Below are 144,179 nucleotides of genomic sequence, written 5' to 3'. Positions count from 1 at the left end.
GTCAACATTGTTATTGCTATAGGATTTTGTTCTTTTCAGATGACATTGTTGTATGTTTTGTATATATTGTAACACTTTAATACAATATATTGTATATATTGTATGTTTTGTATTCTGTGAAATCAGGTTACTATGTGGCAACACAGGTTCTTAGGGGGGCGGATTGGACAGAAAGTTCAAGAGGGGTGAGTGGTTCTAAAGTCTGGGCAATGCTATGGAAGCTCAAGGTCCCAAATAAAATCAAGGTTTTTGGATGGAGGGTATGCCAAAACATTCTTCCTACCAGAGATAATTTAGTCCATAGACGAATTATAGATGATGACACATGTGAACTCTGCAAGAGTACTTCAGAAACAGTGATTCACGCCTTATGGGAGTGTGGGGTGGCGAGGGATGTGTGGGCTATCAGCCTTGTGAAGCTCCAAAAATGTGCTGGAGGTCAACAAGACTCAATGCAATTATTTGAAGAGATGCAAGGCCGGCTGACCAGGGAAGAACTGGAGCTATTTTTAGTCCAGGCCTGGCTCTTATGGTCCCAACGAAACAGGATTTCACATGGAGGCAAGCTTCAGTCACCAACCCAACTGAACAAAAGAGCATTTGATCTTCTCACAGAGTTTCGACAAGCACAAGAACAGCTAACAGTCAGCAGAACCAGCACAGTGAGCAGATGGTGTCCTCCACCGAATTCAAGGTTTAAACTGAACTTTGATGCAGCCATTTTCCATGACCTCAAGTGTTCTGTTGTAGGAGCTATTATTCAATGTTTGATGGTTGGTTTACTGTGGGTAGAAGTCAAGCTGGTAAATAGAAATGCAAATGGTGTAGCACACTCCTTAGCACGTTATGCAAAAAATATTGTTGATGATGTAGTTTGGTTAGAGGATTCTCCTCCACCAGCCTTGGAGGCATTGTATGTTGACTCCCTTCAATTTTAATGAATGAAAGTTTTGAGGCGTTTTCAAAAAAACAAAAAAACAAAAAAAATAAATAACACCATGTGCAATAATTTTTAGTCATTATTTTTGATGTTTGCAAATTTAGATGTTTAAAAAATAAGTGAGAAGTTAATCCATCAATTGTGTCAATCAATATAATGTGGCAAATTGAAATGCTTGATAGCTAAATTTTCAAAATTTCACTTGGTAGCAATTTTTCAAATGTTATAAATGAAGTTGGAACTTCTTGTAAACTGCAAGGACTAAAAGATGTACTGTTTTATTGAATGAGGGGACTATGGAGGGGATTCTCCTCCTTGTCTCTCTGTTTCTAAGAAAAGGGGGATTTTCCTCCTTGTCTTCAACATTAAAATTCGAGACCATACTCATGCTTCTGGATAAGATAATTAAATTATATTGAAATCAAATCTACACAAAATGGATGATATTTTTTTTTTTTTTTGTTGCAGTAGTCCTTCAAAAGAACAGTAGCGTTGCAAAGGCAAGGATGAATATAAGGGGAAAATAAAAAAGGAGAGAGATTTAGGATACACAGAAGCATTCAAAACACCGCCATTTATAGAAAAACATCATCTTTGAACTAAACAAACCTGCAAACAACATCTGTCAGACTCCTACCATAATTGCTGCCATTAACTGCTTATGAAAGTGGGTCATCCACACGGTAGAAATGCAAGTAATTCTATCATTGTCATAAGGAATCATGAGTCTGGATTATTTCTAAATCCATTTTCTTGCTGAAATTTTCATGAAAACTGTGAAACTTACATTTTATTGAGAATCATACCACTAAAAAAGAAGTAAATAAAAAATATTAAATAAAAAGGCTCCGCATGATTTTTGGAACAACTTAGAAGAGTACTTGTTATTGTCAATTAATGTTGAGAAATGATTACACCTAACAGGAAGATTAAGGGAGACCAGTGAAAATAACTCAAGTTCTACGTGATTGAGTAACTTTGCAAATAACTCGCTTTATGATGTATCCATTTATATGCAAGCCATTACACACAGAAATTGCATTCTTGAGATATTCTACTGCAAATAACTCGATTTTACCGGAGTTCGGTTTTGTGCGAGGTAGCCATATACAGTTGGATTCCTCTTGGACTGCATCTGGACCAGTCCAAATATATGGGCTGGGTGGGTGCATGTGTACAACGTAACTCGATTTCCCAAATCTCGAGGAATTTGAATTCTTGTGAGTGTAAGCATCTTACAGAACTCGATTCAAGTAGAATCGAGTATTGTGGCAGGCCTACCTTTAAACTTCGATTCGTCTTGGACTGCATCTGGACCAGTCCAAATATCTGGGGGCCCAGAAAAATAACTCGAGTTATGTATAATCGAGTTATTTGAAATTAACTCGTTCTCTGTAACATCGAGTTATGGGATAGCCGTTCCACCATTAACTGGATTCTTGTTATTTGTGCTACACATAACTCGATTTACGGACAGTCGATTTATGTGCAAGCCCTTGTGCTGAAAATTTGATTGCATGTAACTCGATTTCCATAAAATCGAGTTATATGGACATTACAATCTATTACCCATTTTTATTAACTCTTCCCCAGTTCTGCAGAACTTGCAGCTGTCCGAAATTACATCTTCGATTGCTCTCGCTTCATCCGGCTAGAACCCACAATTTCCCGCGCAAATTCGTCGAGGATTTTACATAGTAAGACTCTTTTAACGGTTGCTGTCTTTGAAATTACACATTGTTGGTGCATTATTCTCAAATTTTGCATTTTCATGCTTCACACTTCTATGTCTATGTCTATGAAGATTGTGATGAAATTGGGTGTTTGCCTAGTCAAATGCATTGTTGTTAGTAAGGTTGCCTATGTCATAGGTTGTCTTCCTTCCACAAAATGAACTTGCCAGTGGCTCCATATGTGTGTGGTATAGATATATGCTGGTTGTATGTCTGAACTGTACATTGTGCAATTTATTTTCTGTTTTTTGTAGAAGCTGGTGAAACTTACTACATGTAGCTACGATGGTATGATATATGTCAGTTCCTAAATCCACTTGTATGTTTCCTATATGATAAGACTTCTGTTATATACTCTAGGTCTCTAACTTCAAATTATTGACTCGGACCAAAATGCATTACAATTATTGCACCAACTAAACAACCCGTGAATAAGAATATTTGGTTTTCATTGTGTTGTTGTAAACTGCTCTAGACAGTATATTGTGTGCATGATTTTCTACACATGGTAGCTGGTTACTCTTCAATTTTTGTTCTCTGCTTCAAACTTCATTTTCGTTCTGTTTTTGTGTGAGCTGATCGTGTTTGCACTACTGACCATCGATTAGTTATGGGTCCGAAGAGGACTAAGAGGGGAAAATGCAAAGCTGCATCCGAACCTGAAGTGGTGTTTGATCAATTAAGGTTCCTCACGCCAGAAAATGAGCAAACCTTTGAAACATTGATTAAGCGTAGGCGTATTTGGGGAGAAAGGCAAATCAATTTACAGGAACTGCATCCTTTTGTTCGTGAGAATCTACAGTCTAGGCATTGGCTGTCCCTATGTACAAACATACAACCCCCTCCAGCTGACTTGATTAGAGAATTCTATTCGAATCTATCGGTGCATGAGGATCTTGGTGGTCACAAGGTGGCATCGTCCATACGTTGTGTACCGTTTACAATAACTAGGGAGCACGTATCTAAAGCCCTTGATGTACCTATAATTTGTACACCTACTTATCCAAACTCTATGTCTCCTCGTATTGATGATGTTATGGATGTTCTTTGTGGACGATCAAACAATCGGAATTCTGGCCGAAGTATTAGCTCAAGTGAGTTGACTGAGCTTAATTATATCTTCTTTAGGATAGCTTGTCACAACATTTTCCCTATCTCTCATATCCATACAATCCCTGTAGACAGGTGTATCTTGCTTTACGCCCTTGTCACCAATAGTTCCATTTGTTTTCCTTCCCTTTTCATCGAAACCATTGTCAAGGTGCGTAGGAGCAAGTATAAGAGGCATGCTTTGTTTTTCCCAGTTCTCATCCATAGGGTCCTCAAATATTTAGGATTAAAGAACTTTCCTTCCCACGAGTTGGTTCACATCCAAGCCCCTATAGGAGCCAAATTTCTGAAACAGCGAACTGCCCAAAAGAAGGTTGTCGACCTCAGTGTTGGTCCATCCAACAGACCACGAGTACGGTCTACTACTGGAGATGTTCAAGATGAGGACATGCATGGGGATCCCACATCTGTTGTTGCCGAGGATGGTGATGATGAGATAGATGTTGACACTGTTGATGCAGCGCATACATGCCCTCTTCCTCCCTCTCTTCATGCTATGATGGAGACCATTATGACGACTCAGGCAGCCCATGGTCAGCTTCTACATGGTCTTCTTGCCGAGGTTGGAGCTATGCGAGCGGACTTAGCTCACTATAGACGTCCTGTTCCACCTTCTACACCATCTGACTCTTGATGATTCCCATTGGGTATTGTACCCAAGGGGGGGACGATTTTCAGTTCGTGGTTGCTATAACATATTTGGAGAATTGTATGACAGTTCTATATTTTTTTATTTTAGTGGCAATTTGAAGAACATGGTATCCGTTGAAAGTAATTTGATATATTAATATGATGGTTAGTTTCATGCCCATCGTTACTATCATTAGTATTATTGAAATGGATGTAATGGTCTAAGAATTTTTTATGTTATTATGTGATTCTATATAATATCAAGTAGATCCAAGTCTGTGTGTAAATAACATTTATTTCATAATTCTGTACGTCGCTCACGTGTTTTTAGATTATAGTAATTATTAATACAAATGGAAGGTTTTGTGAAAGAACAATTCGTTTATAGGTTTTGATATTAACGATGAACCACCTAGGAGATTTTCCTTGGAACAATGGCTGAAGCTATATCTTGACTTCAGGCAACTATTTTTATTGGAGGTTTTGCTGAGCTTACATGTATTTTCCACTAATTGGATATTTTTGTCGATCTTAAATCAGCAATTATATTATTCTGAATTTGATCCTCGCCTGGACTATTCCTCATGCATCATATTTTCATTACAAAATTTATTGATGAAACCTTGCAGTGCAGACTCGTCGAAAAAGATAAAAGCGACACTTGGCATGACCTCATTCACTCTAGCATTAGGTCTAACGGATTTTTTTTAATCAAATATGAGGAATCCAAACCTGAAGTGGTGGCCCCTTACATAATATATTAGATAACAGTGAGCTGAAGATAATAAACATCGTGAAGTTTAAGTATGTTGTGAAGGACCAAACACGATTAAACAGATATAACAGTGACCTCAAGCCACTAACATCAAAGTTCTAAGAGCAAAGTGGTGCTTTGAACCTGTAAATTATTATGGCACGCGTTTGTTTGAGAGCTTAGTTTCAGGGTTGAACATGGTTTTACCTATATGCAATCTCTTCTAACCAACAGTCACGAATTATGGGAAGAGCGTTTTGACTACCATCCTTGAAAATGACCAACGACAATGACTAATGATGTTTAAGATTTTGTAAAGGTAAAGTCCACAATTAAACAGATATAACCAGGAGCTCAAGCCACCACCAACATCTACGGTATAACAGATGTGGTATTCAGACCAAATTGGGCCTCGCTTCAAACCGACAAGTCTTTGACCACGATGTTTGATCGAATAGTCGAGTAAGTAGGTATTCCCTCAAATGCAGTCTCACATCAATTGGCTACGATTACAAGAGAAAGTACACTTGTACATGACCTATGGCGCTACGTAATTTGTAAGAGTGACGGTTCTGAGACCAAAGTGATGCTTTTAACCTGTAAATGTTTAATGACCAAAGATAATGAACACCATCATATTTACACACCATGATGTTTACAGACATTCAAAATGACCAAATCACAGAAAACACTGTGATCTTCATAATTTATTTTGTGAAAGACCAAACATAATTAATAAATTAATATTGCGAACTTGCTGGTGAAAGACAAAACACAATTAATATAGCGAAGTTTGAAGGTGACCAAGTTCCAACTCTAAACACACGTCACCAGCCTGCTTCTGTAGCACCAACTGTAGTCATATCAAACTCCTTCAATCGCAGCACATGTGCCAACAGACGCTGCTGCTTAGTCAAGTCATGTTCGGTGCTCTACACGATGTGGATACCCAGGTCGACACTGTTTCACACCCACACTCACGTGAATACAGAATTGTGAAATTGGATGCACAGATGTCTCATTTACATCTACTGTTGCAACTACTGCCCACCTTTGATGTGACATTAGGAACATTTAAAATCCTGTTCATATAGTGTTTTTCCTGAAGGGTTTGACATGACAGGCCCTAATAAGTGAAATTGTAATGCCTGGACCGTGAAATGAGGTTATAAATGCACCAGTGATATAATGTTAACTTTCTACCCCGCTAACTTCGTAGATTAATTAAGCTATGAGTCGCAATGCCTCAACATCAAATTGTACAATGCGAAACAAGTTTGGACCTACTTCAACAAATGCATCATCACAAGTTCCAACAGATCAACAACTACATACATACACAGACCACTATGGAGGAAAATGGGTTGGAAAGAAGAGAGATTTCGTTAATATGCCAATATACACGTATGAGAGTCTTGGAAGCGTCGGACACATCATGGTCGGCAAACCTACAAAACTAAGTACAGATACCACCGCAATAGAGTTCACTATAGCAGAACCACCATGGTCAACCCTATACGAGAAGAGGTGTGAGTTAGAGGTGTATTGTCGATGGCACGGGTTACGAGTTCCTAAGGCACGCTCTGCCGAGTTACCTAGAGATGAACCTGCCAACATACTTGCTCGTCTTGAACAAGAGAACAATCAAATGCAAAGGCGACTAGACCGTTTTCACGCAATCCAAAAAGCTAGGAAGCATCTAAAGGGGAAGGCGCAAGAGCGAGCCATGAAGTCTATTAATGAAATTACTGCGTTAGATGATGAAACAGATATTTCAGACTTCTCAGATTCAAGCAATGATGATTTCCAAAAATTTCTACCTACGAACATTAGACGTTGTTGTTAATGTCTACACATTATGTGCAATACATGATGTTATTGTTAATATGTGACAAATGATGATTATGTATGTTCAACTTTTGCAACTCTAAAGATTAACTGTTTATTACTTTTGGCTAAGTTTATGTGAAATCACTTTCTCATTTTTTTCATACGTGTTCTTTGTTGCTACATTCAAGTAATGTGGGTCATGGACGAACAATGTCCTTTGCTTTGTAATGTAGGGAAAACCTTAGGAAGTGAAATGCCTCCAAATTATATTTATTGCACATTACTTGTAGGAAAATTTAATAGATTCAATACATACAGACTGATCCAAACCACATAGACCAACCGCGCATATGATTCAATAATTCGAATAATTCTTTTATATGAGTTGTTTGAGTCACAATATAATATGCACGTATCTGTGTATCTTAGTTGTAATAGTGTCCTACTTTATATAGATACATTACATAAAGACTCGTCCAAACCAGACTAACCACTCACTCACTGAAAATCCATATGGCTCACCCAACACACTCTCACTATTCTTGGGATATTTGGTTTGCTTAAAAATAGAGTAAAGGCCTAAAAGCCTGATCAGCCTTTCAAATGTTTCATTCAAGTTATTGGTTTGTTGTAGCATTGCTTGAAAGCTCCCTAATATTGCAATTGTGATGATCGGAAGCCATTGATGTAAAACTTGGAAGCATAGTTTTCTTCATGTAATTTTACATTGATGTTGAGAAAATGTAACTCCATTTTCTACCTGCAAAGACTCCCTGAAAAGTTTGTAGGGAAACAGGGGGATAAAACTCTCTACTGTTGCTACACTCACTGCTCGTAATACTAGCATTTGGCAAGTGACGTTGGAAAAGGCTAACACAGCTCGGCACTGTTCGGCGAAGTCATGTTCGCAGTTCTGCATGTGCTGCTCAACAACTGGTCACTATTGAACCCTGTCCAGTCATATCATCCATGCTCACGTGAATAAATAGATATGCAACATTTTGCAATGCACTATTTTCAAGGATGCAGAGGACCCTTCAAAAGTGTAAGCAAATTTTTGGGGGTAAGCTGTCCATCATTGCTACACTTGATTGATGTAGTTCTGCATGTGATACTCAACATCTCGAAACTATTGAACCCTGACCACACGTACCCATCCCCACTCACGTGAATACACATATGTGCAATCCTTTGCAATGCACCGTTTTCGAAGAGGCAGAGCATCCCTGAATTGGCTATGCATCAATTTTGGGTGTGAGCTGTCCACCATTGGTACACAGATGTTGTTCGTAGTGCTACATGTGCTGCTTAACAGCTTCGCACTGTTCAACCCTGTCCAGTCAATACACAGATATGCCTTCTTTTGCAATGCACCGTTTTCAAGGATGCAGAGCATGGCTGAAAAGTTTATGATACATTGAACACAGCTCAGTACTGTCTCAACAAGTCATGTCAGATGAAGCACAGGAATTCTGAATAGTTTTGAACAAGACATACCAAACTGGTCAGAGAAATAAACCATAGTAGTGATCAAAGTCCCTAATTAAATATAAGCATAAACATCACTAGTTTCAATTTTAAATAGGTTATCCTTGTCCAAACTCTGATGGTCAACCAAGTGAAATATTGAGACACTAATCACAACAGGAGTCCTTTCGATCACCTCATTGGCAGTGACATCTCATTTTTCTAAATTATTGTCTTTCGAAAATGCAACCCAGCCTTCCCCGAATCTCATTGCTTAATATGTTTTGATGGAGGGTAATAGCACAAGACATTGATGTGTGACAAATTGCTTCCCAATAATATACTTGCTTCCCATATATGTTTCCAAGCCATATTTAAGAGAACATCATAATCACATTATGTATAAAGGCTCACCATATTATGTGGCCACGAGATACCCATGAAAGAAGGATTTTTAGGCTTCAATTTTTTGTCTGCTTGGATTGCTCTCTCTCTCTTCCTCTGGACATAATCTGTAATTTTTTAAGAACAAACTTTTCTCTGACTTCATGTTTTATGGGTTTGTACATTAAGGAAGAAATGTTTGTATCATCTTCATCTAAGTTTTTGATATTTTTACCTGATGATCTTCCAATTTACAATTCTTCCTACGTGGATATTGAATCTCAATGGCAGTCTTATCAAATATAACAATATGGAAGCTTGAATTTCCTTCATATCTGAAGACTAAAAAATAACCATAACAGATAGAATGGTATTCAGCGAAATCCTGCCAACCATTACAAAACCTAATGTTGTTATCAGCTTTCTTCAATCACACTTGCCAAATTCCACCATAGGGAGCAATGACTGTAGCTACGGTGGATAGCTCAGTATTGTTGAACCCTGACCAGAAGTACCCATCCACACTCACGTCAATACACATAGCAACGCAGAAAATTTTGTGCATCAATTTCGAGTGTTATTGGTCCTATTGCTACATTGATGTTCGTAGTGCTGCTCAATAGCTTTGCACTGTTGAACCCTATCCAGTCATATCACCTACACGCACGTCAATACACAGCTATGCATCCTTTTGCAATGCAGCATTTTTAAAGGATGTACCTATAGCATCCCTGAGAAGTTTATGATACATTTAACACAGCTCAACATTGTCTCGTCAAATCATGTCAGATGAAGCACATCAATGTTGAATAGTCTTCACGTGAATAAATACGCAACCTCTTTTGCAGTACACATCACCAGCCCGCTACTGTAGCACAAGCTATAGCCATATGAAACAGCTACCTCAACGAATCACATGCACCAACAGACGCCACTGAACAATATACTGTCAACTCATATCATCTTTATTCACGTGAATACTTATACTCACATCCACCTGAATACTTGCCCTTGCAAAACCCCTATATAAAGTCCCATTTACATCTACCCTTGCAAAACATCTACACATATCGAAGTCCCATTTACATACATCTACCCTTGCAAAACTTCTACACATACCGATCTAAAGTCACATTTTCCAATGTCAATGCGTAATTGGATGCTACCTCGTTTTCCAAATAACTATAGAACACAAAGAGATTCTGACGAGAGGGAATACTATGCCGGATTGCAACAAGAGTGGGACTTTCGCGTGAACGAGTCCAACGCTCTGCACAATGATCTCCTGCAAATCGGAGCGCCTCTTGTCGAGCGTAGCTCGCTCACACTGCCACGACAAAACATGCACCAATATGAGCGTGCAGTGACGAAAATAAAAAAAGAGAACAATCTTATGATACTTCGTAGGTCCAGGTATCATATGCTACAATTGGCGGAGGAGCAAGCCGTTGCAACAAACAGGCAACTCACTCCGGCAGAACGTAACAATGTCCTCAACTACGAGGACTACCTATCAGAATGAATACCACTGTGGTGTGTGTGTGTGTGTGTGTGTGTGTGTGTGTGTGTGTGTTATGTCTATGGTTAAGTTAATAATGTTAGTGTAAGTTATTTTATGCTTTCTGTGTTATGTCGTACGTGCTTATTGAAAAACATCATGTGTGAGAATATTTGACTTTTATGACTTATGTGAGAATAATCTACATTACGAATAACGTGCATGCTTCTCATAATCAATAATAAGGTTTACATAGTACAAATGCAACCATACATATAACACATAGTTAAGCAAAATAGTTCTCCAACAAAATCTAATTACACCACGACACGACACGATTACTCTTCATCTGACATCTCCACGTCTGACTGATAAATGGGATCAGCAAGAAGTGATTGCATGAACTGTGCATGCTCGTACCACCCTTCCTGCACTGACTCTCGAATCTCGACTTGGGTCCGATATCGATTAAAACGTATCTTCATTCGATTATTTTCTTCTCTTATGCGGTTCAATGCTTTACGAAGTTCGTCGATGCTGTCTCTGGGCATTTGTGATGCGAGTCGCCGAGGCACTGGCAACTTAAAACCAACCAACTCATCATAAAACATTTGTTATTCACGAAATAACCAAGCCCACTCCTGTCTCATGGTATTGTGAACGTAAGCACTATTTCGCAAATTCGGATTGATTGGATAGCTGAACTCATCTTCCAATACCCAACAACGACCCATAGCAGTGAACACATCATGAGGCCTATAGAGTTGTGGGTTGCCAGAACCAGACATTGACACTGAATACAATAACACCAAATGATCAAGTTAACAGTGTGTATCAACTGTTGCTAAATAATGTAATCCTGCATAGAATGGTACACAACAAAGACATTCATAAAATTGTGTACTATTGCATGCTAAAAATGAAATACTAACACTAACACCAACATTTGACCATAAACAATAGACATTGTTGGTAATGTCTACACATTGTCTTCAACACTAAATGTTGTTGTAAATGTCTGACCAATGATGATTATGTGCAATACAAAATGTTGCTATAGTAAAGAAATTATTTCATTCTCTTCTCACCAACGTTTACTACAACAAATAACCAAAATCACACCAATGTACTTACTTCACATTCATTCAACCTAAAAAATCAAAATTTAGTACAATATCAAATGAAAATAACATTGCCCTAAAATTGTGATGTGAATTTTTTACCTGAGGTGATACAAATTTCAATTGAGTTTGAAGAAAGCCGTTGTTGATCCATGGAGGAGTTCCAACTCAGTTCAGCAGAAAGTCTTCAGTTCAGCAGAGAGCAAGGCACACTGAGTGGCGGAAGGTGTGCAGAAATTATAAGAGAATAACTCGACTTTACGGATATCAAGTATACTTTATAACTCGATATTCCAGGAATCGAGTTACATTGAAACACTCCACCTGACACAAAGACAGTACGAAATCAGGGTTTATAACAGTATAACTAACTCGATTTTTAAATAATCGAGTTATGTAGAGATTCAAAAAAAAAAAATGCCAGCAGTGCGGGAAAAACCTGTGTATAACTCGATTATTGGAGTATCGAGTATTTCATATAACTCGATTTTAGGATAATCGAGTTACAAAAGAGGGGCATTTCCCTATTTAGTTTCAGAATGAGGGCACAAAGATGTTTAATTTCCGAAAAAAGGGCATTTGCCCATTTTGGCCAAATTCAAAAGAGAAGAAGATGGGGGCCTCTCCTCTTCTACGTCATAGTCACGCGTCAGAATTGGATACTTCATGCATGCTTCTTCTTTATTGCTTCCTATACATCTCGGGTCTTATACGGTTGACAAGTGCTTGGGCAATTCCATCACCGCTGAGATCATCACACAGCTTACTCGTTTTCCCATTCTCCTTTTCTTGCTTGTGGAGGAAAGCTTCTTTTTTGTGTGTGGTTATTATTAAGATGAAAGCTATGTTAAGATTAATGATTATGACCATTTCGAAATGGATGTGGCCTGGCCTCATTCTCCTAGCTAAGTAAATAATGCACTCTTTTAGCTTTGATTGGTGTATGTGTGGCCATTATACATGTCAGATATGTAATAGTCAAAGAGGTTCAAATATATTGTAGGTGAAGTTATATAAATATATATATATATATATATATTTATTTATTTATTTATACATTTATAGAGGGCCGGTCCAAGGCCCCACAACAACAACAAAAAAGTCTCCACTAAAAAAAGCCCTATTTCCATCTGTTAAACGAACAAAATTTTATAAAAATATAACATTTTTTAAATAATTAGTACTTTTTTTTTAAATGATGCTAAAGATATCACAAATTTTACTATAACTTTAATTAACATATTATCAATCACATAAAAAAATAATTCAAATACAAATAAATTAAGGCTCTGTTTGTATTCGCGTTTGTTGCGTTGCGTTTCACTTTCTACGTTTTCTCCTTTTTTTTTTTTTTTTTTTTTTTTTTGGTTCACGCGTTTTGTGTCTGTTAAGCGGCTACTGTTCATGTACGGTACATGAACAGTAGCCGCAACATTTGACCAGTTTAACGTGAACAGTGCATTCGTGCACTGTTCACGGACCCACAAATTTCATTTTTTATCAATTTTTTCATTAAAAATGGGTCCCACGATACTATTCACACATTTAAAAATTATTTTGCTACAGTGTTTTCAGTTTTCAGTTTTCAGTTTCAGCAAAATAAGTTCTATCCAAACACACACTAAGTTATTAAAATTCATCAATTACAGTCATTATCACATTATATTGTGAACATTTTGTAGTATCTTTAGTATTTTTCTTTTTCATTTTTAACAAGACTTCCAAAATAGTAAACCAATAGAAATTTATAGTTTAAAACAATTGAAACCCTAAAATATTTCAAAAAAAAAAAAATGCTACAAATGTGATAGATCATCATTAATGACTAATCTCCTCTAATAGTTTGAGACTTTAATTTTTGTAAACTAATCTCTTACAAACTCACACACCAAATTAATAATATCCATCTATCTCTTTCTTTTAAAAAGAATATATAAAATCTATATTTAAATTATAACTGTATTTAACTATGCATAGTCATATATCCAAGTTAAAATAAGTTTTTTTTTTTTATATAATTTTTTTTTAGTTCTTTTTGTTTAAATTTATGGTTCAGCTATAATAATCAATCCTCTATATGAAATTAACTTTAGTTTAGTTAATATTATTCATCAATTTCTGCATTTACATCAAATTAGTCTTAATTTAATTAGTATTATATAATTTTATTTAATTAATATTTATATATAAAAAGGTCCCATATAAAATTTTCGACTAAGACCCCAAATTTTGTTAGGCCAGCCCTATGTGTGTGTGTGTATATATATATCTATATATATATCCTATTTAGAGTTTATTGTATACACAATTCAACAAAATAAAGATGCAGCCATTTAGAGTTGTTAGAATGAACTACATTAACCTTTAATTTGTATTTTCTCTATACGATATTTATTTTTTCTTTCTTTTAGATTTTAAAAATACATACTGAACTTTAACTAAAAAACAGGTTTATTGGTACGTTAAAAAAAAAAATGTTAATTGATGTTTTCGGTGGGCTGAGCTCATGTTATGACTCAACTCACGTGATAGAATATTTGTGTTAGGATATTTAGTGTTGGCTAAATTCTGTGTCAAAAAAATTCAGTTTTAATTGCACTTATTTCCTTGTATTTGAAATTTATTCATTTGTAATTATATTGTGTCAAGATAATCAAATCAAAAGAAAGTGTACAAGTAATAGAACAAGATTTCTCTCAAGTGAAAATTCAATGTCAGGCAAGTTCAATAGAGTTCAAAAAAACCTTGATGATCCGACTTGAACTCATAGAAAAATACCCAACCTGACCTAGGAATTTTTTTACTTAGTGTAAAAAAACGGTTGACCTGTACCCAACATGCTTAACTTCGAGTCAAGTCAGATTAGCCTGTGACCCGACTCAATCCAACCCGTTTTTAATGTTATTTTTTTCTTCCACGTATCATATTTAGATAGGGCAATACATCATATTCATTCTTAACAATTTTACATGAATATTTAGTACATATGGTGATGATATACCATACCTAAAAAAAAAATTGGTCTATGACATTTTGTTTTTATTTATTTATTTATATTGGTGATGGTGAACTATAGAGTGTGTAAACTTAAGAATTTATGTATTATTTACTTTTATTTTTGACTAACTAACTTTTATTTTTTTCTGTATTATACTTTTTTTTTTGCTATGATTTTGCTTTACCCTTGTTGAATTGTAATTGGTTAATTATTTGCTTGAACCTAATTTGATCAGTTTGTTAAAATTGGTATAAAACAGATACTAAGCGTCTAAACTGTGAATTTTTCAACCGATTATAAGGTCAAGCACATCAAGTGTTTGATTAAATGTTAGACACATATGTGGGCTAAATGAAAGAGCTCACTCTCATTATCTTGCAATCTAGATAAACTTGATCTTGTTTTCTAGTTATCTTGATCTTGGATTGCTCTATTTGAAGTCTATATATCATTATCCTCGATCTATATATTCCAACACACCCACACAAATGAGTGAACCTGGAGTTTGTTGGGGAGAAACTGAATACGATGAGAAATCAATGGTTTGGTGAAGAAACCCATACCAAACCTCAAAATCTCACTTTCCAATATCAAACACCTTGCAAAGGTTATCTAATGGAAGTTAACTTTCACGCGTTTACTTAGCAACATAAAAGGGAATGAAAAACAAGAACTAGCTAGAGGAGGGAATTAATTCCTTCCTACCATATACTACTTTCCTTCACTAATGAGGAGCTCCTATACTCACTCCCTCTATTTTAGTAAGTCCATAAAAATTTAGATACTCCCAGTTTAGCAGCACCAACCGAATTACTATATTTCCAAATTTTCAATCCCCTTGTTTGCTCATACCAATAGCGGAGCCAACAAATTTACTTTAGAGGAGCTGTTATTAATTTCAATCTTTTTGTTTTTTTAGAATCTTTAATTCAGTCTTATACGTAAAAAAAACACCACACACACAGACACACACACATATTGTAGTGGGCCTTTTTTACAATGTTGGGCTGGGCTGCCTCCTGCAGTATTAGACCTAAATGTTCTGAATAAAGAGTCGGGATCGGTCCAACTGCAACTCACTTTGGTCCGGCTTGTGCACAAACTATGCTCCATTTGCCAGACTTTGATCACAGGCCCATGGCAGGCAAAGCTGCTACGGGTAAGTTATAGCAAGCAAATATAATAAAGACAATACAGGAAATAGTAGACAAAATGAATAAAAGGGAGCGACAAGAGGCACCCCGTAGGCCGAAAGTAGAGAAATAAATGAGGAATAATAATAATGGGGTTATTGAATTAAAGAGAGAAAAATCAGTCTGCCATGCCAAGTAATGCTACGGAGCTAAAACCAAGAAGGTAAACCACTTCCTCAACGTGACTAATCTCCCAGGGAAAAGAAATTAATTGCTTTGAGGGAATGGGCCTAAATGGTTTATGTTCAATGAGGATCCTTTGTCTTTTTCAATAGAGAGCAGGGCTTTAAAGGGAGAGAGAAGATCAACCTATTGGTGCATGCCTGCCATTCTATACTCTCTATTCTCTATCCTTCCTAGTTTTTCCTTTCTTTCTTTTTTTCTTCCTTTTCTTTCTCAGTGTTTACTTATTTTGTTGCGATTCTCTCCTAGACGTTGCTATTACAGTGTTTTGTGATTATGATCCTGACCCTCGCCCCCTGTTGTGCACGGCAAGGCCCCTTTTTATAGTGCCCGTTGTGACTGGATTTCACTATTTTAGCCTTTAACAACCTTTATCTAGTCTGAGTGTCCTTGCCAACCACTTACTGGTTTGCCAGTCACTCAGCTACTACCACTTACCTGTGTTGGCCGTGACACCAGACAAAGAAGGTTATTTTGTTTGTTTACCTGCCGTGCTACAATGTGAGTGCTCTCTCTCTCTCTTCCTATCTCTCATGACATGCACCTAGTGGTCCTTGCTCATCCTTGCTTTCTTTGAGTGGTATGTCATCCCAGTAAGACGTTTCCCCCAAAAGAACTTGAGCAGGAACCCCAAAATAGGTTTCCCCTCTCCCCACCGCCAGACCATGCCCTCTTACCTCTGACCCATGACCTCACCACTTCCTGTATTGGCTAGGTACAAGCTAGTGATGTCTAGGCCTTGCGCGTGCTTCACTTCCATGTATATCCGAAATGTGCCTACTGCTCACACGTCCGCCGTGGTCTGGAGAATTGTCTGCACATCCTGCTGCCCATCCTTGGCTTCTTATGGCATGAACCATTTTCTAGCTTCTCATTCTTTAAAGCCTGCTCCTTCTAGGGCTGAGCTTTTGCTTAGCCATGGGCTTTTGCTCCTTTAGCCCACTCTCTTGCTTTTTTCTGCAGTCTTTGTGTATCCTGCCGTACTGCTCTGCCATTCCTACTGTCGCGTTATTTGACTTGAGTCTGCTGGGCCTCTCTAGGCTTGTTTCTTATTCTACCCTCAATGACTCAGTATAGTCATTTGGGCTTTTTTGGTTACATTGGGCATCCTTGGCCCATTTACTTTCCTTGGGCCCTTTTGGCCATTTTCCTAACTTTGCATTCCTATGGGTTTTTACTAACTCCTTTGGGCTTCCTTGGCCCAATTACCTTATCTTTCATACTTGGGGCTCATGGACTTTCCATCAATGCCTTACTTTCCTTATTTTCATTACTTCGGGTTTGCTGTGGCCCATTCTCACTTTTCTACATCACATACTGCCCATGGGTTTGCTTCTTCTCTCTTTCCGGGCTCCTTTAAGCCCGTCTACTTCCTTAAGACCCATTTGTTTATTTCATGGGCTTACAATCCATTATTCCTGTCATTTGGGCTTAATGGTTTTTCAATCCACTTACTAACTCTTTTCTGCCCATGTTGCTGGGCTTCTTCTTTCTTTGGGCTTCCGAAAATGATCATCAACACATAGACACACACACACACACACACACACATATATATATATATATATATATATATTTATATATTATGAATTGAATTGAATTATTTTATATTCGAAATATTAAATATAAGAAAAATAACCCACACAGTAATTATCTCCAAAATAAAGTTCATTTAAAAAGAAATCACTTTGAACTATGACAAATTGCTTCAGTGTAAGATGTTTACAATGAATATTCAAAATTATAAAAAATAATCCTTTTATATAATATTGAATCATTATGAATTTATAATGTATAAAAATAAAAATAAAAAACTAATTACAACATTATTTTTATAGGTAAGTTATACATGCATCCAGAGGATCTTAAATCTACATCTTCACACTCTATGTAAAACTTACAAAGAAAGAAGGTACTAGTTGAGCTTGAGCTCACTAACTCCGTCATTATCTTTTATATTTATAATAATTTAAAGAATTTATTTTATATTTGATATTCTGAATTTTTTATCCTTTCATAAGCAAAAGAAAATTTTATATATATCACATCAATTGATATATATACTTTAAGAGGATTATGGCTTAATTTGTTTGGGTGTGCTTATATATACATATGGTTATTCTAACAAGGATACTAAAATTTTAATTATTTTGAGAGGGTGAAATGCTAGTTTTCTTTAAAATTACATTTGAATATAACTATATTTACGTATGTAATAAAAAAATAGATTCAAAAACTTGGGTGGCCTTGGCCACCTTGGTCTCTATGTGACTCCATCACCTGCTCATAAGAAAAATATTATCTACTTAAAGCTCACTCTCACCTCTTCTTTACTGTACCTTCTCTCACCTACCTCACGTCATCTTCTATGCCTCATTTGATATGTTTTAAGAAACATTAATTTTCGCATTTATAAAATTTCTTTATTTTTTCCAATTTTATGCTTTACTAATGTATTACTAAATCTTATAACTTAACTAATATCTCTTGGTGTTTCCAACGAAGATATTCATGATTCAAATCTTTCATCTCTCATTTGATTTCACTTTATTTATTTATTGGTGGATATTTTTTGTTTATATATTGTTACTAAATATATTGATTGACTCTAATCTAGAGTTGAAAACACTTATTTGAACATTGTGAAATATATTTAACCTTATTACTAAATATATTTGTTTGGCCTTCTAACAAAAAGCTCACATTTTTCATCATCTCTTTACTTTGAAGCCTACTTATTTGAGAAAAGAATACTATTTTCTTTTTTTAACTTTCATCACTCATTGAATTATTTTTTTGTCTAAACTCTTAAGGAAACACCACGGTAACTTAAGAGTAACCCATACAACGTGTGATTCAGTAACAAAAGGACCCTAACAGGTATTAAATTAGAGTATGCTTAGTAGTGTAAATGTGTAATCCCATAAGCTTATTTTGGTGATTAATAGGTATCATTAGAAGAAAATATGAAGATAATGAAACTGAAATAAAATATTCAAGATAATATTCTGGGATTACAAACTTCAGAAACATTTAACAATAAGACAATTAATAAGGGGGAAAAAAACTACATGATTCATTTATGTAGGAAACAGCAAGACTGGCATACACATTGTTGGGTGTATCCATTCATCTGTGGATTTGATGCAGATTAACTTCACAATTGCACGGCCTTACGGTCTTGTTCTTTTATTTAAATCCAAAACGAAGATGAGGCAGACCAAGATGGACAAGAAAGCACCATATATACCTAAGGGAAAGGAAAATTCGACCAAAAATTATTGGTGTGAAGTGAGTAGGGTAGCATGTCATCGTTCCTTCCAAAACCCATGTTGTCATTTGATTTCAGCAAATCCATCAGCCACTGTTGATTCTGTGATGAATCAGTAGCCAAATCTGTATTGGTGTTCCTTGCTGCAGCCTCATCATTGAACATGTCCTGCTTGGTAGTCCTACTAGCATGGCTTGTCATGGTCACAACTTGTGGAGCTGGAGCAGCAGCAGGAGGAGGAGGAGGAGGAGGAGGAGGAACCGCTTGTTGTTCAAGCAATGACTTAATTTTCTCATCAATCTCCTTTATGCTTTTGTCGATTACCCAACCCAAGTCGTTCAAATCAACAATATTCAGATTCTGTAGCCCTTCACCAACCAAGCTCCTATACATGACTTGGGTCATTTCCTTCTCTCGGTTATCTCTTTGTTGTTTCTTCAATTGTTCCTCGGACTTGGCAATCCTTTGCCTCAGGAAACTCTCTTGGTTCACCATTTTTTTACTCTGATCCATCTCGGGCATCATCTTAAACTTTGCAATTATGTTTTGGACTTCCATGGGGGATGGCCAGACCTCAGGTTGTGTGTCATAGGGGCTGTAGATTATGGCACAAGTCTTGATATCACAGAGGGTACTAAGCTCACTTACCTTTTTCAAAAGCCCCTTCTTCCTTTTCTTGAAGGTGGCCTTCCTAGAACTATCATTTGTGATGTATGCAAGCTTAACTTTCTTTCTAGTCATGGCTAGCTAGAGATGATTTCACAAGGAAAATATGGGATAGATGAAGGTTAGGCAGGTTCTTGTGGAAATGTTTCCTCAAAAAGCAGGTATATATAGAGTTCAAAAAGATGCCACTGTTAATGTAGAAAATCACGTGGTTCAATTACCAGAGATATGACTGGTTGGATAATTAATGACCTTTTAAGATTCTAATAATAAGGAACATTCATTTAGGTTTCTGAATTTATTGTAGACATTATGTCTAAACCTGGCTATTAATGAGATTTTATTTATAGTACTCTAATGTGATCTTCTCCTTTTAATTTGAATTTGAAATTTTTATTTCATGGTTAAAGTTTAATTTCTAGTACATCCAAATGTCATTAAAAAGAAAAAATTACTTGAAAACCAGCTTGAATGAAAATTAATGATAATTTATCAATGTATATTTTTAGTCAACTTACCTATTTAATGAGTCAAGTGATTTGTTTAAAATAAATTAAAAAAAAAAAAATATATATATATATATATATATAGAGAGAGAGAGAGAGAGAGAGAGAGAGAGAGAGAGAGAGAGAGAGAGAATGATTGCATGAATCGGAGGAGATTCTTCTAAACAAGTTTAAAGAAAAACTTCATCCCATTAAATGATAATTGATCATTTTAAATGTGGTACGGATGAACCGAAGTTTACCCATTTGTCTTGACCTAATATACATCGTGATGACTATTGAGCATACAATACCGGTTCAAATCTTATCCTTTGATGTAATGAAAAAAAAAAATTAACAATATATTAAAAAGGGTACTTGATTTAATTTTCGGGTTAAATTCAAGTTGGCATGAATTCAAGTCGGCATGGAGGTTTTTCCAGGTTAAAATATTTAAATAAGTCATATTTGGTATACTAGAATAGCACCTATCTTACTCATTTACGTCTCTAACAAGTACATTGTATATGAGATTATCTGTAAAGATCACAAAAGGATTTTGTGCAACTCAATAGAAAAGCTCGATCCACTCTGTGATGAATCATATAAGTTTCTCTTGCGCTTTCAAATAGGTTCAAGGAGCAAAGCTTCTAGAGCAGATAGCTCCATATCTAAGAAATTAGAAATTGGCTTTAATTGCCTAATTAGTATTAACGATCAGAATCTTGAGTGGTGATACTGGCTGAGGCTGTGGTGCCTTTGAGACAATCAATTATTTTAAAATTATTGAAGAATATTTCTAGCAAAAAGAATTAGATTGAGATTAGATGCAATACCTTAAATATTGCACTTGATAAAATTGCACTCAGTGGTTGAGATTAAAAGTTAAAAGAAACAATTTTCTAAGTGAGAATAATAAAAACAAATTGTAAGAGAGATATGGGGTAACTGCACCCGGTGTAATACCCGATATTGTACTGGATCTAAATCCAAAAGAAATTATCGAAAAATATATGTTGTTATGTAGGACAACTCATCATGATTAAATGATGGATTCTAAGAATCACAAGTCATAACAGTAGGTGCTGTACTGACTAAGTTTGTAGCTCAATCATAATAAGTTTCATTCTTCTTTCCTTTTCTTGGTCACCATAAAATATAAAAGATATTGATATATACAAATTAATTGTTTGGAAGGAGAGTCTTTCTCCAGAAACCTACTATTCCATGCCAACTCAAAGCTTGATAAGAAGATCTCACCAGCGGAAAAATATTAAAACTCAACTTTTTCTTCTAAATTGTCAATAAGAATATTTGACCCAGAATTAAACCCCATAGAACCGGGCAAATGTCACCGGAAGGTTACTTTTTTTACTTCCCTTCACAAGTGTAATTTTGCATCTTATTTCACAACATTCCAAAATAATAATTAAAGAATGGATATCATAAGTTTAAATTTTACTCATTAAATTAAAACAGAGATAAAATGATATTAGTGAAATCGTTATAGTAAGAAAAAGAAAATATATAATCTCTTTTTGGAAGAAATTTTGGAAGTAAAATTAATGACTAAATTTTGGATAGTTATGTCCTTCATTATAGAGATAGAAAGGGTGTACATGTATATGCCTCACTGACCTTTAAGTCTCATGAAAAAAGTATCTTTTGAGGATCATTGTTATGTTCTTGTAATGGAAACATAATTACATGATTGTTTTTGTAAGATGAGTTAGAAATTTGGTAATTAAAAGCATAATCACATAATTAATAATCATATTTGGATTTCATTTAATAGTTAATTAAGGTCCATAATCAAGTTCTAGCCACATAAATGTGAATGCTCTATGTCACAGATTGACTAGTTAACTAAATTTTTACTGGTGAGAATTAATCGTAAGACATCTACTAGAAAACTTTGTTCTATTTTCAATAAATATATATATATATATATATATATCTATATATAACTTTTTTTTAGAGATTTGCATTCTAATAAACTTTTTAATCACATTTGAAAGAAGAAAACTAGTCACAAATGGAATTTACATTCCTCCATCTGCTCCCCCCTCCCCCCAAACAAAAATAAATAAATATGGTTGTGTGTGTAATTCATCTATGTGCTTTATATTTTGTTCCCTCCTTTGTAATTAAAGAAAGAAGGAATCATTTAAAAAAATGAGTAATGTTATTCTCATTATTAATATGCCATTCTCGATCATTCTCTAATTTATCTTCATCGTTAATTTTTTTTTTTAAACAAAATAAGAAATTTAGCATAAACTGATAATAGTGAAATTATGAAAAGTGTATAAACAAAATATTTTGTTCACTTGTTCATTGCTGAATCTTTTGGACTAATATATTTGTCACTTACACGTTGAATCAAGATGATTGTCAAGATCAAGATCTTACATAGGATCATTGAGAGGGTTTTGAAGATTGGATCAAGAATCGTAGAGCTCAACTAAATGTAAAAAATGAAAGAATAAATTTAAGAATTATTATAGAGAAAAAGGAAAAGAATAGCAACTAAATGTAAAAATGATTGACAATAAATTGATAAACCAAAACAAGATTGACAGCCTCATTTTACGTATGCTCTACTTTTAAGCTATATTTTATCAAGCTGTCATCTATACTTGGGGCAAAGACAAACCCTAATAAAAAAAATAGCTTGGAAAACAACTAGAATGAGTTTTTTTTTTTTTTTTTTTTTTTTTTTTTATGTAATCTCCATACTCGTTAATAATATATGTTCAAAAACATTATTCCTTGAATAGTTAACATAAAAGGTTAAATAGTCATCAAACAAAGTTGATTTTTTTTTTTTTTTGATATGTAATCTCCATACTTGTTTATAATATATGTTCGAAAACATTATTCCTTGAATAGTTAACACAAAAGGTTAAATAGTCCTCAAACAAAGTTGATTTTGATTTTTTTTTTTTTTTTTTTTTTTTTTTTGAGAAACAAACACACACACGCGCATAAGGGAGAGAGAAATGAGTTTTAACATAAAGGCACATCACAATTTCACTCAAAAGCCATGGTAACTTTTAAGGGATAAACAAAGTTGATTTGATCTATATTTTTACCATCAATAAAAAAAAATTAAAATTAAAAGCTCCTAGTATCAACAATAATTCTTGACTTGGCATGCATTTCAAATAAGGAATTTTAGGGCTCCATTTTATGGCTTTAGCAAAAATAGCAATTGGGAACTGAAGGAAATTATGTTTTCCTTTAAAGTTTTACAATTTTTTTTCAATTTATGGACTTTAGGCTGATTGGAGGTTGAATTTTCTCATATTAAATGACCAATAACAAGAAAATGCCATCGAAAATAAATGTGGTAGAATTGTGTGGAATTAGAGTAGGATCATGATTTTGTTTGATCCTACGATCCACCTCTTAAGTCTTAATTAACCATGCATTGATTCTAATTTACAAACAATCCTAGTATGATTTGAATTGATCCTATGATGAAAGATCGTATAATTTTATTATCGTACAATCTTAGACTGTAATTTTTATAACCATAGCTATTCCAATTAGAAAGATACATAGAAAATTACGTCCAAATGCATGGTTTTGTCCTGCCCTATCATTTTAATTAAAATAAGGCACATAAATGCAAATAACAAAATAGAAATGCATGAATTTCATAGCATCATACAAGGAAAACACCATGTTTTAAAGACAATAATATAGTCATTTCTATTTCAAATAAATCCATTTAATAGTTCAAACTAAATATTACATATTAGTATATAGTGCCATGACATTGAAAATGTTGAATTATGTAGCACTATATACACTATTAAATATAAAAAATAACATTTTAACTGTGAAATTGTTTCTCTCCATTTCACTTTAAATCAACATGAAATTCAATTTAGTATTTGAATGGTTACAATTTAGAAAAGCTTTTTAACTGGGGGAGCTTGGGCATTGTTAGAAGGAGTAATTCCAGCTGCGTTGATAGTAGGTGGAGACTGATCAGCTGGGCCATGATCGAGGCTCCTATTTCCCGTTGCCATAGTACAATGGTCAGCTGGGTCACGATTGGTGCCACTTGCATTTGGCTTGATAGCTGCATTTTTTGCTGCCTCCCTCTCTACCTTTTGCCCAGCCTTGGCCACATGCAGTTCCATCTCGGCTTCAGCCTCTTTTGCCAGCCTAACCTCATGAGCAACATCCATTCTGGCTTTTGCTATACTCTTTTCAGCCTACATATATCGAGTCCATAATTAGTGAGAAAAGTGATTCACATTACATCATACACTAGATACGAATAGCATAAGAGAGAGAGAGAGAGAGAAGGCTTTTGTCATTGATCGTGTACTCAAGGTGTATTTAGTATTGAATTACAAACAAATATTAGGAAAGGGTAAGGTTTGGATTTAGTGCTTGTATACTAGATCCATTCAGATATTGACTAAATAACAATTGTTTGACACATGTTCATATCTCAATAGTCTCATACACAATTAAGAAAACTGGACTCAAGCAAGTTTCATTAAGAAAAAAATCATGTGCAACCCTATTAACAAAAGCTTTTACCCATAAAAACATGTATTACATCTTATAATTATATATTTAAATTAATATTACTTAATATATGTCCTTTAAAATACAAAAGTGAGAAAAGATGGAGGAGAAGAAATTGCTTGAAAGACCCTTAAAAGTTATTAATAATTGTTTGTTCCTACCTTCTCTTCAGCCTTTGCCTGGGATTTGACCTTGCGCATCTCACTCATATCATGTAGCTTGTCCTTCACAGCCTGCATTTTTTCCCACTGTTCTAGTCTCCTTCACAATCTCTAAACAATTCACTTATTATCACCTTAAAGCAAAGTAGCAAACACAAATCACAATGCCAAAAAGAACACCATATATGACACATAAATATAGAAATGGATAATGATACTGGTTGACAAATTCTTCTCACACTATCTTTGTTTCTCTCTATGTTATGGCCCTAAAGTTGATACGTGTAATACATGTAATATTGCAGACGTTCAATACTAAATTGTGGGTGAAATTTAGAGGAGACTCCGTACTCATTAGTCTAAACCGCAAATAACAATTCAATAATAGAAAATTTACTGAAAAAATGTGGACATCCACGTAGTCCTTCCAACCAATAAAAAGTAGCTATTTTTTTAATCAATATTGAATTTTATGTGGTCCTCCCAACCAGTAAAAAGTATCTTTTTTTTTTTTTTTATCAATATTTAATTTCAAGGAGTTTGCATTTTACATTAGTTTACATATATTGGTTAATAAGATAATGTGTATGGATCATTTACACCAGCTCATATAAAAATTTTATTTTAGCATAATTAAGAACTTAGTTTTTTTCTATTTTACACTCATTTTTCAAAACACCCTACATCAAATTATCTATTTTACACATGGTTTTAAAAAGCAGACTAGAGGCAAAATTGGATTTGCCTCCAATTCTCAATTTTGGGCATTTTTACCAGACCAAACTAGTCCCCGGTTCCCGGTTGAACCAGTCAGACCAGCAAGTCCGGTCCAGTTTTTAAAATCATGATTTTACATTACAATTTCATTAACATATCCATTTTTCTTTTTCTTTTTAATTATTTATCTTTCTTTACACATGACAACCACTATCTACTCTCTTTTTTTATCCTTGAGATACACTAATAAAGAATAAAAAACTAAGTGCAAAACGAATAATGCAAGTGTAAATTTACACAGTTATTGAAGTATTATGGCTTGATGTTGGTGAATTTTGAACTTGACTGACTAAAATGTGATATTTTTTCTATTATACAAGTACTGATACACATGCTTTTAAGGAGATGAGTGAATTAATTCTCTATAACGAGATCCAGATATTTAGATACACTAATCAAATATAAAATATGTATCCCTGATCTTCTAACAACCTTATTTGCAAGCAACCATCACAACTCACATTTTTGCAGTTCAAAACTACTATATTCCTACTTAATTTCAATTATAGTTCACCATGTACTATAACTGGACTGAAGAGAGTAGAGGCCATTTTTTTTTTTTTTTTTTTTTTTTTTTTTTTTTTTTTTTTTTGATGAGAGAGTAGAAGCCTAATTGGTTGTTCAATGATGAAAAATATCGATTCACTTTCATTTAGGAGTATATAATCAATAATATATCGGAAGAAATATATACGGTACATAATATGTGCGTGCTTCAGTTCAAGGTTCTAAAAAAAGTTCTAAAAATTCAGCATAAATATGAGAGTAAAAAGAAATACTATATTTTAATTTAATAATAATATACTTATGTTAAAATAATTTCATAAGATATTATTAAAACCAACTTATTAAGTATTTCATATATTTGTTTTAATTTTTAAACAAACTTTAATATATATAAATATATGTATGTATATATGCGTATTTTACTATGTTTAGCAATATGTATATACAAGCAAAACACCTTTAATCGTGAATAGACCAAATCATGAAGCCCGTATTTGTTTTGCTGTGTTGTTCGTGGAATCTTCAAGTGTGCTTATAAACATATAATTTAACTTCATACACATTAAATTCTTAGAGAAAAATCATTAATGTCATCCACCTTAATAGATAACCTTGTGTCATTAGTACGCCATCAACGAAAAAGAAATAACCGTTCAAGTACATTCAACACATTAAATAACGACTATAACTCATCGGCCTTAAACTCCCATCATGACATTCTGTTTCATTTGCCAGGGGATGTGTAAAAATATCACAAAATACTAACTACGTCGTCAAAAATGCTTGTCCCATTGAACTTACTTTGCCCTCCTCCATCCCTCCAATTGCTCCAGCTGCGGGTTTTTCCTGTCCCTAAAGACGGGGTGGGGTGTAGATGGATTTTACTCACCCCACTTTGTCTTGGCTCTCCCATACGTCTCTCTCTCTCTCTCTCTCTCTCTCTACTTTTCCCCTCTTTCTCTTACCTATATCTTGTCAATTGCAACCACTTCATTAGAGGTGGCAAAATACTTCAAACCTTATCCATCCTTGAACTGTCCCGCTACTTCCCCATACAATTTTTTTCCAGCCCCAAAAGGAAAATAGAGTTGGGATGGGACACCCATGATCCGATCCTGCTCTACCCTATTACCATTTGATGACAATATATTGGTGGTGTAAAGGTTGTTTTACCTCAAGAATTCCATGCACGAGTCTCAAGCACATAGAGATGCTAGGAATTGTACTTACTTGTTAGCTATAAAATATATCCAAGGAGTACAGACAAATGTTCCACTGTCTTGCACGGTAATATGGGATTTTTCTTTTCGTTGCATCAATCTGTTCACACTTCATACCAATCCCCATAGCAAATTGGTCCACTCCCCCGGCAAGGTAACTAGCAGGGATTTTTTGTTTTTCGATTGTTCTTTCTCTTAGAGGATCTGTCAGCAGCAAGTTACTTGGATGTGCCTGAAGCAGCATATAGTATGTGAGTGGGATGAAGTTGTCAAATGGGGAAGTGGACTGCTAACTATGAAAAGTTTGGCTGCAAAAGTGGGAAGGATTTTGCTTTTGGCTGCAACTATTTATTAGCACAGTTGGAGGCAGAGAAATAACAATAAGCATTCTGGTCTGCAGGTGACAGAGGCAGTTGATTAAACTTAACTGAAGTTAGATGGAGAGCAGGTGCCCATGTTCTTTCGACTAAGCTCTCTGCTAGTAAGAAGGATCTATGTGAGTTGGTGTATAGGTAAATAGCTGGATGGCTTGGTTCCTGATTTGAACTTAAGCAGGGGAGTCTATGTTTCTGGTTTAGCCTGCATATTCCGTATGCTTGGCTTGTTTGCAGCTCTGCTGCTGGCTGTGGTGTATCAATCCTGAATGCTTATTCTTTTGGTCTCAAAAATCATCCAAAAAATAAAAATTCAATCCCACCACATTGCTTATTCGATAATAATTTGCAAATCATTTAACATCAGAACATTTCAAATTAGGAATTATTTACAGTCGTGGAGTATTCAACCTGAACTTTTAGTCATTTTTTAATATGTAAGCGAACAACAAGGACAATGTACCATTATACCAGTATTTCATACAAATTTAAAATCTTTGATAGTTGTGGAATATTCGATCTGAATTTTCAGTGATTTTATAATTTAAAGTGAATCAGGGTAAATGAAAACTCAGAAGTGATTTCATCCTTTCACCACATAAAGCAATGTTGTTGTTGTTTTTATTATTTTAAAATAAATTATAATTTAAACCTATGACGTCTATTCCATGATAATTTTTCAAATCATGAAGCCATGTAAATTAGCACCACGTAAGTCATGAACGTATACATAATACAATGAAAGGTGAGCACAAACCGATCCTATCATTGAAGAAAAACCAGGTACTGAAGCACCTAAGGTTTCTATATAGTATAATAGTATTGCTTTAGAGTGGCATGGATAAACAAAACATCGCATGCTACTGAAGGAATATCTTTTTTGGGTAAGTCTGCTTAGGTAAGATCAGTTTAACCGAAGGAAACAACTGTATCAACCAAAACGGAAAAAGGTATCAATATGGAAAGACAGACGATAACACTACACCAAAGCAAGTTTAGTAAGGTGAAGAACCGATCTGCAGTTTGGATAAAGGTCAGATTATCACTAAATGCACTAAACCACGTTGGACCCTAAAGTCCTCCCAGACGGAGGAAACTGGCACTGTTCTATATCATCAATTTACATGTCTCACTTGTATATATTCTGCATATTCTTCAGTGACATAGGATACCAACATTACAGTAGCAAAGATAGCATATTCAATATTATTATCAAACTCTTTAGAACTTGTTTCACATTCGAACAATGAGTTTTCAAATATTTACTATGTTATTCATTCTAGGAAATTTGTAGCAGGAATACAGCGTATTCATTTGTCAACTGATATACAACAGAGTTCTAGCTTCCACGGTAAGTAGAGAAGGAGAATGGTGAAAGCAGCAGAGGAACGTGAAAATGTTCCCTCTTTTGTGACTCTCTAATTTCAAACACAATAGAAGCATAGGGAAAGAACCCAGATGGGCAGTACTTGCCCGTGTTGAAACTTATCCTGTATATCCCTGGGTCCACTGCATCAACTATGCTCATCAATTGACCACTTCGTCCATCATTATCTGTAGTTGAAGAACCTAGAACTTTCCAACCACTTGTGTATGTCACACCAAATGAGGGACGGGGTTGAGTGCCCTCCCACTTTTCCAAAAATACCTCAATACCAGCCGCTGGAGATCCTCGGGAAACATCCAAGACATGGGTTGTAATGGGCGGACGGGTTCGAGTTCGAACTTCAGATGTTCTCCCAGCTGTGTTCTCAGAATTGGCAGTCAAATGGCCTCCAATAATGTTCACACGATCTTCTAGAGGACAAAAAAAAGGATCAAATTGACTTTGACTAGAACAGTAGTAAGGCATGCGAAGAAGGATAACTGCTTTAGGGACTGAGAACTGTAAAAGTTGGGAAGAGGTTGGAAGCAGGGGAAAGGGAAACATATCAGAGACTTCAGAAAGCCAGTAATAGGCAAGAAAATATAAACAGTGGGATTTTAACCCACAAGCTCACTCCCTACTAATACTTATAGGAGGAAATTGCATTTGAACCCAAACTCATTGGCATAGTGACTAAAAATAAGTTTAGAATGAATTTCAGGAGGGGAGGAAGAGAGCAATTTGGAAAATTTTAGCAACAGGTGAAAGAACTATTATTAATTTGGTGATATACTACAGGTTACATAGATCTAGGAAGCAGCCCTGTCCAATTTTGTACCACAAATTGTGGGAATTTCATGTAGTTGATATACAGATCACCAAACTTTACTCTTTTTTAAAAAAAATGCTAAACTTTACTTATTTTATTCCTCTATATCTATTTCCAACTATGGACTTTTCCTCATGCTATTTGGAGTGGTAGCAAATTCACTACCAAGGTCACTAGTAGCTTCAAGACCAGTTTTGACCTCCCTGTAGCCAAATTTTTAGCTCAATTACAAGGTCAGCAGGACATTCTATCAAACATCATAACCAGCGTATGATGAGGAAAAGCAACAATAAACCTAAGAATTAATAATGTGGGCCAACTAAATGTTTGTTTGTGATACTGGAAAAGTTATATTAGAAGAAAAAAAAACAACAACAGGTACCTTCTACTTTCTTTGCAAAAACTGCAGGATATTCGTCACTTGTTGAAGAAACTTTAGCTTTGCTTGTAAAAAGCTTTTTAAGACGTAGTTCTGTTACTTTCATTTGCTCCTGAGCTGCAATCTCAAACTCAACTATAGGCCTATTTGGGTACCGATTCTGCAAAGGAGAAAAAAAAATTACATCAAATGATACCAACAAATTCCAAGGCCTGTTTAATGAAAGTTTCACATGATAGAGAAATAACTCAAGGTGCCATTTAACATCAAGTCAAAGATATGAGAAACAATTCTGCAAAGCTGGTATAATATTGACCTTAAACCAGCAGAATTCTTTTTCTCATTTCATGGATATCTTATGAAAATATAAGAACAAAGACAGATGAATATCTCCCAGTAATATTAAATCTATTCAACAGAGGAAAAGATCAACACATGTGCAACCATCCACACCATCTTGGCCTAAAAGATGCTCTTCATCGATTGGTGATACCAGTTAAGGAAATTATTATAGTAGGCTAATCTGGAGTCTGTTGACTGCACTTACATTTGAAGAGGAACTGTTATATGTAAAATCATTTAATTATTTCATGAAACTAAATAAAAAAAAATGTTCACCCAGAAGATGGATAAAGATTCTAGCACTAAAATGTTGAAAAATGAATTCTAACATGAAATTGTCTTCTTAAAACTATTTATTACCAAAAATTTACTATCATGTCAACGTCAGCTTGAAAAGCAAACTCTAATTAAAATTTTACCTTCAATTCAGCAAGTATTTCATCAGTACTTCTCCCAGATGCACATATAATAAATATGAATCCAAACTTTTGCCTATACCGAGCATTCCATTCAGAGAGTGCCTGCACAGGCCAAGCGGACCATATTGACATAAATACACAGGAGCAAACTTCAGTCAGTTAAGCATAAACATCTTCTTCTTTTTTTTTAAATAAAAAAATTGTGAGGAAACATCAAAAACAAAGGTTTGTTTCCACAAACTAAATCAAGAGGATTTCCAGGCTACAAGAAGGTGTAATGTCAAGTTGTAAATAACCAAAGAACATGCCAGCAGAGGTAGGCAATTGATATCTTTGATTTTAATTGTTAACATTTTATACTTGTTGCTGCAGCATACAAACCTGTAAGCTAGAACCAGTAGCAGTTGCTAAAGCGGTTGACTGCTCCCCCTTACTCCACCTACAAAAATATTTCTTCACAAATTACTTAAAATTGCCAAGGCACATAAGAAAATAACCAATGCTATGCCACAAAGAGAAGGGAAAAGGGACTGATAATGACATCGATGAACTAGAAAACAAGGATGCTCAGTTGCTGCTTGTTCTTCTCCACCTATACAGGGCTGGTAGCAGTTCAACTGTCCAAGGGGGCAGGCTGGCAATTGATGAATTTCGATGGCTCACCCTAAACCGTTCCTAGGAATTAATTGTATGGAAAAAAAACTCAAATATAACTTGGCTAAACTACTTGAGAGAAAAAAACTGAGTGGCACATTTGCTTGAAACAATCAAATGAATGCTAAACAAAGAAGAAATATTTGGATGCTACCTGTACATGACGATAACATAAAAGCATAAACCAAGTAGTATTTTTTCTTTCTTTCTTTCTTTCTTTCTTTCTCTCTTTTTTTTATTTTTATTTATATTGGTAAGCTAGATGTGCATCCAATGGATTCTGAACCCAAAACCTTACCCTCCAAACATTCTTATGGGAAGAGGAAGTGCCATGTGAGACAAAGCTCATTGGCAAAAAGAAGCTATCATTTAATAATATTGCCAAAAAAATGAGAACTTAATGAAAATTGAAACACAAATCCAGATTCAAGATGAAGGTCAAATAAATGAGTAAAGAAAGTCAGTTTGTGCTAGTTAATAAACAAATATACCCTATATAAATGAAATATCACACTTAATAAAATACATAATACACATCCACGCACACCCACACAAGTGCGTGCACACACAAGCCCATCTCTTTTTGTCTTTTTCAATTATTGGCAATTTACACATTCACATGGTGGGTTTTGAACCCACAACCTCACCCTCCACCCAACACTTGTAAGGGGAGGAGGTGCCAGTTGAGCTAGAATATATTGGTACAACAGACCATCTATAAGACACAGAAATCCTCAATTAGACTATGAATTACATATGGTTCTAAGCAATCAGTTCAAAAGCCCATCTATCAGACACAGCACTCCTCAATTAGACTATGATTACATACGGTTCTAAGCAATAAAAGAAAAGTTGAAAGAATAAACCCAGTGCAATTCCTTAGTAGAGAACAAAACAAGGCTACCGGATATAAACCTTCTTAGTCACCTCAGTCTCCGGAAGTTATTTATATACAAAATGTTATATAAACCTCCCTAGTCACACACGCACATTGACATTCTTCTAGTCACTACAATGTACGGGCACCAGTGATTACTGGTTTCTCAGCAATCCATTCAGCATATCACAACCAGGGAAAAGTGGAAAACCTTCACAAGCATATCACTCGAAGGTATTTTAAATTATTCGTCTTCTGAGTATTCAAAAATCCAAACCACACCCATTTACAAATAGATCACATAATTGATCTTTGTCTCCTCTAGACATGCCTGATGTCCCATCTGAGTACACATAAGCGTTTTGGGTCCTTGTTACTTACACTTATCACAAAATACAAGGATACCACCTATTAGTTCACTACCTATCCACTTGATTATAAGCTACCTGTGAGTTATTACATCATTTGCTATAACATCACTTTCTGGGTGTTCAAATGATACATTGTAATCAAAACTAAGAGGAAAAATTTGCCATCTTTACTATACTAAAACTTCATTCACTTTAAACAAAAACTAAAAATTTGATAATGAAATCAACTGGACACTGGTCAAATTCCAATCTTTACTATAAAAAAACTTCATTCACTCAAAAGTAAAGTGCAATAAGGAAACAAAGACTAAAAAATTGAGAAAAAAACTCAACTGGGCACTGGTTGTTTGATGATGGGATTGAGAAGAAGGGGCAGAATCTCCAATCTGGGGATGAGCAGAAAAGGCCTGAAGCCAAGCACTGACATCAACCTTGTTGAACCAAATGTCTGTGGCCGCAGCCACAGCTTGTTCTAGTGAGGCAAATGGGGCTGCCAAAGCCATTTCTTGGGCGAATTTTGTGCTTCCACAGCATGCTAGAAAGTCCTTCTCATTAAACCCAGATTCCATTTTGCTTTGCTTCTCTCTCTCTCTCTCTCTGTGTTTGGGGTTTGATCTGATTGCACAGAGAGCTTTGCTGTGTTGGATTGAGTTGGAGATTCTGGCAGAGAGAGAGAGAATTGTGAATAAAGAAAATGTACGAGGGTAAATTGGAAAACAGAAAAATAATAGGGGACAAAATTGGAAAAAAGAAGGTAGGAAAAGAGAAGCATACCCGGTGGGACTCGAACCCACAATCGCCTGATTAGAAGTCAGACGCCTTATCCGTTAGGCCACGGGTACGTTCTTGTATGGTCTGCTACTAATCAAAGTATACATGTACGGAAGTAGATTAATTTCTAGGCAAAAATACATTTTTGATGGTATATTTTTTTAGCAATCAATTTGATCATTGTTTATTTTTAACTTGTAGTCAATTTGGTCCTCTTGTAATCACACCTAGTATGTTCCGTTGGTCAATGTTATCAATTTCGTACCGTACCGGCCGGTACGGCCGGAATATACCATACCGGCCAGTAATCCAGTACGCTCGACCCCCCTATTTCATACCGGAAAAAATACCGGCCGTACCGGCCAATTTCAGGCAATACCGGCCGATACCGGGCGTACCGGCCGGTACAAAATTCTTTTTATTTTTATTTTTTTTTAAGTTTTGTAATTTTTGAATTTTTGTTAGAAAAGAATGGTAACTTATTTGCATTAACTTATTAGTATTATTTGTTTTCTTAGTATGCAATGGTAACTTTTAAGCTTTTTATTTTATTTTTTTATTTTTTTCCCTTTTAATTGATACTAAAGTTTAAAACCTTGAATAATTAGTTTTGAATTGATGAAATGTTTTATAGTAAACTTTTATATTTATTATAATATATTTATATATATATATATATATATATTTATAAATATAAAAAATAGCGGTAAATCCGAAACGGTACACCGGTATTGACCGGTATCCGAAATATATCGTACCGGTGGCCAAACCGATACGGTCTCTGGTACGGTATTGACATCCTTGCCGTTGGTAACTTGATTGTAGGGAGCAAATTGATTTCAAGTTGAAAATAATACAAACCAAATTGACTGTTAACAAAATATAAAAGTTGAATTTACATTGACCCCAAAATGTTATTTTCGCCTATTTCTAATTGTTAATATATATAAATAAAAAATAAAAAAAAAAAAATGACTGCTTGCTTATCACTTATGTAAGATATAGTTATACTCATTTAGAAATAGAGAAGGATAGGATGATGAGAAGAATGCTCTATGGTCTTACCAAGATGACAATTTAAACATGATTTCACTCATTTATGTGGGCTTAGTCTAAATAAGCCTAAACCAAGGTTGCAATCTCTTTCAGAGTTTGAGCTTCAAAAATTAAGTAAACAAGGTGAACCCACACAAAAAAACGATTAGTCCTTTTCAAGAAACTGACTTGGAATCATAAAAACAAGATGATCTTGTTGAAAGGTGTTTTACTTACATTTTTCCAATGCAAACTCTTTATAATAGACTCCTTGAGTTGAGTTTTCTTTATTATGGGAGTACTTAGAGCATTCACATCAGAGAATGTAAAAAAATGCATATTTTACATTCTCAAATACTATTTTATCTATTTTATTAACTCATTTAACAATACACCCAACATCTCAATTTTTATTTTTACATACAACCTAATAAAAATAATATAAACTACCCAATAAAATAAATATAAAACTACCCAATTCTTATTTTTATATCAGATTGCTCTGATTTTATATGTTGGTTGGTTGGGAATCTATAGGCATGGTTTTGGTGCCTATTTTAATATCCTCACAGGATCTGAATGGTCAGCAATAATGTTAACATATGGTTTCCCTCTCGCAATTATTGCAATGGCTCTCAAGGTAAATATTTTTGTGTGTGTGTATTGGGGATTTTCATGATTGGCATTTGTCATTGCTTACTCTAATGCTTCAAATAATGTTGTAAGACTTAATGTGGCACATTAGTTGCATTCTTTTCTTTATTTCATTTTTTTTTTCTTTTTTGTTGATAAAACACATTAGTTTCTGTAGAGAGGGAAAATTCCCGACCTATCACAAGCTGACACGTCACATTATCAAGTTCACAAAATACCGCCGATTATAGAACACCATGTATTGCTGCCAGGTTTTGCTATCACTATTCAAAAGCCAATGGAAATTCGCCAAGTGTCATGTAAAAACCAATCACACATCAACGCACGTGTAAGCGATGACACAAGCAGCTTCGCACGTGTAAGCGATGATACAAGTAACCTCGCACATGTAAGCGATGACTTAAGTGGACCAATCAGGCTGTGACATGTGTCAAGCTCTGCCACGTGTTGCTCACCCACCCCCAAACTCCTATAAATAGAAGCCTTCTTGAGACATTCGAGAGGACCAAAATTCAGAAGTGAAAAAGCTCTGTGAAGATCAAGCCTCAAAGCCTTCAAGAACTTCAACCCCAAAATCGGAGAACATTCGAAGCAGAATCATCCAGATCATCTGCCTAGATCCTAAAGTTCGCGGGAATCAAGCCAAAAGTGTCCGAAAACATCAACATATCACAAATCAGTGAAGCTCAACGGATTTAAGCCTCTAAAGCTCCGAAGAACTTCCACCACAAACCTTCGAAGACGAAGAACGCACGAAGAACACGAAGAACGCGAAGAACAAAGAATTTCTAAACAAGCTCATAGCCAGAGATTCATTGTAATTCCATTTCAGTAATCTTCGATCCATCCTTTAACCAAATTGAAGGATATTTTGTGTTCAAGTCAAAACCACATTACCACAAATCTAATCAATAAGTTTTGTAAGGAGATCGAATCAGAGGATCACTCTTTTGTAATTCCAGAGAATTGTACCACACAATCATAAATACAAATTTGCATTTGTGAAATATTTTACTTGTTTGATTTATTTCAAATTAGAAATTTAGTCGCTTACAAATTCTGGCACGCCCAGTGGGACATCTCTGCCTCTCATCTCTTTCTCCTTCAAAAGAAAGGAAATTCGACATCATTTTGCTACTAGCTTCAATGGCCTCTAGCAAGAATGTCCGAAAATCAGTGGTTGATGATTCCAGTGCTAATGTGTATGTCGGCCCAATCATTCGCAGTCGATCCAAAGCTCTTGATCGACTCCAACCTCAACCAACCCAAGAAAACCAATCTCCTGCTGTCATCTCTCTGGACTTTCTTGCAAATAGGAAAGCTACCACTAAAGATTCATCTACCTCGAAAGATTTGGAGATCAGTAATGAATCGTCCCCAACAAAGACCTTTTCTATCAACTCTTCACCCGTGATGAGAAACTTAAGGAGTGAAGTACCTCTAACTCATCCTGTTTCATCATTTTCTCCATCATCTATAGAGGTCATGCCAGTAATGATGACTAACACCTCTACCATGGAAGAAAAGATGGTTGAAACGGAACAAAGGGTCATCCTTCTCACAAAGGCACTTGAAGAAAAGGACGTCAAAATTGCAACTCTAACGAACAAGCTGGAGGTATAAGATTCGGGTGAATCAAGTCTTGGCCCTGAGCATCCACCTGGCTTTACCTTCAAAAGAGAAAACACCAGGGGTGATAAAGGAAAAGGAGGTGAAGGCACTTCTCAACACGGACATTCCACCTCAATGGCCTCAATATCTGTCCAACAACTGCAGGATATGATTACAAATACCATTCGGGCACAATATGGAGGTTCTTCCACAAGTTCTCTCATATATTCCAAACCCTATACAAAGCGTATTGATAACATGAGAATGCCAAATGGGTATCAACCTCCCAAGTTCTTGCAATTTGATGGCAAAGGAAACCCTAAGCAACACATTGCTCACTTTGTAGAAACTTGCGAGAACGCAGGGACTCAAGGAGGCCTCTTTGTAAAGTAGTTTGTCCGTTCACTAAAGGGGAATGCCTTTGATTGGTATACAGACTTAGAGCCCGAGTTAATCGATAGCTGGGAACAACTTGAAAGGGAGTTTCTCAATCGATTCTACAGCACACGGCGCACGGTAAGCATGATGGAGCTTACCAATACTAAACAGTGGAAGGATGAGCCCATCGTTGATTATATCAATCGGTGGCGTTCTTTGAGTCTAGATTGCAAGGATAGACTTACTGAAATATCTACTATAGAGATGTGCATCCAAGGCATGCATTGGGGACTTCTTTACATCCTTCAAGGAGTAAATCCCCGAACATTTGAAGAATTGGCAACTCGTGCGCATGACATGGAATTAAGTATTTCCAGCCATGGAAATACAAAACCTCTCGTACCTGAGGAAAGGAAAGAAAGATGGGAAATAAAGAAAAATGACAGGAATGCAAAAAGTAATATCAAAGATTCAATGAATGTCAATCCTGCCCCAGTCAAAATTTCAACAAAAAATGTGAAGGCCAATGAAAAGAGGCCCGAAGGAGGTCAACAGCATGAGACGCATCACTCATCACTTAAGGAATGGGAACAAAAGGTCTATCATTTCCTAGATGCCAAATGTTACAACAACTGCTCAAGTTGAAATTAATTGAATTGCCAAAATGCAAACGACCGGAAGAGATGAGAAAAGTTGATGACCCGAACTATTATAAGTATCATCGCATCATAAGTCATCCAATCCAAAAATGCTTTGTTCTTAAAGAACTCATCATGAAGCTAGCTAAGGAAAGGAAAATCGACTTGGATTTTGATGATGTTGCTCAGTCAAACCTTGTCACATTTTCTTGTGGGTTACCTAGTTCCCTGTCTCCAACTACTAAGCAAGGAGCAAATACCACGCTCATCCAATTTGGTTCTCTGGAACCAGTTCAAGTTGAACCCTCACAAAAAGCACCTCATTATAATTCAAATGATGATAAAAGGTCAACGATGGATGAGGAAGAAAGTTGGACGATGGTTGTTCGCAAGAGATGGAAGAAGAAACGAGCATTCCCTCTTCATTTGATAACCCAAGAGTCCAAAAGAGCACAAAACTAGATTCAGCCTGGGGCAAAAAGAATGAGTGATAAAAGGCAGAGGAGACTGGGAACAAAAGTGTATAAAGATTCAGCACAAACCCAAAAATCTCGAAAGCTCGTCACATTGGAAGAATTCTTCCCAAGAAAATTCTTTCAAAATGACTTAGCCAAGGCCATTCACACAGTCTCTCGTTGCGAAATTCAAGATGAAAAGGAGGACATTGACCATGGTGATCCAAAAGAGACCTTATCATCTTTGGAGAAACTCCAATCTCAAGTCGATGAAGTTAAACCCTTGCAATCCTCCACATCACCAAAAGAAGTGCTCACCCAAGCTCTTGAAAAAACAGAGATATACGCCCCTCATACCAATACACTTCAACAAACACAGGGATGTTACGCATACTCTCCAGACTTAACCTTCACTGATGAGGATCTATTGTTAGGCTCTAAGCCCCACAATCGCCCACTCTATGTCTCTGGTTATACCCGTGAACAAAGGATCGAGCATATCCTTGTTGATGGAGGTTCAGCCGTTAACATACTTTCAAAAATGACCATGAAACGACTGGGTTTTACTATGGAAGAATTATCACACAGTCGTTTAGTCATCCAAGGTTTTAACCAAGGAGGACAACGTGCAATTGGCCTGATCCACCTAGAATTGATAATTGGAGAATTGACAAGCAACGTCTTGTTCCACGTCATTGATGCTAAGACGACCTATAACATGCTATTAGGACGTCCCTGGATCCACGAAAATGGAATAGTGCTGTCAACCTTGCATCAATGCTTAAAATTCTTTCAAAATGGAATAAAAAAGGTCGATGCCGATTTGAAGTCTTTTGCAGAGACCAAAGCTCATTTTGCTAATGCAAAATTTTATGCAAAAGAAGACATTTCTAGTGAGGTTCTTCCAGTTGAGGTCCCATCTATGAAAAGTAAATAGGGTGAAAAGGAGCATGTTAAATTCATCGCCAAAAAGGACATTTCTTCCCCAAAGAAAGGTCCAGAATATGAGAATGATCATTCTACTAAATTTACCAATAATTCAGTAAGAGTGGAAATCTCAACGCCTTCCAATAGCCCTCCATTTCTCCGGTATATTCCATTATCACACCGCAATAATAGACAATCACCATTCACGGAATGCCTTCAACCTACAGAAGACGTGGGGAGGCCTCCTGCAAAGTTCACGATGGAGGATGTGGCCATATTGAAAGAAAATCATGTCATGCCTTTAACTTCATCCGCAAATCCTTTACCCTCAAAGCCGTTAAAAGGATTCGTGAGATCTTCGCAGAGTCCGATAAAACATGGTATTCTACCAAGTGAATGGACGAAAGAATGGTTCGACCCAAAGGCATATAGGCTGTTAGCCAAAGCAGGTTACGATTTCTCGAAACAAGAGGACTTAGGGAAGCTAATTCCAGAAGCCACTGGAGAAAAAATGCATGGCCTTAGCAAAACACAAAGGAAAATGCGGCTTGAAGGGTATGAAATTCCTATCCCGAAGACCGGATTAGGTTATACTCCTGAACAACCAGCTCAGATATGGATCAAGAAAAGAAGCGATCCTTTGAGTTCCCAATACATAACAGTGGAGGTCAGCGAAAATTTGAATCAAAGAAAAGACCATTCTTCACCCCGTGTCTCAGTGTTTGATCGCATCGAGGCCTCGTCATCACGAATCACAGTGTTTGATAGGTTAAATACAACTTGTTTAACACCAAATCGGGACACTCTTGCTTGTAAATCGGTCTTTGATTGACTGGGGGCAACGAAAAGGCCTATTGCTAGTTATTCTCAAAGTTTAATAAACTTTGACGTTCAAGAGAAGAAGAAAGCTAATGATGAGATCCGCAGTAGCATTCCTTCACGCATGAAACGTAACTTTGCCTTGGAGATCAACACTGAAGGATCGCTCAAAGTCAAAAGACGAACAATTGTACATACAAGTCAGTCACATATCCATGATGAGGAAATTGAAGAGGTATCATCCTTGTTTCATATTACAATAGAAGAGGGTACACTGTCAGATGCTGAAGCAACCAATGAAGAGGTCGATGAAGCTCCTCCAGCCTTGGAAGATAGAGGACAAGCTACAGTTAATGAACTTAAAGAGATCAATTTAGGGACTGCTGAAGAACCCCGGCCAACTTTCATCAGTGCACTTCTCACCCCTGAAGAAGAAGAAGGATACCTCAAGCTCCTAGTAGAGTACAAAGATGTGTTCGCTTGGACTTACAAGGAAATGCCTGGGCTCAATCCAAGTATTGCTCTACACCATTTGGCAGTAAAGAAGGGTGTGCGCCCAGTCAAACAAACTCAAAGACGCTTTTGGCTAGAGCTTATCCCTCAAATAGAAACCGAGGTCAATAAGCTCATTAAAGCAGGCTTCATTTGTGAAGTAAAGTACCCAAAATGGATCGCTAATATCGTCCCTGTCAAGAAGAAGAATGGACAAATCTGAGTGTGCGTTGACTTCCGTGATTTGAACAATGCATGTCCCAAGGATGATTTTCCATTACCCATCATTGAGGTCATGGTTGATGCCACTATTGGTCATGAAGCTTTATCTTTCATGGATGGATCATCAGGTTACAACCAAATTCGAATGAATCCTAAGGATGAGCAGCTTACAGCTTTTCGTACCCCTAAGGGAATTTATTGTTACAAAGTGATGCCTTTTGGACTAAAGAATGCTGATGCTACTTATCAACGGGCCATGCAGAAGATCTTTGATAATATACTTCATAAATACGTGGAGTGTTATGTCGATGATCTGGTGGTTAAAACAAAAAGGAGGGAAGACCATCTAACAGATCTACGATCCGTGTTCACCCTCCTGAGAAAGTATCAGCTTAAGATAAACCCCCACAAATGCGCTTTTCGCGTAACATCTGAAAAATTTCTTGGTTTCATTGTGAGGCACCGCGGTATTGAAATTGACCAGTCCAAAATTGAAGCTATCCAGAAAATGCTAGAGCCCAAGAATCTGCGAGAACTTAGAGGCTTGCAGGGAAAACTGGCCTACATACAACGATTTATCTCGAATTTGGCTGGTTGATGTCAACCTTTCAATAGATTAATGAAAAAGGATGTGCACTTTGAATGGGATGAGGCTTGCAGCAATGCTTTTGCGCGCATCAAAAGATACTTACTTAATCCTCCAGTTTTAGGTGCTCTTATCCCAGGAAAGCCTTTGATGCTGTATATCGCGGCCCAAGAAAAGTCTTTAGGTGCTCTTATGGTGCAAGAAAATAAAGAGGGGAAAGAAAGAGCCCTTTATTATCTAAGTCGAACTCTCAATGGGGCTGAATTAAATTATTCTCCTATTGAAAAGATGTGCCTTGCTCTTTTCTTTGCCATAGATAAACTGGAGCATTACATGCAAGCATATATGGTTCGTTTGATAGCAAATGCAGACCCGATCAAATATGTCCTCTCCAGGCCAGTGGTTTCGGGTCGTATAGCTCGATGGGCAGTCTTGCTTCAACAATATGACCTTACATACGTTCCACAAAAAGCTGTCAAAGGACAAGTATTGACAGATTTCTTAGCTAATCACCCAGTTCCGTTTGATTGGGAGTTCTCTGATGATTTCCCGGATGAAAATGTGTTTTACATTGAAGTAATGCCACCATGGGTGATGTTTTTCAATGGGGTTGGACGTCAAGAAGGAGCGGGGGCAGGTGTAGTGTTTGTTTCTCCACAATGGCAAATACTTCTTTACTCGTTCTCATTAAGCGAACTCTGCTCTAACAACGTAGCCGAATATCAAGCATTGATCATTGGTCTACAGATGGCTATCGAGATGGCCATATCACAACTTGAGATCTTGGGAGACTCCAAATTAGTTATCAACCAAATCTTGGAGCAATATGACATCAAGAAAGAAGACCTCATCCCCTATTGCAAATATGCGAAGAAGTTGCTAGCAAATTTTGAAGCCATCACATTGGAGCATATACCGAGGAAGGAGAATAGACAGGCTGATGCTTTAGCTAATTTGGCTACTGCCTTAGCATTATCCCAAGAAGAGACAACCAAAGTCGTTATTTCCCTAAGGTGGGTGGTACCTCTTATGGTTGAAGAAGAAGAACAAGAGCAAACCAACATCATTTCTGTATGCCTTGTCGAAAAAGAAGATTGGCGACAAGTGATCATTGAATACCTTCAACATGGAAGACTCCCGAATGATAAACGCCACAAGACCAAAATTCAGAGGAGGGTTGCTCGATTCATTTACTATAAAGACATTCTCTTCCGCCGTTCATTTGATGGATTGTTTATCCGTTGCTTAGGAGAGGAGGAGGCTAAACAAGCCTTAGAGGAGGCTCATTCTGGAATATGCAGCGCACATCAGTCAGGTCCTAAGTTACACTATAGGATCAAACGAATGGGTTACTATTGGCCTATGATGGTACAAGATTCTATGGAATGTGCTAAGAAGTGTGAAGCTTGTCAATATCACGCGAACTTCATCCATCAGCCGCCAGAACCTCTATACCCAACTGTAGCTTCTTGGCCTTTTGATACATGGGCGCTTGATGCAATAGGGCCATTACCAAAGTCATCCGATGGCCACCTGTACATCTTGGCCGCAACTTACTACTTCTCAAAATGGGCGGAAGCTGTACCCCTTAGGAAAGTGAAGAAAGAAACAGTGGTCAATTTCATTCAAACTCACTTGATCTATCGGTATGGTATCCCTCGGTATATCATAACTGATAATGGCAAACCATTCTACAATAGGCTGATGACAGAGCTATATGAGAAGTTTGAATTTAAACAATGCAACTCCTCCATGTACAATGCCCCGACAAATGGACTAGCTGAAGCGTTTAACAAAACACTTGGCAGTTTGTTGAAAAAAGTGGTATCCAAGACAAAGCGAGACTGGCATGAAAGAATCGGAGAAGCATTATGGGCATATCGAACAACATTTCGAACGCCTACTCAAGCAACGCCATATTCACTTGTCTACGGAGTGGAAGCCGTCCTTCCTTTAGAATGCCAAATCCCATCATTACGAATTGCCATTCAAGAAGGTTTGACTGGAGAAGAAAATGCCAAGCTTAGGTTCCAAGAATTAGAGGCACTTGATGAAAAAAGACTCGAGGCCCAACAACGCCTTGAATGCTATCAAGCTCGTCTTTCAAGCACATTCAATAAAAGAGTCAAACCACGATCATTCCAAGTTGGTGACTTAGTCCTCGCTGTTCGAAGACCTATCATCATAACTCATCGTACAGGCAATAAGTTCACTTCAAAATGGGATGGACCTTATGTTGTGCAAGAAGTCTACACCAATGGAACTTACAAGTTGATTGATAATGATGGTGTAAGGATCGGCCCTATCAATGGGAAGTTCCTCAAACGCTTCTATACTTGAAAATCAAAAATTGCTCCTCAGTAAGAGCTTAAACTACCCACTGTAACGCTGCAAGGGTACATGATATCTTCACATTACCTTTGAAGGCGTACAAATAAAGAAAAATTAATCCCCCTTTACGACACCATTTGTGAGTGTGGCGTAGTGGTTGGACGCCTGTGTCGCCCTTGAGGCCAAGGTCTCGGGTTCGATTAGTGGTGATATCCACTATTGCACAATTGGTACCCATAAAATACTGTGGGGCGTGGGGCGAGGATTACACACGTGAGCCCTCCTTTTTTGCCAAAGAAAACAAGATTGATCTAGACTTCAATGAAGTTGTCAGGTCAAACCATATGACCATTGCTTATGATGTACTTCCAACTTTCAAGCAGGGGGCAAACACTAACCAAGCTCACAAGTTGATCAACAATGATGATGCAAGGATCGGCCCCATCAATGGGAAGTTCCTCAAACGCTTCTATGCTTGAAAGTGTACCAATAAGGAGAAATTAATCCCACTCTATGTCAACAATTGCGAGTGTGGCGTAGCGGTTGGACGCCCGTTTCTCCCTTGAGGCCAAGGTCTCAGGTTCGATCAGTGGTGATACCCACTATTACACACTGCGCCCCCCTTTTTTGCAGAAAAACACATAAAAAAAAAATAATAATTATAATAAAAAAAAAATCAGTTGAACTACATGATGACTTGATCCTAGGGGTGTCAATTCGGGTTAGCGTGTTGGGTTCGTGTCGTGTCGAGGTAGGGGTATTCGACTAAATGGCTCAACCCTAACCCGACCCATTTAATAATCGTGTCATGATCCTTCAACCCTAACCCGACCTATTAATAAAGCGGGTTGACCTGACTCAACCCATTTGACACACTTAATAAACAAGTCGTGTTGGGTTGACACGAATGTAACACAACTTATTTCAACCTGCATAATATTAAATATAACATCCATCTAGAAATAATTTTTTTTACATCCCAAAAAGCAGTGCATACACTTTAAGTCTTCAATCCACATTCAAAATAATATAGTTCAACAAAAATATAACATTCATCTAGAAATAAGTTTTTTATACTCCAAAAGAAGTGCATACACTTCAATCCAAATTCAAAATAACAAAGTTTAACAAAAATAAAATAGCATAGCTCAACAAAAATATAATATCCTTGAAACTCGCCAAATGCTAAGTATCAATATTGAAAGAATTTGAGTAAACAGTAGACTAATCCTGACTATGACCACAATTACCATCCATAGATTCTTTGTTAATGTTCAAATTCATAACATCTTCCACAAGCTCATCCAATTTCATTTGTGCAAGTTCTATGCCCAAAAAAAAAAAAAAGTATTAGTAGTTCTAGGGTCTGTAAAGTTTCAATTTCCAATTATATCCCTTGTAAATTTTTATAATTACTCACTTTTCTTTTTTAATTTAAAATATATGTTGGATATAAAAGGTATTTGACAAATCTAAAATAAAATAAATATTTATTTGTTATACGAGTTAAACGGGTTGTGTTAAATGGGTCATTTTGAGTTGACACAAATAAATTGGCGTGTCAAATGTGTCTATTGCAGGTTATGCGGGTTGACCCGCTTATGACACTTTTCTTATCGTGTCGCTTTCGGCTCAACCCGTTTATGACCCAAACCCATTAAGGCCCAACCCTAACCCGAAAAAACCCATGTTGGGTTCGTGTCGTGTTCGCGGGTTGGGTCGAACATTAACACCCCTACTTGATCCCTCTCAAGGGTACGTAGGCAACTTAGTATCCTTTGCTGAGTTCAGTCACACACTAAAAAAAATTTAAAAAAAAAACAAAAAAAAAACCAAAAAAAAAAAACAAAAATCTTTTGAACTACGTGATGACTTGATCCCTCTTAAGGGTACGTAGGCAACTTAGTATCTTTTGCTAAGTTCAGTCTCAAAAAAAAAAAAAAAAAAATGAAGGAACAGAAAATAAAGTCTTCTTTATTGATTGATGAAAGGAAAATAGTACAAGAGGAAAGCATGTTGACATATATGAAGGGAATTAAAACAAAAGAAATTACAACTTCCATTTCAAATCTTTCAAGCTAGAACGATTATCTTCCAGAAGGGCTCGTATCTTCTCTAAAGCCTCCATATCCTGATCTTCAAGAACAAGGGTTGATTTGACTTCTTCAAGTTGTTCTTCTAAGTCTTGCACAACATTGTCTTGCTCAACTTGATGAGTCTCAATTTGAGACAGTAATTGCTCTAGTTGGACGAGCTCGGTTTTCAAGTCAACCATCCTCAATCTGACAGCATCAAGTTTAGTCTTCAAAGATGCTTTCTTCCGCGATGCTTCAGAAAGGAGGAATTCAACTTCAGCCTGGCGTTGAGATAAGATAACAGGACTTGGTCGTTGGTCCAGAAATTCCTTCATCTTCAAATAGTCTGCGATACCCTCACAATATTTGTTAACATTCTCGCGCAAGTGTTGAGGGTCCACTCCAAGACTTTCAACCCCACTATAAATTTCTTGTACTTCAGCTTGTGGGAGGATGGTGTCTACGGAAAGATTCGAAAGCCTGTTTAGAAGAAAATCTCCTAACATAGAAGCCCCTTTCCTACACACGGAAGAAATATGCGCCTTGGCTTGAAACACAGAGACTTCCGGAGGTTTAGTCGGTTGCAGGGATGGCAGAGGCGCCCTTTCTGTCTCAATCGGAAATTTGGATGACATACCAACATCAGCAAACTTACACCTCTTTAGATCCGAACTCTTCGCAAATGGCTTTGAAATAGAAGACTCACTATTTGTCAGAAGCTGCGCATGATTAATAGAATTCTCTACATCAACACCCTCCATTGGACTCTTCGATTGTTTCCAACTATAACCTAGGTCATTACACACCTCATCTTCAGAAATTTTACTGGCATCTCTAACTGGTACAACAAATGGACCTTTGGTGCCTTGACTGCGAGTGACTCCGATATGTCGAGATGAGTCTTTTGAATGGCTATCATCTTCAAGACGACGTCGCGTAAACTTTGACAAAGGCTGTGGAATGTATAGGTCTTATAGTTCCCTCTTTCCCTTCTGAGGTTTGTTGGATGTTAGTGGCTTAACAGGGAAGGAGGCGATGTCAGCTAGGAGATCTGTTCCTTTGGTAAAATCATTTCCGCAAACCCTTTCCCACCATTGTTTGTAGCTATGTCTGACTCGACTTCCAAAGTCTGTGGCAAAAGCTGAAATGAATATCTTAGAATCTGTGTTGCAGCAAGTGAAGGATTGGTAGAATTGGCATAGGTCTTTTAAAGAACCGGTATGAATTTCTTCCTTTAAATCGCCTGGAATGTCTTGATGAAATCCAAAGCGCCGACTGAATCTGTGAGGACTATATGCTTCTACAATGTGTTGGTCTTCACATCGAAGTGACAAGTACCCCGAGCGAAGGCTTATAAAGTAGTCGAACTTCTGAACGGATAAATGATCATTGTCAATAAAAGTCTGGTCATAGTTTTTCTTGAAAGCAGTTCGGTGCCAAAGAAAGTTGGTGGCGTTTCGTATATGCTTGCGTGTAGAGAATTCGTTGAACGGAGAGACATAGCCCACACTAGAATATTTAGTCATCAAAGCATCAGATGGTTTATCATGGGTGAGGCGATTGCTTCGGAAGAAATGACCTACTCAGGCATAAACATAATGGATGGCAAAGCTAGCTCCAGACTTGCTCGGGGTAGGAGAGGAAGAAATGGTGTTAAGCCCACGATAAATGCTAGCCAATACTGGGGAAGCAAGATCGAATGAACGACCATTAGCTATGGAACTGGCAATCTTGAAAGTGCCTGGACGGATGCTGTTCTGATCCTTGATAGGAAAGACAAATATGCACAGCCAACAGGAAAGAAGCACCGATAAATAAGTCTCCTCCTTTAAATCACCTTCAACTTGAAGATCCACAAAGACCCCGTGTTCTTTATCAAGCCATGGTCCATGCTCCTTTATCTCACCCGAGGGATTCTGACTGTACTTGGGAATGGTTATCCATCTCGCTGGTTTTCTAGGAGCCGAATACTTGCTATTTCCTCTATACCAAAAAGTAATCCAGTCGCAAACACTTACTTTCCCTTGTCTCTTCAGCCGGTTTTGAAGATGATGATACACTAGGAAGAGGTAGCAACAGCTGTACGACAGATAGGGTCGTCCTTGGTCATTGATTCCATCTAGCTCTTGCGCATTGGGTACTACTTCATCATAAAATGCACCGGTGCAAGGAAGTCCACCGAGAATGGAAAGATCCCATGGTGTGATGGAAATTTCCCCAACTGAGGTATAGAGGGTATTGGTCGATGGACTCCAACACTCACAAAATGCTTTGATGAGATTCTCATCATAATCATATGTGAACAAGGAAGCAAAGACCGCATTGTAGAAGTGGGTCACATCAAGGAGGTGTTTACACCGACTGAGCACATCTTCTAGCCAATCCCAATAAATGGAGAAGTAGGAAAACCCTCCATTCACGTTAAAGGAAAAATCCCAATCCGCACTTTTGGCAATTATCTCTCGTCCCAAAGTGTTGTACGGCTTTGATTTAGCAACATTTTTGTGATGCGAAGCAAGAAGGATAGTTGTTTCTAAGTTAGAGCCGCCATCAGAAGGAACAACCTGTGACCATTTCGGCAAATTGAGAGGATAAGAGTTACGACCCCATTTCTCTGAAAATCTTCCAATTGTGGGCGGACGAACAATCAAAGTCGTAGGCTTTGCATCCTCGCCATCTTTCTTCTTATAAATAAACAAGGTTGGTTCTTCACCAATTTTCGAATCCTTAAAAAAGAGCATCATGATAGCTGTCAAAAAAAAATATATTATTATTATTATTACCAAATAATAGGAAATAAATAAATAATAAAAAATATAAAATAAAATAATAATTAAAAAAAAAAAGGAAGGAGGCATGGTTTCTTCATACAGAGTGTTATATTACTACACAGAGTATTCTGTTACTAAAGATTACGCTTGTACAAGTTAATGCATGCTTTGAGTGGCTTTATATAGGGATCCTCTGAAGCTAGTAGACAAAAGAAAAAACACATGTAAAAAGTTAAAAGTGCCATATTTTCAAAGGGTGACGTACCCATTTGAAAAATCAGAAATGTAAAAGCTCATAAATGTATCATGCTGTCAGAAAGAAAAAAATTACACTAGACCTCAGAAACAACCTATTGGCCTGCAAAGAGGAAAAAACTATAGCACTAGACTGTGAATGAGGTTCTAGGCCAGCAAAGGGAAGTTTCTTGTTCTACTGTGTCACCAACCCCTTGAGAAACAATAGACACACTCAGTGGTTACCTTGAAACCACTCCTGCCTAGATTGTCAAATATTGTCAGGATGGCCACCGCCAAAGAAGACCAAGGTGGCAACATGTCCAACAATGGCTGCGGTCTCCCATTCCAGATTTCTACAATTTTTTACAAGATTTCACAAAAAATCAACCCACAGAAATCTTCTAAGGACTTTGATGAACAAAACCCAGGAAAATCATCCTCAAAAAGCCCAGCCAGAACACACAGTGACCGACGGAATAGTTTTTCAAAATCTACGCAAAACCGGCCTTCATTTCACAAAACTGATACCACAAGGCTATTAAATGGACTTCGATCTACAAAACCCAGAAATTTTAGGTAGCGACGATCCGCGGCCTAATCCTTCAAATCTGTGCAAATCTGCCCATGATTTTGGAAAACTGACTATACCATGGTGTTCTATTGGCCTCCGATTTGCAAAACCTGAAAATTTCAGGCCTAAACGTCAAGCCACACGCCTCCGGCAACATCGGCGTTCACAGCCTCAGTTTCACGCGCCTACACGCGCCGACAACTCTGCACGCGCGTTGCACACGCCGGAAGCTTAGCGTGATGTCACCAATGATGTCATCCTCCATTGGTCTGACCCGTTTGTCCAGATCTGACCCGGACCGACCCAGAAATTTGACCTGGATCCAAACCCCTTGAAAAAAAAAAAATGCTTTGACCAAACGGACCTTTGACCATGACCAAAAAGTTAAAAATTTCAAAACGGACCTGTCCCACTCAATTTTTCAAGTACATTCTGATTTTGGGACCCATTTCTTCATTCGAGGCTCGAAAATTGTGCAAACGTCCAATTTCCAAAAAAGTAGACTTTTGTGGAAATGTTGACCAAACGTCAAAATTTTTAATATGGACCTATCTTGTTCAATTTTTCGTGTACATTCTGATTTTGGAGTCCGTTCCATCATTTGAGACTCAAAAATTGCACAAATGGCTCAAATTCCAAGACAGTTGACTTTTATGTTAAGATCAACCTAAAGTCAAAATTTTCAAGCCACACTTGTCTTGCTCAATTTTTTGTGTACATTCCGAATTTGGGGTCTATTTCTTCATTTGAGAATCCAAAATTTCTCAAATAGTGTGATTCTACAACTGTTGGCTTTAAAGTGAACTTTGACCAAGAATCGAGACGTTCGAGCAAAGCTTGCCCTGTTCGGACTTTCACAAAGATTCTGATTTTGAAATCCACTTATTTGTTTTAGACTTGGTAATCACCAATCAAACCCACATCTTTGAAGTACTGACGCTGTCCAAAATTTAAGCTCCTGAGGTCAAAATTTGAGATTCATCCATTTAATTGGGATCCCCTTAAGGTTATTCTCCAGACTTCATCAAGACTGCTCTTTCAAAGTACAAATGAACTCTCACAAGTGTGTTGGAACTTGAAATTACACTGGGTCATTAGTTCAACCTGCTGTTCCCGTTCGGTGCCTACCAGTCTCCAACTTACCATTCCCGTTCGGTGCCTACCATTCCCACCTACCGTTCCCATCTAACGTTCTCACCAAAAATTCTCAACTACCATTCTTAACTACCTATCTACCATTCTTCATCTCTCTACTATAAATAGAAGGGCCGGGTTCATCAAAAACTCATCCAAAAAAAAAAAAAAAAAAACACTGAATCATGAAATGAAGATTTGCCTCTTTCAGATTTTCAAATCCTCCTTTTCACAACCATTTCTCACTATGACTTCATCATTCTCAACACCTAGCAACCGATTTTGCTTCATAATCGGTTTGAGATCAACCTTCCCATGGTTCGGTCGAAACCCTATTAACAACATCATTGCAGTTTTGAGATCCAAGCAAATTTTGTGCCCCCCTTAGTGACCGCATTTGTCCATAAAATTACTCATAACAAGGCCTGCATCGACCTCCCATGCTTTCGTGGACTTGGTTGGCCAGGAAATCCAAGTCCCGCGGACACACCTGTTCCTAATCTCAGGGCTCCTATAGTCTCTTTCCAATTGCTTGGTCTTCCAGCAGAAGCAGTAGTTCAGAACAAACAGCAACTTGGCTGGTTTCTAAGACTAGAATCACAAGTTAGCTCCATCTTTCATATTTTTGTGCTTTTTCAACAAGTGGCAGTAGGTAAAGATGGTAAAATGTGTTGGGGTATCCTACAAATTGTTTTCCATCCAACACTTAAAACAACTTCCAAGGCACCAATTCATCAGAATTCAGCCTTTGGTGCCAGTAAATGGTCACCAAAGCCTTATTCCATATCCTCACTACTATGGGACCCAAAGGTCATCGTTGCTGGTACCTCAAAACTCACTTTCTGGAATTACTCTAACTTAAAATCAGCTTGAAGAATTTCAGAAGATACTCTTCTGAAATTACTTCAACTTAACGTCCGCCATCATGGTCCCATCATGCACGCGCATTCTACTACTTGCCGTCGGACCTCATTCAACATACAGTCAGTCCCATATTCAAAGGTGTACTTCCCATAAACATCTACACCAGAAGGGTCCTAGCATACAGGGCCAACACCATGGTGGTGTATGTTTTGCCCATTTGCTTTGCTTCATCTTCGTCTTCTTCATTGCCACCACCAGCATACCCAGAATACATAAGCTTCTGAAATTACCTCGACTTAACTTGAGCGATACAATTACGCATGCGCATTCAACCACTTTCCCACCTGTCCTCGTCGTAATCCAAAGCATGATCTTCTAAAATAACTTCTCCAGAAGTTCTTAAGAACATGAGGCTAGCTCCATGACCCTGCATGCTGTATCCAGCCACCATTCTCTCATCTTCCCCATCTTCAACATCTTGTGATCGCCGCTAACAATCCAAAATACTATTTTAAAACTACTTCAACTTAACCTCTGCTAAGAAGGCTCCATCACGCAAGTACGTTCAAATACCTACAGACCCTTTTTCAGTCTCATTAAAGCCTTTCATATGGGTGGATCTACTCTTCGGAAATTATCTCATTCTTCTGAAAGCTCCACCACCTTCAATAGCTCCACCACCTTTAACAACTCCACTTAAAGAGTCAAGTACCAAAAATTCATTTTTTCGAAACTCATTCCCACACCACACTCCGAGACTGTGTGCATGAACGAGTCTCGAGGAGGCATTTGTAGAGAGGGAAAATTCCCGACCTATCACAAGCTGACACGTTACAATATCAAGTCCACAAAATACCATCGATTATAGAACACTATGTATTGCTGCTAGGTTTTGCTATCACTATTCAAAAGCCAATGGAAATTCGCCAAGTGTCATGCAAAAACCAATCACACATCAGCGCACGTGTAAGCGATGACACAAGCAGTTTCGCACGTGTAAGCGATGACACAAGCAACCTCGCACATGTAAGCGATGACTTAAGTGGACCAATCAGGCTGTGACATGTGTCACCAATCAAGCTCCGCCATGTGTCGCTCATCCACCCCCAAACTACTATAAATAGAAGCTTCCTGAGACATTTGGGAGGACTAGAATTCAGAAGTGAAAAAACTCTGTGAAGATCAAGCCTCAAAGCCTTCAAGAACTTCAACCCCAAAATCGGAGAACATTCGAAGCAGAATCATCCAAATCATCTGCCTAGATCATAAAGTTTGCGGGAATCAAGCCAAAAGTGTCCGAAAATATCAACAAATCACAAATCAGTGAAGCTCAACAGATTTAAGCCTCTAAAGCTCCGAAGAACTTCCACCACAAACCTTCGAAGACGAAGAACGCACGAAGAACATGAAGAACGTGAAGAACAAAAATTTCTAAACAAGCTCATAGCCAGAGATTCATTGTAATTCCTTTTCAGTAATCTTCAATCCATCCCTCAACCAAATTGAAGGATATTTTGTGTTCAAGTCAAAACCACATTACCACAAATCTAATCAATAAGTTTTGCAAGGAGATCGAATCAGAGGATCACTCTTTTGTAATTCCAGAGAATTGTACCACACAATCATAAATACAAATTCGCATTTGTGAAATATTTTACTTGTTTGATTTATTTCAAACTAGAAATTTAGTCGCTTACAATTGCATTCTTTTATTTCGATTTGTATTAGCATTGAACTGTCGACCTACCACTAAGGCTTAGTTATTGTTTTATTAACATTGAACTGAAGTGACAATTTGGTCATTTATTTCAATGTCTTTTTTTTTTTTTTTTTTTTGAGGAAGAATGTATTTCCATGTCTTGGTGATATTGTCTTGTGTTCTCTATCATTATTATTATTAGTATGGACAATTTTACAAACATCATAAAGTTGAGTTACACATTACGCGTTATATATCTTTTGAATTATAAACCAGTTACTACTATCGTGTTTACGGACTATATATTCTATTGCACATGAAGTTTTGCAGGCCATGTATTAGGTAGGAATTCACCTAGTTGAAAAAGATCACTCACCACACGAGAAGTTACATTGGAAAAAGGCCACCGAATATAGAGAAATTATGCAAAAAAAAAAAAAAAAGAAGGGTCACTCGCTATGCTAGAAGTTACATCAAGAAAGGGACACTCACTACATAAAAATTTACCAATAAAGGCCACACAAATAAATTTTCGCCACAATCACTTATCATCAATGCATGAGATTTAACCAAAATAGATCGCCCAAATGAACTTACGTCATGAAAAGGGTATGAAGGAATTTACACTTAAAAAAAATACTATGATTAAAAAAATTCTCTCAAAGTTATTTCTAATATCAGTAAAAACATTCACATTAGTCTGAATATAATAGAAAAATGTGTAAAATTTACACAATTTTGTCTAAATGTGACTCACATTAATTCGTGTATGATTGTTTAAATTCATAAATTTGATATAGTAACTGTGTCAATTTACAGTAACACTATTTATTTTGCATTTAATTATTTATTCTTTATTTATGTATTTCGAGAAAGAAAGAAAAAAGAGTGGATAGTAGTTGTTGTATGTGAAGAAAAATAAATAATTAAAAAAATTGATATTTTATTTTTAATGAAATGAGCGTTATAATACCCGTAAAAATAAATAAATAAATAAAAGGAGAGGTATTTAAGTAAATCTGCTTATGGGGTCAATTTTATAATTAATATTACTAAGAGAGTTTTTAGAAAATAAGGTTGAAACCCTAACTTGATATAATCTAATTTAAGTTAAAGTATAATGACAGATATTTTGAAAGAGGAGACTACTCAAAATACCCAAATAAAAAAGGTTTGACTGCACACTTAAAAGTAAGAGTCTAAGAATCTCTATCTTATCAAATCTAAACTTTATTTGAAATTAGAGTTTTTTTTTTTTTATATGGTTATTTAGGCCAAAAGTGAAATTATTTAAATATCTAATGAATTTTACGATGTGGACGAAGAAGGGATTAAATTATATTCTTGGTACTTGTACTGTCTCCATGATAGTTACTCATTTCCTATGCCAATATTGTGTTAAGTGTAGTATGTGTAGATGGATTTGCAGAAGGTTAGGCACGACCATAGTAGGTATGGTTCTACACAGTTTTTCTTTAAGGAATTGTACTCGAAATTGATGGAGTTGAAAATACAAAAGTCTAGTAGTATAGGTTTAGGTTTGAGGTCTGACAAATAATTTATAAATTAAAAAAAAAAAAAAAAGGTGTACGTAACAACGTATTTGTTGAAGAAGGGTCGGCTACCCAAAAAAAAGAAAAAGAAAGCTGTAACGTAAGTGTGGGTTTGAATAGCAGCACACCCAGTGTTTTGTGCGTTTATCCTTTTTTTAGTTAGATTTTGTGCATTGATTATGAGACTTGCAAGTACGAATCTTACCAAATATTAAGTTAAAATTGGATCCTACGATATTATTCATACATTTAAAATTTATTTTATTATAGTATTTTTAATAATATGTTTTCAATTTTCAACAATAAACTGTATCCAAATATACCCAAGTGTAGTACTTGAAGGATGACCCAATTCCTTGTCTTTCCTAGTGTGACATAATACCAGGAGCTATAGTCTTATCTTTTAAGGCATTAATGGTGGCCAAAATATATATATATATATATATAGAAAAAATTATAATTAGCTGGAATTTTGGGGTGAGATAAGAGGTCCTTTATTGGACAATTTTTTAATAGTATTGCTTTTGGTCGGGTACTTTTATAAGTCTTTCTTGAATTATTTGATTATTGAGTAAATGGTGCTTGTAAATTGTTTAGGTAATATCTAAGGATTTTAGAGAGTATTAGGGAGAAATTTTTTTGTTGTGAGCTAGCTGAGGTAAGTAATCTTATCCTAATTAGTTTTATTTTACTTATACTACTGTACTTTAACTATTGAAATTTGTTTATAATTGTTACAATTTTATTTCAAATGTATTACTAATTTAAGGTAAAAAATAAAAAATTATCACAAATATATTTGATTACTGAATATATAATTTTATGTATGTATTTGAATGAGATATATTTTTGTTTGAACTATGATTTTACATATCTGATTTTGGACAATCTGACTATATTTTGACTCTAATACTCAGCTAATAGGAGTTATTTATTGGTATTCTAGTACCTAGCTAACGAGAGTTATTCATTGGTATATGTCACACTAGGAAAGATAAGGACGTGGGCCATCCTTCAAGTACTACACTTGAAATATATATATATATATATATATTTGCCACGATTAATGCCTTAAAAGATAAGGCTATAGCTCCTAGTACTATGTCACGCTATAACCCACCATTAGTTCTTGAAGGATAGCCTATGTCCTTGTCTTTCCAAGTGTGACATAGTACTAATGAATAACCTCTATTGGTTGGGTCAAAACATAATCAAATTGTTCAAAAACATATATATATATATATATATATATAATCATAGTTTAAACAAAAAAAATATTTCATTCAAATACAAACATAAAATTTTATATTCAATAACCAAATATATTTATGATAATTTTTTATTCTTTACTTTAAATCAATAATACACTTGAAATAAAATTGTAACAATTATAAACAAATTTTAGTAGTTAAAATACAGTAGCATAAGCAAAATAAAATCAATTAGGATAAGGTTACTTACCTCATCTAGCTTACTACAAAAGAATTTCTCCCTAACATTTTCTTTAAAATCCTTAGATATCACTTTAACAATTTTTAAGCACTATGTACTCAATAATCAAATAATTTAAGAAAAATTTAAAACAGTACCCAACCAGAGAGAAAAAAACTACTAAAAAATACCCAATAGCTGTGCACTTATTTCACACCAAAATTCCTTCTAATCATAGTACTTTTACATATATATATATATATATATATATTTATATGGGGATTTACTAACGTATGTCTTTAGGGTATATATTAATAATCTATTTTATGAATTAAAAAAAAAAAAACGAAAAAGTAATTTACTGTTTTAACAATTTTTTCAATTTTCTATAAAAATTTTCTTAAAATAGATGGTTAATATGTACCGGACCCATATATATATATATATATATATTTTTTTTTTTTTCTGCCACCATTAATCCCTTAAAAGATAAGGCTAAAGGACAAGGACAAAGACGTGAGCCATCCTTCAAGTATGTTACAGCTTTTTGTATTTTTGGTAGCTGACCCATTTTCAACAAATACACTGTTATGTACACCTTTTTTATTTTTTATTTTTTTTTATTTTATTTTTATAACTTGTCAGACCTCAAACCTGAACCTATACTAATAAAGTTTTGTATTTCACAACTCCATCAATTTCGGGTACAATTCCTTAAAGCAAAATTATGCAGAACCAGACCCACTAAGAGCATTTGTAGCAACTACATTGCCATATTGCTATATTTTAGCTACAATGCTGGTAAAATGATACTCCAACAGTGAAGCTAAATTTAAAAATTTTAGCTCCACTACTACAGTACACATCTAAAAATAGATGTGTACTGTTCATGAAAGCAAAAAAAAAAAAAAAAATATATATATATATATATATTTAATCAACCGGTTGATTAAAATAATGCCTCTCTCTCTCTCTCTCTCTCTCTCTCTCTCTCTCTCATCTCTAAACATCTCTCTGAAGCTCACTCTCTCACTCTGGTCTCTCACTCTCTCACTCCGGCCTCTCACTCTCTCAACTCTGATTACCCAAGCCGCCACTCTCTCACTCCGATCTCTCATTCTCTCAACTCCGATCACCCAAGTCGCTGATCCACCCCTTCTGCCGACCCAGCTCACTGACGTGATCAATGCTTGCTCGTAGTGGTTTTTTTTTTTTTTTTTTTTTGCTATGGACTACTGGTGGTGTTGGTGGTGGTTATGGCTGTGGCTGTGGTTGAGAAAAAAGATTGGAGATTTGGGTTTTTTTTTTTTTTTTTTTTTTTGTTGCTGTTGTGGATTGCTGGTGGTGGTGGCGGTTGTGGTCGTGGTTGAGGAAAAAGACTGGAGATTTTGTTTTTGTTTTTTTTTTTTTTTTCCTGCTGTGGACTGGTGGTGGTGGTGGTGGTGGTGGTGGTTGTGGCTATGGTTGTGGTTGTGGTTGTGACCGTGACTGAGGAAAAAGATTGGAGATTTGAGTTTTTTTTTTTTTTTTCCTGCTGTGGACTGCCGGTGGTGGTGGTGTTGGTGGTGGTTGTGGCTGTGGAAAAAGATTGGAGATTTGGTTTTTTTATTTTTTTATTCCTGCTGTGGACTGGTGGTGGTGGTGTTAGTGGTGGTAGTGGCTGTGGCTGATGGTAGAGGTGTTTATGGTTGTTTTTTTAGGTAGTGGGATATATTATTTTATTGTAGTGGTTATATTATTTTATTGTGATATTTATATTATTTTATTGTTTTGAAAGCTAAAATAGATCCACTGCTGCAGCATGTGTGTAAGTAAAATAGATAAAGTAAGTTTTGGTGGTACTAAATAGCTAAAATTATAGATCCACTGTTGTGGATGCTCTAAGGCCGTGCCTAACTTTCTGCAAATCCATCTACACTTAACGCAATAATGGCATAGGAAATGAATAACTATCATGGAGACACTACAGGTATCAAGAATATTGTAAGGTTGAATTTATTCAACCATCTAATTGGCTTTATTCCGTGCCAAATTTGCTTGTAATTCAGCATTTAGTAACCCTGTATTTAGGTGGGATTGTTGTAAGGGTAGTGAGTGAGATAGTGTGAAGATTGCTCAAGAGTGTGCAAGAAAACAGAGAGTCGCGGCTGGGACTCGCGACTGGACTCGCGGCTTCAACCCGCCAGAATCTGCACACGTGCCAAGCATGCTGGAAGATGAACAGTCATGCTAGCTGGAGCACTACAGGACAAAACAGGACAACTGGCCATACGGTTAACTCGCGACTGGAACTCGCGACTTAGTCAAGCCGCGAGGTCAAGCCGCGAGCCACCCCTGTTTTGGAAAAACCTGACGTTTCGCATTCCACTCCTCTTCAGTATAAATACCCTTTTAACCCACGATTGAAAGAGAGCTTCCAGAGAGAATTTTGAGAGAGAAACCCTAAAGAAAAACCAGATTGTTTTACCCACAATCTCTACCTTAGAGTCTCATCAAAATCCCTCACTCTCTTCCTCTCCATTGTCAAATCCTTGAGAGGCCTTTATACCAAACCTGGTTCTCACCATTATCATCTCTGTGAGACAGTCGTTTGGAGTTCTGGGAAGCAGTTAGGAAGGAGCCAATATTCATTGGTTGATGCTACGGTGTAGTAGCGGAATCCGGAAAGCTAGAAAAGAAAAAGGTTCGGCGCAACCTCGTTGGAGCAAGAAGCTTGGAGGGCTTAGGTGCATTGGGTAGATTAGGCTTGGAGGGTCTATTGCTGTCCTTGTATCCCAACTGTATTTTCTAGTGGATTGATTACCGCTTGGAGGGCGGCGGAGAGGTTTTTCGCCGAGGTCTTCGGTTTCCTCTTCGATAACATATCTGGTGTTATCGCTGTGTTTGCATCTTCCTTCCTCTCTATCTCTGCCTTTACATTATCTGCTGTGGTTTATTTTGTTGTGGCTTAGATAGTTGTTTAGTCAATACCATGTTATAGCATATGTTAAGTTTCCGCACACTATTGTTTAACATATTGCGTGTGTTGATTAAATTGGTTTTTGGGGGTCTAAACGTTCAAAAGTGTTTTTGTACACGTTTTTGAACTTTCAATTGGTATCAGAGCGGGTACACATCTGTTTGGTTTTATTACCATTGTGTGATCCTTGACTCCCTTTCTTTTTGAGATGGATAGGTCTCAATCCCTTAATGCACCTCCATATTTTGATGGAAGTAACTATGCATTTTGGAAGGTTCGTATGAGAGCCTTTTTATGCTCCATTGATGAATCCGTGTGGGATGCTGTTGAGATGGGTTGGACCAAACCTGAAGCAGCCAAATCCACATAGGATAAGGCAGCACTTACTGCATCTAATGCTAACAGTAAAGCACTAAATGCTATTTTCTGTGGTGTGTCTCCAGATGAATTTCACAGGATTTCTCACATTATTATTGCCAAAGATGCATGGGAGATTCTGGAAACAACTTATGAAGGCACGAAGAAGGTGAAAGATACCAAGTTACAAATGCTGACCACTCGGTTTGAGGAGCTCAAGATGAGTGAGGATGAGTCTTTCGACTCGTTCTATGGGAAGTTAAATGAAGTAGTTGTCAGCAAGTTTAACTTGGGGGAGAAGATGGAGGATTCCAAGATTGTAAGGAAGATCCTTCGATCATTGCCGGAAAGCTTCCGTGCCAAAGTAACAGCCATTGAAGAGAGCAAGGATCTTGACGACATCAAGGTTCAAGAGCTGGTTGGTTCTCTACAAACCTATGAAATGTCGCTGCCAAATCAACGGAAGGGTAAATCCATTGCTCTAAAGACTGTTAATGAAAAGGTGGAAGATCAAGGCTCTTCGGGAGAAGATATGGTGGACAAGGATGTAGCCTATCTTGTTAAAAATTTCAAGGAGTTTTTGAAATTCAAAAACAATGGAAAATTTGATGATAAGAGAAATTTCCAAAATTCTGGAAGGGAGAAGAGGGATTTCAAGAGGAAAGATGGAAAAGAATCCCAATCCACACAAGGTGTTACTTGTTTTGAATGCAACGGGCATGGACACTTCAAGAGGGAATGCCCTAATTATTTGAAATCAAAAGGCAAGGTGTATGCCACGACCTTGAGTGATTCAGACTCATCCGACTCAGAATCTGAAGAGAGCTGTGATGGAGAAGGGAACTATTCAGCTTTCATGACTATTGCTCATATTGAGTCTTCGGATGAATTAAATTTGCTTGTTCAAGAACTTGGAGAACATAGTGAGGATGACTCACTAGGAATTGTTGAAGAATCGGAAGCTGAAGAAGAAGAAAGCACAGCTACTCTTCAAGAAAATTACAACTCACTTTTGGAGAAATCTGGTGAATACACAAGGGTAGCCAAGGCTGCTGTAAGAAAGATGAAGAAGGCTGAGGAGGACTACAAAAGTCTCCTAATCTGATATAGGGAGGCCAAATGCGAGATTGAAACTTTGAATGGTGAGCTCTCCGAAGCTTACACTAAAGTTAGATTTCTTGAAAGTGAGGTTGTTCAAGCAAATGCAAAAATAGAGAGGGTCACCACCAAGAAGCTTGATGATGTTATATCATCTCAAAAGAGCTTCTCAGACAAATCCGGACTGGGATATACCGGAGGAAGTAGCTCAACTGGAAATATCACCAAAGAAGTGAAGTTTGTGAAGTCCAAAGATCCAGTTGTAGCTGACTCTACGAGTGTGAACCTCGAGGTGGAGAAAAAGAAGAATGTGGTGGACCAACGGATGCTGAATCATCGGAATCAGTCTATGGGCAGGTCCGAGTCTCGTGCCAAGTCACGTCCACGACCACAAAGAGGTCCTAGAGGAACGTATGTGTGCCATTACTGTGGACTTCAAGGGCACACTCGACCAAATTGCCAAAAGCTGAGGGCAATGAACAGTGCTACTCCTCAAAGGTCAGGAGGACCAAGAGTTGATAGGAGAACTTGGGCAGGGGATCAACCTAGAGAGCAAAACGGAGATCCCGGAATGATGAACGTGATGAAGATGATTGGTGCATTCACCAACTGCTTGGAAAGCTTCTCACGAAGGTTTGAAAGCCCTAACTCCCGTACCCAATCCTTTAAGGAAATCACCCCAAACGCAAGTGACGTGTGGGTGAAAAGGGGTACTCATGCATAAGTATTACAACATGTCCATGCATTAATACTTCCTATGCTTTGTGAATATGTTTGTTTGGTATGCTTGTTGTGTTTGTTTTTGGTTGTTTGTTTGTGGATATTTCTTAATTGTGTTTTATCATTCTTTTTGTTTCTTAAGTCAAAAATCCAAAAATTACATAAACATTTGAAAATCAAAAGGGCTTGATTGACTTGGTTGAGTTTTTGTCTTAAAACTCGTTTTGCCGTGTACCTTTGTGCTAATGGCTTTGTGCATTTTCGAACATTACTTGTTTTCATGCACTCATATCACTATGGGAAAAATCTTGAAATCTATGTGATTGTTGTAAATAGATCTTCAAACTTGTCATGAATGATTGGTGAATGGTTATGTTGATCTTGAAACATGCATAGACTTGTGTCTATATCTCTTCCCATTTTTTATTTTTTTTTGCTAAAAAGAGCTCACTAAATGTAAATCTCCAAATGAAAAGAGATATTGAGCTGCAAAAGCCTGTCGCACATTCTAGTATTTGACTAGGAAAAAGGGTAAGCGACCTTATATCAAAAGTGAAATTTCTTTCAAAAAGGCCAAAGGCCTGTTCTTCAAAGAAAAATGTTGTCTATACCTCTCACAATGAGAGATGATTGCCTCAAAAGATCAAATGGTATGGCTGAAAGTGGAGTCAAATGAAAGGCTCCAAGTTATGTTATCAAGTTGTGTGGGAAGTCATATATTCATATTTCTATAATTGAGATTGGTCACATGATCTAGTGCTAATTGTGTATGCCTTGGTTGAATTGATCATTGAAGCTTCACATTAGACAAAGGACTATTTCATTGTTGATATCCACACACAACACACAAGTTTATGTTTGATAAATGTCATATTCATTTGTGTGATTGTACTTGATAAAATGTGTTTTCACATACTCAATCTTTGTTACTTCAAGCACAAAAAGATTTTTGAGTGTATTAGGTGTTTTTGGAAAGTATTTTGCTGAAAAATCTGAAAATTTCAAAAATACAGTTTTGCCCTGTTTTGGCGGCTCAGTCGCGGGTGTGTCAAGTCGCGTGCCTCAGTCGCATCTTCGCTGGTCAGTTTTGGCGACTTGTTCGCGAGTGGAAGGTCCAGTCGCGAGATTCACTCAGAGATTTTCGCGGCTCAGCTCGCGACTCACTCGCGGGTAGACCTTCCAGTCGCGAAAAACACTTAGAAAAATTTTTCAAAATTTTCCTCTTGAGTACTTTGGCGGCTTGAGCTGGCGACTGTGTGGCGACTTGAACCAGTCGCGAAAATCGCGTGTTTTGCAGAAACAGGAGCAGTTTTTAAACTTTTTCAGTGTTTCCCTCGAATTTTTGTGACTGTTCATCTTCTCTCTAAACACTCTCCCTCCCAAACTCTCCGTGCTCCCTTTTTCCAATTTCTTGTGTTGCATCCTTACAGCCCAAAATCGTCGAGTTCCAGGTATGGGTTTTCTGATTTTCACTCTTTTCTACTTGATTTTGTGCTTTTACCCTTGATTTTTCACATTTGATTGTGTTTTTGAAATGGGTTTGTGTTTCGGTCTCTACTTTTTGTTCTTGCTTAGCTTGTGGTTTCTGTTGTTATAGTTTGTGTTAATGATAGTCTTTGTCCTATTGCTCTTGTGCTTAGCTAAGTATTCCTTTCATTTCATTCTGAACTATGAGCTGTTGAGATGTTACTTTTGGTTCTGTTGAAACTGTGTGTTTTTCCTTTGCAAGATGTGCATGTGTGTTAATCTGTGGGACGATTCTGTTAGGCTCAATGTTTTGTGTGTATGTCATATCATTTTCCATAATCTGCCTCAATGTCATTTATTTGCCTTCAGGATAGCTTCACCATGTTGTACATGTGTTTCCTATCCTAGGATTAGTTTACCTATATGGTTGAACTAAATTGCTTGCTGGTTAAGTGTTTGAAGTTCACTTGTTTGATTGATATCTTTCTCTGTTAAATACATGGTACTGACTGATTGTGCACATATATTGTTATATGTTGTTGTGGCCTTTTCTGATTGTTCACAGATGGCTCCTTCACCTCAGAAGAAGAAATCTACTGCGAAGAAGGCTGACAAAAGACTTAAGATGGATCCTAGATTGTTTAGGTCAGTTCATCATTTTGAGAGATACAAGGATAATTTCTTGAATGCAGGAATCATTCAAGAGAGATTTGTGGATTTGGATGATTTAAGACAAACTTTTATTCCCAGTTGTTTTGAAGGAAGAGGATGGGACAAACTTTTAAGTGATTTCCCTTTGGTGTGTGAACCTCTGATTAGAGAATTTTATTCAAATGCTGTGATAAAGGAGAATGAGTTAAATTGCTGGGTTAGAGGGAAAGAATTCATCTTGGATGCACATGTCATAGATGATGTACTAGGGCTTGAGGGTTTGGAGGATGAGGAGTTTGTCAATTTCAAGGATAGGAGTGTCTCTATTGAAACAGTTCAACAGAGAATAGGTGGGCAGAAAGAAGGGAAGTGTTTGAATACCACTGCCTTTCCAGTGGACATGAGGGTTCTAACCATAATAATGATGTTTAACCTTTATCCTATTAGGAAGTTGACCACAATCAATTGTGCTAGAGCAATTTTTCTGATGGATCTCAAAGAGAAGAACTTCATAGATATAAGTTCCCACATCTTTGACATCATTGTGGATGAGACAAGAACAACATCTAGGCCAAAACTGATCTTTCCCAGCCTCCTAATGAGGATATTTCGAAGGAAGGGTGTTCAAATTCCTCAAGACATCAGTCACATGTCCACACCCTCTGCAATCAACAAACTTACCTGCAAAAGGATCAGTGTTAGGCTTCCAGGAGAAGAAGATGAAGGTGATGAAGGAGAGGAAGTCCCAATGGAGACTGATGCAGAGGCAGCAGGGCATGCATCCACCTCAACACCAAGGAGGAGTGGCAAGAGGTCCAGAGCTTCAACTTCTGCAGCTGCACCTCCAGATGCTTTCCAGATCATTCTGGAAAGGCTTGATGGGATCAGGGCAGTCCAGACTGAGCATTCTGACAGAATGAGAGCCATGCAAGACCAGATTGATGTTTTGGCTGCTACACTTGACAGCTTCACAACTCAGCATGACCAGTGACCCTTTGGCCATTCCATGTCAAAAAGGGGGAGAAAGTTCATTGATAATTGAAGCAGAAAAGCAGCTCTTGAGGGGGAGTAATTTGTTGAGGGGGAGTAATTAGTGTTTTTATGGTTTTTATGTTTTTAATACACTGGGTTTTGGTGTATAACTGTTTCTAACTCTCCTCATATACTCTTGGATAAACTTTTATATATGTTTGTTGATGTTATTCAGGTATTTGTTGGTTTGTACCCATATGCTTTTGTAAGCTTTGAGGGTTTATGTTTTATGCATAGTTTGTAGGCCTTGTGGTATGTACCATGCTTAAGTGCAGCCTTTATGCTATGTGAAATCAGTATTTTAAATCTAAATGTTCAGCATTGTGGTTTATATACTGTCACTCTTGTGCCCTTGTAGGATTGTTCCTAGATGCATATGCCTTGTGTGCTATGCATTGGTTGAGTGTTGAGCATACAAGTGTCTTGCCTTGTGCTTGTTAACTTGTATGTCTTTGTGTTCATTCCAAGTGTGAATGAACACTGTGATCACTACCTTGTGGTGTTCACTTGGTTGATCAAGCCATGGTTTGTTCATTAACTCCATCTTATGCTTGATCTCTTTTTGCCTGTTTCATATGCATTAATAATTTTCTGCTTACAATGATCATGGTGTATTGTTGTGTTTCAGGAGTTTATGTTCATATGATTCAAGTGCTTCACAGCTTCTAGAATTAGGTGTGAGTGAGTTTTGATCAACTGTTCCCAACTCACATGTTAAGTCTAGAGTCTGTTTTAGGGTTTTGTCACGGAATAGCCAAAGGGGGAGATTGTAAGGTTGAATTTATTCAACCATCTAATTGGCTTTATTCCGTGCCAAATTTGCTTGTAATTCAGCATTTAGTAACCCTGTATTTAGGTGGGATTGTTGTAAGGGTAGTGAGTGAGATAGTGTGAAGATTGCTCAAGAGTGTGCAAGAAAACAGAGAGTCGCGGCTGGGACTCGCGACTGGACTCGCGGCTTCAACCCGCCAGAATCTGCACACGTGCCAAGCATGCTGGAAGATGAACAGTCATGCTAGCTGGAGCACTACAGGACAAAACAGGACAACTGGCCATACGGTTAACTCGCGACTGGAACTCGCGACTTAGTCAAGCCGCGAGGTCAAGCCGCGAGCCACACCTGTTTTGGAAAAACCTGACGTTTCGCATTCCACTCCTCTTCAGTATAAATACCCTTTTAACCCACGATTGAAAGAGAGCTTCCAGAGAGAATTTTGAGAGAGAAACCCTAAAGAAAAACCAGATTGTTTTACCCACAATCTCTACCTTAGAGTCTCATCAAAATCCCTCACTCTCTTCCTCTCCATTGTCAAATCCTTGAGAGGCCTTTATACCAAACCTGGTTCTCACCATTATCATCTCTGTGAGACAGTCGTTTGGAGTTCTGGGAAGCAGTTAGGAAGGAGCCAATATTCATTGGTTGATGCTACGGTGTAGTAGCGGAATCCGGAAAGCTAGAAAAGAAAAAGGTTCGGCGCAACCTCGTTGGAGCAAGAAGCTTGGAGGGCTTAGGTGCATTGGGTAGATTAGGCTTGGAGGGTCTATTGCTGTCCTTGTATCCCAACTGTATTTTCTAGTGGATTGATTACCGCTTGGAGGGCGGCGGAGAGGTTTTTCGCCGAGGTCTTCGGTTTCCTCTTCGATAACATATCTGGTGTTATCGCTGTGTTTGCATCTTCCTTCCTCTCTATCTCTGCCTTTACATTATCTGCTGTGGTTTATTTTGTTGTGGCTTAGATAGTTGTTTAGTCAATACCATGTTATAGCATATGTTAAGTTTCCGCACACTATTGTTTAACATATTGCGTGTGTTGATTAAATTGGTTTTTGGGGGTCTAAACGTTCAAAAGTGTTTTTGTACACGTTTTTGAACTTTCAAATATAATTTAATCCCTTCTTAAAATTCACTAGATATTTAAATACGTTCAATTTTGGCCAAAATACCCACATAAAAAAAATAGTTTCAAATAAAGTTTAGATTTGACAAGAAATATATTCTTCAGGGATACTTACACTTTACCCACCTATGGTTTGCCTCTAATTTGACTTGCCTACCCGTGGTTTCAATTTTGACACTTTACCCACCTGTGATTCTCTCTGTTACTAATCCGTAACCTACCTTTGTTAAAATTAAGGGTAAATATGTATTTTTGCTCAAGTTTTATGTCTCTCTCCTCCCAAGACAAAAAATAGCACAAAAATGCAAGAGAAAGAAAATCAAAAAGTGGTATTTGTCTCTCTCTCCATTCACACAAATCTTGAATATGAAGAACATACCCAAAAAAAAAAAAAATCCCAAATCAACCTACACAAGATCACTGACTTAATGACTCAGATTGTCTAGTTTCTGAGCAAGAATAATGCACCTTCCATCTAAATTCTATTAATTTTATCATCTAGTTCTTCAATTGAAAACTTATCTTGATTTTAAAGATGTATGTGAATCCTTCCTTTTCCAAACAAAGGGGTGCATGAAAAACTTCAAGCTTTCCACTTTTTAAAATTCGGTGTCCATTTCCAAGTTGCCATTTTTCTCACTCTCATCCGCGGTTACTTTATTTCCACTTTAAGCTTTCGAGCAGCTTTGTCTGTAATTTTATTGGTCCTTTCAACTCTGTCCCCTGTTGAAGTTGAAAAAGAAGTGTCCTTGTTTGATTTTACTCTAAAGGTTGTAACCACCATTTCATGTTTTGCTGTTAAAGAATTTCATTCAATTTTGTTTGGTATCGTAGCTAATCGATCACTCACTTTTATTATTCAACTTCAAATAGATAGAATTTTTCTAGATAATCGATCTCCTCTGGTTACCTCAAACAATTTGTTACAATCCAATCAACATCATCCTCCAAACTGGTCCAATCTTCCCGCTGATATGATTTGCGAAATCGGAGTCGATTACCTAATTTCAAAGATATTAGAGCGATTTCACTTGTTTGCAACCCTTGTGTAGGTTGATATGGGGTTTTTTTTTTTTGGGTATGTTCCTCGTATTCAAGATTTTTGTGAATGGAGAGAGAGAGATAAATACCACTTTTTGATTTTCTTTCTCTTGCATTTTTATGCTATTTTTTGTTTTGGGAGGAGAGAGACATAAAACTTGAGCAAAAATACTATTTACCCTTAATTTTAACAGAGGTGGATTACAGATTAGTAATGGAGGGAATCACAGGTGGGTAAAGTGTCAAAATTGAAACCACGAGTAGGCAAGTAAAATTAAAGACAAACCACAGGTGGGTAAAGTGTAATTATCCCTATTCTTAAACTTTTACCTCAAGTGTGCAATCAAATTTTCTCTGCTTGAGTATTTTGGGTAGTCTCTTCTCTCAAAATATCTGCCATTATACGTTGATTTAATTTTTTTTTGAGAAACAAACACACACACACACACAAGGGACAGAGAAAAAGATTCTAACGTTGACTTAAATTAGATTACATATAACTAGGGTTTCAACCTTATTTTTAAAAAAAGATTAAATTCAATAAGGACACAAGAAAGGGACACTCACTACATAGAAATTTACCAATAAAGGCCACACAAATAAATTTTTGCCACAATCACTTAAAAAATATACCATGATTAAAAAAATTATCTCAAAGTTATTTCTAATATTTATTTATAGCTGCTACCATAGAAAGAATTTCTTTAGGAAAAACATTCACATTAGTCTGAATATAATAGAAAAATGTGTAGAATTTACACAATTTTTTCAAAATGTGACTCACATTAATTCATGTATAATTGTTTAAATTTACAAATTTGATATGGTAACCGTATCAATTTACAGTAACACTATTTATTTTGTATTTAATTGTTTATTCTTTATTTACGTATTTCGAGAAAAAAAAAGTGGATAATAGTTGTATGTAAAGAAAAATAAACAATTAAAAAAATTGATATTTTAATGAAATGAGCATTGTAATACCCGTAAAAATAAATAAATAAATAAAAAGAGGGGTATTTAAGTAAATCTGTTTATGGGGTTAATTTTATAATTAATATTACTAAGAGAGTTTTTAGAAAATAAGATTGAAACCCTAATTTATATAATCTAATTTAAGTTAGTGCATAACTATAGATACTTTGAAAAAGAAGACTACTCAAAATATCCAAGTAGAAAAGGTTTGACTGCACACTTAAGATAAGAGTCTAAGAATCTCTTTCTTGTCAAATCTAAACTTTATTTGAAATTAGAGTATTTTTTTATGTGGTTATTTAGGCCAAAAGTGAAATTATATAAATATCTAATGAATTTTACAATGTGGACGAAGAATAGATTGAATTATATTCTTGGTACCTGTACTGTCTCCATGATAGTTAGTGTGGGTTTGGATCTGCTTCCAAACCCATATTTGTGTTTTCTACCAATTTTTATTTTTTTGATGTGTGAACAATAACATCATATGTGAGTACTATACATGGAACAAAAGGTATTATTTACGTACGGTTTACACACTGTTCACAGGTCCCATCATACCATTTATACATTTAAAAATTATTTTGGTATAGAATTTTCAATTTTCAATTTCAGCAAAAATAAATTATATCTAAATAGATCCTATTCATTTCCTATGCTAATATTGCATTAAGTGTAGTCTGTGTAGATTGATTTGCGAAAGGTTGGGCACGACCATATTGGGTCTGGTTCTACACAGTTTTTCTTTAAGGAATTGTACCCGAAATTGATGGAGTTGGAAATACAAAAGTCTAGTAGTATAGGTTTAGGTTTGAGGTCTGACAAATAATTAAAAAAAAAAAAGAGTAGGTAAGAATGTATTTGTTGAAGATGGGTCGGCTACCCAAAAAAGAAGAAGAAGAAAGCTGTAACGTAAGTGTGGGTTTGAAGAGCGGCACATCCAAGGTACGTTTGGTACACTGAATGTGGATTATAATAGGAATGGTAATCTTTATTATCGGGAATAAAATGTGTTATAATGGAATAATTAAACATATTCATTAGCTTGGTTGTGAGTTGTAACATTAGAATAAAACTTATGACCTATTTTAGGAAATATCTCATTCATATAATTATATTTCCTAGAAAATAATATATTTTAAATTTTAGAGAGATGAGTTATTTTTTGATAATTTTTTATTTCCATAATTGTTAGGTGGATATAGAAAGTTTATTTATTTGAAAATATATTAATGTTAGAAATTATTACATCTATTAAGAAATAGCTATTACACCATTTTTAGAGAGGAATAGTTATTCTTTATTTTAAAGAATAGTTATTCATAAGGAATGATTATTCCCTGTAATAAAAACATAACCAAACTATTGAATAATTAAACCATAGGAATAGTTATTACATTACAGTGTCTATTACAGTCTACCAAACGTGCCACCAGTGTTTTGCACGTTTATATTTTTTTAAATTGATTTTGTGCATTGGTTAGGAGACTTACAAGTACAAATTTTACCAAATATTAAGTTAAAATTGGGTCCTACGATATTATTCATATATTTAAAATTTATTTTATTACAATATTTTTAATAATAAATTTTTAATTTTTAACAATAAACTGTATCTAAATAGACCCAAATATAGTACTTGAAGGATGGCCCACGTCCTTGTCTTTCCTATAATACTAGCAGCTATAGTCTTATCTTTTAAGGCATTAATGGTGGCCAAATATATATATATATATATATATATATAGAAAAATATTATGATTATATGGAATTTTGGTGTGAGATAAAAGTGGTCGGTTATTGGATATTTTTTAATAGTATTTCTTTTGGTCGGGTACTGTTGTAAGTTTTTCTTGAATTATTTGATTACTAAGTAAGTGGTGCTTGTAAATTGTTTAGGTAATATCTAAGGATTTTAGAGAGTGTTAGGAGGAAGTTTTTTTGTTGTGAGCTAGCTGAGGTAAGTAACCTTATCCTAATTAGTTTTATTTTACTTATACTACTTTATTTTAACTATTGAAATTTGTTTATAATTGTTACAATTTTATTTCAAATGTATTACTAATTTAAGGTAAAGAATAAAAAATTATCACAAATATATTTGATTACTAAATATATAATTTTATGTATGTATTTGAATGAGATATATATATATATATATATATTTTTTTTTTTTTTGTTTGAACTATGATTTTATATATATGATTTTGGACAATCTGAGTATATTTTAACTCTAATACTCAACTAATAGGAGTTATTCATTGGTATTCTAGTATCAAGCTAATGATGGTTATTCATTGGTATATGCCACGCTAAGAAAGACAAGGATGTGGACCATCCTTCAAGTACTAATGGTGGGTTATAGCGTGACATAGTACTAGGAGCTATAGCCTTATCTTTCAAGGCATTAATGGTGGCAAATATATATATATATATATATATATTTATATTTGTTTTTAAGTTTAGTACTTGAAGGATGCCCACGTCCTTGTTTTTTCTAGTGTGACTTAGTACTAGTGAATAACCTTTATTGATTGGGTCAAAACATAATCAAATTGTTCAAAAACATATATATAAAATCATAGTTCAAATAAAAATATGTTTCATTTAAATTCATATATAAAATTTTATATTTAGTAATCAAATATATTTATGATAATTTTTTATTCTTTACTTTAAATCAATAATACACTAGAAATAAAATTGTAACAAAAAAAAAAATTAGTAGTTAAAATATAGTAGTATAAGCAAAATGAAATCAATTAGGATAAGATTAGTATAAGCAAAATGAAATCAATTAAGATAAGATTACTTATCTTATCTAGCTTACTGCAAAAGAATTTCTCCCTAACACTTTCTTTAAAATCCTTAGATATCACTTTCACAATTTATAAGCACAATGTACTCAAAAATCAAATAATTTAAGAAAAATTTAAAACAGTACCCGACCAAAAAAAAAAAAAACTATTAAAAAATACCCAATAACCGTTCACTTATTTCACACCAAAATTCCTCCTAATCATAATACTCTTATATATATATATATATATAGGAATTTATTAATTAATGTCTAAGGACATTCGTTAGCATTTTCCTTACTTTAAATACTCCTCATTTAAATTTTTTTTTTTTACAAGTATTACAAGCATAAAATAAATAATTTAATGTAGTGTGTTTAGAAAAGTGAGTATGTAAAATAGAAAAAATATGTTATTATACAAAAATAAGAAAAAAAAAATAATGTACACTCTAAAACAATTATTTTTAATTTGTGTTGGACGATTTTTTTTAATCTTTATTTGGTGAAAAAAAAAAGGGGGGCTATATGTCAGCGTCGGCACGAATGCAATTCAATCACGATTGCCAACAGTGAAGGCGACCATGCATGCATGTAATCAATGGTGTAGGGTTCCTTGAACATGATGCATGCATCTGTGATTTTTCAGTATTTTACACCTTTTTTTTTTTTTTTTTTTTTCCTTTTTTTGTGTGTGTGTTTAATGTCTATAAGGAAAGATTACCATTATACCTGGCTTATAGAACAGCAATCAACACAACTCTCAGCTTACAATTGTCTTAGCACTAGCAGAGAGCGAGAAAAAGAAGCATGGATCCACTCAATTCTACTAAACCCGAAGACCACCAGGTCGTCTCCCCAGCCGGAGTCTTGCTTCACCTATCAATCTTATCTATTATATGGTTTCACACTTTCTTGATAGCCAAACAGAGTTTTAGTTGTCATTTCTTTTTCTTTTTCTTTTTTTTTACTAGAGTTGGCACTAGGGCTGTTCATGGGTCTGTACGGGCTGGGTTTTTGAGCTCCTTCGAACTCGACTTGATTATGATAGGTGGCAGAATGAAAGACCTGCCACCAACCAATAACATTAGCGAGTCAAATTGAGTCGGTCTTCCACAAAACCAATAGAGGCGCTGACAATTGAGATTCCTTTGAAAACTAGCAAAAATTCGGTAAAATCTTGCCAAATCTAGTGGAAACTCACTAGATTCAATGAGATCTCACCAAATGTAGTGAGATATCTCACCAAATTAGCCAAAATATCACTGGATCCTATGGAAATCTCTATAGTATGAGGTTGCTTAGGATATCGGTTGGGTTAGTTTCCTTGGGTTTTGAAGGAGAGAAACTGAGACTCAACCCATCCATATCGGGTTTTGAAGGCTTTGACCCACCACCGATCATCAAAGCACTGGATCTGGTCTCGTCAGGTTCACCGTTCTTTGGAACATCCCTAAGTGTCGAGTGCGCGCGCACACACACACACACATATATATATATTATAATACATGATAATTTTTCTTTAAAAAAAATAATAAATAAAATAAATCCAAGGATAGTATGGTTGCATTGGTTTTTTATAATTTTTTTTAATGAATTCATGAAATAGTATGATGTACTTTTAAATAATTTAATTTTTAATTGGGGTGAAGTTGCTTGATTTATAGTAAAAAGATCTAATATGAATACAAGTGTGCAAATTTGTTTGTTTCGACAATAATATTTTCTAAAAAATAAGTTATTTTCCAAAATATGTTTTCTATAAAACTATTTCATTTTACTAGGTTTAGTAATAATCTTAAATAAATTGAGAAACAATCTTTTAACTTCTCTTATTTAGTTTACTATAAGATAGGATAGTTTTCGAAAAAAAAAATTAGTAGAAAATAAGGCTTAATTTTTACGTTAACTAGAGGTAGTTTTCTTTTAACTTATTTTTTATGATACTATTAAAAACTGGAAAATATGGAAAAAAATTTTTGCACAAAATTTTCCATCGAAACAAACGGTAGTATTTTTTGTATCACATTCAATATAAAAATTACCAAAATTATATCTTTTAATAAATATAATGCAAATAAGCTACTGAAAATAAGTAATTCCAAAACAGACTATTTGAATGTATGAGTAAATTACCTTAAAATTTGCAATAACAACAGGAATTATCATTAGCAGAAGAACTAAGAAGATCGTGGTCAATTCATGCGGCAATGGAGATGTCGTGAAGTGCGTTGTGTTTAGTTGTGCTTTTAGTTACTTATATATATTCCTTTCTTGTTTAACAGATTCGGGTTGAAGAGAAGTTGTCTGCAAGAATATTAACACTGAATAGACCTAAGCAATTGAATGCCCTTTCATTTCAAATGGTATATCACACCTAACTTATTGAATACTTTTGATGTGTTTTCTTGCATTCTTTTTTATATTATACTACCACGTTATGGTATCAAATGCTTAATTTGGCCTTGAAACATTGTCTATATCATTTAAATTATCAATTTCACTTTACTTATTTGTAGTTTAGGCCGTTTTAATGTTGTATACCCACGGTTTAGAAAGTTATACTTTACTCACTTAAAGTCATTTTCATTAGACTTCCATAACCCACAGCATCCTTCTCCGTTAAGAAAACATGTTTAGACATGAAACATAAAAGAATACTGACAAGAAGGAACTTTAAGAGAAACTTTGATTCACCATTTTCAGAGATATTATTTTCTGCTCACCATTAATCAAGTTCACGGTGGGGGATGGTTCTAACATTTACATGTGGTCTAATAATTGGCACCCAAATGGCCCTCTCTATCAAAACTTTGGGCATAGAATAGTGTATGATATATGCTGCCAGCTCAAAGGCTTAAGGGCAGATTGTTGTAGGTTAGGCTTCAGTGCTAGTATATAACATGTTTGGGCTCAAAGAAATTCTATTAAGCACTAGGGCACTGTGAGAACTGAGGAACAAACCTTAGGAGTCATAAAGAATCAGGTGAAGATTAAAATTGAAAGTAAAGGTGTATATCCCAACTCTAGTATGAACAAAAAATCCTGCACCAAATGGAGTATCTCAAATGTTGTGTTTAAGCCTAGAGTTTGATCTCTGTACAACTCTCCAGCTGTTGCAGATTTTTCTCCTGATGATTTTCCAAGTGGATATGTGGTAGTTTATCTTTGCATTATCTTGTATTATGATTTGTTTGTTGCTGGGACTTTGTCCCTGACCTGCATATCTGGGTAGTCAATCTTGGTTGTGTACTTAGATACTGTTATCTAGTTGTTGATGGGACTCGTTTGTTCTATTGCAGCCATGGCAGGTTTTCCAGCTTGTTGATTAAAAATATTCACTTGATTATCAACAAAAGTAAATAAATAAATGAGATATGATGGCAGGGTACAAAGCTATGTCTGCTATATGTGATGTTGTTTCCTTGTTTCAAAATGGATGGACTCAATAATCTATTGAGTATAATTTCTGAAATATGGATGATATCCTATTTCTGTTTCTTTGTTTCTTTTAAATATACATGCCCTTTTGTTACTTTTTGTAATATTAACCACAATTTTACTTGGGGAGGTTTTTGCCATATGCAGATCTTGTTATGTTGTTTCTTGCATTTCATTTAAAGGTCATGATAGTCTGCTTTGTGTAAGATAATATTATTCATACTTATTTAAATACTGCAATACTTGTGATAGTGCAAATGAGGTAACCAATTTGCTATTACATTTTATCCTGAACTTGTGTTTAATGCAAAATTTTAGATTTCTCGGCTATTGGAACTTTTCATTGCATATGAGGAGGATTCTAATGTGAAGTTGGTAATTGTCAAGGTATGTCCATTCTTAAGAGACAATCTTCATGTCTTACCTACAAATTGCATTGGAAATAAATCAGAAAGAAAGTCGCATCTTTCTGACACTTTATTTTGGCTGATCCTCACAAATGTATATTTGGGGTGCATATTACATTTAATTTTGTTAATTCAGGTAGCTCTAATAACTCATTGTGCTTGTTGTTTTGTTATGCATTTTGTAAGGATTTTGTTTTAAAATTAACCCTTACTTAACTTATTTCTGTTGGTTCTAATTACTAAGCCAGCTTTGTGGTGAGTGTTGATGTCATTTTATTTTGGCTAAATAAAACATATTATCTTCTTTAATCCTCTAAAAAAAGCAACCTTCTTAAGGTTGATTAGTTGTAAATTTCCTTTATATATATATAATTGTAAATTTACTTAGTATAGCTGGTAAAGGTTGTTCATATGCAGGAGTCTTAAGACAATTTTTTGTGCATATATGATAGATGGGCATTTTAATTTGTTTAACTAAAGTTTATAAGTAAAGAATTTGGGACGTTTTCGATTGTTTCAGCCTTGCAGAGAATGCAAACTGATTGCATGTCCTCTGTGGTCATTTTTTTAGGGAAAGGGACGAGCATTTTGTGCTGGAGGTGATCTTGCAGCAGTGATTCGGGATATTAATGAAGGTATAGGCTCTTTTTATTACTCATTGGACCACCCTCACTGGTCCTCAACATCTAGATTATTCATGACCTACCACCACAGATAAGATTCAACTGCTAATGTGGAGTCTTTCAGTCATCTCTTCTTTACAAGATGCTCAATTATGCGAATTTCAAGAATTTATTTTTTAAGAAGCAAAGGACATCAATGCTAATCCTGTAATACTTCCCCCCGTCCCCCCAATATTTTTATGTATTAGGTACCTGGAGAATAGGTGCAAAATTGTGTGGGTTGCAGTTCACCTTAAATTACATTTTGGCAACATATCGTAAACCCCAGGTGACCTTGTTCACCATGAATTGCAAATTTTCATTATCTTTTGTTTATATTGACTTTTGACTGTGGAGGCATTCTTGGTCAAGTTAGTTTCATGGATATATTCTTTCTTACTATTAGCATGCAAATATTGTTGAAGGTTTCAATCCTTAATGGAATTGTCATGGGAGGTGGGGCGGGAGCTTCAATACATGGCAGATTCCGGGTTGCAACAGAAAATTCGGTATTTATCTCTCTTTATTTCCAGTTTTAAGTCATACAGAATTTTACTTTCTCCTAGTAGGTGATTATGTATTACACACTTCACTGAGATTTTATAGAGCAGTAACGTATTTCCCTTATTTTATCCCATTCAATTGATGATGGTCAGTTTGAATGTCGAAAGCAAGGAATTGAATATGTTAGGACATATGTGATTCACTTGTTTGAAACATATATCATTATTTTATGTAATTAGCTAATCCTTTGACAAAATGAATTTTACTTGTATTTTGGTAGATCTAAGGTGTTTTTAATACTTCAAGAAACCTTATTTCAAGTTCAAGTGTTAAAACCATGCAAATCTGTCTAACATTCAAGTGCAAAAAGTGTTGTTCATTAAAACTTGACAGCTAGCCATTGGTCGAGCCTTGAAGAGCTGTTCTAGCCCGTGGCTTGATAGCAGCTCAACAGATAGGCATCTGTCGAGGTTTATAAAAAACAAAGTTTCAGTTCTGTTTTGACTCCAATCCGTGATTGTATGTTTGAGTTTTTTTTTTTTTTTTTTTTTTTTTTTTTTTTTTTCTCACAACCTTAGACATATAAAAGGATTATTTCAAGGGCCATCAAAGGTGACACAAGTTGCATAAGTGTTGAGCAAAACTTGTTCAAGTAAATTGTGACCAGAGACAGAATTTGCCCTAATTCATCTTTCTTGTGAAGAAGCTGTTGTGTTTATACACCGTAGGGTTTTGTGACCAAGGAGTTTCTCGATCTCATCATATGATGAACTGAAGAACTTTGCAGCCAACAACCTTCTCTAGTTGGTGATTGAAGTCATGTGCTGGGATCCGCGCAATTGGTTAGTCACGTACTAGGAGCCGTGCATTACAAGGAGAAATCGTCACTATAAAACAAGTCCAATTAGGTATTGGGGTAAGGGTTCAACTGTAGGTTGGTATAAAATACTGGGATTTCTTTACTTGTAACCGCTTGTTGTGATAATAGTGGATTCCAGGGAGTGGTAACCTTAAAATCACCCGATGAAGTTTTTACCGTATAGGTTTTCCCCATTTGTAAACAAATCACCGTGTCAATTTATTTTCCACTACGTACTTTAGTTTATTGGTGATTTGTTTGTGCTACCTTGCATTTGCATGTTAATTTGATTAATTAATAAACTTGGCTAATTAATTAATTAATTCATCACAATTGGTCAATTCGTTTTTGGCCTATCAAATGGTATCAGAGCGGGCACACTCTAATTAAGGTTAATCTTTGCTGTGTAATCCATTGACCCCTGTTTATCAGGGATAGAGGACAGTCTCTTATTATACGTCCTTTATTTGATGGCACTAAATATGCATACTAGAAAGTGCGCATGAGAGTTTTCTTGTAGTCTGTAGATGAGAAAGTGTGGCAGGCTATGGAGATAGGTTGGACTAAGCCAAAGGAAGTGCCCGCCAATTGGGATGATGCCAAGATCCATGCGACTAACTTCAACAGTAAGGCATTGAATGCTTTGTTTAGTGTAGTCATTAATGAGGAATTCAAGAAGATATCCTCCACTGAAATTGCTAAGGAAATATGGACCATTCTCCAGACAACCTATGAGGAAACCAAGGCTGTCAAGGATTCAAAACTTCAGAAGCTCACTATAAGCTTTGAAGATATCAAGATGGAGGAGGATGAGTCATTTGATGAGTTCTATGCCAAGCTCAAGGACATAGTGAACTCAGCCTTCAATCTTGGGGAAACTATTCTTGAACCCAAGATTGTGAGAAAGGTGCTCAGATTTCTACCTGAGAGATTTCATGCCAAGATTACTATAATAGAAGAATCAAAGGACATTGACAAGATTCCTTAAACAGAGCTAGTTGGTAATTTGCAGACCTATGAGTTAGGTTTAACAAGAATTGGTAAATCGGGTAAGAGCAATAGCATGGCATTAAAGGTTAAGATTAGTGACATGGATGAGTCTTCAGACGATGAAGATTCTAAAATGACGTCCTATATCACCAGGAAATTCAAGAAGTTTATGAAGAATGCAAATGGAAAGGGCTTCAAGAAGAACCGTAGGCAATCCAATTCTTTACAGTTCAAGAGCCAAGACAAAGGGAAGAAAGATGCTAGGGATAGTGGTCAATACACTATTCCCTCAAGACCAAAGTGCTTTGGGTGGCAAGGCTTTGGACGTATGAAATAGGAGTGCCCCACATATTTAAAGACCATTGGGAAGAGCAAGGCATTTGCTGCTACATTAAGTGACACCTAGCCTAAGGATGATTCCGACAATAAGGGTGATGAAATCCTGAATACCTTCACTGCCATTGTCAATCCTATTGAGGGGATTGTTGAAGATATGGATGAAGAAGAGGAATTGGTAGAGTCTAAGTTTGAGAAGATGGATGAACAAAATGACATCCACACAGCCTATGCAAAGTTATATAAGGTCTCAGAAAAGCATGAGAAGTTATATAGGTTGACCACCAAGAAGCTTAGTGATGTGGAGCTTAACCATGAAGAGCTTTCCACAAAGTTTAATGAAGTCAATCAGACTATTGGAGCACCGAGGTTTGAGAATAACTTCATGGCTGAGAAGATCAAAAAGCTTGAGGCAGAATTGTTCCAACTCAGAGCTCAATTGGAGAGGACTCCAAGTGCAAAGCTTAATGAGATGCTTAGTCTTAAGAAATCTGCTTCTGATTGAACAGGTTTAATATATGATTTCTCTTCTCTTAGTATTGCTTCTGCTAGTACTACTATTTTTGTTCCTTCTGCTAATAATGTTGAAACAGAGAACAATGATGTTAAAAATGAATTAGCTAGTGAGAACATAGATAAGGGTAAGTCTATCTTAGGAGCACCCCTTGAACTTGCTAAGAATGAGACTAAAAACCCTAAGGCTAAGAAGGCTAACTCTAAAAAGTCTAAATAGAAGAAGCAGCATCTCTGTCATCACTGTGAAGCAGCCGGTTATACTCGACCTAATTGTTATAAGTGGTTAGCCACTCAACAGAGCAACGGCATGATCGCATTGGAAAACTAGAATTAGTTTCCATCCTTTTTTGCTCCTCTTGGAGATCTTTTTAAAGCTCTCATATTCCTTTCGAACTTGAATGGTTTCAATTCTTCCTCCTCACCTCCGGTTCAAGGATTTGCTAGACGTAAAGGTTATTCTAAGGTGTGGAAAGAAAAGGGTTCCAAGTGATTCTGTCACTTCTTCTCTCTCTCTCTCTCCCTTTCTTGTTTTTATTTGCATTACTTGAGTGTTTTGCTTTATTGTTTTGAGTTAGTCTAGTTTTTAGGCTTTGCTTTGTTTAACATGTTTTTGTTTGTTTTCAGTTTTATTTATTTTGTTTTTCATATAAAAATAAAATAAAAAATTGAAAAATCAGAAAAATTAAAAAACAGTGTATATTTTTTGTAGTACTTGTGTACTTTGGATGGTTATTGGAGCAAAATTTTCTAAACTTTGTATCTTTTGTAACTTAGATGAGCATCTCTATGCAAAACTAAGTAAGTGAGCTTGTGGCTCTTGTTTGTAATGGGTAAGATTAAGTAATCTCTTGTACTTAATGTTAAGGACATATTTTTATGTAATTGACATATCCTTTGACAAAACGCATTTTACTTGTATTTGGGTAAATCTAAGAAGGTTCAAGATGATCATTACAAGTGGTTAAATTGAAGACATGAAGATTACTCAAGAACTGCTCAAGAAAAGTGCAATCTGCAAGTCTCTATACCTCCTCTACAGAAGCTCGATTTATCGAGATTCATTAAAGCTTGACAGATGTCTCGATCTATCGAGCTTACGGGATTCAGATTATAGCTAGCAATGTTTTTATTCTAAAAGGCTATTTGTTTATGGGTTTTATATAATCCTTATAGAACTAGGAAAACCCAAGGTTTGTGTAAACCTATTTGGAATAGGAGAGTCCATTAAGCTCCTATTTAAAGGAGCTGAAAAAAGAAAAACTTAACCCTAGAAAGCTTTATAAGGTTTTCTTTTTGAAACCCTAGCCTCCTTCTATAGAAGAAAGAGTTTTTGCTGCGTTTTTTGTACGCCTTTGAGTTGGGTTCTGTAACTAAGCAAAGTCTCTTGCACCAACATTGAAGATCTTATTGGTATTTTTATGTGAAGTTGCTGCAAATCAACTACAACAATTAAAGGGTTGTTGTGGAGTTAGTCACGTACTTGAATTCGTGCAAAGGAGTGAGCCGCGTATTGGGATCCGCGAATCAGATTTGTTAGTCACGTACTAGGAGCCGTGTTTCAAAAGGAGAGATTGTCCCTATAAAAAAAGTCTAATTGGGTATTGAAGTAAGGGTTCAACTGTAGGTTGGTATAAGGTATTGGGATTTCTTTATTTGTAACCGCTTGTTTTGATAATAGTGGATTCTCGTGAATGGTGGCCTTAAAATCACCAGGTGGGATTTTGCCTCAATAGTTTTCTCCATTCATAAACAAATCACCCGTGTCAAATTTAATTTCTTGTGCTACCACGCTCATTGCATGTAATTGAATCTAATTAATTAACTTGGCTAATTAATTGATTAATTTATCACAATGGGTCAATACATTCTTGGCCTATCACTTAACACTCGTATCACTCTTTTTGATGGAATGGGCTAGAAAATCCTAAGAGAAATACATAAATAACAATTTCACCACTGTTGCCTACCAATCATGAAATGACATTTGTATGCTTCAGCATAGCAAAAGTGGAATGTCAAATGCTTAACATAATTGGGTATTTCTTTTCTCTCTCTTATATGCCCATGCATGATATGCTCAAAAAGACAAATATGCAAAGAAAATAAAAAGAAAAAAGAATGAAATGCTTTAAATATGATTACAAGCGTGTATTCTAGGAGGTGTGGAAGTTATAGGATATACCTCAAAGGTGATAGTCCCCATCAAACAGTTATGATTGTGTGTGAGTTAAAGTGATTTTCTTATATCTCAAATTGTCATAACATGTATACACTTATGCAATCTTGCCATGTTTTTCACACACAACACGCAATATTCTTTACTACTCTTGATACATATGCAGGTACAATGTAATTTGACCATCACAAGGTTTACATGTGTTAATGTATGTTCACTAAACTGTCTGACTTGTTTTTGAAATATAAAATTGGTTAGACTTATTTTGTGTGTGTGTGTGTGTGTGTTTTTGGGATCTATGTGCTAAAATTTTTTGGTTGAAAGATGATTTTAAGTGTTCAAAATGCTGTTTGGATCATTGGTTGAGTTGCATGTTTGATTGCATTCATATCTGTGTTTTTCTCTTCTTGAAAAAATGTTTTTAAGCCATCTCGACACCTCCTCGATACCTCTCGATACCTGGCTTATCTATCGAGCTCTTCAGTTGCTTTTTATCGCAATCTCAACACCTTTCGATAGTTAGGTGGATCGATTGAGAAAATTCCTGTCCCCTCGATAGCTCTTCAATCCATTAAGCTGTTTTTGCTGTGGACACCTCTGGACACCTTCTCGATAGCTGCATATGTCAAAGCTTTTAAAGCTCGACACCTCTATCTGTCGAGATTTACTAAAATTCTATATAAAGGTTCAGCGCGATTCGGATTTCATTTCGATCGATCTCTCTCGATCTGTCCGTGTCTTTTCACCTCTCAAACTTCCCTCTCTCACTCCAAACTTCATCCTACATTGATTTTCGGCCTTAATCAAGTTTCTCATTACTTGGTAAGTGTCTAAATCCTTCACTCTTCATGCATTTCATGCATTAGACCTAGATTTTTGGGTTTTTGAAAATTTTTTGGGGTTTTTCAAAATTGATGAAGTTATTGTGAAATTTTTGGGTTGGTTTTTGTGAAAATGCTTTAAAATCTTCATGCATTGCATCCCTTGTGTATTATAACCATATTTTCTTGCATTTAGATGTGTGTTATATATGTTAAACTACTTATGTGCAAGTAGGTTTGGATTGGGCTAAGCCCATGATGCAATTATCTTTGCATGTCACATGTTCATGCATTTTTATGCATACGTCCTTTACATTCAATATATTTTTGTATATTTGAACTGTTTTTGGGACTTTTTTGAGTGTTTCTTTCTTTCCCCTCACTTTCTAGTTTACATTAGTGTTGTTATGGCACCGAAATGTAAGTCTGCTTCGTCTTAGAACCCTCTTTGTTTCGAGGCATCTTCTTCTTCTGATCCCACCCCCTCTTCTGTTCGGTTTCGTGATGAGCAAGCCCGAAAGGACTTCCTGGTGAACTTCTCTAGACGAGGCATTCATTCGGAACACCGAGCATTTTGTCGAACTTCTCTGACACTAACCTACCCACTATCTTTCACAGTCGGGGTTAGGAGTCACTGTGTGACGTCTCGGTCGCTTGTCCATTTGTGTTGATCTAGGAGTTTTACTCCAACATGTATGGACTTGATTCTTCAGTACCTCTCTTCATTACTTGCATTCGAGGTACGCACATAGTGGTCTCACCGGAAATTATATCCGAGATGCTCCATGTCCTGAGGGTAGAGCATCTAATTGACTACCCTAGTTGTGAGCATTTGAGGACTGTGTCCAAAGACAAGATGATTTCTCCTTTTTATGAGTGTCCCACTGATTGGGGTGATCATTAGTTTACTCCATGTTCGACTTTTGCTAAAGGTCCTAGATTCATGAACATGGTTATGACTTTTGTTCTTTATCCTCTTTCTCATTATAACTCTATTATCGAGTCCTATGCTCGATTTTTGCTTTCTTTGTTAGAGCATCTCACTACAGGGATACGGCGACCCATGATAAGCTCATCTTCCCTTTAGCTATCACGAGGATCTTACGCCATTTTTTCGTTCCATTTCTTGTTTTCGACCACTTTCACGTTATGTGTGCCATTGACGCCGTTATTGTTAAACGGAGTGAGGTGCAGTTTCATTTAAGGCAGTTCGGTCTGACAACTCCTCTCACTCCTTCAGCTCCATCCACTTTCACTCCCTCTACTTCTGCGGGCAGTGTGACTTTGGATGCAATCATGGCGCAACTTTAGCACATGGATGCTTGCCTTGATACATTCTCTATTAAGTTGTATCAAGTGAACACCCGTGTTGGCTGTATTACTAGATGGCAGGCTCACCTTGGTGGCTTTGTAGAGTCTCCCTCTCCTCCTCCCATGGCACCCGAGGCATCTGTGGACGATGATGACTCCTATGACAATGATGATGATGATGATGATGATGGAGATGCTAGCTCTTCCAGTTCTGACGAGATGTCTACTTAACACTCTTACCCTTTGTCACTTATGACAAAAAAGGGAAGTAGTTTTGGTTCTGAGAGTAGTCATTGTTAGGGGGAGGGTTAGCATAGGAGATTTTTGTTAGGGGGATGTGCACATTGAGGGATGTAATGAGGACTTGATGTATTTTTTTCTTTTGTTTCTATTTCAGATACATCATATCTTGTATATTGTGGCCTTGTGACCATTTTGACATACATTGTACTTATATTCCTTTTATATTGATGTATGTTTTCTTTTCACCTACCCTTACCATGTGTTGTTTCGTTTCTTTCTTTATACAAATGTTTCTTATATCTTGTATGCAATCTATTATTTCTGTTTCACACTAAGATGCCATGATGAGTTTTGTTTAAAGTATTCCAGAAATACAAGTTGTCAAAGTCTTTCTTGCCATAGACTCTCTTCTTGCAAAATTTTTTAAGAGTTTGTGTTAGGATAGATTTTATTGTATTCAACAAGTGAATATGAGTTAAGTGATTTATGACTTCTCTCATATGTTCATTTGTTTGTTGTGGTTTTATCACAGATTGCCAAAGAGGGAGATTGTTAGAACATATGTGATTCACTTGTTAGGAACATATGTCACTATTTTATGTAATTGGCTAATCCTTTGACAAGATACACTTTACTTGTATTTGGGTAGATTTAGAATGCATTTAATACTTCAAGAAACCTCGTTTCAAGCTCAAGTGTTAAATCCATGCAAGTCTATCCAAGATTCAAGTGCAAAAAATGCTGTTCATTAAAACTCGACAACTAGCTCAACAGTTAGCCATATATCGAGTCTTGAAGAGCTATTCTAACCTGTGGCTTGACAGCAGCTCGACAGATAGGTATCTGTTGAGGTTTATGAAAAATAGAGTTTCAATTCTGTTTTGACTCCAATCTGTGATTGTATGTTTAGGCTTTCCTTTCTCATAACCCTAGACATATAAAAGGATTATTTTGAAGGCCGTCAAAGGTGACACAAGTTGTACAAGTATTGAGCAAAGTTTGTTTAAGCAAATTGTAACTGAAGATAGAATTTGCCCTAGTTCATCTTTCTTGTGAAGAAGCTGCTATGTTTGTGCACCGTAGGGTTTTGTGACTAAAGAGCTAATCTTTATCGTATAATGAACTGAAGAACTTTGCAGCCAACAACCTTCTCTAGTTGGTGATTGAAGTCACGTACTGGGATTCGTGCAATTAGTTAGTCACGTACTAGGAGCTATGCATTACAAGGAGAGATTGTCACTACAGAATAAGTTCAATTGGGTATTGGGATAAGGATTCAATTGTAGGTTAGTATAAGGTACATAGATTCCTTTACTTGTAACCGCTTGTTGTGATAATAGTGAATTCTAGGAAGTGATGACCTTAAAATCACCCGGTGGGGTTTTTGTCGTGTACATTTTCCCCATTCGTAAATAAATCACCGTGTCAATTTATTTTCCGCTGCATACTTTAGTTTATTATTGATTTGTTTGTGTTACCACATATTTGCATGTTAATTTGATTAATAAATAAATTTGGCTAATTAATCAATTAATTCATCACAAGGGGTCAATTCATTTTTGGCCTATCAGAATATGGTTGTTTATCTCATGGTTCACTACTCTCTCCCCCACCCCTTTTATTTTAATTGTTGCAAATGTTCTTCTTTAATTAATATGTATAGTTGCAGGTACAATAGTTGCTAAATTTGGCTAAGAACCTTTTAGTTCAATTGGCACCTCTTAATGTTTCTAATGGAGACATTTTGAGTTCAAATAAAAATGATAAAAGATGCAAAACTTAATTTATTACAACACTTCTTATTTTTCTTTTTTGGGTCCTAAAATAATCTTAATGCTTCTTGTATCAATAAGAAAAGAAGAAGAAGAAGAATTGTATTGTTAAACCTGATCAAGCAAAAAATGCTGATGCTGTCCACTATCATCACTTGTGTTTTGAACTCCTTCAAAGGTTCTTAAATTTGGTTTTAGGTCGCTCCTCTTTGGCCTGTGTACACTAAATTGCAGTGTCCTAATGCAACTCCAGGCACTTGGGGCTAGCTATTCTATACCATATTTATGTGCGAGAAGTTGCTAGATGATGCTCAAGTTCAAATGGTCCTTAAATGACTTTGCCTTTCCTTCGGTGGTGGCAATTAGAATTTCTTCTCGTTTTGCAGATGAGAATTTTAAATGTATTGGCAATTATGGTGCCATGTGTTCCATATGGATACATGAGTTGTATTTAATTTTCAATGGAATGACCAATTGATTCTGTTTTTCTTTCCCCTTTTCTTCTTCAATGCTATTTTATTCATTTGTCTTAAAGTGGTATGTAATTTTGGTTCCATATGGATACATGACATGTATTTACATATAAAAAGAAGGATTGAACTGCTCTCCTTTTTTTTTCTTTGTTTTTTAGCAGAATTGTTTTAATTTAGTAGTTCTAGTTTTTTTTGAGTTTGATCATAACAGCACTGAAGTATAAAATCACATCAAAACTCCAAAACAAGTGTGCTGGGCAATATTAGTACTAAGCAAGTGACCTCCAAGGATGGGAAGTCCTAGTGTTGCACTCATTTAAAAAAAAAAAAAAAAACTGTAGATCTAGGTTTCTTGGATAACTTGCATATTGATAGTGGACTTTTCGCAGGTCTTTGCAATGCCAGAAACAGCTTTGGGAATCTTCCCAGATGTGGGTGCCTCTTATTTCTTGTCAAGACTCCCTGGATTCTTTGGTAATGGCAATTACATCATTGACCTATATAGTAACTCTTTGGATTCCAAATCTTTCCTAGAAAGGGGGTGAAGTTCATTTTCTTTTGTAGTTTGTAGGAGTTTGGATGGTATATTTCTTTAGCACTTAAATTTTCTTGAGTAGTTCAATTCCTATTTTTAGGTTTTAATGTATATGACTGATTGATACTATTGCAAACTAGCAGTATTGGTGAGAGTATTATATGTGCTTGCTATCATGATATGGGACATGTGACCGATAGAGGTGCATAATCTGTAGGTTGGGAGAGTCATTGGGATTAAGGTGTCAATTTGTAAAGCTCAAGCTATCAATTCCTAGCGCGTGCGCACGCAAAAAAAAAAAAAAAAAAAACTGGTTACCGAAGTAGTTAAGAATAAACCAAATCTTACAATGAACCATGGTTCGACAGAAAACAAACCATAATGGGTGTTGGTTCTTTGTACCATGCAATTAATCTACTAGAAAACTTAAGTTTTATTAATTCTTCAGCAATTATGAACAGATTACTAGGTATTTTGACTGGCAATTCTGTCGCTGTCACCAATGATTTCTACTAGTGCTTTTGTATTTCTTGAATTTCTCTTGCACTAACATATGGTCGTCTCTCTGCTCAAAGAAAATCTCTACTGTCTGTTCTACACCACATTTATTTCTTACTATATTGTTTTGTTTTTTTTTTTTATTTGTTCATATTTTTAGATTTATTTATTACATAAAATTTGGAATTATAACAATTCTATGTTTCTTTGTACCAAAGCTTAAAAGTGTTCTGAAGTGGTCTTCTCATTTTTTGCATTGTTTTGTTATTATAATGGTCTTTTTTGATAACTCCCCTCCCATTTCCCATCTTCTACTCGTTATAATTTTAAACCTTTGGCAGGAGAATATCTTGGTCTTACAGGCACTAGGTTGGATGGTGCTGAAATGCTTGTATGTGGGCTTGCAACTCACTTTGTCCCCTCAGAGGTAGTATTTCATTCTATTTTAATTATTTGATTTTAGGCATAGCACTCAAAATTCTAATGAAGGAAAAAGATGCATCTTGTGTGGTTGATGAATAGTTGGAAGCAGTAACATGCATCAGCATGGTTTTAGTGCACATTATGAATTATTGTATATTTTTCCAAAGACTTGTTTTTTCCATTCCCTACTTGGTTTAAACTGAAAGGCAAAGTAGTGGAGTGGACGGGAGGAGGATACATAGGTCATTTGATTTGAAGAAAGAGGGAAATTATGGTAAAAACAGAAATTGAAAGGAGGAAATACTTATGTAGTTCAATAGTACAATTTAGATCATTAGACCAACCCCTGGGGTCAAGTCTAGGATATACTTTCTATTTACGAATTATTTTCTACAATATTTATCCTCATGCCATTAAGATGAAATGCTATGCATGTGTAGTCATCACCATTATGTTTATCTGCCAAAATTTTTATTTTTAATTTTGTAATACATTGCCATTTGAATGCCTTATGTGTTTTTAATTGTTGGCCAGAGATTGTCTTTTTTGGAAGAAGCACTGTGCAAGGTAGATTCAAGTGATCCAGCCATAATCTCCGCAGTTATTAATGAGTACTCAAAGCAACCTTATATGAAAGAGCAAAGTGCATATCACAGGTTATTTTTGCATTCATAATTATAAAGATTATACTTCTTGTTCTAATTAAATGGCCTCTACAGTTTTTATTCATTAAACTGTATTCTACGTATGCCAAGGATTTTTAATACTTATGATGTCAAGGACAATCAATCATGAAATAAACTTCTCTCAGTGAACGCACATATGAAAAAGCTCTGTTAGTTTATTAGCTAGCTGGATGTATCATCTTAACATACGGTGATAAATGTACAACTCACAGATTGAGTGCTAGAAGGTTCTGTCAGAGTTGATTTTGTATTAAAGAACTAATGTTTTCATTTTCTGAAATGCGAACCTATCTTTCTGTTGTCCAAGACCCTCAAATATATTTTTTAAGTATTTTTTTAATCTTTCTCAATAAACTTGAAATCCTTATTTTTTTTTCGTTGGCTACAGATTGAAGGTCATTGATAGGTGCTTTTCTCGAAGAACAGTGGAAGAAATTATATCTGCCCTTGTAAGTTCAATGATATTGAATTTTATCCATGATGAGAATATTAATTTGCTGTCCTCTTTGTCAGATGCCTTCGAAAAGTTTGCTAGTGCTTTGAGTAATATTCTTTTCTTTTTGGTGTTTACATGTTTACCACTTACCTGACCATGATCTTGTGTTGGCAATTTTAGGAGAGAGAGGCCTTGAATGAGAAGGATGATTGGATCTCTGAAACAATCCAGTCACTGAAGAGAGCGTCACCAACAAGCCTTAAAATTTCTCTGAGATCGGTAAGGGAGCAGCAAGCCTTAATACTTCCATTCCAGACAGCATTTAACTGCTTAAGACTGATTGACTTGTGGTTAAGATATTCATGACATCTTCTGTTGAAATTTAGCTCTGTAGGATTTTCGTTATGTGCTCTAATCATGTGAGGCTATAGAAATCTCTTTTTTTTTCTTTTTTTTCCTTTAGCAGAAGTATCATTTATTCCAGTTTCTGAAGGTTAGAAATTCAATTTCAAGGATTATAAACTGGTAAAAGTGGTTGACAACTGAAAACAGTGTCCTTTTTCAAGGCATTTTATGATAAGTGCAACAAGAACCTAAATAAAGTTATCAAAAAGGAGAGATGGTGGCATCTATTCTTTATTGGACACTAAAATGTTTGAAGTGCCTATTTCAGATGCAACATGTTGGGGAGATAAACATCTTGGGGAGTTTCCTTGAATAATTAATATAACATATAGAACACACTTTAACCCAAAAGACCTAAGCCTAATCGGTATGTGCTCAATTATGTTATATTAACTACCCAACAAATCTCCCCCTCACGTGTGAGTCTGCCTCTTTATAGGCTTCAAGACTTCTTTGTGGGTCATGAACAAGTCCTACTCACTCCCCCTTACCTAATGGGCTTTTTACTTCATCAATGCACCATCCATGAGTCTCTCGTACGCCATCCATGGGAACCACGTGTCAACCCCGCACGCACATCCATGGGAACCCCGCACACGTCCATGTCCATGGGAACCTTGCATCACACCATTATTTAGCACCATTAGAAAATATTCATTTGTTGGGCTCTTTTTTTTTTCTTCTCCAAGATCTTTGTATGTGGGCCGTTTAGGCTTTTTCTTTCCCCGTTGGGTAGGGACCATGAACACCTCACCACCTTTGCCGCACATCATCATGGGCTCTGATACCACTTGTTGGGGAAATAAACACCTTGGGGAGCTTCCTTAAGTAATTAATATAACATACAGAGACACACTTTAACCCAAAAGGCTTAAGCACAATGGGTATGTGCTCAATTATGTTATATTAACTACTCATTCTTTTCATATTTATTCAATGTGGGACTTCACTCACATGTGTAACCCAACACAACATTGACTCTTGTCAGCAAGTGTTATGCTTTCAATGTCCAGCCATTAAACATGTAACTACCTCTTAATAACCTAAGGAATGAACAGAATTGAATAATCAAATAAATCAGGTGTTTTCGTTTCTCTCTAGAACAATCAATTAAAAAAAAGAAAAAAAAAAGATAAGGCTTCATTTCTGAGTAATGGGGATGAAATTGGTCTGATGCCTAGATACACATCTGCACCCAGCACATGCTACTCTGTCCTTGTGAATTGTGACGTAGGTTGGTACAGGTCCATCGGGAATCAGGATGTGCTATGGCCATTGGAGAACAGTCAAGTTAAACATTTTTAGCCACTGTGCAGAGGTGATTGTGGTATAATTTGGAGGAGCATCCAAAAATGCATAGAAAATTAAGTTGGATCCATAGAAAGAGAATGTCCTGCTATCATTATTCTCTCTTTTGCTTCAAAGGCCAATATGAGTTTTATCTTGATAAAAAATAAATAATGCCCTTGTTTTTTCTGGCTTCCTTTTTTCATGAAGGGCATAGAACAGATTTTTTTATAAGCATGGTGAATTTCCATTTTTTTGTATATGTGTGAAGTCATAGTTGTAATAGTAGTACAAAAAATTTTATCACTATGTGCAAGAAAGCATATCATTTGAGGTATGAAGATGAATGTGGGGATTGTGTGTCACTTGGGATCCAAGCTTGACTTGGTTATCTGACATATGATCCCCTCTTTTGCATGGATACCACCATAATAGAAATATGATATTTGGTTCCCTCAATAACTTTATAACTAAAGACAAAACTAAGAAGCCATCCAATTTGTCTAAATCTTGTGAGATTGTTTTTACTTTCTAACGCTTATTCTCCTCTTGCAAACAGATTAGACAAGAACGGCTCCAAGGTGTTGGTCAATGTCTTGTTCGTGAGTATAGAATTGCTTGTCATTTCCTGCAAGGAAAACTCAGCAAGGATCCCTTTGAGGTTTCAGCTTACTCAAATATTTATCTTCTCCTAATTTCTTCTTTTGACGATTATTTTAAGACTTCCCCTTTTTACTGTAGGGCTTCAGAGCTATACTATTGGATAAGGATAAGAGCCCAAAGGTAGACATGCATCTTTTTCTATATCTTTGCCACTTAGATTTTTCAGTCTCAATGATTTTCATAATTATAAATTTCTGTTGGTTTATTTTTCTTATTTCATTTTTGGCTTCCTTTCTCTCACAGTGGGAGCCCTCTAAATTGGAGCTTGTTAGTGACAATATGGTTGACTCATACTTCTCTATGATGGATGATGAAGGCTGGGAAGATCTAAAGCTCCCTGCGAGATCTAATTTGCCTGCATATGCCATTGCAAAGCTTTAATGCGTGAAGGTGAAAAATGGGGAAATTGTTGCGCTTTTTAAATTATAATAAAAGGGATATCAACACATTGTGTGGAGACATATATGACCACAATGATATTCTCATTGTCTTTGTGATATTAGTCAAACCTTGTTAAAGGGTGCCAATTTTAGCTGATGCTATAATTATAGTATATAGAACATAAATTTCCAGCGTATGCTTCAAATTATTTTCTCTGGTAATCTTTGCAAGAAAAGGAACCATCTTTGACATGATGTAAATGACCCCTTGACTCTTACTTTTCGTTTGTAAATCTTGGAAATAAGTTTAAATGCAGAATGACAGTCTGAGCAGACCCTGAGGTTCTTTAGAATAAGATTCTTGGCCCCTGGTTGTGCTTTCAACAAACCATAAGAAATTTCCAGCTTTCACTTCTTTATGTTCGTCAACACTTCTGAAGTTTCTGCAACATAGCTAATCAGTTCAACTTTGGAGTCATTTGATTTAGCATCAAGTAAATTTCTGTAGTTTCTGGATGAGAATGATGTTAGACCAGGAATAAATGAGAAACTCCATTTATGGCAATTGAGTTGCAACCCGGTGTCATTCGAATTCTTTTTTTGTTCATAAGTTTTCTCACTCTTTTTACTTCTTCCCACTTTCATAGATGTTCGAAAGAAAAACATAGATTCCATCATTTTTTGATTCAAGATTTAGCGTCAGGCTGCTTCCTCCCCTAAATTGATTTTTATAAACAATCTGCTTCACTAAGCACAACCCCCCAGATTGCTCCTTTTGGTTCCATGGGCATTTTTTTTGGATAAAATCTACATCTTCCCCCAGAAGGCCTATAAAAGGTCAATCATGCATCCGTAGTGCTCCAACTTAGGGCTTATTCCATATTGTGCCCTCATGATATTGAAATGTTGCCTACTTTCTTGTATCACTTATCACCCTTGCACGGCTAAAAGCTGATAATTGTATAATACTCCACTGAAGCTTATATCATATGGTTGAATGCATGTCCTTGTCATCAAATGGAATTGAGGCAAAGCCTTCTCAACAATGCCATGAAGAGCAAGTACTTGGGTCATATCATTACAAGAGACAACATCTTTTGGATATGTCGTCAAATACTCCAAGAGCAATGTCTATATCTCCACATTTAGAGTACATTTCAACTAGTGAATTCTTCAAACTTGTAGAATGCTCTAGTCTAACCATCTTGATATATTCATGGATCCAACTCCCCAAATCTAAATCACCAAGTTGTGCAAAAGCTGAACGTGCTGCCAAAATGTCGATATGAGGCGTTTTGAAAACAATGTAGATCTGAGTGCATGTGTGAATGTGGAAACTATGCATCTATCTCTCCAACAAGGGTTAGAAGTGGATGGAAATATAGATCTATACCTCCCACAAGGGATAGAAAAATATGTGAATGTGAGAACTTACATTAAAAAAAAAAAAAAAAAAAAAAAAGGGCTGTTGAGTATGCAGGAATTTACATCAAGAAAGGGAACTCACTACGTGAGAATTTACACTAGATGGAACTGCTTGCTATTTGGGAATTATGTCATGGAAAATGCCACTTGAATAAATTTTCACCACCACCCATGCATGATAATCTACACAAAAAAGACCAACCAAAGGAATATACGGTATGAAAAAGGTGCTTAAGAGCATTCAAATTAGATTTCGGCAAGTCAACCTCAAAAAACTCACACATCAATTTATATATCCATTGTGTAAAAGGAGATTTTTTACAATGCTTGTGTAAATATACTTAAGCATAGTAGCTTATTAAAAAAAAAAAAAAATTGTTTCCCAATTGTGAAGGAAGATAATGAAAGGCAGCTGCTATATGAAGAGAGATAAACATTTAATTAATAAAATATAGTATTTAATAAATAATCATGTGTGAGTATTTTGTAAAATAATTAATTAATTTTTTTTTAAGTTTTTATTCTAAAATAGACCGTTATTTTTGCATAAACAGATGTTAAAGTAAAATGCATTTTCAACCACTCAAAAAAAAGAAAAAAAGAAAAGAAAAAAGAGTACTCTAGAGAGTTGTCGTTTCTATGTATAGGTGAGCTTAAAATCCCATACCACCAAGCTTATCAGCACGGCAATTCACAGAGAGAAAGAACCATGGCTCCGCTCAATTCTACCAAACTCGACGACCTTTAGGTCTCTCCAATTTCTCTCTCTCTCTCTCCTATAAATCATTTTCATTTCCATTTCCATTTCCATGCTTTGTTTGGTTGCTGAGAAGATATACAATAATTGAGGAGTAAGACTTTAGAAACTTCTCTTACGAGCCAAAGTCTTGGCAACTAAACAGAGTCTTAGTTGTTGAATACTATAGAAAACATGGGTTTTTTTTTTTTTTTTTTTTTTTTTTTCTTGGGATAATATGGTTTTAATGATTTTTTTTTTTTTTTTTACCTTAATAATCGCAGCATTGGAGATGTGTTAGAGGGCATTTTGATTGTTAAGTTTGCATGTTTTCGATTCTTATATGTGTTTTTTGATTGATTGTTTGACAGGTTCTGGTTGAAGAGAAGTTGTCTGCAAGAATATTGACATTGAACAGGCCTAAGCAATTGAATGCCCTTTCTTTTCAAATGGTATCACGCCTAACTTACTATTTGATTATGTATTTTTCTGGCATTATCATTTATATTATGCTTTTTAATTGAAATCTATGTATCAATGTATGTATTTATATAATTTTGGTTCTACGTAGCCTCTTTTTGGTCTGTGTACTCTAAATTGTTGTATCCTAATGCAACTCCAGAAATTTGGGGCTAACCATTCTATAAGATTTCCATGTGGGAGAAGTTGCGAGATTACACTCAAGTTTAAATGGTGAATCAATAGATCATGTAGAATGCAGGGGTTGACCTGCTGAGGGGGCATTCAATTTTTTAGGAGATCAAATGGGCACCTTGAGTTTCTTATTTGAAGACACGTGCATACAAAAGAGCATTGTTTCGCCTTAACCTTGCGTTTCTAAGTTTTGGAATGCACTCATGACATATTCTTCGAGAATTCACCACTCATCCGCCGAAAAGGACATTGCCTTGTCTCCAATTGTTTCCTTAAGTTTTCTCTTTGCAAATGAGAATTTTAAATAATGGTGTCCAAAATCTTCATTCTGCTTAACAATAAGAAATTTTGCTTTAATGTTTTGAAATATTGGCAAAGATGCTTGACTAGTAAATAGAGTTTGTAAAAGTTTGACGAGCTTGAGATGTGTAATTATACAGAAATGTTTAATTTGATCTGATTTTGTTATTTTTCTGGTCCTGCTTGGGATCTACTATGTGTTTCTATTATGGAGGTAAAACATTTAGCTAGATAATTTTCATTGTAATGGCCAATTGTTGCAGTTTAATCTTTGCTATGGCTTAAGTTTCTGGTTTCCTTTCCCCTTTTTTTCTTGAATGCTATCAATTAAAATGTTATCATTTATTTGTCTTAAACTGGTATGTAATTTTGGTTTGTACATTCTATATATTGTTGATGGGTTCCATATGTATACAGTTTTGTATTTACATATAAAAATAGGATTGAGCAGTATTGTTTTAATTTAGTAGTTCTAGTTTTCTTAATTGTAATCATAACAGCACTAAGGGTACGATTGGTTGGAAGGGTGGAAAAGTGGGGGGATAGAAAATAGTGGAAGGTTGGAAAAGTGAGAGAATGGAAAAGATTTTAATTTCCCTCCTTTTTGTTTGGTTGGGAGTGGAAATGTGGAGGGATGGAAAAAGTGAGTTTGTATAAATTTACTCATATACTCTTAGAAAATGATGCCCAATTAAAACAAATAAGTGACCAACAACCAAAAAAAAAAAAAAAAGGAAGAGGCAACATCCAGGAAAGGGAAAAAAAAAAGAGCACAAAAAAAAAAAACACTTAAAATTGGAACTGGTCGCAAAGAATAAAAAAAAAAAAAAAAAAAACAAAAACGTATGGGACGAAGCGCATGTGCCCTACCATCATTTTTCCCTCTCATCCTCCCAACTGAACACCTTCCAAAAAGTTTTTCCTCCTCATTTTCTCTCATCTTTTTTCCATCTTCACTAAAATCCACTCTACCAAACACACCCTAAAGCATTGAATCACTTTAAAACTCCAAAAGAAGTGTGCTTGGGCAATATTAGTGTTAGAATAAGTGACCTTTTTACTTAACCTAGAAAAAAAGTCCTAGTGTTACACACCTTCATAAGATTCCATTACGGTTTAACTAAGAGAGTAACAATAGGGGATATTTACTTGTTTCCATAATATAAATGGTGAAATTGCTTAGTTTTAAATTTAGGAGGGAAACTGTGAACTATCCTAAGCATAAAATGGAAAATTGGTTTCTTTTAGTGAAACTATGTTGATGCACAATAAAAATAAATAAATAAATAAAAATGCTAGCCTAAGAATATTACGACAATCCACTCTCCTTCTTCATCCTCGAGAAATGCAAAGAAATAATAAAATTAAAATTCACAACAACAATGCTGATATATATTTGCACAAGAAATATAGCTAAAATGCATTTTGCACAATAAATGCATAAGTTGATGTGGGTGACTTTTTGGGTTGATTAGAAAAATTGGCTCTTATTCCATATTGCATGAGCGGATAGGAATGTTTTAAGAAACTTAAATTGTTCATAAGTTTATTATACCTAATTGTGAAAATACTATGACAACAACAAAATGTCACATTTTCACAATACCTTTATTTTAAGTTGGGCACATCCTAGTATGATATTGTGACAAGAGACAACACCAAAATGTCATAATATTTTCACAAGAGTTTTATTTTTAATTGTGGTTGGTCTTGGTATGATAGCTTATTAATATTTTATATTTTATTTTGACCTATAAAGAACTAACACCTTGACAATTGTAAAAATATTGTGACAATTTATTATGTAATATAACACTCCTCAACCAAAACACTGTATCACTACACGTAAATATTTCTTTAAAAAAAAAAAAAAGAAAAAAAAGAAGAAGAAAAGAAACGAGCTCAATTGGAAATTGGTATGAATGGTGATTTGTAGCCTAACTACACATAAAATATGAGGTTTTTTTTTTCACTTTTTCCTCACCATACTGACTTAGCCAAAAATACTATAGACATGTTGTAGTACATCAAGTTTTGTTTTGGTCTATGAAATTGAGAGAGACTCTTGCTTTTTCGCAACAAAATACAACGTGTTACACATGTTTTGAATTATAGGCCACTTACTACAACCATGTTTAAGGACTATTCTACTATACATGAAATTTTGGAGGCACGTAGGAATAATTCACGTGGTTGAAAAAGATCACTACCTAAGTAGTTACATTACAAAAAGCCAAAAAGGCCACCAACTTTAGAGAAATTAGAGCATCTCCAATAGACTAAAGCCATTTTTTGGAGAGCAAACCCCCCCCAAAAAAAAAAAAAAAACAGTTCCAACAAACTCTCTAAAAGGAAAAATTTTCCAAATTTTTTTTAAAGTTGCTACAGCAGCTCTCTTGACTTGGAGAGCATTATAGCAACTCCAAATGAATTTTTCTCCTCTAAAATATTACATAACTCAATAAAAAACCATTCTTTCTTCCTCATAGATTCAAACGTCTCACATAATCAAAAAAGAAAACACAAAACACAAAAAAAAAAATCTATTTCTTATTATAACAACAAAGTTGAATCAAAACAAGAAAATAAGATAAAAAAAGAAAAAGAAAAAAAAGTTAAGCCGATCTGACCTCGTCCGGTGGTGGGGAGGAGGAATAGCAGTAGTGGGGAGGCGGACGAGGTGCTGCTACTTGGTGAACGCTGATCTTCACCGGCTTTGTCCTTCCGGTGACACTTTATCTCCACCGGCTTTCTCCCCCTCTCTCTCTTTGCTGCGTTCTTTCTCCCTCCCTCTCTCTCTCTCTCTTCTGTTTTCTCTGATGTGATAAAGAAAGATTAAAGAAAGAATAAAGAATGAATGAAGAAATAATATTTAAAAGAGATAGAGAAAAGATAGAGAGTCTGTTAGAAAGTGTATTTGAAAAAGTAAGTAGGTAAAAGGTAAATGTAACTGTTCATTCTCCAAACAGTACAAAAATTTGGAGAGTTTGCTGGAGATGCTCTTATGCCCAAAAATGGTTCACTCGCTATTGGAAATTTTGGAGGCCAGTAGGAATTAATAATTCAAATGGTTGAAAAAGATCACTACCTGAGAAGTTACATTAGAAAAAACAAAAAAGGCCACCACCTATAGAGAAATTATGCCAAAAAATGGCACGTCACTCGCTATTGGAGAACTTACATCACTCACTGCACAATAATTTACACTAGAAGTGATCCACTTGCCATGTGAGAATTTATTTATTTTTTAAGAAGAAAACATGAGCTGATTCTTATTAAGTTAAATCGTCTATATCAGCCTGTAGTACAGAAAAAAAAAAAAAAAAAAGTTACGGTGGAACATCCTTCATCCACACTAAAAAATTTGAGATATTAACATTATATCGAGCTAGACTATGAGCAACTTTGTTACCTTCCCGCTTAGTATGAGGGTAACGTAATTGAGAAAAAGATCTAGAAATGAACCTAGCATCATTCAACAAGTTTGCATAAGAGGCCATAGAAGAAGCATGGTCACCCAATGCCTTAATCACCATCTCATAATCATGATTTTTAAACCCAGGATCGTATTATTCGACCTGATTAACCGGGAACCTTTCACTATTATGGTTTTTTAACCCTAGAAACCATTCTAGGTAAGAAAAGAAGGGATCCATTCAAACCACGATTGAACCACCAATGTCACACCCCAAACCCGATACCCGGATTTGTGACCATGACCGACATGCTAATATCAAGCTTAAACTTGATATTAACAAGAACCAACTTAACTTTTTCCAAAACTTTTACAAAAACTTCCCTCTTTCTTATCATTCTTTTTTCTTTACTTAAATGATATAACTTTCCACTTGATATTCAGAGCATCTACATTGTACCTCAAAGGATAACACAATCCACCAATTATTCAAATTCTAAATTAATACATCTCTTAATACTTTAAGGTATACACTTTCATTATATCATAAAATACACCATACTACAAATCTAAACATTGAATTGCTAATTTAGGACTTGTAAGGTTGAATTTATTCAACCATCTAATTGGCTTTATTCCGTGCCAAATTTGCTTGTATTTCAACATTTAGTAACCCTGAATTTAGGTGGGCTTGTTGTAAGGGTAGTGAGTGAGATAGAGTGAAGTTTGCTCAAGAGTGTGCAAGAAAACAGAGACTCGCGGCTTGGCCTCGCGGGTGACTCGCGGCTGCAAGCCGCCAGACGCAGCACACGTGCCAAGCATGCCGGAAGGTAAACAATCATGCTAGCTGGAGTACTACAGGACAAAACAGGACAACTGGCCATACAGTTATCTTGCGACTGGATCTCGCGACTTGGTCAAGTCGTAAGGTCAAGCCACGAGCCACCCTTGTTTTGTAAATCCTGACGTTTCACATTCCACTCCCACTCCAATATAAATACCCATTTTACCCACAAATGTAAGAGAGCTTCCAGAGAGATTTTCGAGAGAGAAACCCTAAAAAAAAAAACAAGATTGATTCACCAACAATCTATGCATTAGAGTCTCTTCAAATTCCTCAACTCTCTTCCTCTCCATTGTCAAATCCTTGAGAGGCATTTTACCAAACCTTGTTCTCACCATATTCATCACTGTGAGAGAGCTGTTTGGATTTCTGGGAAGCAGTTATGAAGGAACCAATCTTCATTGGTTGATGCTACGATCTAGTAGCGGAATCCGGGAAGCTAGAAAAGAAAAAGGTTCGGCGCAACCTCGTTGGAGCAAGAAGCTTAGAGGGCTTAGGTGCACTGGGTAGATTAGGCTTGGAGGGTCTATTGCTATCCATGTATCCCAACTATATTTTCTAGTGGATTGTTTACCGCTTGGAGGGCGGCGAAGAGGTTTTACGCCGAGGGCTTCGGTTTCCTCTTCGATAACACATCGTGTGTTGTCTTTGTGTTTGCATCTTCCTTCCCTTTTATCTTTGCCTTTTTATTAACTGCTGTGGGTTGTGTTTTTAATTTGGCTTAGATAGTTTTTCCAATTCCATATTATAGCTTATGTTAATTTTCCGCACACTAGTTGTTTGACATAATGCTTGAATTGGTTAAGTTGTAATTTGGGAGTCTAAACGTTCAAGGGTGTTTATACACATATTTAAACTTTCAATTGGTATCAGAGCGAGTACACTTGTTGTGGTTTTATTACCTAAGTGTGATCCTAGACCCCTGTGTTGTGGTAGCTGTTATGGAAAATACCATGCTGAATTGTAGCTTAAGTGTTTGTGAAAATGACTCTATGCATATGTCTGAAGGGTGTTTTACTAATGATCTTGTAGAGTTGTTAAAAACTAAGAAACATGCTAGAAAATTTGTTCACATGCTGGAATATTTTGAAAATCAGAATCATGTCTTACACAGTAGCATATCTGAATCTAAATCATTGATTAAGAAATATAAAAGAAAGAATAGAATGTTGTGTGAGATGATTGAGAGTCTGAAAATGAAAAGTCAATCTGAAAGAAGCATGAAAACTGATAATGAGTGTTTGTTTGAAGGTCAAGAATGTTTGTCTCATGTGAGCTTATTTGTGCATACCTCATTGAAGGTGTTTAATGCATGTTTGTGGTATCTTGACAGTGGGTGTTCTCGCCATATGACAGGGGATAAGTCACTGTTTAAGACACTCAAAGAAAAGGTTGGTGACTATGTGACCTTTGGTGATGGAAGTCATGCTCAAGTCCTAGGCAAAGGAACCATTGAGATACCTGGATTACCGATGCTGAAAGATGTGTTATACATAAAAGGGCTGAAGGCAAATTTGCTAAGCATCACTCAAATTTGTGATGATAATTTCCTGGTACAATTCTCTAAGAAAGGATGCTTGATCATCAATGAAGATGGGATTTAGGTTTTGGAGGGAAATCGGACTACAGACAACTGTTATGGAATAATTCCCAAGGCACCCATATCGTGTAGAAGTGCTCGTGTGGATATGTTGGAGCTGTGGCATCATAGATTTGGGCATGCCAACTTCAAACAAGTAGCAAAAGTGTCCAAACTTGAAGCAGTTGAGGGACTTCCTAAGTTTGGAAAGGTGAAGAAGACCGTTTGTGGTGCATGCCAAATGGGGAAGCAAACAAAGGCAAGTCATCACAAGGTGAATGTGATTGCTACTTCTCGATGTTTGGAGTTACTTCATGTTGATCTAATGGGGCCTACCAGAACTGAAAGCCTAGGGGGAAAGAGATACGTTATGGTCATTGTGAATGATTACTCAAGATACACTTGGGTTGAATTCCTTAGAGAAAAATCAGAAGCATGTGAGAGGTTGGAGATTCTGTGCAAGAAACTACAAAACGAAAAAGGGGTCCCTATTGCCAAAATTAGAAGTGATCATGGGAGGGAATTTGAGAATGCAAAATTCGAGTCTTTCTGTGAAAAGAATGGAATCAAAAGAGAATTTTCAACCCCCAAAACTCCACAACAAAATGGAGTGATAGAGAGAGAAAATCGGGTGATTCAGGAAATGGCAAGAGTCATGTTGCTTAACAAGCAAATACCTCAAAAATTTTGGGGAGAAGCTGTCAACACCTCGTGTCACATTGGCAATAGAATATTTTTCCGAGTAGGAACAAAGAAGACTGCCTATGAGATTTGGAATGGAAAGAAGCCTAGAGTGAAGTATTTCCGGGTGTTTGGAAGTAAATGCTATATCCTAAATGATCGGGAGAATCTTGGGAAGTTTGATACGAGAAGTGATGAGGGTATTTTTCTTGGGTACTCTACTACGAGTCGAGCGTATAGAGTTTTTAACAAGAGAACTAAGACAGTGATGGAGTCCATAAATGTCAAGATTGATGATGCCTTATCTAAGGTGGAGATGATTGATGATGGAGAAGGGCCGAGCACCAAAGAGCCCGATGTTGAGGTCGAAGCTCTTGATATAGAAGGTGAAGAACCTACACCAGAAGAAGAATCGACTCCCATCAACCCAAGAATGGAAACGAGATCGATGTCTAGAACATCAAGTCCTCTTACTCCTCCGGAAGTTCATCCTCTTATCTCTCGAAGTGATGAAGTCTCCACATCAAATAAGCCATCTTCAAGAGTAATTAAGAACCATCCGGAAAGCAACATCATAGGGTCTCTAGATGAAGGTCTTCGCCTCAGAAAAGGAAACATCCTGTTAGCCAATCATGTAACATATCACTGCTATCTTGCGCAGTTTGAACCAAAAAGGGTTGAAGAGGCCCTTCAAGATGAGAATTGGGTTGAGTCAATGCATGAAGAGCTGAATCAGTTTGTGAGGAATGATGTGTGGGAACTTGCTCCCAAGCCTGAAAACGTTCATGTTATAGGCACAAAATGGATTTTCAAAAACAAAACTGATGAAGATGGAGAGATAATTCGAAACAAATCTCGGTTAATAGCTCAAGGATACACTCAAGTAGAAGGAGTAGACTTTGATGAATCCTTTGCTCTTGTGGCAAGACTCGAATCCATTCAAATTCTCATGTCCATTGCATGCACTTTGAATTTCAAACTCTATCAAATGGATGTAATGTGTGCATTTCTAAATGGATATCTAAATGAAGAAGTGTTTGTTGAGCAACCAAAAGGATTTGAGGATCCTCACTTTCCAGATCTTGTATTGAGATTGAAGAAAGCCCTTTATGGCTTAAAACAGGCGCCTAAAGCCTAGTATGATCGGCTTACACATTACCTTCTAGATAGAGGATTCAAAAGGGGGTATGCCGACCGAACTCTGTTTGTCAAAAATGATGAAGATTATCTCCTTGTGGAACAAGTTTATGTTGATGACATAGTGTTTGGGGCAACCATTGAAGATCGTGCTATTGAATTTTCTGAGGAGATGAAGAAGGAATTTGAGATGAGTATGGTGGGGGAACTCACATTTTTCTTGGGTCTTCAAGTCAAACAACAGAAGGAGGGTATATTTGTATCACAAGAGAAGTATGCTAGAAACATTGTCAAGAAATTTGGACTAGACTCCAAAAAACATGCCTCCACTCCCATGAGCTTATCCACTAAACTGAATGTTAATTCTTCTGGAGTAAAAGTAAGTCCTACCTTATATAGGAGCATCATTGGGAGTTTACTCTATCTTACAGCCAGTAGACCAGACATTGCATTCAGTGTTGGCGTTTGTGCTAGATACCAAGCTAATCCAAAGGAATCTCACCTGACTGCTGCTAAGCGAATCATTCGATATGTGAATGGTACTTCAAACTATGGTCTGTGGTATTCAAAAGACTCAAATGGTTGTCTTGCTGGGTATTCAGATGCTGACTGGGCTGGCAGTGTAGACGATCGGAAAAGTACTTCAGGCGGCTGTTTCTACCTTGGTAACAATCTTGTCTCGTGGATGAGCAAGAAACAAAATTCCGTGTCTTTATCTACTGCTGAAGCAGAATACATCGCCGCTGGAAGTTGCTGCACTCAGCTTCTTTGAATGAAGAAATTACTTCATGATTATGGAATTCCTCAAGAGACGATGTGTGTCTTTTGTGACAACACCAGTGCCATCAATCTTTCCAAGAATCCTGTCCAGCATTCAAAATCTAAACACATAGAGATACGTTACCATTTCATTCGGGATCTGGTAGAGGAAAGAGTTGTGTGTCTTGAGTTCATACACATCGATAATCAAAAGGCGGACATCTTCACCAAGCCTCTCGATGGTCCACGGTTTGAATCACTCCGTAAGACCATTGGTGTTGGTACAATTCCTTGACTCTCTTGTGTGATGTGTGCTTCACATATTTATAATATGATAAGCTTGTTTGTGTTAGGGCATACACTACTTTGTTAGCTCTTTGTGCAGTATGATTATTGTTTGTTTGTCTATTTGTGAATATTGTTGCTCCTTCTTATGTTTGTTCAATCTTTTTCTTCTTTTATGTCAAAAATCCAAAAATCACATAAAAATTAGAAAATCAAAAAGTTTGATTGACATTGTTGAGCTTTTGTCTCAAAACTTGTTTTGCCTTGTACCTTTGTGCTAATGGCTTTGTACATTTTCGAGCATTGCTTGTTTCTTTGCACTCATATCACTGTGGGAAAAATCTTGAAATCTATGTGATTGTTGTAAATAGATCTTCAATCTTGTCATGAATGATTAGTGAATGGTTATGATGATCTTGAGACTTGTATAGACTTGTGTCTATATATCTTCCCACTCTTTATTTTGTTTTTGCTAAGAAGAGCTCACCAAATGTAAATCTCCAAATGAAAAGAGATATTGAGCTGCAAAAGCCTGTCGCACATTCTAGTATTCGACTAGGAAAAAGGGTAAGCGACCTTATATTAAAGTGAATGTTTATTCAAAAAGCCAAAGGCTTGTTCTTTAAAGTGAAATATCAAATATCACTCTCACAATGAGAGGTGATTGTCTCAAAAGATCATAATGATCAAATGTTATGTTTGAAAGTGGAGTCAATGTAAAGCTCCAAGTTATGTTATCAAGTTTTGTGGGAGGTCATATATACATATTTCTATAATTGAGATGGATCACTTGATCTAGTGCTAATTGTGTATGCCTTGGTTGAATTGATCATTGAAGCTTCACATTAGACTAAGGACTATCTTATTGTTGATATCCACACACAACACACAAGTTTATGTTCAATAAATGCCATATTCATTTGTGTGATTGTACTTGATGAAATGTGTTTTCACATGCTCAATCTTTGTTAATTCAAACACAAAAATATTTTTGAGTGTTTTTGGAAAGTATTTTGTTTAAAAATCTAAAAATTTCAAAAAACCTGTTTTGCCCTGTTTTGGCGACTCAGTCGCGGGTAAGTCAAGTCGCGAGCCTCAGTCGCGTTTTCGCGGGTCATTTTTAGCGACTTGTTCGCGAGTGGAAGGTCCAGTCGCGAGGGTTACTCAGAGATTTTCGCGGCTCAGCTCGCTACTCACTTGCGGGTAGACCTTCCAGTCGCGAAAAACACTTAGAAAAATTTTTCAAACTTTTGTCTTTGAGTGTTTTGGCGGCTTGAACTGGCGACTTTGTGGCGACTCACTTCAGTCGCGAAAAACACGTGTTTGGCAAAAATAGGGGCAGTTTTTAATTTTTTTTTGTTTTCCCTCAATCTTTTTGTGACTGTTCATTGTCTCTCTCAACTGCTCTTACCCATTCACACCGTGCCTCCATTTTCGATCTCCATTGTTGCTTCTTTTCAGCTCAAAATCCTCAAGTAACAGGTATGGGTTTTCTGTTTTGAACTCTATTTTACTTGTTTTTGTGTTTTTCCCTCTGGATTATTTGCATTTGTTTGTGATTTTGAGATGGGTTTTTAGCTCGGCTATTACTCTTTGTCCATGCTTAGCCTATGGAAGCTTTTGTTTCAGTTTTGAGCTTTATTATATTGTTGGTTTTGTTCTTCATCATGTGCTTAGCTAGGGTTTGCTATTTGTTGGTTTCTCATCTTGCCTGATCCGTTGTTGATGTGTTGATTCAAGATGTTCCTGTGTTGACTGTGTGTTTTTCTAAGCTGATTGTGTGGTTTTAATCTGACCCTCTCTACTGTGTAGCTACATTTGGGCCATTTTTGTCCCTCATTGCTATTTTCTGGTCATTTTCATCTAGCTATTAGGGTTTCTTCATTACCCCTAATTTACCACTAACCCACTGCTAATAATGTCTGTTGGATTGTGTTCTGTCATTTCCTCTATTCATGATTCAGACTAGACAAGTCACCATTCAAGAAAGCAGCTGTGAAAGGAGGCAGTTCCAAAGGGAAGGAACCCGTCATTGATGTTGATGATTACCCACCTCAAACAAAAGAGACTCGTTCTTCATCAAAGAGATTCGATCCCAACAAGTTCAGATTCTATGCAGCCTATCAGTCTCATGAGAATTATTTTCAAAATGCTATACCATTACTAGAAAGAACTGTGGATCAATCATCACTTCATGACACTGACATTCCGAAATGGTTTGCTCACAAGGACTGGAATTACCTTCTCTCTGATCTGGATGACGCGTATGAAGATTTGGTAAAGGAATTTTATGCCAACGCGATTGTGGAAGAAGATGAACTTAAGTGCTGGGTTAGGAAAAAGAGCTTTTCAGTCTCTCCTGCATATCTGGCAGAAATCCTTCACATCAACAGATCAATATTCCGACACTCACCGGTTTATGATGATCTTTGTCCTGATGAGGAGCTTTTCAAAGAAAGTCTTGGACAAGAATTGGAGTTCTCACCCAATGGAAAATCCATCAGAGTTTTCTCTCTTCCTCCAAAACTGAGAGTGCTTACAATTGTGATGTTTCACAATTTGTACCCTTTATCAAGCACTGGGTATATGAACCTCGGACGTGCTTTGTTTCTACATGATCTAATCTCTGATGTAGAAATTGACATCTGTGCTCATATCTTTCATGTTCTGCGCAAAACGGTTCTATGAACTGAGTCTCGAACATGCATTCCTTTCTGCTGTCTCATTTCAATGATCTTGAAGCTTAAGGGAATTTATCCAACGACAGATGAATCTCCTCTCTCGAAACCGAGTCCAATCAACATGCGTACATTCAATGCAAGCATTGGACATAGTCGGAAGAGAGCCAAACTAGAAACTTCTGCATCTCATAGTGGCTCTCATTTCAGCACTCTCTCCTTTGATGAAAAACTTGATCACATTGTATCCTCTGTACACGAGTTGACTACAAAGATGTCCAGACTCACATCTACTCTACACCATCACAGCACTCGATGGGATATGAAGTTTACCTCACTTCAAACTCAATTGGATCAAATTCAGAGAAAGCTGGAAGAGGATGTATAGCCTATTCCATGACAAAAAGGGGGAGTGATAGGCCTGTTCAGAGGGGGAGGATATTACCTAAGGGGGAGTGTCTTTACATTCTTCTTCAGTTTTAAGTTGATACATTGTTATGTTATATTGTGTTTTGTACCCATGTGCTTATGTAAACTTTTAGGGTTAATGTTTTTATGCATAATCTGTAGGTTTTATGGTTTGTACCTTGCTTAATGCAGCCTTTTATGCTATGTTGAAATCAGTACTTCTATCTAAATGTCTTGCATTTTGATTTATGTACTGTCACTCTTGTGCCCTTGTAGGATTGTTCCTAGATGCATATACTTTGTGTATTATGCATTGGTTGAGTGTTGAGCATACAAGTATCTTGCCTTGTGCTTGTTAACTTGTATGTCCTTGTGTTCATTCCAAGTGTGAATGAGCATTGTGGTCACTACCTTGTAGTGATTACTTGGTTGATCAAGCCATGGTTTTTTTCTTAACTCCATCTTTGCTTGATCACATATTTCCTGTTTCATATGCATTTCACGATTTTCTGCTTACAATGATCATAGTGTATTGTTGTGTTTCAGGAGTCTTATGTTCATATGATTCAAGTGCTTCACAGCTTCTAGAGTTAGGTGTGAGTGAGTTTTGTTCAACTATTCCCAACTCACATGTTAAGTCTAGAGTCTGTTTTAGAGTTTTGTCACGAAATAGCCAAAGGGGGAGATTGTAAGGTTGAATTTATTCAACCATCTAATTGGCTTTATTCCGTGCCAAATTTGCTTGTATTTCAGCATTTAGTAACCCTGTATTTAGGTGGGCTTGTTGTAAGGGTAGTGAGTGAGATAGAGTGAAGTTTGCTCAAGAGTGTGCAAGAAAACAAAGACTCGCGGCTTGGCATCGCGGGTGACTTGCGGCTGCAAGCTGCCAGACGCAGCACACGTGCCAAGCATGCTGGAAGGTGAATAGTCATACTAGCTGGAGCACTATAGAACAAAACAGGACAACTGGCCATACGGTTATCTCACGACTGGATCTCGCGACTTGGTCAAGTCGCGAGGTCAAGCCGCGAGCCACCCCTGTTTTGTAAATCCTGACGTTTCACATTCCACTCCCACTCTAGTATACATACCCCTTTTACCCACAAATGTAAGAGAGCTTCCAGAGAGATTTTTGAGAGAGAAACCCTAAAGAAAAACAAGATTGATTCACCAACAATCTATACATTAGAGTCTCTTCAAATTCCTCAACTCTCTTCCTCTCCATTGTCAAATCCTTGAGAGGCATTTTACCAAACCTTGTTCTCACCATATTCATCACTGTGAGAGAGCTGTTTGGATTTCTGGGAAGCAGTTAGGAAGGAACCAATCTTCATTGGTTGATGCTACGGTCTAGTAGCGGAATCCGGGAAGTTAGAAAAGAAAAAGGTTCGGGGCAACCTCATTGGAGCAAGAAGCTTGGAGGGCTTAGGTGCACTGGGTAGATTAGGCTTAGAGGGTCTATTGCTGTCCATGTATCCCAACTATATTTTCTAGTGGATTGTTTACCGCTTGGAGGGCGGCGGAGATGTTTTACGCCGAGGGCTTCGATTTCCTCTTCGATAACACATCGCGTGTTGTCTTTGTGTTTGCATCTTCCTTCCCTTTTATCTTTGCCTTTTTATTAACTGCTGTGGGTTGTGTTTTTAATTTGGCTTAGATAGTTTTTCCAATTCCATATTATAGTTTATGTTAAGTTTCCGCACACTAGTTGTTTGACATAATACTTGAATTGGTTAAGTTGTAATTTGGGGGTCTAAACATTCAAGGGTGTTTATACACATATTTGAACTTTCAGGACTTATACATATAAAACTAAAACTAGCTCCTTCCAAACTCGACTAAGGCTCCCTCTGCTCCAAAATAAAACCTACTAACTGAAAGAGTGGAAGGGGTAAGCTACACAGCTCAGTAAAGGTAAGATATATGAGAATTTAATAAGGATGCATGTAAATTAGATCATTTCATTCTATGAATATTTGAATAGGAGAACAACTTTTCATGCATAGTATTTTATACTATTCATAATAATAATTTATACGCTTTTAATAGGAAAATAATTGTTCTCCCTTTTCTTATCAGAATAATATTACCAAAATCTTTCGGATTTAATTTCTTTCATTTCTTACAAAGTCACCAAATGTAATATTGATTATTTAAAATCAATATATATGCATTCTCATTACAAAATAATCATTTTAACTTAAATTAGATAATTGGTAACTTTGTGTTAAACTAGAAACATCTTGACGAATAAGACAACTTTTCTTTATAATCTTCTTCTCGTAAAATATTATAACTTTCATAGTCATAAAACTTAACATTTCATAAAGAACAGATATTTGATGATTTTTTAACATAAACTTGTACTTTCATCAGAAACTTTATCTTTATAGAACACAAGCTTTTTTATCAGATTCTTTATCTTTAAAGCACAACAGAACTTCAGAAACTTTTATCTTTAATGAACAGCTTTCTTTTCATTAGAAACTTCTTATTTTCATGGGAGATTTTAACATTTCACAATGCATTTAGCAAAATCATTCTCTCATGATTAATAACATAATATAGCTGTTCATAAATAATTTATTGGTTAATCCATATCTGATAAGTCTGTACTTATTTGGGAGGCTTCTAACACCACGGTACTAGGTATCCAGCATTCCCCACAATGCCAGGTATTCCCGGGATCACATCATAATACATATCTTTCAACCATGAGGGTTGGTTGACTTCCTCCACAAGTTGGCCGTAACCAACAAAGGCGGGTACAGCAGAGCCAGTCCCACTTAATGGCCAATCATATAACATTTTTCATAGAAAACCAGTAATTAACTCCTACTGACAGAGTTCAGATCACCAGAGAACATAACCCAAAAACCTTTCATACTTATACATCATACTGAAATTTCTTATTTTGTATAACATTTCATAATAATAGCATTTCCATTCTTTTCTTTAAACATCATGTTCATGGAAATTAGTAATGACATCAATACGCTTAAATCATATACATAAGGTTTCGAAAGCTCACGAACATATCTTTGTTAGAATAATGATTATATGTCATATTTCTAATCAAAAACCTTTTAATGCATAATATACTTTAAAATAACCTCATGATTTACAAAATACCCATATAACTTATCCCTTACCTAAAAGCAGAGGAACCGAGAGCTTATAATCGAAGGAGCTTAGACCTGGGGAATTGGTAACACATAAACCAAATATCAAAGCTTATTAGTTACTATCAATTATTCCTTATTATAAACTTACACATTCATCTCACAGCCTATCTCTTAAAATCAAAGAAGTCCTAATCTCACCTCAATCAGGTTCCCCAAACACAAAATACATTCATCAAACACCATGATGTACTATATCATAGAGAAATTAACATTCTCACACAAATCTCATATCTTTAGAAGAGCCAAATTTATTTCAGAAGGTGTCTTGAGGTTAGGGCAATAATGCATGCATAAATATAAAATCCTTTAAGCATGGTCATATAACTATATACATTCATATAGTAACATATAACACGTCGGACAAAATAACTTCATAAATACAACCGTCACATGGTTTAGAACCTCTCCTTTGAGTACTAAACCTCAAACCAAGTTACAAAAAATTAATCTATGATCGAGACATACCAAAAGATAAGCATATTAAATTATAGCTCAAAACATTCACCCTAACTTTGGAATTAAATCCTCAAAGTCAGGTGTAGCATATGTTGTTCACTGCTCATTTCAGCAGCGTGTGCCCCATTTGTAAAATATAAATGGGCTGCCATACACATCCAAATGTCATGAAATTTTACAGAATCACTCCCCTGTATGTATAATATATACCATAAACTTTTCAGAGTCAAAGAATAAAACCATGATTTATTAAAAATCATACAAGACAACGTGTTCAAATCTGTCCTGACAGAGTTTCATGCAACTTAGAAATTAAACCATTATTTTTATATTGATCCAAATTCTGTGAGACAACTTCCATAACAACCACATGTGTCTTAGATTCCATAGAAAATATCCCTAGCATCCAAATTCATTGTATATAATTTAATACATAATTTACCATACATGAACACAGAATCTGTCACAGTGACAGCTTTGCAATGTTTTCTTGTAAATTCACAAACAATTATCAAACGATGTTATTTTCATATGGGGATTTTTATACACTCATTAGACATGTTAGAAAAAACTTATATATAGTCATTTAACCATTTAGAGCAAAAATACACACAACAAAAATCCTAGCAGCAGCATCAAAAGTACTCATCCTAACTTTTTCTTACTTCCTTAATCATATACAATCCTTAATTAGTAAAAACCTTAATCTACCTTCAAAAAATCACCAACACAATTTCAAAGCTTCTTAAAACAGCATATATATATATATATATATATATATAACTTACAAGTTCATGATTTCCTAATTTCACAAACCACAAATTTCAGTTTCAACAATCATATTAGAGAACATTTAGAGAACATGGAAGTGAAACTAAGGCAAACCATACCATCATTAAAATACCCTTAATAAGATGAGGTTTTTATTTACTTACCCACAAACTTTGAAGTTGAAATCTTAGGGATAATCTTTTAATTTCTTCCTTAGGGTGAGATATATGGTTTCAGTGAGAGAGGGAGGGCTATTGGTGAAAGAGGTGCTGTCGACAAGAACAACAAAAGAAGAAAGAAGAATAGAGAAAGAAGAATAGGAGCTAAACCCTCTGGAGCAGCCAAGAAAAGATAAGGGAAATGGACTTTGGAGTGGGGCTTTGTCTTTCTTTGGATGTGTGGACTCATGGGTTTGACAAAGGGAACTTAAAGAGAGCTTCCTAGCTCTTTCCTTAAGAGAAAAGAGTGTAAAGTGAGGTGAGAATTCTGATTTTTGCATGGACCCGTGGGAATTGGAGAGGTAAGGAGCTTCTTGGATGCTCTAGTTGCTTGAGAAAGTCAAAGAAGAGGTAAGGTGGAGCTTGTTCATTGCATGGCCAAGTCTTGGTCTATGGGGCTTATCAACATGCATGGTTCTTTGGCGTTACATGTGTTGGATTTGAATTGGTTGCATGTGGGTGAAATTTTCACTATAACATCTCATGCATTATGCTTAATTAAAACACCAACTATGTATCTAATAACTCAAACCACTTGATATAATTTTGTACATACTTAGTATATATTTAAAATACCGATAGCCATTCGATTATTTATAATTTTTACAATTCTTATTTAATGGTATTATAAAATAATATGTTTATTAAATACTCTTATATTAATTTTAGAAAGTAAGTGGCTTAAAAATAATAATTAACCACTCAAACTCATAGTTTAATTATAAAATTGGGTTGAGGTGTTACAGCCTAGGTTTAAAAACCATGGACAATTTTCACAGTTCAAGTCAGAGCTATTCTTATTTTAAAAATCTAAAAACATTACAGATTCACAGCACCAAATCACCATAGTTGAAGCTTCAACCATAGATTCTGTCAAATGTTGAACTCACATCAACGTTTCAGTTTTAGGTGAAAAATTCTTTCCGGCAATGAATGATTTTGTGAGATTTTTATGACCAAAAAAAAAAAAATCATAATTGTTTTCATGAGTGAGACTAAGAAGGAGGCAGAGGAAGAGTTTTGTGAGGAGATTTGTGAAGAAGAAAGAGAGAAGAGGGTTCATAAAAAATAAAATAAAAATAAAAATAAAGAGAGAGAGAGAGAGAGAAGGGGAAAACTTGAAGAAATGTGTAGGCATTGGGAAAGTAAAAGAGGCATTTGGTGGATGAGAAAAATTTAAAGATAGCAATATAAAAAAAAAAAAAAAAAAAAAAAAAAAAAAAAAAAAAAAGGAAAAAGGAAAGAGATAAAGATGTAGAATTATAAATAGTTGAGGAGATAAATTAATCAGTCAAATGGTGGAGAAGAAGGGAAGGAAAAAAAAAAAAAAAGGAAAAATGGATTGGACTTAGCTTAGACAATTAAAAAAGTATAACAAATTTAAAAAGATCCCTTCTCACGTCATTTCCTCTTTAGTAGTTAGCATTGATTTTTTTTTTTATTAATTATAAAATGGGCTAAGTCCTATTGGATTATGTATAACTTATAATTGAGGATTAAAAAAAAATGGAATTCTTGATAATTTATAGGAATTTTTACCAAATAATTAAATATATATATGAAAATAATATATATACTCAATGTTTTACTAATTTAATTTTTTTATATTTTAAATAATTATTAATTTAATTATGATATCATTACGGTTCAACCTCAGTTCGACTTTGATCTGACCTCAAAAGCCTTAAACATCTCTCTTGCCAAGTTTTTTGAATCGTTTGAGTTTCAAAACCATGCTCAGAATCTCCTTCCAATATAGAATCTATTACGCCAATCTCCAGAGCAACCTCTAGTGCACGGATAGTTGCAAAAAAGGCCATCCAAAAATTTTTTTTGCCAGTCAGCCATGCATGAGAATTTAACCAAAAAAGATCAATCAAAGGAATTTAAATCATGAAATGGTTACTGAAGGATTTTAGGTTTTAAGAAAAAAAAAAAAAAAAACTATGATTTAAAAAGTTTTAAAAACTATGATTTACGTTTTAATAAAATATTTTAAAAATCAAATATTTTATTTATAGGTGCTATATATCATAGAAGTCCTTACTTCTTAGCAAGACAATTGTTTGATTAATTTGTTTTCCACAATTTAAAAAAAAAAAAAAAAAAAAAATCCCTATTGGTTACGAGGGCGATTATTTTATTTGGTGAAAAGAAAAGGCATATGTCGGCATTCAATTCAATCCCAACAGTGAAATTTTTCGTGATACATGTGTCATGTGTGATTTTTTTTTTTTTTGTCCCATCACCCATGTCATGTTTGATTTTGTAATATAGTTTGGCATTCGATGCATGTACGTACTTTTGTATGTTACCTGCTTATGTAGTATTCTTAGCACGTGATACACGCTGTTCAGCAGGAACATCAGGATCACCAATTAGCTTAGCACGTGATACACAAATATGTAATTTGCCATTACTTTTTCATGTCTTTTTATGTCTTTATAAAGAGGACCGATGTAACAGGCTTATCAGAACAGCACGGAGAGAGAGAGAGAGAGAGGCATGGATGCCCTCAATTCTACTAAACCCGACGACCACCAGGTAGTCTCTCCAACCAGAGTCTTGCTTCACTTATCAATCTTATCTATTAATATTGGTTTCACACTTTCATGTCATTTCCTTTATAATTTTTTACTAGAGGTGGAAGTGTGGCACACACATATATATTATAATACAATAAATGATTACTGTTCTTTTTTTTTCTTTTTTCTTTTTTAAATTTCAAAGGATAGTATAGTTGCATTGATTTTTTTTATATTTTTTTATGAATTCATGAAATAGTATGATGCAGTTTCAAATAATTTAGTTTAAAAAAAATTAATTAGTTAATCGGTTTGAAATTGGTTGATTTATGATTAAAAAAAAAATCTAATATGAATAAAAATGTGCAATAATATGTTTGTTTCGGTGATAATATTTTATAGAAAATGAATCATTTTCCAAAAAGTAGTTTTTTTATAATACTAATTTCTCTTTTTTAGCTTTCTGTGAGATAAAATTATTTTCCAAAAAATTTAGTGGAAAACAACCTCTAAAAATAAGTTATATTTTTTATGTTGATCAAAGATAGTTTTCCTTTTACTCATTTTTTATAATGTTACCAAATATTGGAAAATACGGAAAACTATCTTTACACAAAATTTTCCATCGAAACAATTGAAGGACAAAGTTTAGCTACAATATCTTCACACAAGATAACCAAACAAAGGACAAATTTTGTCCTTTCTCAATATCTTGTCTATCTACAATATTGAGGAAGGACAAAGTTTAACCACAAAATTGGTTGTAGTTTTAAGTTACAACTTTACTCAATATCTTTTTATTGTGAGTGAATTTTGACAAATTCACCATCGGATTACATCTTCTTATTATATCTTCCATGTTTACAAAAATTTCTAAAAAATTAAAGATTAATACCTATGTTATCAATAAATTGTTTAAATTGCAAGTTTTTGTAGTTTAAAATTATGCATAAAATATATGTTTATAGATCATATAGTAAATAATATCCGATTGACATAAAATTTGACATGTATATTAAGAGTGTAAAGAACATGCAATTTAACGATTAGATTTTCAAAATATGTAGGGTCCGTTTGGATAGAGCTGAAAATTGAAAGCTAAAAACTAAAAACACTGTAGCAAAATAATTTTTAAATGTATAAATAATACCGTGGGACCCATTTTTAATGAAAAAGTTGCTAAAAAGTGAGGTTTGTGAGTCTTGTGAACAGTATACTGGACCCACTTGTGTGGTTGAAAAGTGATTAAAAAGTCAAATTGTGCAGCTAAAAAAAAAAAAAAAAATTGAAAACGCAAACGCCCAACATGGACACGCAAACCAAACGCACACGTAGTAATATTTATTTTATTGAGTAAGGTTGTAGTTTTATGCAAAAGTAATTTTGTAGCTAAACTTTGTTTGCCTAGGAATTATTATTAGTAGAATTATGCAAATAAGCTACCAAAAATAAGTAATTCCAAAACATGCTATTTAGATGCTTAAATAAAGCACCTTTAAATTTGCAATAATGGCAAGAATTATCATTAGCAGAAGAACTAAGAAGATCGTGGCCAATTTATGCAGTGGAGACGTCGTAAAGTGTATTGTGTTTGGTCGCTTTCAGTAACTTATATATATTCCTTTCTTGTTTGACAGATTTTGGTTGAAGATAAGTTGTCTGCAAGAATATTGACATTGAATAGACCTAAGCAACTGAATGCGCTTTTATTTCAAATGGTATGACACCTAACTTATTGAATACTTTTGATGTGTTTTCTTGCATTCTCTTTTATATTATACTACCATGTTATGGCATCAAATACCTCAGTTATCTTATGTTTTTAAATTGATATATATATATATATATATAAATGAAATCAAATGAAATGCGATGGCAGGGTGCAAATCTATGTCTGCTATATGTGGTGTTGTTTATTTGTTTCAAAATGGCTGGACTCAATAATCTATTAAGTATAATTTATGTAATATGGATGATTTTGTATTTCTAGTTCTTTAAGTGGATCAACCTTATTCCGTTTCTTTGTTCTTTTGAATATACATGCCCTTTTGTTACATTTTGTAATGTCAATCACAATTTTACTTGGGTTTTCATTTTTAGATCCCTGTAAACTAGATTGTTTAACCTAATTAATTAACTAAGTGAATATTTAGGTTTATTATTCAGATCTAGGTTACAACAAAGATTGTTTTAGGGCAATAAAGAACAAAATGATATGATCACCCAGGAAAACTAAATCGGTAAAAAACTTAAGGAGGATTTAACCTAGCTATCCTCAAGGTAAAAAGTAAATTCACTATGAAAGAATTGAAGTTTGTACAATAGAAATTAGACCACTAACATTCTATTACTACCTCGAGTAAAAAACTTACTACCACAATGTAGGCAATTAACCCAAAATTCTCAACCTGTGAGAAACAAAAAAAAAAAAAAAAAAACACACGCCAAAGAAAAACAATCACACGCACAAGATAATATTTACGTGGTTCGGCAATTTGCCTACACTCACGGAGTTGCAGGGATTTCACTATTATCAGGGAAAAATACAAACTGCGGTAGTACATTTTTTCTCTCTCAAAAACTACAACAACAAACCCTAATCACCAAAATTGCGTTTTCTACATGTTGCGCATAGGATTCACAACGGGTTATAAAACTACTTGGGCCTGTCGGCCCAAGCCTCTACTCCATGGACTAATCCTCAGAAAATCTCCCATTAAAAACCATGCAACATTATTTCGGGTCGGGTCAGGTTGTCAACCGGATCAAACACAACTAGGCTCCACAAAGCCCAACAAATCTCCCACTTGGAGACTAGTTCAATCACCAACATCAACCACAATCCTCCAAAACACAATCCTTCATCCTTGCAACTCATCCTCCTTTCCTCAAGCTAAAAGGCCAACAGAAGTTACACACAGCTTCTGCTTCTCAATAGTGACACCCTTAGTCAACATGTCTACTGGGTTCTTAGATCCGTAAATTTTCTCAAGTATTACCAATTTATCTTTAACAAGGTAATGGATAAAATGGTATTTTGTTTGCATATGCTTCGATTTTGAATAAAAAACCAAATTTTTAGCAAGAAAGATTGCACTCTGACTGTCACTGTGTAGAATGCCCATCTCCTGCTTTTTACCCAATTCATCTAAGAAGCCATGTAGCCAAATCATCTCCTTTCCAGCTTCAGTTGTTGCAACATACTCAGCTTCTGTAGTAGACAAAGTAACAATCTTTTGTAGATTTGAAACCCATGATATAGTTGTACCACCTAGAGTATACAAATCCAGTAGTACTCTTTCTACTATCAATATCACTAGTAAAATCAGCATCTACATAACCTTGCAGTTTCAAACTTGCACCTGTGAAGCAAAGACATGTATTTGATGAACCCTTCAGATATCTTAGAATCCACTTGACTGCCCCCCAATGCTACTTTCCTGGCCTACTCATGAATCTGCTCACAACTCACACTACATGTGTAATGTTTGGCCTTGTACACACCATAGCATATATCAAGCTGCCAATAGCTGAGGCATAGGGAACCTTGCTCATATGGTCCCTTTCTTCTTCTATCTTCAGTGACCGTTCTTTCCTTAGTTTGAAATGACTACCCAAGGGTGTGCTCATTGGTTTAGCTTCATTCATGTTGAACCTGCTGAGAATTTTCTTCACATACTCTGACTGTGAAAGCTTCAATGTACCATTAGTCTTGTCTCTAATGATTCTCATACCAAGGATTTGCTTTGCAACTCCCAAATCCTTCGTTGCAAACTGTTTTGACAATTGTTTCTTTAGATTATTAATCTCTTCAATGCCAGACCTTGCAATGAGCATATCATCCACATACAACAGTAAAATGATGTAAGAAATGCCAAAGAACTTAACATAGTAACAGTGATCAGCTTCACATCTCTTGAACCCAATTATATGCATGAAACTGTCAAATTTCTTGTATCACTGTTTTGGAGCTTGTTTTAGGCCATATAAGCTCTTTCTTAGTTTGCAGAGTAGATTTTCTTGTCCCTAAACAATGAACCCTTCTAGCTGAATCATGTAAATGTCTTCCTCTAAGTCACCATGAAGGAATGCTGTCTTCACATCTAATTGCTCAAGATGTAAATTTTCTACAACCACTATTCCCAGTACCAGTCTGATTGCTGACATCTTCACAACTGGAGAAAATATCTCTGAATAGTCAATGCCCTTCTTCTGCTGGAACCCTTTAACAACTAATTTGGCCTTGTAACGTTTGCTACCATCATACTCATTTTTTATTCAGTATACCCACTTATTGTGCAAAACCTTCTTTCCTACTAGTAATTCAGTCAGTTCCCATGTCTGATTCCCTAACAAGGAATCCATCTCATCCTTCATGACTAACTCCCACTTACTTGAATTCTCATCTTGCAAGGCTTCATCATAACACTCTGGGTCACCACCATCAGTCAACAGGAGATAATTTAGAGCAGGTGAATAACGCTGTGGAGGTCTAATGGTCCTGGCAGATCTGCGGACTTCAGCTACAGGTGTACTCTGATCTACCTGTGAATTTACATTCTCCTTATCTTCTTCACCCATTTTTGGATAGTACTTTCAGTCAATTCATCTAAGTTGACAAACTCATATTTCTTTTGATCTATCTCTGTAACATCTAACACTACAGTTGACTTGTCCTTGTACATAACTTATTCATTAAATATTACATTTCTACTTCTGATGATTTTCCTATTTTGTTCATCCCAAAACCTATAGCTAAATTTCTCATCACCATAGCCAATGAAAAAACATATTTTAGACTTTGCATCAAGTTTACTACGAACATCAGAATCAATATGAACATAAGAAACACAACCAAAAACTTTTAAATGTGAAAGCTTTACCTCTTTACTGCTTCAAACCTCCTTAGGAAGTCTGAACTCCATAGGAACTAATGGTCCTTGATTTATCAGGTAAGCTGTAGTGCTAACAGCATCAGCCCAGAAAGTTTTTGGTTGTCCAGCATGCAACCTTATACTCCTAGCACGCTCATTGAGAGTTCTATTCATGCGCTCAACCACACCATTCTGCTGTGGTGTCCTCAGAATGGTCTTCTCCATCCTAATTTCCTGTGCAACACAATACTCACTAAACCCTCCATCAATGTACTCTCTTCGATTATCTGACTTCAAACATTTTACTTTCAAACTTGTTTCTGTCTTAACCATGACCTTCCACTTCTTAAAAGTTTCAAATACATCAGATTTATTTTTCAAAAAATAAACTCATACATTTCTGCTTGAGTCATCAATGAAAGTGATGTAGTACCTTGAACCTCCAAGGGATGCAACTGGAGAAGGCCCCTACAAATCAGTGTGTACTAACTCGAATTTTTCAACCTTCAGTGTCCTGCCAGTTTTCAAGAAGCTCACATTTTTCTGCTTTCCTAAGATGCAGCTTTCACACATGTCAAAATCAATGAACTTCAATTCTGGTAGTTTTCCTCTTGACAGCAGCATCTTCATCCTTTTCTCACTCATGTGACCAAGTCTGCAGTGCCATAGGCTTGTACTAGTACTTGCTTCAGCAATTGTAATTGTGTCTCTTGGACTTGAGGTCATATATAGAGTACCAGTCTTCTTTGCATGAGTCAATACTCTGGCTCCCTTTGTAACCTTCCAAGTACCACCAACAAATAATATTGTATGCCCTTCATCATCAAGTTGTTCAATATAAATTAGATTCCTCCTTAGGTCAGGAATATGTCGAAACTTTTGCAGTAACCAAACAGACCCATTGGGCAACAATATACGGATGTCTCCCATACCTACAACATCCAAGGTTGTATCATCAGCCAAATACACCTTACCAAAATCACTTGCAACATAGTTCTATATGATTTCTCGGTGTGGAGTGGTATGAAATGAAGCTCTTAAGTCCAAAACCCAATCATCAAGTGGACTGTCTACTGCAAGAAGTAATGCATCCTATACCTCTTCTATTACAGCATTAGCAGAATCATCTTCATTCTTCTTCTTAGGACTTTTGCATTGCCTCCTAAAGTGACCCGTTTTTCCACAATTCCAGCATTGTACTTGTTGGTCTGATCTAGATTTACTTCTATTCTGATTAGAATTTCTAGATTTTGATCTACCCCGATTTGAATTTTTGTCATTACCTCTACCTCTTGTCTCAAGGTTTAGGGCAGAACCAAATCTTGAGATTTCACCTGCATCTCTTCTGTGAATCTTCTCAGCCAAAATTAAATCTCGTATGTCATTGTACTTCAACTTTTCCTTTCCTATAGAATTGCTTACTGTCATTCTCATTGCCTCCCAACTGTTTTGTAAAGAAGCCAAAACGATCAGTGCATGAATCTCATCATCAAAATCAATTTCTACAGACGACAATTGATTTGTGATAGTGTTAAATTCATTCAGACATTGTGCTACTGATGCGTTCTTTGCCATCTTCAGAATGAAGAGTTTCTTCGTCAAATGCACCTTGTTGTTTGTTGATGGCTTTTCATACATACCAGACAAAACCTTCATCAGATCTGCTGTGTGGTCTTCTTCTTTACAACATTGTGTGCAACAAACCTAGACAGAGTTAACCTGATAACTCCCAGTACCTATCTGTCAAGAAGAGCCCATTCCTCAGCCTTCATAATCTCAGGTTTTTCCCTTAGAAGCAGCAGATGAAACATCTTCCCATAAAGATAATCTTCGATTTGCATCCTCCAAAATCCAAAGTCTGTGCCATCAAACTTTTCTATTCCAGACACCTTTCCTGCTTCATCTACCATTGCTCCCACTCAAACCTAACCTGGCTCTGATACTAGCTGTAGGGAATTAACCCGAAATTTCCAACCTATGAGAAACAGAAAAAAAAAAAAAAAAAAAAATAGAGAAAACATATGCCAAAGAAAAACAATCACACACAGAAGACAATATTTACGTGGTTTGGCAAGTTGCCTATGTCCACGGAGTTGCAGGGATTTCACTATTATCAGGGAAAAATACAAAGTGCGACAGTACATTTTTTCTCTCTCAAAAACTACAACAACAAACCCTAATCACCAAAATTGCATTTTCTACATCCTACGTACAGGATTGACAATGGGCTATAAAACAGGCCAAAATTTTTTGGCCGAAGCCTCTGCACCATGGACTAAGCCTCAGAAAATCTCGCATTAAAAACCATACAACATTATTTCAGGTCAGGTCAAGTCGTCAACCAGATCAAATACCACTAGGCTCCATAAAGCCCAACACACGACCCCATGATAGCTCTGAGTTCATGGACTACTTCTTTCCTTGGCCTTTGCAACACCAGCACCCACAATTATGACAAAAAACACAAACTCTCTTGTTTGTGATGCCAAGACCACCCTTGAAGGTTTATATCATCAACACTTTTGATGACTAGAGAAGGCCGCAACTTCTACAACACCAGATCTTGAAATTTTTCGAGGAATAACACCGGTAGAAGACATGAGAGAGCTTTTTAGGTACAAAACCCTAGATACAAAAGAAGCACACTCTTCTCTCTCTGAAAAGCCTTATTAAAAACGTGCTTAGAATTTCCTTTATATACTAGAAGAAGTAGATCTGAAACCTTAATGGGCTTGAACTTCTGTTTGGGCCAACTTAAAATTCTGCAGATACATGTTTCGATCAGTCAAGCATGTTTTTCGATTGATCAAACCAGGTAGTTTTTGAACTCTTCTTTTTGCAGCTTGTATATTCTTGAATCTTGACTTGTATCACCTTGAGCATTGTCTAATAATACCTATAAACTCTAGGATCTATATTTAGACAAGTTTGTGTTCATGGTTTGCCAATTGTTCTAAATTTTAGAACCTAACAGGGGGAATTTTTTCCATTTCCAGATCTTGTTATGTGGTTTCTTACATTCCATTTACCGGTCATGATATTTTGCTTTGTGTAAGATAATGTTATGCATGTTGGGGATAATACACAAAGTAATCAAGAAAAAGCAAAGTGAACACAAAAGACAAACAGAAAAATAAATAACTTTGAGGCACAAAATTGTTATCCTTAGACAAGATTTGCCCTCACACTATTTTTGCTAAAGAGTTATCACAAATTCGTCTCCTAGATACAACCAAGTTTGTTGGGTCCTACAAACAGGAATTTTGGAGAATACCCACAAGATTTTTTGTGTTTCTTAGAAACTGATTTTGGGAGAGAAAGGAATTAGTTATCAAGTGAACATGAACCACTATTTATCCCCACAAGGTTATAATCCTTTGAAAGACACGAATGGAAAGTTTAAATGTTTCACAAAACCGTCACAAGGCTTAAAACCTTTTCAAACGTTCAAAACAGTTACCAGAAAAATTCTGCAAAAAATCAGTTTTTATAAGTCTCGAAAGATCTAGAGGAATTGAGCATCAATCGAAGGTTCTTCTCGATTGATCAAACAGGAATCAAACATGAATCGAGAGAGGCAGAAACTCTAGATCAAATTTCTTGATCATTTCAATTGATCGAGAAAAATCTCTACTGATCGAAAATTCCTGGACTTGAATTTTCACATAGAAAATTCTAGAACTTGAATTTTCATTTTATCATCTTTATAAATCAATACTCTCTAATCTTAAATATCATTATTACAACCTATCCACATATATACCTATATATACAACAATGCATACCAATATCAATATTGCAATACTTATGCATGCATGTCATAGTGCAAATGAAGTAACCAATTTGCTATAACATTTTATCTGGAACTTGTGTTTAATGCAAAATTCTAGATTTCTCGGCTATTGGAGCTTTTCGTTGCATATGAGGAGGATTCTAATGTGAAGTTGGTAATTGTCAAGGTATGTCCATTGTTAAAAGACAATCTTCATATCTTACCTTCAAATTGCATTGGAAATAAATCAAAAAGAAAGTCATATCTTTCTGACACTTTATTTTGGCTGATCCTCGCAAATGAATGTGTGGGTACATGGCAGTGGATATTACATTTAATTTTCTTACTTCAGGTTGTGCTAATGAATCATTGTGATTGCTGTTTTGTTATGCGGGTTGTAAGGATTTTGTTGTAAAATTAACCCTTAGTTATTTAGGTTGGTTCTAAATGGAAAGCCAGTTTTGTGGTGAGGTCGGAAGTTATTTTATTTTGGCTAAATAAAACAGATTATCTTCTTTAATCCTCTAAAAAACAAAAAGCAACCTTCTTAAGGTTGTTAACTTTTAAACTTCATCTAGTTCAATTGTAAATTTACTTAGTATAGCTAGTAAAGGCTGTTCGGAGTCTCAAGACATTTTCTTGTGCATATATGAGAGATAGGCATTTTAATTTGTTTAACTAAAGTTTATAAGTAAAGAATTGGGCACATTTTCGATTGTTTCAGCCTTGCAGAGAATGCAAACTGATTGCACGTCCTCTGTGGTCAATTTTTTTAGGGAAAGGGAAGAGCATTTTGTGCTGGAGGTGATGTTGCAGCAATGATTCGGGATATTAATGTAGGTATAGGCTCTTTTTATTACTCATTGGACCACCCTCACTGGTCCTCAACATCTAGATTATTCATGACCTACCACCACATATAATATTCAACTGCTAATGTGGAGTCTTTCAGTCATCTCTTCTTTACAAGATGCTCAATTATGCGAATTTCAAGAATTTATTTTTTAAGAAGTAAAGGACATCAATGCTAATCCTGTAATACTTCCCCCCGTCCCCCCAATATTTTTATGTATTAGGTACCTGGAGATTTGGTGCAAAATTGTATTGGATGCAGTTCACCTTAAATTACATTTTGGCAACATATCGTAAACCCCAGGTGACCCAGTTCACCATGAATTGTAAATTTTCATTATCTTTTGTTTATATTGACTTTTGACTGTGGAGGCATTCTTGGTCAAGTTAGTTTCATGAATGTATTCTTTCTTACTATTAGCATGCAAATATTGTTGAAGGTTTCAATCCTTAATGGAATTGTCATGGGAGGTGGGGCAGGGGCTTCAATACATGGTAGATTCCGGGTTGCAACAGAAAATTCGGTATTTATCTCTCTTTATCTCCAGTTTTAAGTCATACAGAATTTTACTTTCTCCTAGTAGATGATTATGAATTACACACTTCCCTGAGATTTTATAGAGCAGTAATGTATTTCCATTATTTTATCCCATTCAATTGATGATGGTCAGTTTGAATGTCCAAAGCAGGGAATTGAATATGGTTGTTTATCTCATGGTTCACTACTCTCTCCCCCCCCACCCCTTTTATTTTAATTGTTGCAAATGTTCTTCTTTAATTAATATGTATAGTTGCAGGTACAATAGTTGCTAAATTTGGCTAGGAACCTTGTAGTTTAACTGGCACCTCTTGGTGTTTCTAATGGAGACATTTTGAGTTCAAATAAAAATGAAAAAAGATGCTAAACTTAATTTATTACAACACTTCTTATTTTTCTTTTTTGGGTCCTAAAATAATCTTAATGCTTCCTGTATCAATAAGAAAAGAAGAAGAAGAATTGTATTGTTAAACCTGATCAAGCAAAAATTGCTGATGCTGTCCACTATCATCACTTGTGTTTTGAACTCCTTAAAAGGTTCCTAAATTTGGTTTTAGGTCGCTCCTCTTTGGTCTGCGTACACCAAATTGCAGTGTCCTAATGCAACTCCAGGCACTTGGGGCTAGCTATCCTATACCATATTTATGTGCTAGAAGTTGCCAGATGATGCTCAAGTTCAAATGGTCCTTAAATGACTTCACCTTTCCTTTGGCCGTGGCAATTAGAATTTCTTCTCGTTTTGCAGATGAGAATTTTAAATGCATTGGCAATTATGGTGCCATGTGTTCCATATGGATACATGAGTTGTATTTAATTTTCAATGGAATGACCAATTGTTGTTGCTTCATCTTTGCTATGATTTAATATTCTGTTTTTCTTTCCCCTTTTCTTCTTCAATGCTATATTATTCATTTGTCTTAAAGTAGTATGTAATTTTGGTTCCGCATGGATACATGAGATGTATTTACATATAAAAAGAAGGATTGAACTGCTCTCCTTTTTCTTCTATGTGGATATTTGCAGTATTGTTTTAATTTAGTAGTTCTAGTTTTTTTTTTTTTTTTGAGTTTGATCATAACAGCACTAAAGTATAAAATCACATCAAAACTCCAAAACAAGTGTGCTGGGCAATATTAGTAATAAGCAAGTGACTTCCTAGGATGGGAAGTCGTAGTGTTACACTCATTTAAAAAAAAAAAAAATTTGTAGATCTAGGTTTCTTGGATAACTTGCATTTTAATAGTGGACTTTTTGCAGGTCTTTGCAATGCCAGAAACATCTTTGGGATTCTTCCCAGATGTGGGTGCCTCTTATTTCTTGTCAAGACTCCCTGGATTCTTTGGTAATGGCAATTACTTCTTTCCTAGAAAGGGGGTGAAGTTCATTTTCTTTTGTAGTTTGTAGGAGTTTGGATGGTATATTTCTTTAGCACTTAAATTTTCTTGAGTAGTTCAATTCCTATTTTTAGGTTTTAATGTATATGACTGATTGATACTATTGCAAACTAGCAGTATTGGTGAGAGTATTATATGTGCTTGTTATCATGATATGGGACATGTGACCGATAGAGGTGCATAATCTGTAGGTTGGGAGAGTCATTGGGATTAAGGTGTCAGTTTGTAAAGCTCAAGCTATCAATTCCTAGCTCATAAATGAAGAAAAAAAAACGGATGACCGAAGTAGTTAAGAATAAACCAAATCTTAGAATGAACCACGGTTCAACAGAAAACAAGCCATAATGGGTGTTGGTTGACGTAGGACAACCACACTACTTCAATGGAACAATAAAACAACAATAGAACAAAAGGATAAACTTAGGAGTCAGCACCTAAGGGTTGTTTGGAGTCAACACCAAGCAAAACTGGAGTTGGCACCAGTGTAAAGAAAACACACGTTTTTAATAATTCTCAAAAGTTGTCTTACAATAATCAGAAAAAGTGCTTAAATAGCTAACAATAAAATGCATAAAGAAACTCTAATTATTAAATGCTCAGGCTTGCTTAATCTCAAGCCCAATAACTAATAGACTCCATCCATAAAGTCACAAGTTGGGCTGTCTTCTTTTTGCTCTTCCTCCCATACATGCGTATAATTGGGGGCTTGTACCTCGTGTCTACACCAACTCCCCCCTGGTGAGAAGAACTCGACCCCATCGAGTGGAAATCTGAAGAGCTCTTATAGTACTCCAGCAAGTCAGGATCCAGTCGCTATAGCTCATCTCGAGTAATCCATGTGCAATCTGAATCTGGTTGCCCTCACCACCGAACTAGGAAATGGTGAACTCCTCCATCCCTGGTAGAAACAATTTGGTCATCTAAAATAGCATCAATAGATTCTTTATGCGCATAGGGCAGATTTAAGGGTAAAGGGGTAGGAATAGAGGTGTCAATAGGATCAAGCAAAGGCTCATCAAAAGGGGTATTAGGAATAGTTGTAGGGCTTTTATAAGCAACTAGATCCTTAATATTAAAGGAGGAGCTAATACCATAATCATGAGGAAGGCCAATGACAAATGCATTTGGGCCCATTCGTTTCAATACTGAAAGTTCAAATATGCGTATAAACACCCTTGAACGTTTAGACCTCCAAATTACAACATAACCAATTCAAGCAATATGTCAAACAACTAGTGTGCGGAAAATTAACATAAGCTATAATATGGAATTGGAAAAACTATCTAAGCCAAATTAAAATCACAACCCACAGCAGATAATAAAAGGCAAAGATAAAAGGGAAGGAAGATGCAAACACAAAGACAACACGCGATGTGTTATCGAAGAGGAAACCGAAGCCCTCGGTGTAAAACCTCTCCGCCGCCCTCCAAGCGGTAAACAATCCACTAGAAAATATAATTGGGATACATGGACAGCAATAGACCCTCCAAGCCTAATCTACCCAGTGCACCTAAGCCCTCCAAGCTTCTTGCTCCAACGAGGTTGTGCCGAACCTTTTTCTTTTCTAACTTCCCGGATTCCGCTACTAGACCGTAGCATCAACCAATGTAGATTGGTTCCTTCCTAACTGCTTCCCAGAAATCCAAACAACCCTCTCACAGTGAAGAATATGGTGAGAACAAGGTTTGGTAAAATGCCTCTTAAGGATTTGGCAATGGAGAGGAAGAGAGTTGAGGAATTTGAAGAGACTCTAATGTATAGATTGTGGGTGAATCAATCTTGTTTTTCTTTAGGGTTTCTCTCTCAAAATTCTCTCTAAAATTCTCTCTGGAAGCTCTCTTTCATTTGTGGGTAAAAGGGGTATTTATACTGGAGTAAAAGAGGAATGTGAAACATCAGGATTTACAAAACAGGGGTGGCTCGCGGCTTGATCTCGCGACTTGACTGAGTCGCGAGATCCAGTTGCGAGATAACCGTATGGCCAGTTGTCCTGTTTTGTCCTGTAGTGCTCTAGCTAGCATGACTGTTCACCTTCTGGCATGTTTGGCACATGTGCTGCGTCTGGCAGCTTGTAGCCGCGAGTCACCCACGAGGCCAAGCCGCGAGTCTCTATTTTCTTGCACACTCTTGAGCAAACTTCACTCTATCTCACTCACTACCCTTACAACAAGCCCACCTAAATACAGGGTTACTAAATACTAAAATACAAGCAAATTTGGTACGGAATAATGCCAATAAAATGGTTGATTAAATTCAACCTTACAATCTCCCCCTTTGGCTATTCTGTGACAAAACCCTAAAACAGACTCTAGACTTAACATATGAGTTAGGATCAGTTGAACAAAACTCACTCACACCTAACTCTAGAAGCTGTGAAGCACTTGAATCATAAGAACATGAAACTCCTGAAACACAACAATACACCATGATCATTGTATGCAGAAAAACATAAAATGCATATGAAACAAGCTTAAGGTGATCAAGCAAAGATGAAGTGAAGATTCAAATCAAGGCTTGATCAACCAAGTAATCACCACAAGGTAGTGATCACAGTGCTCATTCACACTTGGAATGACCACTTGAACATATAATTTAACAAGAACAAGGCAAGATACTTGTATGCTCAAGACTCAACCAATGCATAATACACAAAGTATATGCATCTAGGAACAATCCTACAAGGGCACAAGAGTGACAGTACATAAATCAAAATGCAAGACATTTAGATAGAAGTACTGATTTCAACATAGCATAAAAGGCTGCATTAAGCAAGGTACAAACCATAAAGCCTACAAACTATGCATAAAAACATTAACCCTAAAAGCTTACATTAGCACATGGGTACAAAACACAATATATCCTGAAAAACATCAACAATATATATAAAAGATTAAACCAAGATTGTAAGTTATGAGTTAGAAACAAGAATACACCAAAACCACAGTGTATCAAACCCATATAAACATTAAATACCCAAAACATAAGCATATATAAATAATGTCTCTGATTTTGACAACTCCCCCTCAACATATTACTCCCCCTTAAGAGCTGCTTTTCTGCTTCTCATCAACAACAGAAAGAACATCTCCCCCTTTTTGACCGGAATGGCCAAAGGGTCACTGTCCATGCTGGGTGGTGAAGCTGTCAAGTTTTGCAGACAAAATATCAATCTGGTCTTGCATGGCTCTCATCCTCTCAGAGTGCTCAGTTTGGACTCCTCTGATCTCATCAAGTCATTCCAGAATGATTTGAAAAGCATCTGGAGGTGTATCTGAAGAAGTTGATGCTCTAGTCCTTTTGCCACTCCTCTTGGGTGTTGAGGTTGATGCATGCCCTGTTGTCTCTGCCTCAGTCTCCATTGGGACACCTTCTCCTTCATCACCTTCATCTTCTTCACCTGGAAGCCGAACACTTATCCTTTTGCAAGTAAGCTTGTTAATTGTAGAGGGTGTGGACATGGGACTGATGTCTTGAGGGATTGGAACACCCTTCTTTCTAAAGATCCTCATTAGCAAACTAGGAAAGATCAGTTTTGGCCTAGAAGTTGTTCTAGTCTCATCCACAATAGTGTCATAGATGTGGAAACCGATGTCAATGAATGTCTTTTCTTTGAGATCCATCAGAAAGATTGCTCTTGCACAGTTGATTGTAGTCAACTTCTTTATGGGATATAGGTTAAACATCATGATTATTGTTAGAAACCTCATGTCCACTGGAAAAGGGGTGGTATTCAGACATTTCCCTTCTCTCTGTCCACCTATCCTTTGCTGAACAGTTTCAATAGATACAATCCTATCTTTGTAATTGACAAACTCCTGATCTTCTAATCCTTCAAGCCCTAGCACATCATCAATGACATGTGCATCCAAAGTGAATTCTTTACCTCTAACCCAGCAGCTTAAATCATTCTCTCTTATCACAGCATTTGAATAAAACTCCCTAATCAGGGGTTCACACACTACAGGGAGATCACTCAGAAGCTTTTCCCATCCTCTCCCTTCAAAATAGCTGGGGATAAAGGTGTTTCTTAAATCCTCCAAATCTACAAATCTTTCTTGAATAATTCCTGCTTTCAAGAAGAAATCCTTGTATCTCTCAAAGTGTTGAACCGACCTAAACAGATTAGAATCCATTTTCAATCGTTTGTCAGCCTTCTTTGCAAGAGTTTTCTTCTTCGGAGGTGAGGGAGCCATTTGTGAACAATCAGAAGAGGCCACAACAACATAGTACAAAACATGTGTAGAACAAAACAGAACTTTGTTAGTGACAAGGACAAAAATGCCTCCACTCAGATGAACTAAAACAATTAAACCTCATACTACTGAAATCAACCACACAGATGAATAGGCTTAAAAAATGGACACATAAGAACAACAGGGAGAATGCAGGGGAGAATTAAAGCAGCAGAGATAGAAAATATCCTAAAGACAATGTGATGAGAAAGACATGACTCATAAATAGCATAGTAAAACACACAGATGCTCTCAATAGATTCACACAATAGAACATGCACATTCAGCACAGTAAACTTCACATCCACAATAGGAACATTTTAAATCAACTCATCAGCACAAGTTCAGATAAAATAAAAAGAAAAACTTAGCTAAGGACATGATGAAGACCAAAAAAGGAAACAACTAAAATAATTTCAAACTCAAGCAACAACATCCACAAGCTAAGCATGAACATAGAGCAATAGCCGAAACACAAACCCATCTCAAAAACATAAACAAATGCGAATAAACAAGGGGAAAAACACAAAATCAAGTAGAAAGGAGTTCAAGAATGAAAACCCATACCTGTTACTTGAAGATTTTGAGCAGAAAATACGCAACAATGGAGTTTGAAAATGGGAGCACTGAGTGTTTGGGAAGGAGATAGTTGAGAGAGAAGATGAACAGTCACAAAAGTTCGAGGGAAAACTGAAAAAGATTTAAAAACTGCCCCTATTTTTGCCAAACACGCGTTTTTCGCGACTGAAGAGAGTCGCCACAAAGTCGCCAGTTCAAGCCGCCAAAACACTCAAAGACAAAAGTTTGAAAAATTTTTCTAAGTGTTTTTCACGACTGGAAGGTCTACTCGCGAGGGAGTCGCGAGCTGAGCCGCGAAAATCTCTGAGTAACCCTCGCGACTGGACCTTCCACTCGCGAACAAGTCGCCAAAAATGACCCGCGAAGACGCGACTGAGGCTCGCAACTTGACTAACCCGCGACTGAGTCGCCAAAACAGGGCAAAAATGGATTTTTGAAATTTTCAGATTTTTTTTAAACAAAATACTTTCCAAAAACACCTAAAACACTCAAAAATCTTTTTGTGCTTGAATTAACAAAGATTGAGCATGTGAAAACACATTTCATCAAGTACAATCACACAAATGAATATGACATTTATTGAACATAAACTTGTGTGTTGTGTGTGGATATCAACAATGAGATAGTCCTTAGTTTAATATGAAACTTCAATGATCAATTCAACCAAGGCATACACAATTAGCACTAGATCATGTGATCCATCTTAATTATAGAAATATGTATATATGACCTCCCACAAAACTTGATAACAAAACTTGATAACATATCTTGGAGCTTTACATTTGACTCCACTTTTAATCAAAACATTTGATCTTTTTGATCCTTTGAGACAATAACCTCTCATTGTGAGAGTGATATTTGATATTTCACTTTAAAGAACTAGCCTTTGGCTTTTTGAATAAACATTCACTTTAATATAAGGTCGTTTACCCTTTTTCCTAGTCGAATACTAGAATGTGCGACAGGCTTTTGCAGCTCAATATCTCTTTTCATTTGGAGATTTACATTTGGTGAGCTCTTTTTAGTAGAAACAAAAATAAAGAGTGGGAAGATATATAGACACAAGTCTATGCATGTCTCAAGATCATCATAACCATTCACTAATCATTCATGACAAGTTTGAAGATCTATTTACAACAATCACATAGATTTCAAGATTTCTCCCACGGTAATATGAGTGCAAAGAAACAAGCAATGCTCGAAAATGCACAAACCCATAAGCACAAAGGTACAAGACAAAACAAGTTTTGAGACAAAAGCTCAACAATGTCAATCAAACTTTTTGATTTTCTAATTTTTATGTGATTTTTGGATTTTTGACACTAGAAGAAAAAGATTGATCAAAAACAAAAAATCAAAAGTATGCACAAGTAGACAAGCAAACAACCAACAGCAAAAACAACAAGCAAACAAACAAACATCGTCGCAAAGCATAGGAAGTATTAATGCATGGACATGTTGTAATGCTTATGCATGAGTACCCTTTTTCACCCACACGTCACTTGCGTTTGGGGTGATTTCCTTATAGGATTGGGTACAGGAATTAGGGCTTTCAAACCCTCGTGAGAAGCTTTCCAGGCAATTGGTGAAAGCACCAATCATCTTCATCACGTTCATCATTCTGGGATCACCATTTTGATCTTTAGATTGTTCACCTACCCAATTTCTTCTATCATTTCTAGGTCCTCGTTACCTTTGAGGAGTTGCACTATTCTTTGCTCTCAACTTTTGGCAATTTGGTCGAGTATGCCCTTGAAGTCCGCAATGATGACACACATAAGTTGCTCTAGGACCTCTTTGTGGTCGTGGACATGACTTGGCACGAGATTTAGACCTGCCCACAGATTGATTATAGGAATTCAACAACCGTTCGCTCCCCACATTTCTCTTCTCCTCAATCTTGGGCTTCTCAGCAGTAGGACCAACATCGGCTGATTCTTTGGCCTTTATAAACTTCACTTCTTTAGTGACATTTCCAGATGAGCTACTTCCTCCGGTATATCCCAACTCGGATTTGTCTAAAAAGCTCTTTTGAGATGAAATAACATCATCTAGCTTCTTGGTGGTGACCCTCTCAATTTTAGCATTAGCTTGCACAACCTCTTGCTCAATAAATCTCACTTTTGTGTAAGTTTCTGACAGCTCACCATTCAGTGTTTCTATCTCACATTTGGCCTTCCTATATCGGATTAGGAGACTTTTGTAATCCTCCTCTGCCTTCTTCATTTTTCTCACAGCAGCCTTGGCCACCCTTGTGTACTTACTCGACTTCTCCAGGAGTGAGTTATAATTCTCTTGAAGATTGGCTGTACTTTCATCTTCTTCAGCATCTGATTCTTCAATAATTCCCAGTGATTCTTTGTCACTATGTTCTCCAAGGTCTCGTACAAGTAGATTCAACTCGTCTGAAGACTCAACATGAGCAATAGTCATAAAAGCTGAGTAGTTCCCCTCTCCATCATAGCTTTCTTCAGATTCTGAGTCGGATGAATCCGAGTCACTCAATGTTGTGGCATACACTTTCCCTTTCGATTTCAAATAATTCGGACATTCTTTCTTAAAGTGTCCATGCCCGTTACATTCGAAACAAGTGACACCTTGTGTAGGTTGGGATTCTTTTCCATCTTTCTTTTTGAATTCCCTTTTCTTCCTTCCTGAACTTTGGAATTTTCCTTTATCACCAAATTTGCCATTATTTTTGAATTTCAAGAATTTTCTGAAATTTTTAACAAGGTATGCAACATTTTTGTCAACCACATCTTCTCCCGATGAGTCATGATCTTCCACCTTCTCATTAATGGTCTTAAGAGCAAGAGATTTACTCTTCCGTTGATTGGGCAGCAACATCTCATAAGTCTGAAGAGAACCAACCAGCTCCTAGACTTTGATGTCATCAAGGTCCTTGCTCTCTTCAATCGCTGTCACTTTAGCACGAAAACTTTCCTGCAAAGATTGAAGGATCTTCCTTACAATTTTAGAGTCCTCCGTTTTCTCTCCCAAATTGAATTTGCTGACAATTACTTTATTCAGCTTGCTATAGAAAGAGTCAAAGGACTCATCCTCACTCATTTTTAACTCCTCAAACCGAGTGGTTAGCATTTGCAGCTTGGTGTCTTTTACCTTCTTCGTGCCTTCGTACGTGGTCTCCAATATCTCCCATGCTTCTTTAGCAATGGTAATGTGAGAGATCCTGTGAAATTCATCTGGAGACACACCACAGAAAATAGCATTGAGTACTTTACTGTTAGCATTAGATGCAGCAAATGCTGCCTTATCCCATGTGGATTTGGCTTCCTCAGGCCTGATCCAACCTATCTCAACAGCATCCCAAACAGATTCATCAATAGAACACAGAAAAGCTCTCATGCGAACCTTCCAAAAAGCATAATTACTACCATCAAAATATGGAGGTGCATTTAGGGATTGAGACCGATCCATCTCAAAAGGGAGTCAAGGATCACACAATGGTAATGAAACCACTAGAAGTGTACCCGCTCTGATACCAAATAAAAGTTCAAATATGTGTATAAACACCCTTGAACTTTTAGACCCCCAAATTACAACTTAACCAATTCAAGCAATATGTCAAACAACTAGTGTGCGGAAAATTAACATAAGCTATAATATGAAATTGGAAAAAGCTATAATATGGAATTGGAAAAACTATCTAAGCCAAATTAAAATCACAACCCACAGCAGATAATAAAAGATAAAGATAAAAGGGAAGGAAGATGCAAACACAAAGACAACACGTGATGTGTTATCGAAGAGGAAACCGAAGCCCTCGGCATAAAACCTCTCCGCCGCCCTCCAAGCGGTAAACAATCCACTAGAAAATACAGTTGGGATACATGGACAGTAATAGACCCTCCAAGCCTAATCTACCCAGTGCACCTAAGCCCTCCAAGCTTCTTGCTCCAATGAGGTTGCGTCGAACCTTTTTCTTTTCTAGCTTCCCGGATTCCGCTACTAGACCGTAGCATCAACCAATGTAGATTGGTTCCTTCCTAACTGCTTCCCAGAAATCCAAACAGCCCTCTCACAGTGAAGAATATGGTGAGAACAAGGTTTGGTAAAATGCCTCTCAAGGATTTGGCAATGGAGAGGAAGAGAGTTAAGGAATTTGAAGAGACTCTAATGTATAGATTGTGGGTGAATCAATCTTGTTTTTCTTTAGGGTTTCTCTCTCAAAATTCTCTATGGAAGCTCTCTTTCATTTATGGGTAAAAGGGGTATTTATACTGGAGTAAAAGAGGAATGTGAAACGTTAGGATTTACAAAACAGGGGTGGCTCGCGGCTTGATCTCGCGACTTGACTGAGTCACAAGATCCAATCGCGAGATAACCGTATGGCCAGTTGTCCTGTTTTGTCCTGTAGTGCTCCAGCTAGCATGACTGTTCACCTTCTGGCATGCTTGGCACGTGTGCTGCGTCTGGCGGCTTGCAGCCGCGAGTCACCCGCGAGGCCAAGCCGTGAGTCTCTGTTTTCTTGCACACTCTTGAGCAAACTTCACTCTATCTCACTCACTACCTTTACAACAAGCCCACCTAAATACAGGGTTACTAAATGCTGAAATACAAGCAAATTTGGCACGGAATAAAGTCAATAAAATGGTTGATTAAATTCAACCTTACAAATACCTTGAATGGATCGACACTATGAGCCTACAATTTCTTAACGGTCCTAAAGGGAAACCATTCAGGTCGAATCTGAATCATGACATAATCCCCTACTTGAAACTCTGCATGACGCCGATGAGTGTCAGCATAAATTTTATATTGAGAATTACTTACCTGAATTTTTTTGCGAATCTCATTATGCAAATCATGAATATATTGTGCAAATGCCTCAGCAGATTTAGAAATCCTATCATGTGGGGACATGGGCAAAAGATCTAAGGGCTTCCTAGGTGTATATCCATGCACAACCTCAAAAGGGCTAGCGCCTATAGACCTATTGACAAAGCTATTATATGCAAGTTGGGTTGTAGGAAGAATTGAATCCCATTAGACACCGAAGAAGGTTGCCTAGACTACGATTAACCACCTTAGTTTGAGGATGAAATGCCGTGGAAAATTTCAATTTGGTGCCTACTAAATGCCACAAAGTCTTCCAAAAATAACTCATGAAGTGAACATCCCTATCAGACACTATGGTTTTAGGAAGACCATAAAGTTTGACAATCTCATCAAAGTAGAGCTTTGCAATCTTAGAATCATCAGAGGTCTTTGAACATGGTAGGAAATGAGCCATCTTAGAGAAGCGATCAACAACAACTAGAATAGAATCATGCTTCCTAAAGGTGCAGGGAAATCCTAACACAAAGTCCATACTCACATCCTGCCACAGGCGATCTGGCATAGGTAGAGGCGTGTACAAGCCAGTGTTTTGCTTGTGATGTTTGGCTAGTTGACATGTACAACACTGACCAACTATCTTAAGACCAGGCCAATAGAGTTGACGTTCCACTTCCTTAAATGTTTTGTCTCAGCCAAAATGACCTGCAATGCCTCTCGCATGTATCTCCCAAACTAGGAAATCTCTCACTGAAGACTGAGGGATACATAACTTGTTGGCTTTGAACAAGTAACCATCTTGAAGGGTAGAATCATCCAGGATTGGCCGTGGGGCATTACTTAGGCTAGTGTAGAGCTCCCCAAAATCTGGGCATGACTCATAGTCATCCTTCAGTCGGTCCAACCCAGTAACCTTAACACTCATGATGGATAGCAAAAACACCTTTCGACTTAGTGCATCAGCAGCCTTATTCTTAACTCTCGCCCTATGTTTCACCACAAAGTAGTAGCGTTGCAGAAATTCAACCCAACTTCCATGCCTAAAATTTAGCTTCTTTTGGGAATAGAGATAGCGCAAAGCTTCATGATCAGAGTAGATAACAAATTCTCGAGACAATAGGTAATGGCACCAATGCCAAAGAGCTCGAATAATGGCATAAAACTCTTTGACATATGTGAAGTACTTTTGCTTAGCATCATTTAATTTCTCACTAAAATAAGCAATTGGGTGGCGCTCTTGACTAAGTACTCCCCTTATACCAATACCTGAGGCATCACATTCCACTTCAAAAGGCTTGGTAAAATCAGGGTGACGCATGACAGGTGCTTCAGTCATCTTTTGTTTTACCTCATTGAAAGCCTTAGTAGTGGCTTTAGTCCAAACAAACTCCCTTTGTTTCATGTAGTCAATGATGGGGGACATAATGGTACTAAAGCCCTTGATGAATCGGCGATAAAAGGAAGTGAGCCCATGAAAGCTTCGAATTTCATGGATATTTTTGGGCTCGAGCCAATCCACAATCGCTTGAACCTTTTGGGGGTCGGCAGAAACTCCCTCAAAGGATACTATGAAACCTAGGAAGACGACTTTATCGGTGAAGAAATGGCACTTCTTGAGGTTGCCATATAAACTCTCCTTCCTAAGGGTAGTACAAACTTGAGTTAGGTGGTTTAAGTGTTGCTCCCTAGACTTACTATAGATGAGGATGTCATCAAAGTACACAGCCAAGAATTTCCCAATAAAAGGCTTGAGCACATGAGTCATCACTTTTATAAAGGTACTAGGAGCATTGGTCAATCCAAAAGGCATGACCATCCACTCATATAAACCATCCTTCGTCTTGAAGGCAGTTTTCCACTCATCATCAGAGCGAACCCTAATTTGATGATAGCCCCTTTTCAAGTCTATCTTGGAGAAGATTGTTGCTCTAGCCATCATATCCAACATGTCATCCAACCGAAGGATAGGAAAACGATATTTCACAATGATCTTGTTGATGGCATGACTATTAACACACATCCTCCAAGTTCCATATTTCTTTGGAGTTAAGAGTGTAGGGACTGCACAAGGACTCATGCTTTCGCGAAAAAAAACCCTTCCTAATTTGTTCTTCTACTTGCCTTTGCAACTCGGCATGCTTTGTAGGGCTCATCCTATAATGAGGCAAGTTAGGTAGGGTCATTCCGGGCAAAAATCTATGGCATGTTGTATGTCATGCATGGGCGGTAAATGATCGGGGAGTTCCTTAGGGAAAACATCCTTAAGTTCCTAGAGCACTGACTTCACTTCTTCAGGTTGCTCCTCACGGGTCTCTCCATGAAGTTCCCTGGCAACTAAGACAAACACAATAGATTCTTTAACTGCTACCCTTTCAAATGCCTTTGGGCTTATGATGTTTAGACCTTTCGCCTTTGGTGCTTTTGTCTTCTTGCTCATGTCGATTGGCTTGGGTTTCAAAGGATTGAGCACAATCTTCTTACCTTCAAACATAAATGAGCAAGAATTGGATCGCCCATGAAGGGTGACATCCAAATCATAAAGCCAAGGTCTACCTAAGATAATATGCCCTACATCCATGGGAATTACGTCACACCATATTTCAGCCTTGTAGGTGAGGAATTGAAGTGGGACAACACATCTTTCTTTTATGGCTATAAAGGAAGTATCCACCTAAGAAACTTTATATGGGTTAGGGTGTAGGGTCAATTTCAAGCCTAGGCGGGAAACAACGTTAGAGGACACCACATTAATGCAACTCCCACTATCTATAATAACCTTACAAGTTTTGTCTCCACACTTAGTGTAAGTTTGGAAGATGGCACTCCTTCACCAATCATCAATGTCTCTCTGCTCTACCAAAGCACACCTTACCACATTCACTCTAGGGACACCAAAGTCCTTGAAGTCATCAACGTGGGGAGAGATGGCTCTAATGCATGCGAGGTAGCTAAGATCGTCTTCCCATTCTACCTAAACATATTGGGTTTCTTCAACATTTGGATCGTACACCGGTTCCTCAACATCTTCTACCTTTTCATCACCCTCTTGAATGAAAAGGGTCCTAGAGGGACATCTAGCTGCGATGTGTCCAACCCCATTGCATTTGAAGCATTAGAGGCGAGATCCTAATCTTGAAGGCTCATTGACCACACTTTTTCCCTTGTCCTTTTTTTCTATTGGGGTGTTATTGGGGTTGACCTTAGGGGGTAAGGCAAGTCTAGATTTGCTACCAAAAGGTTGAGGGTTGGTGGGAACACTCCAGAGCTTAGAACGTCACCAAAAGATAGATTTGGATGCTAACTCACAATTCCTAGCAAGGTCATATGCTTCTCCTAAGTTAGTGACTCCTCGAGTGATAATCTCACCTAGTAGGTTAGCATTTAAACCTTTCTTGAACCTATTGAGTGTGACAACCTCTTCCTCGACTATTCGAATTCGTCTCTTGAATTCCTTGAATTTCTCTATATATTCAGCCATAGGAGCAGTGCCTTGGTTTAGGCGCTCCCATTCCTCAAGGAGGGAGCTCTTATAAGTTGGAGGAAGATAATTCCTTGAGAGTGCATCCTTCATCTCAAGCCAATCAGTAATGGGGGGCTCATGTTGTTGCCTAAGGGTATCCAAAGGCCCTCTTAGAAAATGTCAGCTCTTCCAATTAACTTCATCCTAGCGTACCTCACTTTCTTATTCTCAGCCCAACAATAATAGTCAAAGAATTTCTCCATCTGACGTAAACAATCGATGAAAACCCATGGGTCTAGGCAACCATCAAAGGTGGGTGCTTCTATCTTTTCCTTGGACATCCTATCATCATAATCCCTAGGGCCATTGTAATTATAGTGATCATGTTCAAAGTTTGGAGCCCTATTAAAGTAACCGTGGTTATTTTGCCCAAGCATGTTTTCTCCCTCATGGTTAATAGTCTCTCTTTGAGAAGCCTCAACTCGCTCTACCCTATCCAGTAAATCATGGACACTTTTTGCTAGGTCTTCTATGGTTTGCTCTAAGGAGGGCCTAGGCTCGGAAGTGGATTGATGTTCAAGGTTTTACATGATGCGACCACTACGTAGATGCATTCAACACTATATTTATGAATGTAGTTGAGATTCTCCAAAAATTCAAGTAACCAATTCTCAATGTAAAATTAAGGTCAAGCAAGAGTGCATGTAGAGACTAGATCAATAAGTCAAAGGAATAAATTGCAGTCAAGTAGTGACAGTGTTCACAATATTAAGAGATAGCCCAAATTAAAGTCAAATTCCAATAAGCTCCACAATTAATAATAAGAATCAGATATTTCAAAGAAATTGGTTTTTTTTTTTTTTGGGGGGGGGGGGGGGAATTTTAGAATGGGTACTGAAAGAAAGCACAAATAATAAAATAGCTAACTTGAGCACAAAATGGGTAGGTCAATGGGGTATGGCAGGATATGCACATAAAAATATACAAAGATAATATTTTTCAATGAGACAAAATTGAATCCACCAAAAAGAGAATAAGAATTGTACCCTTATCAGTGGTCAACTTACTGCACTTGATAGTCATGAACTTGTCTCCTCAATTGAGTGGGTCTAATTGGACAAAATGGATCTGTGTAAAAAAAAACAACTTAAGGGCCCATACGTGCAATGGGCTAATAGCAACAAGACTTTATTTTTTTTTCCTTCCTTTTGAATTTTTTTTTTTGTGAAATACAATAAAGAAAGAACTACAGTTTAAAACTAAAGTATGCTAAGTCCAAACATTAAAAGCATCGAAGCTAAAGAAACTAGAAGCAAAGAAACTAAAAGAGAAAAGAAGTGGCAACGCAGTCACGAGTGGCACTGGAGTCAACGGTTGAGAGGCGGTATGGGCTCACCGGCGTTCGCTATCAGCGGTGCTCGATGGTGCAAATCGGAGCTCTATGGAACCTGTGAAGCATGAAGTGGCATGGTGGGAGCGATGTCGATGGCGAGTTGGCGTAGGTGGTTCTCGACAGCCTGATCCCATCAGTGGCTCTCGTTGACTTTCAAACTCCTCTATTTTTGGTCTGGTGGCTGATGGGCTTGCGTGGGTCACCTTCTTTCTTTTTTTCTTTTTCTTTTTCCTTTTTTTTGGTGGTTTGTGGGTTGTGGGTTCTGTGATCAGAGGCGGGCACAGATGGTGGTCACTGGCTTGGGAGGCGTCGCTGGCTTCTCTACTAGCTTGGGGGTGAAAAACTCATATGGGGCTTAGGGGAATATACAGATTGTTGGGGTTGGTTTGGGCTTGTTCAAGATCTCATGCGGCAAAAACTTGAAAGGTACTATCATATTGGCTGGCTTGCTCTTTTGATGGTTTTGCTTTCAAGGGGTTGTCTACAGTTGTGTTGTATGGACCGGAAGTCTGCTCTGATACCAAAATTGACGTAGGACAACCACACTATTTCAATGGAACAATAAAACAACAATAGAACAAAAGGATAAACCCTAGAGTCAGAACCTAAGGGTTGCTTGGAGTTAGCTCCAAGTAAAACTGGAGTCGACACCAGTGTAAAAAAAACACACGTTTTTAATAATTCTCAAAAACTGTCTTACAATAATCAGAAAAAAGTGCTTAAATAGCTTACAATAAAATGCATAAAGAAACCTTAATTATTAAATGCTCAGGCTTGGTTAATCTCGAGCCCAATAACTAATAGGCTCCATCCATAAGGCCAATCATGCTTAGGCTTGCTTAATCTCGAGCCCAATAACTAATAGGCTCCATCCATAAGGCCACAGATTGGACTTCTTTTTGCTCTTCCTCCCATACATGCGTATAATTGGGGGTTTGTACCTCATGTCCACACCATTGGTTCTTTGTACCATGCAATTAGTCTAATAGAAAACTTAAGTTTTATTAATTCTTCAGCAATTATGAACAGATTACTAGGTATTTTGACTTGCAATTCTATCCCTGTCACCAATGATTTCTACTATTGCTTTTGTATTTCTTGAATTTCCCTTGCACTAACTTATGGTGGTCTCTCTGCTCAAAGAAAATCTCTATTGTCTATTCTATACCACGTTTATTTCTTACTATATATATATATATATATTTTTTTTTTCATATTTTTAGATTTATTTATTACATAAAATTTGGAATTATAACAATTCTATGTTTCTTTGTACCAAAGCTTAAAAGTGTTCTGAAGTGGTCTTCTCATTTTTTGCATTGCTTTGTAATTATAATGGTCTTTTTTGGTAACTCCCCTCCCATTTCCCATCTTCTGCTCGTTATAATTTTAAACCTTTGGCAGGAGAATATCTTGGTCTTACAGGCACTAGGTTGGATGGTGCTGAAATGCTTGTATGTGGGCTTGCAACTCACTTTGTCCCCTCAGAGGTAGTATTTCATTCTACTTTAATTATTTGAGTTTAGGCATAGCGCTCAAAATTCTAATGAAGGAAAAAGATAGTTGGAAGCAGTAACATGCATCAGCATGGTTTTAGTGCACATTATGAATTATTGTATAGTTTTCCAAAGACTTGTTTTTTCCATTCCCTACTAGGTTTAAACTGAAAGGCAAAGTAGTGGAGTGGACGGGAGGAGGATACATAGGTCATTTGATTTGAAGAAAGAGGGAAATTATGGTAAAAACAGAAATTGAAAGGAGGAAATACTTATGTAGTTCAATAGTACAATTTAGATCATTAGACCAACCCCTGGGGTCAAGTCTAGGATATACTTTCTATTTACGAATTATTTTCTACAATATTTATCCTCATGCCATTAAGATGAAATGCTATGCATGTGTAGTCATCACCATTATGTTTATCTGCCAAAATTTTTATTTTTAATTTTGTAATACATTGCCATTTGAATGCCTTATGTGTTTTAAATTGTTGGCCAGAGATTGTCTTTGTTGGAAGAAGCACTGTGCAAGGTAGATTCAAGTGATCCAGCCATAATCTCCGCAGTTATGAATGAGTACTCAAAGCAACCTTATATGAAAGAGAAAAGTGCATATCACAGGTTATTTTTGCATTCGTAATTATAAAGATTATACTTCTTGTTCTAATTAAACGGCCTCTACAGTTTTTATTCATTAAACTGTATTCTATGTATGCCAAGGATTTTTAATACTTATGATGTCAAGGATAATCAATCATGAAATAAACTTCTCTCAGTAAACGGACATATGAAAAAGCTCTGTTAGTTTATTAGCTAGCCGTATGTATCATCTTAACAGACAGTGATAAATGAACTACATCTCACAGATTAAGTGCTAGAAGGTTCTATCAGACTTGATTTTGTATTAAAGAACTAATGTTTTCATTTTCTGAAATGCAAACCTATCTTTCTGTCGTCCAAAATCCTCAAATATATTTTTTATATATTTTTTTAATCTTTTCTCAATAAACTCGAAATCCTTATTTTTTTCTCAATCACTTGGCTACAGATTGAATGTCATTAATAGGTGCTTTTCTCGAAGAACAGTGGAAGAAATTTTATCTGCCCTTGTAAGTTCAATGATATTGAATTTTATCCATGATGAGAATATTAATTTTCACTCTTTGTCAGATGTCTTTGAAACGTTCGCTAGTGCTTTGAGTAATATTCTTTTATTTTTGGTATTTACATGTTTACCACTTACCTGACCATGATCTTGTGGTGGCAATTTTAGGAGAGAGAGGCTTTGAATAAGAAGGATGATTGGATCTCTGAAACAATCCGGTCACTGAAGAGAGCATCACCAACAGGCCTTAAAATTTGTCTGAGATCGGTAAGGGAGCAGCAAGCCTTAATACTGCCATTCCAGTCAGTATTTAACTGCATAAGACGGATTGGCTTGTGGTTAAGATATTCATGACATCGTCTGTTGAAATTTAGCTCTGTAGGATTTTCATTATGTGCTCTAATCATGTGAGGCTATGGAAATCTCTTTTTCTTTCCTTAGCAGAAGTATCATTTATTCCAGTTTCTGAAGGTTAGAAATTCAATTTCCAGAATTATAAACTGGTAAAAGTGGTTGACAACTAAAAAAAGTGTCCTTTTTCAAGGCATTTTTATAATGAGCTCAAAGGTTTAATACAGGTGATAAGTGCAACAAGGACCTATATAAAGTTATCAAAAAGGGGATATGGTGGCATCTATTTTTTAGTGGGCACTAAAATGTTTGAAGTGCCTATTTCAGATGCAACATTGACTCTTGTCAGCAAGTGTTATACTTTCAATGACCAGCCATTAAACATGAAACTACCTCTTAATAACCTAAGGAATGGACAGAATTGAATGCTCAAATAAATCAGGTGTTTTCGTTTCTCTCTAGAACAATCAATTAAAAAAATTGATAAGGCTTCATTTCTGAGTAACGGGTATGAAATTGGTTTGATGCCTAGATAAACATCTGCACCCAGCACATGCTACTCTGTCCTTGTGAATTGCGACATAGGTTGGTACTGGTCCATCGGGAATCAGGATGTGCTATGGCCATTGGAGAACATTTTTAGCCAACGTGCAGAGGTGATTGTGGTAGAATTCGAAGGAGCATCCAAAAATGTATAGAGAATTAAGTTGGATCCAAAGAAAGAGAATGTCCCTATATTATTATTCTCTATTTTGTTTCCAAGGCCAATATGAGTTTTATCTTGATAAAAAATAAATAATGCCCTTGTACTTTCTGGCTTCCTTTTTTCATAAGGGCATAGAACAGAATTTTTTATAAGCATGGTGAATTTCCATTTTTTTGTAGCTGTATATATGTGAAGTCATAGTTGTAATAGTAGAACAAAACTTTTTATCACTATGTGCAAGAAAGCATATCATTTGAGGTATGAAGATGAATGTGGGGATTGTGTGTCACTTAGGATCCAAGCTTGACTTGGTTATCTGACATATGATCCCCTCTGTTATACGGATACCACCATAATAGAAATATGATATTTAGTTCCCTCAATAACTTTATAACTAAAGACAAAACTAAGCAGCCATCCAATTTGTCTAAATTTTGTGAGATTGTTTCCACTTTTTAACGTTTATTCTCCTCTTGCAAACAGATTAGACAAGGACGGCTCCAAGGTGTTGGTCAGTGCCTTGTTCGTGAGTACAGAATGGTTTGTCATGTCATGCAAGGAAAACCAAGCAAGGATGTCTTTGAGGTTTCAGCTTACTCAAATATTTATCTTCTCCTAATTTATTCTTTTGCGGATTATTTTAAGACTTCCCTTTTACTGTAGGGCTTTAGAGCTATACTGTTGGATAAGGATAAGAACCCAAAGGTAGACATGCATCTGTTGCTGTATCTTTGCAATTTAGATTTTTCACTCAATGATTTTCATAAATATAGATTTCTATTGGTTTATTTTTCTTATTTCATCTTTGGCTTCCTATCTCTCCCAGTGGGAGCCCTCTAAATTGGAGCTTGTTAGTGACGATATGGTTGACTCATACTTCTCTAAGATGGATGATGAAGGCTGGGAAGATCTAAAGCTCCCTGTAAGATCTAATTTGCCTGCATATGCCATTGCAAAGCTTTAATGCGTGAAGGTGAAAAATGGGGAAATTGTTGCACTTTTTAAATTATAATAAATGAGATATCAACACATTGTGTGAAGACATATATGACCACAATGAAATTCTCATTATATTTGTGCTATTAGTCAATCCTTGTTACGGGTGCCAATTTTAGTTGATGCTATAATTATAGTATATGGAACATAAATTTCCTGTGTATGCTTCAAATTATTTTTGAGTGTTAAAATAGTGTGTAAAACACCTTGAACCTTTAGACTCTCAAATTACAAAATACCAATTCAAGCTTATTATCAAACAATGTATGTGCGGAATATAAAAATAAGTTAAACCGGAATTGATAAAACAATCTAAACCAAATAAAATCACAATCACAGCAGAAATTAAATGGTAAAGATTAAGGGAAGAGAGATGTAAACACAAAAACAACACAGTGATGTGTTATCGAAG

At 36.2% G+C, this 144,179-nt stretch overlaps 6 protein-coding genes, 4 long non-coding RNA genes and 1 other non-coding gene across 12 annotated transcripts; 4 read left to right on the top strand and 7 right to left on the bottom strand.

Annotated features, from left to right (window-relative positions):
- Positions 1 to 10,544: 10,544 nt before the first annotated feature.
- LOC126724520 (uncharacterized) lies at positions 10,545 to 11,639 on the bottom strand. Its single transcript, XR_007655017.1, has 2 exons — positions 11,570 to 11,639; positions 10,545 to 11,139 (listed from the first exon to the last, which is right to left on the bottom strand). It is a non-coding gene; the product is annotated as an uncharacterized LOC126724520 (long non-coding RNA).
- Positions 11,640 to 19,091: 7,452 nt separating this feature from the next.
- LOC126722412 (agamous-like MADS-box protein AGL80) lies at positions 19,092 to 19,853 on the bottom strand. The gene is made up of 2 exons (XM_050425565.1): positions 19,320 to 19,853; positions 19,092 to 19,283 (listed from the first exon to the last, which is right to left on the bottom strand). Exons 1-2 carry the CDS (start codon positions 19,851 to 19,853, stop codon positions 19,092 to 19,094), a joined length of 726 nt encoding a protein of 241 aa, XP_050281522.1.
- Positions 19,854 to 24,061: 4,208 nt separating this feature from the next.
- Positions 24,062 to 25,175, bottom strand: LOC126723404 (late embryogenesis abundant protein 6). Its single transcript, XM_050426795.1, has 2 exons — positions 24,976 to 25,175; positions 24,062 to 24,492 (listed from the first exon to the last, which is right to left on the bottom strand). Exons 1-2 carry the CDS (start codon positions 25,051 to 25,053, stop codon positions 24,181 to 24,183), a joined length of 390 nt encoding a protein of 129 aa, XP_050282752.1. The 5' UTR covers positions 25,054 to 25,175; the 3' UTR covers positions 24,062 to 24,180.
- A 3,855-nt stretch (positions 25,176 to 29,030) lies between these two features.
- Positions 29,031 to 33,776, bottom strand: LOC126723403 (uric acid degradation bifunctional protein TTL). Of its 2 annotated transcripts, none has more exons than XM_050426794.1 (5): positions 33,424 to 33,776; positions 31,570 to 31,627; positions 31,189 to 31,290; positions 30,431 to 30,587; positions 29,031 to 29,647 (listed from the first exon to the last, which is right to left on the bottom strand). In XM_050426794.1, exons 1-5 carry the CDS (start codon positions 33,657 to 33,659, stop codon positions 29,193 to 29,195), a joined length of 1,008 nt encoding a protein of 335 aa, XP_050282751.1. In that variant the 5' UTR covers positions 33,660 to 33,776; the 3' UTR covers positions 29,031 to 29,192. The 2 variants fall into 2 exon arrangements, with proteins under 2 accessions (XP_050282751.1, XP_050282750.1); XM_050426793.1 differs by having other exon boundaries at positions 29,031 to 29,650; positions 33,424 to 33,775.
- An 83-nt stretch (positions 33,777 to 33,859) lies between these two features.
- Positions 33,860 to 33,932, bottom strand: TRNAR-UCU (transfer RNA arginine (anticodon UCU)). The gene has a single exon. It is a non-coding gene; the product is annotated as a tRNA-Arg (tRNA).
- Positions 33,933 to 41,711: 7,779 nt separating this feature from the next.
- On the top strand, positions 41,712 to 44,018 carry LOC126722411 (uncharacterized). The gene has a single exon (XM_050425564.1). It carries the CDS (start codon positions 41,712 to 41,714, stop codon positions 44,016 to 44,018), a length of 2,307 nt encoding a protein of 768 aa, XP_050281521.1.
- Positions 44,019 to 73,325: 29,307 nt separating this feature from the next.
- LOC126723395 (3-hydroxyisobutyryl-CoA hydrolase 1-like) lies at positions 73,326 to 91,424 on the top strand. The gene is made up of 13 exons (XM_050426789.1): positions 73,326 to 73,705; positions 75,099 to 75,167; positions 75,759 to 75,822; positions 76,059 to 76,138; positions 76,275 to 76,358; positions 86,240 to 86,324; positions 87,225 to 87,310; positions 87,841 to 87,962; positions 88,381 to 88,441; positions 88,609 to 88,707; positions 90,680 to 90,781; positions 90,862 to 90,903; positions 91,027 to 91,424. The coding sequence occupies exons 1-13, from the start codon at positions 73,703 to 73,705 to the stop codon at positions 91,162 to 91,164; spliced, it is 1,035 nt and encodes a 344-aa protein (XP_050282746.1). The 5' UTR covers positions 73,326 to 73,702; the 3' UTR covers positions 91,165 to 91,424.
- A 727-nt stretch (positions 91,425 to 92,151) lies between these two features.
- On the bottom strand, positions 92,152 to 111,017 carry LOC126723399 (uncharacterized). The gene is made up of 3 exons (XR_007654252.1): positions 110,641 to 111,017; positions 96,909 to 97,094; positions 92,152 to 92,771 (listed from the first exon to the last, which is right to left on the bottom strand). It is a non-coding gene; the product is annotated as an uncharacterized LOC126723399 (long non-coding RNA).
- Positions 93,235 to 94,420, top strand: LOC126723400 (uncharacterized). Its single transcript, XR_007654253.1, has 3 exons — positions 93,235 to 93,336; positions 93,696 to 93,776; positions 93,947 to 94,420. It is a non-coding gene; the product is annotated as an uncharacterized LOC126723400 (long non-coding RNA).
- On the bottom strand, positions 107,798 to 109,269 carry LOC126723402 (uncharacterized). Its single transcript, XR_007654255.1, has 2 exons — positions 109,217 to 109,269; positions 107,798 to 107,938 (listed from the first exon to the last, which is right to left on the bottom strand). It is a non-coding gene; the product is annotated as an uncharacterized LOC126723402 (long non-coding RNA).
- Positions 111,018 to 113,184: 2,167 nt separating the features above from the next.
- Positions 113,185 to 143,813, top strand: LOC126723394 (3-hydroxyisobutyryl-CoA hydrolase 1-like). The gene is made up of 14 exons (XM_050426788.1): positions 113,185 to 113,238; positions 114,857 to 114,937; positions 121,984 to 122,052; positions 122,642 to 122,705; positions 122,942 to 123,021; positions 123,158 to 123,241; positions 124,513 to 124,597; positions 140,515 to 140,600; positions 141,109 to 141,230; positions 141,658 to 141,718; positions 141,883 to 141,981; positions 143,255 to 143,356; positions 143,435 to 143,476; positions 143,598 to 143,813. The coding sequence occupies exons 1-14, from the start codon at positions 113,200 to 113,202 to the stop codon at positions 143,733 to 143,735; spliced, it is 1,152 nt and encodes a 383-aa protein (XP_050282745.1). The 5' UTR covers positions 113,185 to 113,199; the 3' UTR covers positions 143,736 to 143,813.
- The last annotated feature ends 366 nt before the right edge of the window (positions 143,814 to 144,179 follow it).

This window comes from Quercus robur, chromosome 4, assembly GCF_932294415.1.
Source record: "Quercus robur chromosome 4, dhQueRobu3.1, whole genome shotgun sequence".
Lineage (NCBI taxonomy): Eukaryota > Viridiplantae > Streptophyta > Magnoliopsida > Fagales > Fagaceae > Quercus > Quercus robur.
This window is presented reverse-complemented; position numbering and strand designations above follow the sequence as displayed.

Excerpts from the sequence above, each read along its gene's own strand:
- LOC126723394 (XM_050426788.1), top strand. The coding sequence starts at position 113,200 with ATGGATGCCCTCAATTCTACTAAACCCGACGACCACCAG. Across the intron at positions 114,938-121,983 it reads ATGCGCTTTTATTTCAAATG|ATTTCTCGGCTATTGGAGCT; the intron begins GTATGACACCTA and ends GCAAAATTCTAG. Across the intron at positions 124,598-140,514 it reads AAGACTCCCTGGATTCTTTG|GAGAATATCTTGGTCTTACA; the intron begins GTAATGGCAATT and ends AACCTTTGGCAG.
- LOC126723403 (XM_050426793.1), bottom strand. The coding sequence starts at position 33,659 with ATGGAATCTGGGTTTAATGAGAAGGACTTTCTAGCATGCTGTGGAAGC. Across the intron at positions 31,291-31,569 it reads CTACTGGTTCTAGCTTACAG|GCACTCTCTGAATGGAATGC; the intron begins GTTTGTATGCTG and ends TGGCCTGTGCAG. Across the intron at positions 30,588-31,188 it reads AAATACTTGCTGAATTGAAG|AATCGGTACCCAAATAGGCC; the intron begins GTAAAATTTTAA and ends TCTCCTTTGCAG.
- LOC126722412 (XM_050425565.1), bottom strand. The coding sequence starts at position 19,853 with ATGACTAGAAAGAAAGTTAAGCTTGCATACATCACAAATGATAGTTCT. Across the intron at positions 19,284-19,319 it reads CTGCTCCAGCTCCACAAGTT|CAGGACATGTTCAATGATGA; the intron begins GTGACCATGACA and ends AGGACTACCAAG.
- LOC126723404 (XM_050426795.1), bottom strand. The coding sequence starts at position 25,053 with ATGCAGGCTGTGAAGGACAAGCTACATGATATGAGTGAGATGCGCAAG. Across the intron at positions 24,493-24,975 it reads AGGCAAAGGCTGAAGAGAAG|GCTGAAAAGAGTATAGCAAA; the intron begins GTAGGAACAAAC and ends CGATATATGTAG.
- LOC126723395 (XM_050426789.1), top strand. Across the intron at positions 76,359-86,239 it reads GGGTTGCAACAGAAAATTCG|GTCTTTGCAATGCCAGAAAC; the intron begins GTATTTATCTCT and ends GACTTTTCGCAG. Across the intron at positions 86,325-87,224 it reads AAGACTCCCTGGATTCTTTG|GAGAATATCTTGGTCTTACA; the intron begins GTAATGGCAATT and ends AACCTTTGGCAG.
- LOC126722411 (XM_050425564.1), top strand. The coding sequence starts at position 41,712 with ATGAAAAAGGATGTGCACTTTGAATGGGATGAGGCTTGCAGCAATGCT.